The sequence below is a fragment of the Micrasema longulum genome, unplaced genomic scaffold, assembly GCF_059751315.1.
Source record: "Micrasema longulum isolate JH-2025_06_02 unplaced genomic scaffold, ASM5975131v1 h1tg001408l, whole genome shotgun sequence".
Classification (NCBI taxonomy): Eukaryota; Metazoa; Arthropoda; class Insecta; order Trichoptera; family Brachycentridae; genus Micrasema; species Micrasema longulum.
The window spans coordinates 289,421-417,141 of NW_028278594.1; the positions used below are offsets into that span (position 1 = coordinate 289,421).

Sequence of the window (127,721 nt, forward strand, 5' to 3'; positions counted from 1 at the left end):
TTTTTTTATTTTACTCATAAAGCGCTATTTCCGTAATATATTATAATAATGCAAGGGCGATTCACAAAGTGCTTCATGAATATTGATTTTGAATGGACACACAATTTCAGTAAACTATTAAGTAAAATAATTTATTTCGTCATATTAGGTAAGTAAGTACGTCCAATTGTCTCTACCCGAACTTTTCATTTTTATAAGTTTATTTGAACAAATCCATATCACATGATGACAAACAAATTGCATTACTAAAAAGTTTTCTTTAAATCATAAAACTCAGTTCAAATTAACTTTAATATAGCATATTATAACTTTTGTAAAGCTCGTATTATGAAACAGCGCTATATGTTGTACATGATTATAATTATAATAAATTTAATAGTAAATAATTTCATTCATTGTTTTTTACATTTTGATCTATTACGAAACTATTTTTTTGGATGGATTTTTCGTAAACCTATCTAAATATATTGATTGGTTCTAGTAGTATTATTTTTGATCTAGATTCTTTTTTTTCTATTGTTCATTCCTTTAGAAAAATGTTCAAATATATTTCTCTAAAAACAAAATCGAAAAATTATGAAAACAAGTATCTAAATTTTGAAAGTAGTCAAGTAAAATTACAATTAAAATACATGTTTATAATTTTTGTTAAACATGTAAAGAGATTTTAAATGAGTAAATAAAAGTTGCTGTTGTAGACCGCAGGAAACAATTAAAAACTAATCAATCGTGTATTCATTTAGAATTCCTATTAATTATTCGTTGTGGTAGAAATTTAGCTTTTCTTCTTTGTATGGCATTCAAAGCAATTGCGTGAGGTTGGCGTTTAATTAAAATTAGTGGTTTTTGCTGTCTAAAAGTTCTTAAACGATAAGTAAAAGGCCCACCCTAATTAAATGACTAAACATCTATTTTTTTTTTTCAATGAGTGATCGAGTTGCGCATAAACTCTTTTCCAATATTACTAACTGTTAAAAATAAGAAAAAGTTACAAACTATGTGACATGTTGAAAGCTATTTCAAGTGTAACAAGGACTTGTGTGTCAAAAGCATCAAACGAGAAGTAGAAACATTTCAAAGTTTGGAATTGTAAATGAACGGGGAACAAAAATAAATGTAGTATTTTTATTATTATAATTTTGAAGGGAACAAACTAACAGAAATTTCAATAGTCAGTGAAATAGTAAAACAAAATTAAGAAGTTTGAAAATTATTTTGTTTAAATAATATTAAACTTAGAGTTGTGTCAATATAAGTACTCATCTCTGTCTCAAAAGTTGTATTTGGCTTATGGCAAAAAAAAAACAAAAAAAAAACATATTTGGCTAGCTAAAATAGATTAAAATTGTTTTTATTTAGATAAATTCAGATTAGCTCATTAAAAAATAAAAACACAAAATAAAAATAAATTTATTTCAGATTAGACAAACATAAAAAATACCAAAAATACGAGCATATTTGACACAAAAAAACAAGATTTTAGTCAATCAGTCTAACGTTTCAGATACCAGTCCAGGAATTATGTAATATTCTAGTATAAAAAGACCCTTTTAAATAAATATTTCATATCAACCATGTCGGGAATAGAACCCGAGACCTCTTGCTTGGTAGGCATACGCGCTGATCACCACAAGGCCGACATCATTTAAAAAAAAAACATTATTTGTATTGTTATAAAAACGAGGTTTGCATAAAAACGTGTAATATTTGAACAGAAAAGTTTTTTTAAAGTTTTTCAACACTTGTGTATTTTTGTGTTTTTGACAAACTTTGCGGCATTTTAGCGAGCCAAAGAAATGTTGTGATTTTTAAAGTTGAATGGGGTCTTTTTTTATAAAGTGCAACTTTTGAGACCTATTACCTATTACCTATTACGTTTCTGAATTCAAAAGTTGAAAAAAATGACACATCCGACTGTTCACTCACCGAAGATGTTTTAAATAACGTGCAAATTTAACAAAGGGATCTAAGAACTTACCCAACAGAAGTTTAAATGAAATTTTCAGTTACAAAAATGTTTCGGCTTTGTACGTCGAAAGTGTCACACGAATATAAAATTTGATATATTAATGACAGCAGCGTCATCTTTTGTATGGATCTGAGTATAGATAAGAGCCATCTATGGTGCAAATATATGACTTCTACCTCTGCTGAAAAGGAAGAAAACCTTATCGTATCAAGCCTTCTCCTGTATCAAGGCACCCCGTTCTCCCCTACTTTGTACAAATCTTACTTCAAAGGGATCCAACGCTTTACTAAACGTAATGGTGCATTTATTTCCTTTCAAATTTACCTCTGAAGAATGTTCCATATCAAACAGAGGAACTCCTTTCTTACAGTCAGTGTAGTGAGTATTATTTGTTACGGGTTGTATTTGTATACACAGCATACAAATGGGTATATTTGGTAGAAGGTACTAGAACAAAAGAAGACTCGTATCTGTAAATAAAAATAAAAATATCGTGACAGCTTAAATTTGTATAACTATTAACTTTTTCGTTTATTCAAACAAAAATTGCGCGTCTCACGTCTCGTAACATAAAAACGAAGATGTTATTTTATTTCCATAGGACAGTGGTCGGCAATCTCATTACTCAGAAGAGCCAAAGATCAGCATTATGACGTTTAAGATTTTTTTTGGGAGCCAAATTTCTTTTCGTTTTAAACTGTTTCCTCTTCAAAGCCAACGAACCTTATTATGCAGTGAAGATCCCCGTAATTACTCTCTGTTATTGAGTAAACATTATTTAAATTAGCGATGTAAAGGATATTTAACGACAATTGTGTTGACAATATTGATCACCAAATCCATAACATTTGAAATTTTTTGCCTCTTGATGAATGATGCAATGTTAAAAAAGTATCTTGTGATTAATTTTTTCTTTAAAAATAGAAAAAAAACCTTTCTCACTTCGGTCCTACTTTTAGCTCTATATTATGTTGAAATTGAAATAATTGAATTGAATATTATGCTTCTCTATGCATTTGATTACAGTATTGGCCATATTCTAATAATTCAAAAAGCAATAGTCCTAAAGGTTCTTCTATAAAACCCGAAGACTAAATACATTTAACAAAAAGTGTAACTTGCGCTGTGTGAGCCGCACTCGAGTGGCTACAGAGCCGCGGTTTGTTGACCACTCCCATACCATACAAAAAAACAAATGAAATTTTATAATCAGAAATAAAACCGCCATAAAAAATAATTAAATAATCACAATATTTGAGTTTGTCCAAATGTTCGTAGACAAAAGACTGGATTTCACCCCCTCGGGAGTCATTAAGATTAACAAATTACAACAAGGATCACTAAAATCAACAAATGGAACAATTGAAGAAATATGGATGTTCAAACATAGGCAAAATGGTGAATGTTACACAGTGTGTAAAGTGGCCACTTAAACCAGCCAATGACAGGTCATAAGCCCTGTAAATGCCTTGACATCCATATTCCCTTATTTAAGGTATTCTCCATCCCTGTTGTAATTTGTTAATTAAATAATCATTTTGAATAAAATTTATTTCCCAAAACTCGTATTCTATGGGTCAGAAAATGATGGTACGAGATCTTCAGCAAGATTTGACCTAACAAATATTGTGTCGTGTAAGAGTAATAACGCTATAGAGCCACTCATAAGGACAAAAATCAATCTAGGATTATCAGTCACATAGTTTACAGCAAAACAATGGACCGTAGGTGCTCAGGTCAAGAATCGCAAGCGCAGCGACGAAACTGTCCGTTGCACGTCTGTTGTTGAACCAAAAATCAAATAAAAAATTTGCAACGCTTTTGTTCTGTGCAATAGAGCAAAATAGTGTATCTACAGCTGTAGCGCATTATTACTCGGAGTGCAATAAACTAATTAGGTGAAATCTGTTATCAAATTCAGTAATTTTACTTTTAATTTTAAAAGAAGTTTTGCTCCGCATTTTCTCTCAAATTAAAGGGTAGTGACCTTGAAAAGGTGGACAAGTTTAAGTACCTCGGCATCATTCTAACAGAGACCCTTGACCTATATATAGAAATTAAATTTGTTAGCCCATTAACAAATAAAAATAACCACTGAACAATTTTTTTAATTATTAATTTTTACAACATACATAAAAGGTAAAACAGAGTATACAAAAAATAAATGATACTTACATAGCAATAAAATACATATTAACAGTAAAAATAGTAAACAAAAATCCCACAAAGGCATGGCCTGTTCGTGGGTATACAAGAAATGTTTATGTTTTTGCTCCTATAATAAATAGACAGATATAATATGTTTGTGTAATATAAGAAAGAGAAAAAAAAGTATTCTGTAAAATATTACTTAAAATAAGTACTTTTTTATTTTATAGTAATTAAAAAAAGGAATATTTTTTTTTTAAAACATAAAAATATTCTTTATTACGAAAGGACAACAAAATATATCATAGAAAAAAAGAGTTAATACCTTTAGTTTGAATCCAGGATAGTGCGTGTTTTTTAAAGAAGGAAAATTTTGAAAGTTTGGGATCAATAAAATATTATTCGTAAAAAAAGAATTAAAAAATTTGGGCTCTATAAAATATGCATGTCTCTGTGCTAGCCTCGTTTTACGGTGTGGTATTTCAAATACACGATTCCTTTTTTGACTTGATCTATTTGAATTACTTGTAAATACATTTTGGTTCTTAAATATATATTTTAAACCACTTAAACTAGCCAATGACAGGTCATAAGCCCGGTAAATGCCTTGACTTCCATATTCCCTTATTTAAGGTATTCTCCATCCTTGTTGTAATTTGTTAGTGAAAACAATATATTTGTCTTATATTTAAAAGTTTAGTTTCTAGGAACAATTGGAAAGAGGGAAAAGTGCGATTTTTGTGAAGCATTATTTTTAAGATAAATTTTTTGAACAGTTTCTAATGGTTTAATATGGTTGTTATAAGCTCCCCCCATCCAATTATTCCATAGGAAAGCAATGACTGTACAAGTGCATAATATACCATTTTAATAGTATTTAGCTGGGCGTAAATACTTAACCGTTTGAACCCATAGGTTAAATATCTCAGTTTATTAACAATTATTTCAAGATCATTAATTATATTTTTTCGGTACTTTAGTGTTTTTCTGTGAATAAATATTTCTTATTTAAGTATCCAGAAAACAGTTCTGACTTCTTCATCTTTTTCGATCATTTATTATTAAGAATTCTTCGAGAACTTTCTTCGTTTGGTCCAATTACTTAAAAAGATGAGGGTAAACTAAAAGAAAAGTTCCTATTTAACTGATATAAAAAGTTTTTCTGATATTTGCTAGAAGATGTTGGTAAAAATATTTTTAACATGTGTTTGTAATTTACATATTACAACAGAGACTGAGAACATTTTACAAAAGCGGATTTACGGTCTGTAAAATATTTCAATCTAAGGAGGAATTTTTTTAAATCGTATACAACTGTGTTTGAAAATGGGAAACGATTTGTGGTATGGCGGGATTCAATCATCAAACCTCTTGCTCCGTAGTCCACGACACTACCCACGGGATCACTATCCGTATGATTTTTGTGATTGATATTTCTATTGTTATTTCAAATAAGAAATGAACGATTTGAATGTCATGTCTTATTATTATTTCTTACATATGACATTTCCGCTCAACACGGGTATTACCTAAGGAGCTGAAATGCAACTTAATCCAACTCACTAAAGTAATGGCATCACTACATAGCCTCTTCTACAAAATTAAAGATTTTATATCAAGAAAGGAAAAAAAATATGATGTACGAAGCCGATGTCAAAAGTAAATTGAGTTACATGATCGCCTTCTGGGGAACTGGTAACAAGACAGACATAACAAGAATACAAAGACAACAAAATAAAATTCTTAAACTAACATACAACCTACCCTACCTGACCTCTACGACTGAACTGTACAAAAAAACACACCAGTTTGACATAAACTACTTGACTAAAATTGAGACCTTAAAAATTGTGCACAAAATAACACTGGGAAACATACAAGACGACGACATAATATTAGTCAAAAATGCTGACATACATAAATATAACACCAGACAACAAAAACACTATCATATTGAAAAAGCAAAGACAAACACAGGACAGTTAAAAATACTACATAATGGACTTAAACACTACAACGACCTACCTCACTACTTGAAAACTTTTAATGGATACAAATTTAAAATCAATCTGAAAAAGCACATGATGACTGAACTAACTAGACTAGACGAGACATAAAATGACTAGACAATATTAAATTTCTAATGTAACCCTAATGGGTTTTTTAAAATTGTAAATAAATAAAAAAACAAAAATGTATTTTGTGTGTTGAATTGAATATTTAAATTTGTTGCAACAGAGAGGGAAATCATTTTTGAAAAGAGAATAACAAATTTGAATGTGAACAACTCTCTAGGGAGAAAATCCAGCCAGTCCTGAAGCATTTGGACATACTCAAAACATTGTTGAATTGAATAAGTTACAAATATTAATTTCGAATCATAATTTTACCTTTTTGCCTCTCACGATTTATTTAGACGTGGTAGACGTTCTTTAGTCACCGAAATATACTTGATTAATTAGAACACGAGTTCAAAAATTTCATCAGATATATTGCTCGCCTGAAAAGCTGCTTATGAAAGGGGTTCCAGAGACGAGAAATAATCATTGTTATACAAACTTAGGAAGATATTACTTCTCATTTTGTGTCTTACAAGTGTAATATTTGATAGTCAAGGTAAGGCAATAAATTGACATTAACCACAAATTAGAGAATACAGGTGGTTATATTTTACACTTATATGAAATAATCGGGTTCTGAAAACATTGAATAATTCCTTGGTAAGAAGTCGCTTGGAATTAAGTTTCATCATTTGGTCGCGTAATTTATTTATTTATTTTATTAGGTAAACAAACAGTATGTAAACAAATATTGCCAATTTCTTTGTATATTAATGTAAGAAACTCATGCACACACCAAAAAAATTGTTTTCACTTAATCCAATAATTGAAATTATGTTCAATATAATAAATGTAAAAGAAACGAAATGAAAAAATATGTATATAAAAGTAAAGTTAAATATCTGCTTCTCTCAAAATTTCTATAATGTTTTATCCAAATTTACATACATTGTCACAACCTCGGTAAATATATTGTTATATTGGTATTATAGATTGTTTAAAATAGTTTGTTGACGCGTTTTCAGTGTAAAACAGAAGATTTTGTCTTGTCGGTCTAGATGACACCCGGAATGGAAGTCTTTCAAGTAGGTTAGGAGAATCAATTTTATTATTTATTAATTTGAATAAAAATAACTGGTCTAACATTATTCTTCGATTTTTAAGAGAGTTTATTCCACAGAGAGAGTAATGAAACACGTATTCCTTAATGATAGAGAGGGTGCAGAAAAAAATTCTGCGTTATCTGTATCCCAGGGAGTACGGATTTTACCTTTGGTTTTTCCCGACTGACTTCTTTAAATCTAAGTAAATCCTTGGGGAGAAAATCCAGATTATCTATGAACATTTGGACGTACTAATAACATTGTTTAGTATATTATTTATTGAACCGTCACCTTTTAGTATGTAAGATGCAGGAATCTTAAAAATTATAAAATAAAAATAATATTATATATAAATGACATCGTCATCATCATCATCAGCCGCCTCTTGTCCAATGGTGAACATAGGCCTCCCCCTTTAATCTCCATATCTCCCTATCCTGAGCCAACCGCTTCCAACCACTTCCTGCAGCTCGTCTTATGTCATCAGACCACCTTATCTGAGGCCTGCCGACACTTCTTCTACCCGTTCTGGGTCGCCATTCCAGGACTTTTTTGGTCCATCTAGAGTCTGTGATTCTGGCTATATGACCAGCCCAGCTCCATTTCATTTCAGCATTTTCCTTTCCATGGCTCTCTGTGTCCCTGATAATTTGTGTATTTTTTTTTTCGTGAACACAAAAGTTTCACAGCCATATGTCAGTACAGGGAGAACACAAGCATCAAAAAGTTTCTTCTTTAAGTAATGTGAATACTTCGGAAATTTTAGGACAAATGATAGCTTACCAAAAGCGGGCCATGCTAAACCTCGCCTTCTTTCTATTTCTACCTCTTAAATACCTTTCCCAAGGTTTATTCCGTGTCCTAGGTATATATAACTATCAACCTTTTCAATGATTTTTCCATTTACTAAGATGTTACATCAATATTTTGAGTTTGTCCAAATTTTTGTAGACAAGAACTGGATTCAACTCCTTGGGGAGCTGTTTATATTAACATATTACAACAGAGATGAAGAACATTTAAGAAAAGGTAATACAGAAGTCTAGGCATCTACAGGGCTTATGACCTGTCAATGGCTGGTTTAAGTGGCCACGTAAGTGTTGATAAATTACCTGGTTCATGAAGAAGTATAGAAATTGAAAAAAAAACATTTTCAGGCGTTGCCTAGTATATAGGTGAAATAATTCAATTAGATGAATCTCAACTGCACAAATAAAGGTTTCAGCTCTTTAACTTCACAAACATCAACAGATGAAAGAATTGAAGGAAAATAGATGTTAAAATATAGGCAGAATGGTTAATGTTACACAGTGTGTAAAATGGCCACTTAAACCAGCCATTGACAGGTCATAAGCAATGTAGATGCCTAGACTTCTATATTACCTTTTCTTAAATGTTCTTCATCTCTGTTGTAATATGTTAAGATGTTACATGATTGGTTTGCATCACTCGTTACTTTAGTTTTTGAAACATTCATTTTTAAGCCTATTTTCAGGGATGCTGTATTAACTTCGTTTATCATGTTTTCGAGTTCTTTCTCTTTTGATATACGAATATCAAAATGAAATGTTATTTTTAACAAAAAAGAAGTACTTATATTTTATTGTTGTTTCAGCTGGAGTACGGAGAAGACGTATGGAAACAGGCATTGGAAGACGTTGGTTGCAAGCACACTATCTTCAACACTCACCAGGTAAGCTAAATTTAATTAAATCAATTTGACTTGGCAAACGTAGGCAAAAGGGCACGTCAAAAGTATCTGCGTATAAGAAGCTTTTGATTTAGTCTTATATGTATTATATTTGTTCTCATTTTATTAATATTTTGAGAAAACGACAGCTTTTTATTGATTATTGATTATAAATAGTAGACTGATAAAGAAATGGTTCTAGCTGCATTCGCTCTAAGAGAGCGGTTTGTAGGAGCGGACTATTGAGAGAGGAGAGAGGAGCGGACTTTTGTAGGAGCGGACTATTGAGAGAGGAGAGAGGAGCGGACTATTGGAGGAGCGGACTATTGAGGGGAGGCGCATTTTTTTAAAATCAGTTTTTATACCATCATATATACAAATAAATTAAACTTCCCATAAAGTAATAGTAAAATTTCGGTGAATAAAATCTTTTTTTAATGTTTTTTTTAAACATTTTAATACATACATTTAATTTGAATCAAAAAATACATTTTGTTATTATTTAAAACGTGTCGTTTAGAGGTTGTTTGTTTTATAACTGTTTTTAAAAAAAAAGTTATTCTTCCTTAAAAGTTTCATAAAAACTAAAAATTATACTCAGTAAAAAAACATTAAAACAGTAACAGTTATTTTTTGGAAACAGCTACGACAGCCTCATAAGAAAATCAAACTGTTAATTTATAAAAAAAATAGTCAGGCTATAAAATGAAATTGTGAAAAATGCGTGGAATAAATCGTGGTCATAGTCATTTTTTGTGATACTATTCCAGCAGTTGCTTGTACTAGATTTTTTGCCTACGCTCCTCTAAACTGTTATTAAGAAACAGTTTATTTTGAACAACGTTAACCGTACTTCTTTTAAATAACCGAAATGCTCATCTCTAGTCTATATTGTTGTATCTTTTAAAAAAATTAAACGGTTGCGAGGCGAGGAAAAAAAATGTTTTCAGGAAGATGCAGAAGAAATTTTTTTTAGGGAGGCTCAGTAGCATGAAGGTTGGAAACCTATGACTCTATACTTAAAGAGGAAAATGCCTCAATGCAACAAATGATGAACATCTTGGGGGGGGGGTTGTCATCACTTTGAGAGCTTTTGATTGACGAGAGCTAAAAGCGGTAAAGATAGTAGATTGACCCAAGTCAACTGACTCAAGTCCGAAAGTAAATAATTCAAACAGGGATGTGTAATGTCACCATGTTAGTTTAACGTACATAAATTTCGATAAATCTATAAAAGAACTGAACGGTTTAAGAATAAAAACAAGAAGAATAAAGGTTTGATAATAAATAAGAAAACATTTAAGCTTACCTGTATCACGTTCAAATTAGATCTAAGAAAGATAAAAAAAACAAAAATATTCCAAATTCTCTTTTTTTTTATTCTTTGCCTGATTAATTTTCTACCCTTCTCTCGGATTTATTCCTTTGTTACCCATTGGCGTGGAACAATGAACCAAACGCTCATTAGCACCATTCATTTATCTGGGGCCTTATACTGGACTCATGCGTCTTTAAAATTCGACTTATTTCGAGTGCCCCAAAGCACTCGACATTGACAATCGAAGGCAAGGTCGAGATTTTTAATTATATTTCAACTTACAATTGACAACACTGATAAATATTATGGTGTGTGTACCAACAAATGAGTAATAATATAACTGTACTTATTGTCAATCGCTTATCATATGAATTTTCACTAGAAACATGATTTAGAAATTATATTATCGCTCATCAATATCAAAATACGTATTTGAGAGATGCATCATGTAATACTCGTGTTCTTTTAAAATCCATTAAATGAATATGAATTATTGCTTATAATATGTTAATGTTTATTATGTAAAAGACAAATAATAAATCAAAATTCGGACGACAAAGTTAATGCTTTGAACATAAATAATAAATAAAAGTATCATACATTATGTTATATATATTTAAGAATGAAGAATGTGGAATCAGATTATGAGTTTGGAAGGAGAGAGAAAGAGAAACCAATTATACATATTTGTTAGATTAAGAAACAATCTGTCTGTAAAAAATATAAAAACTTTAAATTTATTTCAACAGAGAGGGAACTAGAAGTATGGGCATTTACAGGGCTTATAACCTGTCATTGGTTGGTTTAAGTGGCCACTTTACACACTGTGTAACATTCACCATTCTGTCCATGTTTCAACATCCACGTTTCCTCAACTCTTCCATCTGTTGACTTTTGTGAAGTAAAAGAGCTGAAACTTTTATCAAGTGGGTGAGGTTACTTCACAAAAGTCAACAGATGGAAGAGTTGAGGAAATGTGGATGTTGAAGCATGGGCAGAATGGTGAATGTTACACATTGTGTAAAATGGCCACTTAAATCAGCCAATGACAGGTCATAAGCCCTGTAAATGCCTAGACTTCCTTATTCCTTTCTCAAAAATGTTTTCCCTCTCTGTTGAAATAAATTTTAATATGAATTACTCTCTAGGGAGGAAATAGGGAGGCAGCCAGTCTGCAAGCATTTGGACATACTCAAACATCGTTAAATATATAAACTGTCTACTACGCAATCATACAGTCTATTCTGCAGTATGGAATCATAGGACGGGGAGGAGCTTACAAGATAAATTTACCTCCACTTTTGAATGCCCAAAAAACAATTGCCAAAATTATATTAAAGAAGCCTAGAACCCATGCTTCAAATTTAGTTTTTAAAGAACTAGATATACCTTCAATTGATGACATATTTAAAAAGCATCTATCATACAAACTTTTAAAGAAAGAAAACCCACTAATTTACAACACACTCGAAACCCCAGATTTCCTTTAACCTTTGCACTGATACAACACAACTGCGGCTTTAAATCATTATTAATATGTTGGGGAAAAAAATTTAATAATCTTCCGGAAATCTTAAAATCAATATCAAATATTAAAACATTTAAATCTAAATAAAAAAAAACCACATGAGACCCTATCCAGAACTCTATACAGTGGAAAATTGTGTATATTTTAGAATATGATAACAAATTTTAAAGAATCTGTTTCATATAGTAAAAAAAATGAAAAGAAAATAAGATACGAGTACCTATGTATTTTTATTTAAATATTAAAAAAATATGAAAAACGACTCTAAACATGAGTTTTCACTTTAGTAAAGAGGTAGAAACGTTATAATTAACTTTATATGTACAAAACATTAATAACTTTATACTAACATTGTCAAAAAAATAAATTTCAATAAATAAAAAAAGGGAAAGAAAAGGAATAAAAATATGTAATTTAAAAAACAATAAAATACAGGGAGTTCAGGATTCTAAGGATATATAATAATGTTTCAGTGTTGCCACTATTTTTTTCGTCTTTGTAATTGAATTGTAGAATGTTTTTTCAAGAGTAGCAATATGACAAGGCAATCGTAATGACCAATCGACTATTGTCGAGTGGGTTACTAAGTGTCTCATCTTTCTAACATAAGGCCCCTGAGGTTTGATCGCAAAACGGTAAAATACGTTCTGACCTCCTCGTTTGTTATTTTTTCCCGATAAAGACGTGCTTATACGAACAAAGGAGTTATATAACGAGTATTATTACGCGTGAAGGCTGAACCTCGCCATATTTTTATAAAGGAAAATATACGCATTTCCCTACATAAATATGTTTTCTATTGTCTGCTCTGTAGTTTTGATAGTTCCATTATTTTTCAAATTTGTTTTGATTATCGGGGAAATTACAGTCACAAAAAAATCAAAAAACATTACGTGGGTTAACGTAAAATAATAAAGTCAAGTACATAAATCCATAGAAATAAAACAAAAATAAAAATAATATTAACAAATAATATATTACAACAGAGATAAAAAACATTTAAGAAAAGGTAATACATAAGTTTAGGCATCTACAGGACTTATGACCTGTCAATGGTTGGTTCAAGTTTCTACTTTACACACTGTGTAACATTCGCCATTCTGCCCATATTTGAACATCTATGTTCCTTCAATTCTTTCATCTATTGATGTTTGTGAAGTAAAAGAGCTGAAACCTTTATTTATGCGGGTGAGATTCATCCAATTGAATTATTTCACCTAAATACCGGGCGACTCCTGAAAATCTTATTTTTTCAATTTCTATACTTCTTCATGGACCAGGTTGATTTATCAACAATATTTTGAGTTTGTCCAAATTTTTGTAGACAAGGACTGGATTCAACTCCCTGGGGAGCTGTTTATATTAACATATTACAACAGAGATGAAGAACATTTAAGATAAGGTAATATAGAAGTTTAGGCATCTACAGGGCTTATAACCTGTCAATGACTGGTGGTGGCCATTTTACACACTGTGTAACATTCACCATTCTGCTCATATTTAAACATAACTATTTCTTCAATTCTTTTGTGAATAAATGTTACACAGTGTGTAAAGTGGCCACTTAAACCAGCCATTGATAGGTCAAAAGTCCTGTAGATGCCTAAACTTATATATTACCTTCTCTTAAATGTTCTTTATCTCTGTCGTAATATGTTAATATAAACACATCCCCAAGAAATTGGATTCAGTCCTTGTCTTTAAAAATTTGGACAAGCTCAAAATATTGTTAACAAAAATACTTTTATGTGAGTGTTTGTGCGTGTATTTATTTATTTATTTCAAACCAACAGTCATAAAAAATTAATATAAAGTAGTAATAAATTAGTAGACCAATGACGGGTTTAACCACTGAATAGATAATACACAATATATCTGTGGGTTTAACATTATTAAAAAAAAAAAAATCATCATACACCTCACCAGTAGCTCAATCGCAAATAACTATCGACGTGCTTAAAATCGTGCTAAGCATTTGAGCGATCACAATGAACAATAATGAACATGCTTAAGTTATCGCAGTCTTATTTACACTGGTGAAATTCAAATATGTGATTGCGCACCAGGATAATATTTTTAAACTTTGCTCGTCTAATGTGTCTCTCCCAATTTTCACACGTTTTCAAAAATAATATTTATTAAGTATTTTTTTTCAAAGAAATATTTGCGTTCTTATGATTAACCTAAATATTTCATTTAGAGGGCCATTTCCCCCGAGTTATAAATAACTCGCGATTAGAAAATGAGAATCAAGTTGGGGGAGTGGGATTCGAACCACGAATCTTCGACACATAAGAAGTCCATAAATACAAATAAGAATCGTGGTTAAGAGATATTTAAGTTTTTAATTTTTGGAATTAAATCGTTAATACTAGTTTTACGAGCTGCTAGAAATAAACTATTGATAATTTGAAAATACAATTCTCTTTCCCAGCAATACCCTGACGAGCTGATGACCAAACTGGCTGCAGCTCTGGCAAGCGCCACTTCCTCGACTCCTGACATCTTCATGGGATTCTTCGGGAGATGCTTCGTCAGATACTTCAGTAACATTGGGTAAGAAACACGATTTAAATTAACTTAATTCAACGTGCTGTTGTGGTACCCAGCGACACCCTCAAATCACATACCTTCAAATTGCACAATACGGGTTGATGGTGGGCTTAAACAACTCGACAATAAATATTAACTTTCTGGGTTATTCAAAGTTAGGTTTTAAATAATTACCACACTTAAAGGGGCTCTGCAGTTGAGTAGAAATAAAAATAGATAATACTTTAATTTGTCATTTATAGTTATTTTCTTTAAAACACTTGCATCGTATGTACTAGGAATTCACTGAAATGTTGTGGCTTACATGTTTGCGGTTACCAGGCAGACCCCTCGAACATGTGTAGTCGCTTTCATCTTATGAACAATAATATTATCTGTGAAAACAGTGTTTACTTTTTTGATTTTTTGTTTTATTATTTTTTTAAATTTTTAAATTTACAAAAATATTACAATTAAGTACAAACAAAGCAAGTAATAATTTAACAAATAAATAAAACGTTTTTTTGTGTACGTGTAGAAATAGAAAAAATATGCTGCAATGCGAAATCAAAAGTGAAAAAAGAGAAAAATAGTGACATAAAAAAAAAATATTGCGTAAACAAATTGAAAAAGAAAATAGCATACATACAAAGTCCCAAATGCCCCTTGCTTTTATTTTTCCTCTTTTTGTTGCCATGATTACCCATTGAACGATTTTTCGGATATGTATTAAAAATACCTGTATATATCTATAAAATTGTGTGATAAAAACTTTTGTGGACTCAGTGTATACGGCGACCAGCTTCCTCGGCGCGTGGAACGCGAATGAAGCGTCGATCGTAATTTGTTTTGTTTGTATGACAATTTGTATGAGATTTTTATACCATTGAAATGGTGTCAATTTATGCGATATATTGATCCAACAAAGCTTTTTTTTAAAAAAAATCGGGTAACTGGACGATAGGAAAAGGTCTGAGAATTACGAAAAGCTAAAAATTAAGGTCGTACAATGTTTACTAATACCAGAAATACCGGATTTTACTTTGACTGTTTTCAGTGATTTTGTGGTTTTTAAGATTTTTTACTAACTTACAATAAAAAATAATTATTACTGGAGGACAGAAAAAAATAATATTCATATATTTTTATATTTTGACTAGAATTACTGTACGTACTTTAAATGTCTGATTAAAATACCACATTTGAACATATTTCATGCCACTCCCCCTTAATAGAATTTAAAAAACAGACTTTTCGTAAGGGATGCAATAAATCTTATCGATTTGGCAAATGGTATAATAGTGCCACCAAAATCTTCCCTCAGATGTTATTTTATATTACGCAAGGGCCGTTTTTACCAACAAGAGTTATGTTAAAAAAAATCAATGTAAAAAGTCCATGAAAACGCCAAAATTACCGTTAATCATGCAGAAATATTACTAAATTTATTATTTTTCCCCATTTATGTGGCTTTAAAAGCTAACAATATCAATGTTATATTACGGGATACATTTTTACCAAAATTTTACAATTATCGCAGTGAATAAAACGAATCATTAACAGTATTTTATTTTATTTTAATAAATTTACGAACGGAGTCTATTTCAAACATATATTATAGCGAAAGTTATTATTAAATCATTCAGTAATATAAAATAAGAAACGAAATAATAAAAGGAAAAGCTAAGACAAATAAATGTAATGGATAGACATTATGGAATCCGAATTGATTATTTACAGGTGTAAGAAATTGATTATTTATTTTTCAATTTATCAACAAAGTTATTTACTTTACAATCAAAATGATTCTGATCCCGATTTGCGTTTACAAGTCTGATCATTCTGGGTGTAGGTGCCTGGAAACTATAATTAGTCTTTTGATGATCAACGAACAGAACTTCATTATTTCTGAGTCTGAGTGAAGGATCATCAACAGGTTTTTGTTGGAGAATAATCGAGACATCAAATAAAACAGTATATGCGAACTTTTATAAATACTGCTGGATTTTACCCTTTACAAGATTGGCATTTATTGTAACGGAAAGAGAAACCGTTTTTGAGAAAGTCAACGGATGTTAAAGTTGAATACTTATTGGGAGTTATATAGTGTGTAAAGTGGGCACTAACATCAGCCAAAGACAAGCCATAATCCCTGAAAATGCATATACTTCTACGATTACTATAAACATATCGTCAATCTCTCTTGTAACAATGTATTTTTTTACTTTACAGATACGATGAGATGATCAAGGCTACAGGAAGATATTTTTGTGAGTTTCTTCAATCTGTGGATAACATTCATCTTCGTATGCGCTTTACCTACCCAAGGATGAAAAGTCCTTCAATGTACTTGACGAAAATTGATGACAATGGGGCAGTCCTGGTGTATAGGAGTGCTAGGCAAGGATTCTCTAGCTATTTTAAAGGTAACAGTTATTTGTCATTTGAATGAAAAGGAAGTCAAAACCGATAAAAAAATTCACCATAAAAATAGTTTTTTTTAACATTTTATTTTAATTTAAACTCGTAAATATTAATGATTTTATTAAGACTTTTAGGCTATACCCGTGTCAAGCCATAATAATTAACAATAAAAAATACAAAGGAAAACTAATTAGATTTAATTATGATGACATGTGATGCAATAGGAATAACAATCCAGAAAAACAAGGTATTAGTATAAAAATAATAAAATTCAAATGACTACAATGCAAAAAAGATAATCAGATATGAACATCAAAATAAAAATTAAATAACTTTTATTTTAATTAACATAATAGCATATAACTTATTTTGGTTAAAAGGCTAAAGCAAAACCAATTTTACCACATAAACGAAATTAAATTTATTAATATTGATGTTTTTTGTTGATATTTCTTGATAAAACTCCATAGTTAATGATTATGATAAAATTATGAATAAACTTATCAATGAAACTTCTTGGTTTACCAGTCTTGAAGATGCTTACTTAGGCGAAAGCGCTCGTTGGTCAAAATAATAAAAAGCAAAACTAAACCAAGAAGTTTTATTGATAAGTTTATTTATAATTTTATCATAATCATTAAAAATTAATTTTCATTAAAAAGGACTGATAATCTTACCTTCACGATACAAAAATGATCGAGATAAGCTCCGATTGGTCTACCAATGCAGTGCCTTATGCAACATGAGTTGCGGAAAGAGAATAATAATTATGAAAAAAATAGAAATAACTAATATAACAAATGAAAAAATAAATAATAAGGATTTTTTTTTACGGAAAAAATCAATCTACTAGGTACTAAACAATAATGTCCCTGTTGGCGGTCTTAAAATTTGTAGCCAATGCATAAACAGGGGTGAGTGGATCCACCTTGAACTTCTTAGGCGTCGGCATACGCTCCAGGCTCTTTGGCAAAATTGGGCAGCAAGGAGGTTCACCCGTCCAGCCCTAAACATTTTCAAATTGTTGAGGGTAATATTGGCTAAAACAGAGATGCATTCACCATCATTCCCTTTTCTCACCTAATGGTGCATAGAGCACTGCATTGGTAGACCAATCGCAGCGTATATTGATCATTTTTGTTACATGAAGGTAAGACCAGTCTTACGCTTCAGGTACCAGTGCAGCTATGAAATATTCTAGTGTGAAAACATCTCAAATAAATATTTCATATCAACCATATCTCCATATCATGAGGTCTTTATATTTTTACGATGAAATTTTAAGAATTTAAAACATGTAACTATTCACCCCGATTTTAAAATGGTAATTTGAGATAAAAAAAAAACAACTCAAATATCTCTATAAAGCAACAATTTATTGACTTTCTTACATTAAAATAGCAATGCGTTATTTTTTTTACTTGAGTGTTAAAATTTTATTATATTTTTTTCAGGCCAACTCGTAGAAATTGCAAAAGAATTATACGGATTTGATTTGGGAATACACGTGATAGACGAAAAACTACCAACAGCTGAAACCAAACACGTTCTGGTTACCTACAGACTTGACTTTGATAACAGAGAATATGTGAGTATAAACAGAATATAATAATAATATGAATGAGTTTGTATACCTCAGTATCCGCCATGCCTGACGAAAATATAATTATTGCAGCTTTATAGCACGCTGATTTTATTTTCCTCTATGTGACTATACGATATGAATTCTGTAATATATAAAATACACTATACCTTTTGTGTTTTGTAAATATAATACCTGAATGAAACACCATAACTTTTTGTTGTTATTTTTTGCTTTACATAAAATTTTATTTTATTTTATATGCATATTGACTTTTTATTGACTAGAAACCATGGATTTTTCGAAAAATATACATCGTAAAATAAAATGCTTTTGATTAAATTTATTACATAAAACGCATTGTTATGGGACCGCTTGAATAGATTTTGGAGCACTACAATGAGGAACTTCAGCCCTACGGGAAATCGGATAAAAAAAATGTTTTCTTGCGCGCGGTAAAAATTAGAGCACTAAATTGGACGGTAAAATTTCATAAAAATGTACGAAAAAAAGATAATAAATATTTTAATAAAAACGCACTACTTTGAATTGCGTTGTTCCAAGATTGTTCAATGATCTTCCACAAACCATCATTAACATGAAAGATCTTCAAATGAAAAATAAAGAACTGAAGAAATATCTTCTAAATACTTTATTGTGCCCGTTTATAAATGAATTTGTAAAATATAAATAAAATAAATGTAATATAAACCTGTCATAAAAAAATGTGTCCCACCGACAAGTCTTGAGACTTAGTGGGTAACAAATTATTGTATGTATTTTTTAATTATAAAATAAACGCTGCTTTGCAACACTGAAACTGAATGCCCCACTGGTTCATATGAACCATCCAATGATATGAGAGCTTTGAAGGATATCCGGTTTGGTCACCGTAAACGAACCAAACGGAAGAACTGTCATAGAACAACCTCTGACGTCACATGCGGAGTTATTTCAGAAATACAAAACTTAGCGCTGATAATAGCGCTGATAATACGATATACATAAATCAAAAAATAAAAAAATTGGGTTAGTTTAATATTCTATTAACAGATAAAAAGAGAAAAAAAGACACTGAACTTCCTCATTGTAACTTCTGAATTACTCTGTCACAATTTCGTTTCGTAAGTTCGTTTGTTCGTCAATATCCATCTCATTCTTATGCAATCAAAGCCGAATTTCGCTCCGGTTGCCTCTCATCCGATACGAATTATTTTACGAAAAAAAAATAGTTACAGCATAAGGCCACAGATCTTTCAACTCAGTTTAGCAGAGAAAACTCGCACATTTGTCCTACATCATGCGCCGAAACAGTAAAGGTATGCTTCTACAATGAATTGTGATGGGGAAAATCGAGGGAAAGCGTGGAGTTAAAGGCAACAGTTGTCCTGCAGCTCAATCGCAATAGCCGCACTGGTCGTTAATTACCGAGGCGATTAAACAATCTTATGAATAAATGTTGGTTAAGGACTTTTAATCAACATGATAAACATCGTGATAAACATATGTGATAAGGTACTTGGCTGAGGAACATCCGCGACTGGACGAAAGTGCGCGGGGTTGAAGAGCTGTTCCGGTTAGCGCAGAACAGGGATATCTACTTCAGAGTAATCCCAACGTCGGGGGGACCTGATATTTATTTATTTATTTATTTATCAACGGACATTGTCCATGTATACAATTTATAAGGTTTAAATATTACAATAAAAGAATAGTTTAAAACATTTAAAAAAAAAGAAAAGAAGCATTGACAAATATAAGGGACATCGAGACAAGATCTGGACTTTTACTTTAGTGCACGTTTAAATCGTTTACTAAACTTTTCGTAAACTTAAACCAAAAAAGTCCAGATCTTGTCTTGAGTTAACAATACGGCAAAGGCGGGTCATTGGAGAATTTAGGCCATAGTTTGTTCTATGCTGATCGATGAACAGTACTTCATTGTTTCTCAATCTACGAGTCGGAATATTGAATTTAACTTGTCCCAGTAATGATGGAACATCGATTATACCATTTAGTATGCCGAACATATATATGGAGTCAATATTAGTTCTACGTTTTTGTAGACTAGAAATATTTAACATTGACTCTATTTCAGCATAAGAATAATTATCTCTCTCTAGTCCGAGCATCCACGCTATTTTTCGAAGCAAGCGATGTTGGACTGATTCAATATGATTTATGCGATTGACATAGAATGGAGACCAGACCACGGAGTCATATTCTAGAAGAGGGCGAACAGTTGAGCAATAAAGAGTTTTGATTGTACGGACATGAGTGAAATCAGAGGATATTCTGTTAATGAAGCCAAGTAATTTCAGTGATTTGTTTACTGTATTATCTATATGCTCATTATATGTCAGTTTATAGTCCAAAACAACTCCTAAATCTCTGATGGACTTGACTACATCAATTTTGGAGTTTTCTAATAGGTACTCGAAGGAAATTGGTTGTTTTGTTCTATGAAACGACATTATAATGATATGACACTGGAAGAAGAAAATAACTACACCTGTAGATGAAAATATCATAAATTCTATACATCGCCTATCAGCAAGCGCATTTAAATAATTTAAAAAAAAACTCATTTACCTTGACGTATCGTAAGTAAAACAAAAAAAAATGTCATTGCACATACTGATTAACATACAAAAGCATGCTAAAAATACCATAGATTGGATGGAATCAATGCTTCTTTAAAAATTTGTGTTTTAAAGAATCAGTCCTTCCTTATTTTTTTATTTTAATAAAATCAGCTTGAGTCAACTAATCCATTAGTAACTGCAACAAATATTTTTAATTGATTTATTGTTAATCGTAGCGATCTGAGACGGGTTTGATGTTTATTCATTGATAACTCCTGAAAAATTGTGCAAAAACAGGGCCCACGCACAACCTTCCGCCAGCGCATTTATGTTCAAACTGAAGTAAAATTCATCGGAGTGGTCTAATATTGAAATATAAAACTGTATAAGTATGTTGCTTCCTGTTCCTATAAAGCGGTGACCCAGTACTAAATTGACAAGTCCGCGCACGCGCAAATTCAGAACTTACGTGCTTTTTGGAAGCAGTTCTAACAAACCAATCCATGTTAATTTTTTTTACTTTGTGAGCAATTTATAACAATTTTAGGATTTAAGTTGATTGATGTGATGGTATTATAATACGAAACATTAAAATATAACTCTTTTATGCTAAAATTATGACATAAATGTGCTTTTCACTTTTTTCAAAGCACTTAACTTTAATAACTGTTTTAGTAGTATGTACATATTTTACCTGTACCAAGTGACTACTTCCCTAATAGAAAACTTCACCACTCGCCCCTGAACGATATTATGGTTACCCTAAACTGAAATCCAGTAGAAACAAAAAATCATCCTGTATGTATATTACCTACTCCGTGGAATGTTATTTAAAGTGGAACATTCCAGCTATTTCTAGATTATGGTAATTTATGGTTCCTGGAGCGAGAACACTTTAAATCGAATACTCTATTTGTATGGATAAATCTCACGGATTGAAGATAAAGACAAGACATACCTAGAACGTGGAAGGGATGTGTAGAGATTTTGCGAACGAGGGTGGTAAGAAGCTAGAATAAGTACTTACCGTAAACGACTGCAATTTGTAATAGACGTTTACTGTATATTATTTGAAAAGACAGGTAATTATTCGGCATTTTCACACCGAGCGAAATAGGATGGTAGAATTATCTCAATCGTCAAATCAATTTCAGTAGGTACTAATATAAAGGACACACACATGTAAATTCAAGCAGTAAATATATAACATAGAAAAAACACATAAAGTAAGCAATTTTTTTTATTTCAAAATACAAAAAATGTACAATTCATAATGAGGAAGTTCAGTGTCTTTTTTTATTTGTTAGAAGACAACTAAGCCAAACAATAAAAAATATAAAAAATATTGTATTGTCAGCGCGATGATTTTTTTAAAGTTTTGTATTGCTGAAATAACTCCGCATCTGACGTCAGAGGTTGTTCTCTGTTAGTTCTTCCGATTGGTTCGTTTACGGTAAGCCAACCGGATATCCTTCACAGTTCTCATATTATTGATTGATTCATATGAACCAATGGCGTCAATCAAAGTAGGGCGTTTTTATTATTTTTTATTATATAATTATGACAAGAAATAAGTATTTGTTCCATCTGCTAGTCTGTAGCACTAACTATGCACAACACTCCTTCCTCTATCTTTCTTGCTCTAACTATAATGTTTTTTTTCATCTATTGATATATTTTACATGCCCCTTAATTTATTTAAAAATAAATTAAGACTTATTATTTCTGGCTGCGATACGATCCCATTTACTATTTAATGATGCTCACACACACACCTGAACACTTATTCCTACACTAATATACATAAACACACATCTATACTTACTCTCAAATAAACATACATAAACACACCCTTTTGTCGTAACACAATTTAATAATATGTATGATTCTTATTTATAAACTTTGCTGGTCTGTCTTTAAACTGTATTTTTTTAATGTTACTATATCATCGTCAACTGTTGGTTTCTTTCAAATAAATAAATAAAACGAAAATAGACAAATCTCGAAGACTTTTTAAAAAAACATATTGTAACTTATTTTTTAACATTAGCTTACGTAAGTCAAGGGTTATTGAGCAATAGTTTTTGGAAATGATTTTTTAATTTAATATGATTATTATCGGTACACTGAAAAGAAATTGATTTAAAATGAATCGGCAGAAGGTTATATTAAGTAGAAGCAATTTAAAGGAGTGACCTTAATCCGAATTGAGAGTAGTGTACAGGGGGAAAATGGATAAAGTTTCGAGATCGTGTACAAAGGTTATGTACATCTCTGTGGAATTTAATTTATTTTGCAATATTTGTAAAAAAGTGTTTGTTATTTCATATATAGGTAAAATACTGAATGGGATTATTTTTGTAGTATAATATATTTATTTTACGTGTTTGTCTATCGGAAAACGAAATACATTTTGTTTAACCGGTATTTTCGCAATCCTCTTTTTCGTTGCAAATCCCCAGACACAAGTAAGATAGGATAGATGAGAATGAAACAGAGCAAAATATACTACCCGAAGTAGAGTTGTTGTAAGCATGTTCTGAAGCCTATACAGAATTCCATCAATTGATACAATTTCAGAATTGACAGGATTAAACTGATCATTCCAGAGGTGGTATTTTGGATCTTCAGTGCCTCCTAGAGATGAGTGATTCATTTGAAGATTTTTTTTTTATAGTGACTTTTTTAAATCACTTTGCTTCATATAATAGACCCACATGGTGACAAACGTCAAATGGTGTATAAAACTGCTGCAAAAACGGAAATAAAACTAACACGGTTTGGTCAATTCAACTTAATTACGTATTTTGGGTAATGCTTAAGGTCGCAATAATGCTCTAAATGAAAATTACCATGTTTGATTTTACGTGTCCAAATTTTTTGAGGTATGATCAGTGTGGCCATTATGTGAAGCAAAGTTTCGTCACTTTAAAAATATGAAATTTTTCCAATTAATCACAATCAGGGGGCATAGAAAATCCAAAATACCACCTCAGGTTAGTTTAAAGTTTATGGTTAGGCCTAAATATTTTGTTTACAAACAAATTCAAATCAAAAGTTATTGAAACTATGGTTAATGACAAATGTCATAAACTGAGATAAAGAAACGGTTTATAAAAAAAGAGAATAAAAATATAGCAATGTTTCTTTGGGAAGTTACATAAAGGTTTCTTTGTTTTAAATGTACATATATTAATTTGATAATTAATTTATATTGTTCGCGTTATATGGTCTTCACAATACAAAGTAAAGTATAATTTAAAATATAGGCGTAATGTGACCACTTAGATCGGTAAATGCCTAGACATTCATATTCTCTACTCTAAAATATCCCTCATCTCTGATGTAATATGTTATTTTTATAACTCCCCAAGGGATGAAATCCAGTCCTTATTTACAAACATTTAAACAAACTCATAATGTCGTCTGCTAAGAAAAGTAGCATGGATGATTGTCCTCGAGAGGGTAGACTACACTTACGAGAAATTGAGTCAATGTTATAAATCCTAAGTTTACATAAACGTTGAAATAACATTGACTCCATATTTATGTTTAATTCAATAAATGGCCTAATTGATGTAACATCATAACTGGGACAAGTGGCACTCAATGATCCGATCCGCCGGTTGCAAAAAAATAATGTGCTGTTTCTTGATCAGCACAACACAATTTATGGCTTGCATGCACCAATATCCCGATTGTGTCGCATTGTAAACTCAAAACAAGATCTGGACTTTTTTGGTATAAGTCTTTCTAGCTATTAACAATCATTACGAGAGACCAAATCTTGTCTTGAGGTAGTGATTATTATTTAATTTTTGTCCTAGATTTAATTTTCTTGAGTTGTATTTTATTTCAATTGTACAGTATATATTATATAAAAATGTTTTTACCATTGTTTAATGGACTAAATAAGTGCGCAAATAAATAAATAAATAAAACATGGGTCTTTCATAGTTTAATTTTATATTTTATTGATTGGAAAAATGATAACTATATTTGAAACCACCTGTTTTTATTCATGCTTGATATGATTCAGTTGCAAAATATGAATTAATTACGCAAATAATTAAAAAGTATTTTACAGCTGCAATTAAATGCGAAAATCGATGATGATTATAATATGCGTACATAATATACAAGCATCCGTATTAAAATCCATATAAGTACCAATTTTCTTTTTTTTTGTGTCAGGTGAAAACTGCTGGAGAAAGAGCATGTCGTGGAGAAGATGCTGGTCTCCCGAAGGTACCAGCATATCTTCTTTTGCATCTGTTTCCATTTGGAGTACTCCTTGACCAAAACATGAAGGTAGTCTCAGCTGGAGAAAAGGTAAGGCAAAAGAAAACGCACGGAATATACACTTTGACCATTCTGTAAATAACCCATAATAGAAATTCTATTTTTTTAAAATGTTGTTTGCATTGGCTGCATAATATGCACACAACTAAAAAAAAATTTTTTTTTATTTTAAGCTATAATTTAAAAAATCACCATTATCATCATTCCCTTTCCGTACACAATAGTGCATTTTGTTACATGGAGGTAAGATACGAAGTCTTACACTTCAGCGGTGCTATTCTGAACCGCTGTCACGGCCTGGAAAACACTTTTATCTCGCGTATTTACATACAAACTACAGTTTTTATACGATCACGAGAGCGTTTGGAATATTACCCCAGGTGACGGTCTAGGAACTATCAAATATTATATTGTAAAACCACATTTTTAAATAAATATTTCGTGTCAACCATGTCGAGAATCGAATCAGAATTTTAAAAATAAAGTTTTTTTATTTTTAGTTCAATAATATATTAATAGTTTGTTATTTAATTTCAGGTCGTAGAAGCGTGGGGCGGGGGTAGAAAAGCCTTTCTCGGTTCGCAGGTCACCGACTTATTTCGTGTAAGGCGTCCTAAGGGAGTCAATTTTACTTTCGAAACGGTAAGATAACTTTAATAATATACGTTTGATTTTATTTTTCTCTGTGGATTAATTAAAACAATTACGATGAATCAATCCTGATGGTTTATAGGGCACTGCGGTTGGAAATAAATTTAGCGTATATCCATCGTACGTTACAGGAAGGAAAGGTGATCGGTGTTACGCTTCAGATGCCAATCCAGGGACAGTAAAATATTGAAGTGTAAAACCACCCTATCAACAAATATTTCATGTCAACCTTCTCAGAACCTGTAATCTGTGCATGATAGGCAAACTCGTAAACGATGGCTTTTCTTTACTAGCAAACTTCACATTTAAAACTAGGAGACATTCACCAATAGCACCTGTTGAGGAGTGGATAAGGTATGAAGCAGTCAGCAGAAAATTTAGCGAGAAGATTGTTGAAAGGAAGTTTGCACAACTCAACTACCCTGCTGATGTGTGAAGGCGTGACGTGGTTCTGGAATCTTCTGGTGAAGCTGATGGCCGTTGGACGCTGGCACAGCTTTCGTCTGAAGCTCGCAGTCTAGATTGACGCTGGCACAGCTCGGTTGTTGATAGTTAGTTTTGAGAGCACCTCACTCATTTGATGTTAGTTTGATACTGAATTTATGGTGGTTTTGACAGGCACGCACAAACGTGATAATTATTGTGTGGAGCTGCGCTAAGTAAATAGGAAGGACGCGTAGCTACATTTAAATTTAGAGCAATATTGATGAGTTGGTCCAGACAGAACCAATAAAACGTTTGTTTTTTTAATTTTTACTTGATTATTTTTGGAATTAACATATTACAACACAGATCAATAACATTTGAGAAAAGGGAATGAGAATGCCACTTTACACACTGTGTAACATTCACCATTATGCCCATATTTGAATATCTTTATTCTTTCGATTCTTCCATTTGTTGTCGTTTGTGAAGTCAAAGAGCTGAAACCTATGTATGATTGAATTATTTCACCTACATTCTAGGCAACGCCTGAATTTTTATTTCAATTTTTATACTTCTTGGTCCTGGTGGATTTATCTACAATGTTTTGTATTCGTCCAAATTTTTGTAGACAAGGACTGGATTCAACCCCCTAGACAGTTGAGTTTTACATGAACATATTTCAATAGATATGAAGAACATTTTAGAGAAGGGAATGTAGAAGTCTAGGCATCCACACAGCTTATGACCTGTCATTGGCTGGTTTAAGTGGCTCAAATGGTTCAAACGGCTAGACAATAGTTAGCCAAAATACTTTGTTATAAGTTTGTAAGCCCTGTGGATGTCAGCGCCCTTGAGGTGATTTTCACAAAAATGGCGCTTTATAAATTATCCAACTATATATATAATATATGTCTAGACTTCTATATTCCCTTCTCTAAAATGTTCTTCATCTCTGTTGTATTGTGTTAATATTAACAGCTCTAGTATTGGGTCAAATCCAGTCCTTGTCTGTAAAAATTTGGACAAACTCAAAACATTGTTGATAGTTTGTGAAACATGGAGCTGGCAGAGGAAGGATGAAAACCGAGTGAACGCTGTTGAAATGAGATCTCAAATGTGTGAAAAATCAATGTATGACAGGGTTACGAATGATGGAATCAGGCGAGAGTGTAAATCTGAGTCATGTATAATTTATAAGATTAAAGGTATCTGAGATGGTTTGGTCATGTAGAACGAATGGACGACGAAAGAATGGTAAAACAAGTATATATGGCAAAAATGCACGTTAACGTGAGACGAGAACGACCAAAGAACACGTGGCATGATCAGATAAACCAAAATCTTAAGTCTGGTCATGTCAAAAGCAGACAGAACCGAAGGGCATGTTTGACAAGATGTATGAATGTGGAAAAGCTAGGAATACCTATATATGTGGTCCATTATCTCTGCCTACCCCTAGGGGGAAATGGGGTTATGGTAGTAGTAGTAGTAGATGGTAGTTTGTGAACTAAACACAATGTTATTTTTTATATAGGTGCAGTATTTACAGTCAGTTCTTTTTGAGTTGGAACTTGTGCGGAGTTCCGTTACTGTCCCGAACCCTGAACCTACTCCAGCACCAGCTAACGTCTGTGACTTTAGACCAAGTAAGTCAATATGTTTCATGATTACTCTAATTATAAATCAAATCAGACTGGTTGCGAATTATGTGGGTGTGTATTGTCAACAATGTTTACTGTCACAACTTTAACATCCTTTGTACCCACAACATCTGTTCACTTCCCACCTCAGTATCCTTTGATCATCCGCCACAATAAGACCTCGGGTAGTGAATCGCGTGTTTATTTTGTTGAACGTGTGCCGCGTCATAGACTTTGTTTCCACCAACCACCAGTGTTCAGCTCCAGATCGGGGGCCTGTCCTAGTGTTAGAACCGCTCACAATAGACCAGTCGGACCACCGTAATTCTATCAAGAACGAACCTGGTTAGTGGCATCCATTCCTAATCCATCTCAGTCGTTGAGTTGTGACCCATCGACACTGCATACCGCATGTCAAGGATATTCACTCATTAAAATTAAAATACAGGCCTTCACAACTTGAATCTTATTTTCTTACACTTTTATTTACTGTAACTCTAAATTTCCCGTGGATAAAAAATACAGTTCTCTATGTGAAATGAAATGAAATTATTAACATATAAACAAAGAATATTTTACAATACAATGATACTTGTTCATAAAATTATAAACTCTAATAAAAAACAGAATTTTGGAAAAAAATTGATCGGAACCAGCATAAACACGATCACAATACTAGAGAAAAGAACAAAATTAGACTTCCATTTAGGAAAAAGGCAAAGTCACAAAATTCAATTTTATTTAAAGCGCTTAAAAAGTATTACGAAATGGAAAAAAATATTTATGAAGAAAAAAAACATATAAAAATTTTAAATAATGGTCAAGACATATGTGATAAACAATTTATAAATTAAACATATTTGCAATGTTATTATTAGAACACACATAACAATATGTATGATATGTGTGCCCTACTTTAAGATTTAAATAAATAAATAAATGGGACCAGAATCTTTGAAAAGTATTTTTGACTCGAAGGTTACTCTTGGATAAAAATCCCGAACAGGGAAATTAAGTGAACATAAGATCTCCTCGCAGTCTAAAGATTGACGCTTTTAGATTGAATTTTTTTTCCTCTTCTTCCAGTTATTTATTGCTTTGCTTATGCATCCAAAGCTTTTTTCCTAGTACGTATATCAAGCTTTAATCGGCAGAACAACGTAAGCGACAAATAGTTAATTATGCAGGAGAGGTTTTATTTTTGTTCCATATATTTTTTTTTAATAATTCGGTAAATGGGAATTATAATAGTTTGTTACTGGCAATACTGAAATGACAGCCAAATTGTTAAAATACTTTCCGCTTTAAGGCTGTAGTCTGATCAAACGCACGCAAAATTGGGAAATCATACGATTTTGCCATTTTAAAACGAATGTTGTTTTTTAATCGAAAACAAAAAAATAACAATAACAAAAAATTCAAAAATCAAAAATTATATACAAGAAATATTTTTTTAATATTTGTGTTAAAAAATATAATGATGTAATAACTTATATTAACAAATAAGTTATTAATTAAAAAAAATACTTGGAATACATTAGAGGGTGAAAGCGCTAATTGGTCAAAATACTTAGGTGAAAGTGTACCAAGTATTTTTTAAATGAATAACTTATATGTAAATAAAGGTTATTACATCATTACAATGGAATTCCGTCAAAAATTGGCAATAACTAATTTAAATGAAATTAAAAAATATACTTAAAAGTTTTATGTAACTAAAATAAAATTACTTTTAGACCGGCAGATTACGCTATTTCAAATTTAGACTAAACTTAGGTATCTGAGATCTCAATAAAGACTAAGTATCGTACTAAATTTAATGTAATAATTTAAAGATAATAAATTAAACATGAAAGTGGCCGAAGCAATATTCTATTTTTTTGTTTTTGAAAAGAAATACAAGTATTTTAATCACATGCATCTTTGTGACATTTTCCTTGATTTCTACGTAAAATTATTCCTTCGGTAATACTTAAAAAAATATTGAAATATTTTAGTTGAAACTTTTTAAAATAAAATTGTTTTCTCTTTTTTTTTAAAAAGAAGATAATTCTGGTTGTAATATTCAATTTATAACAACGTCTTATTAACCTTTTTATGTCTTTTATACCTGCCCTTATCGGCACCGGTGAAAAACCTTGTTAAGAAAGGAATATGGAAGTCTATGTATTTACCGGGCTTATGACCAGTCATTGGCTGGTTTAACTGGCCACTTTACACACTGTGTATTGTGTAATATTCACCATTCTGCCTGTGTTTAAACATCCATATTTTCTCAACTATTCCAACAGTAAGTAAAGTGGCCACATAAACCTGTCATTGACAGGTCATTAGCCCTGTAAATGCCTGGACTCCTATTTTCCCTTCTCAAAATATTTTCCCTCTCTATTGCAACAAATTTCGATCTAAATAACTCCTCAGAGCGTAAATTCAGCCTACCTACAAACATTTGGACATACTCAAAACATGTCCGTTAAAAATATTATTATAATTAACGTTTTAAAAAAAAAACTTTGCCTTTGACAAAACCATGTCAATTAGCGAAATGAGTTTTTTTTTTTTTGTTAACAATTGTATTTAAACCACAATAAAATAAAGAAAATCATACTATAAAGACGAATTCTTTCAAATAATTGGTTGTTTTTTTTTAAGGTACTGGGCTTCTTGATCGTCGTGGAAGCCAAGGTGCTAGAAGCATTCTGCTGAAGGGACAGATGCTCTACATCAAAGAAATCAACTCTCTCGTCTTCTTATGCAGTCCATTGTAAGTAAAAACGATTCGTACATCAGGCTTCATGATTGATTTTCCCTTTTAACACTGATTAGTCTAAGTAGAGGGAAACATTATTTTACCGCTTTCTTATACGGCTGACTGAAAATAAAGGAAAACGTTTTTGAACCAAAACAACGCCTCATCATTTAGATTTTATTTGGATTAAATTGAACATATTCAGCTCTGGATTTTCAAGGATGGCAAAAAAATCTCTTTTACCCAGCTCTCTAGATTATTTCACCACCCATAATGATAATCTAAAAAATCAATTATTTTCAAAACTCTTGCCTGGCCTTGATGTTACATTCATAGAATTGAGAATAGTCTAGAAGGAGCGTAGAATCATATTTGAATACATCGGACTGTGTCCAAAAATCCCCCCACTTTGCACCATTATCGCCGCGCGCATGCGTGAAGTCGCCGCGTAATGTTGCCAGATCCCGAAATATATAACCATAACACAAGTGTGAGATAATTTCATTTAAAAATGAACAATTTGTTAATTTCTTTACAATTGTATTGTACAAGCGGAATCATTGATTGAAACAACACAGTAGATAAGTTAAGGGTCGTTTAATAAGAGTAAATTGAATTAATGAATTTTAAACTTGAAATATAAAACAAATTTTATTTTACATATAACGGATATTTTTATATCATGTTAAATATTTTTTGATGTTTTAAAGATAATGTCGGTCAAATGTCCACGATAGAGTTGTTTAATCCGAGATCAAATTTTCATTAGTTCTCTCATTATATGAGCAAAGTAGGGTAAAAAATTTACTACCCTGGCAACATTAACGAAATTTTCGTTTTGTTTCTTCGACAATCTGACAGATGGAAAAATAATTCTATTTTTAAGTAATGCATTTGTTACTTACGCATTTTTTGCTAATTACACATGAAATGTGACTACATCCTGTTTCTTTAAGATCCTAGCAGTATTTCTACACTTTTAAAGGACACATCACGGCATATTTTAATTCAAATCAGGAGTTGCGTACTGAGCGATGTCTACAAAGAAACTAATGGGTCAAAACGTAAACCTAATCATTTATGAGTAGTTGAGTCGCCTTCTGTTTGATGTGCGTATGCGGTTTCTGGACTATTCTTAATTCTATGATTTCAAGTCAATTAAAAAATACGTTCTCGATAAATTTTAATATAAAATGTTATATCATGAAAAGTTTTTATTAGTTTTTAAGATTTAATGAATCATAAAAAAATATTTACGATATTAAAATATTTTCAGGATTAACAATTTGGATGAGTTACCAACGACTGGACTTTTCTTAAACGACCTTAACTCGCATGGACTTTCGAGAGAACTCGTATTGGCGGGATGGCAGCATTGTTCGAGGTAATAAAAAAAATAACTCGTGAACATTTTTAAGAGGAAAATTCAGAAGTCAATGCACTTAACGCATTATTGAGAGTTTGCAGACTAAAATGTCACTCGTCTCACATTTAAAAATAAAAAACAAAATTCCTTTTAGAATATTTAAAAATAGAAATCGATAAATTAAGAAAATGATAATGGTCATACTATGGCATTTTATAGGTAAAAATAATTTTAGCCCGTTACTCTTGTCGAATGATGAAAATCTAAAACTATGCAAGGTCGTTGTCAAGATTTATGTATGAAGTGTCTTAATGTACGGCTGCGAGACATGGCGCTTATCCGAAAGAGACAAAACGAGACTAGAAGCTTTCGAGATGTGGTCCTATGCAAGATTTGAAGAGACTGCATCACGAAAAACACGGTTCTTAGTAGATTTGAAGAAGGAAGGTACCTGCTTAAGACCATCTCCAAAATACGTGTATATGGATTAAACACGTAGTACATCAGTTTTGCTGCAAACCAATCCATCTTAGAGGATTAAAACCAGAAAGATAGTATTGGAGCTATCGCGAAAGCAATCTCTTATTTCTATAGAGTGTCTCAAAACCTAGATTATTTTTTTTATTATTATTTAAACACATAATACAATTGAATTTTGATGGTGTTTCTATTCAATGTAACACGTGGACACGGAAGTTACGCGTGGAACACAACATCCGACAAATGTCCACCTTGGCTTTGTTGGCAAACGTTCACGCTTTTCACAAAATTTTCGATCACATTTTGACATAGTTGTAGCTTTATTTCATCAACATTTCATCGAATTTTCCTTTTGCGGTCTGGAATTGTAAGTTAATTATTTGAATACATTGTTTCTTCAGAAACCGCCAAAGAAAAAAGTCCAGAGGTGTCAGATCACACGATCTTAGTGGCCAGTTAACTTCTTCCCGCCGCAAGATGACTCGTCCTGAAAATTACGTCTGCAATAACTGCATTGTTTCTGTTGCAGTGTGGCGGGTTGCATAAGCTTGTTGAAACCGAATGCCATCAACATCAATTTCATACAACGCAGGCGAAAAAAAGTTGGTTAACATGTCGTGATAACGAAGACCACCGACGGAAACTGCTTTTCCGCTCGCATTCTCAAAAAAATATGGGCCAATAATTCCGCCAATCCAAAATCCACACCACACGGTCATAGGCAGTGGGTGCATAGGCTGCGTATGGATCATTCGACAGTTCTGTTTATTGACCTACCTATCAAGTTGAAAGTGCCACTTATCGCTAAATATGATTTTATTTGAAAAATCACCATTAACTTGTTGACGCTCCATTATTCAATTGACGAATGTACGGCGCTGCGCATGGTACGTTGGCTTTAGACATGTGTTGATTGAATCTTGTAAGCGTGCGTGTGCAGGTTTTTAGTAAAAAATTGTTGCAAAGAGCTTCTGGAGACGTTTAAATGTTGACAACGATGATAGGAGTTTGTGTACACTTTCTCTAACTGCCGCAATGTTTTCAAGTAATCGACCTGTACGAGGACCGCTACCTACTTTAACGTCCTGAACGAACCAACAGTTTCAAATTTAATTTATTAGTTAAATTCTTCACAGCGGGTTCCAGACGGTACATATTATGATCGAAAAATTTGCGACATTTTCGAACCGTCTGTCTCTGTAAAGTTGTTGCCATTTCTGAAATGATTTCTGACTGAAAATCGATGAACGGCTTAACCCCAAACTTTGTTTATGACAACTGCAAAATATCCGTGTTCCATGTTTGACACAGCGAAAATTATTCGGCATTCGAAATTCAAGTACGTTTTGAGACACCCAACATAATAAAAAAGTAAAATTAAAAATAATTATTCGACAAATCGAGAAGAGGGTGATGATTCAATTTCAATTTTAAAGGTTAGAAATGATGTGCGAAAGAGCTGAGCAGCGTTCTGATGAACTGGAAAGATCATTGCAACTTTTGGATCGGTGGAAACGGAGGGGCGATGACTTACTTTACTCCATGATACCAAGGAGTGTTGCTGATCGTCTTAGGAAAGGGCAGTCTCCATTAAGCACTTGCGAGGTGACGAACTTAGAGATTTGTATTTTTTAAATTTTATTCACAATTGAATTTTGAATGTGTTCTGGGTATTTGAAATTAATAATAAAATATATTTTTCAGTCGTTTGACGAAGTGTCGGTGATGTTCTGCGCATTAGAAGAAGTTCGGACAACTAGTAACAGGACTAGACAACAAGTCATGGACACCGTTTCTGTCATCAATGCCGTGTTTTCTTGTTTCGACCAACTTTTGGACCACTACAGCGTGTACAAGGTAAGATTAAAATATGCAATTCGTTGATTGAACATATTGTTTTTTTCATTTTACTTTTCCGTACTTTCTCCTTGTTCGACTTTTTAAATGTTGTTCAGTTCTGAATATTTCTATAAATTATGGTGACTCGTAGGTAATTTCTTTAAATTATCGTAACAGCTCGTTACAAGATAAGAAATAAACTCCTTCGGGCTTAATTTAATAAGTCCCCTAGGCTTCATTTTATCGGCCGTATGGGGCTTAGCAATTCGACTCAAAACTTGAAATTCTTAAGGATAGATCTTCCGGCTTTTCGTAGATCTCTTCACCATTAAAACGGTATGGGACGAATATGGATCAGCATGGTTTAGCTCAAAGTCTTATATGTGGATCGGGTTTATAAATATATTGAATACTTTGAATTGTTTGTCTTTGCCACATATTTGATTTTTTTGTTCAGTTTCTTGTACATATGTTTCTTCGTATAACTGTTGTAATTGGCTCAGGCCATATATATAGTAAATAAAAATTAATAAATAAAATAAAAATATATTACTTAAATATTTTACATTAATAAAGAAGCTTGTGTATCTTCGGTACCGGTCCGTAATCCAATATACAGGACCAACCTGCCAATGGTTATGCCTGTTGGAAGGGCTATCTCTATGTTGAACAATATCACTTTGGACACTGACATTTTTCACGTCTCTGAGGGAGTTTTTCGTTACAAGATTCTCTTACTTTTTAAACATATTATTCTTTGGATATTATGTATACTAATGTGTTTTTTTATATATACCTAATTTTACCTAATTATTTCTTTATGTATGAATAAAGATATTTTATTTTGTAATGTACATATATATGAATAAATAAATGATAAATGATAAATAAATAAAATAAGTGGTTAAAAACCAAGTTGTTTTATTTGAATTTTAATGAAATAAAAACGTCTGCAAGTCTAATTCAATCAAGATTCTCCTAACAACCTATATTTATGTATTTGTGATTTGATCAAGTAGGTTAAAGTCGCGAAGCGCTCGTTATTTCGAAATATGATATGATTTTTATCACTGCAAATCTCTCAACTCTTCTCTCGTTACGAAGCAAACTGATTGGATATCTTTTGAACACGAATAGCTTTCACAGTTTTCAAAAAAATACTTTATCTGTATAAAATTTCCTGGCTAACTACGGTAGATATAAACCTGTTCATAAAAATATTTTGATCTAACATAAATATGTTAATATACTACTAATTTTCTCAAATTCAACGGTTTGGGTAGGTAGCAAGAAATTTCCAGCAATATGCCCGCCCGTATGCATATGTATATTAACTATATAATAATAATTTTTATTATTTACTAACCATTATATACAATGTCATACATACAAAAATAATAACAAACGTATACATAGTTAAATGGCGAACTTATTGCCACAAGCAACTTCTTACAGGCTAACCAAAACTAAATTAAAAAATACATTAAAAATTAATTTAAAAAATGGAAAAATAAGCCCGGAAATGCTATATTTTCAAATTCTTATAAATTGAATAAGTAAGTTTTTGGTGTTTTTTTCGTGTGAATTAAAAAGCTACTTCTTTTTCTTCTAGGTGGAGACGGTGGGTCAGGTGTACATGGCGGTGAGCGGTGCTCCCGACGTGTCCAGTAAACACGCGCAGCACGTGGCTGATGCTGCTCTGGCTATGCTGAAGGCCGCTAGTGCCCTTCGAAGGCCCCAATCAATTCAAGTGCACATCAAAATAGGTAAAAAAAAAAACACTTCAAATATTAAGTTTATATTTAAATTATGACTTTGTGGTTATTCATTAAAACTAACAAAGTTGTTTAATTTATTTTACTTAAAATATTATTTAAGCATTAATTTTAAATAACTGCAGTGCGCTTCTAAACGTTCTCGCTGGGGTAGAGCTCGCGTTACCTACAGAGTGTACACAATAGCACGCAAGTAACAGTTGGCTATCGCCGACTGGTTATATGCAAGGCAATTCGGCTTTTTGCTCCTCAGTCTTCAGGCTCTCTAGGCTTCGGTTGATCGGCCCTTCGGGCCTCACCTGACTGACTAATTGTAGTTTGTTTCACCACTTTGAGATCCTCCTTTGTCTTTTTAGTAAACTTTGCGCTTGCAATTAAAACTTATTAGATCGTCATTTTTTAAGATTTAAAAGAATTTTGTTGCTTTTTGCATTTAATATTTTTATTTTGTACCTCTTTTTAAAAAAATCCTTCTCATTTTATTTTTTTTTAAATTGATTGCCAAAAAATTTTGTTTTTAAAATTTTCATTTTTTTATAATGTACTAAGCATGTTCTTTATACGAAACTGCTGTTTTAACTGTAGTATTTACGTGACAAAATACTTTTTTTTTCTTTTAACATTATATTGAAGTGTTTATACTATATTGAATATGTATTGTTATAAAGTAAAAGGTGCTGCGTGCCGTGCACATTAATAAATATTTTAAAAAATTACAAAAAAAGAATAACAAATTAAAAATATTTCTATAGCAACGTTTCGTGAGTGATAACTTCTATAACACTGTACATTTTTATTAAAAAAATATTGAATCTACCTATGGGCTCTGGATTAATTTATTTCACTAAATGTTATTAAATATTGTATTGTATTCAATATGTTATATCCAAATATTCAATAACATTAAGGAAAATGTTTGCCCACTAAGTTAATGCTTTAAATATTAATAATATTAATTTATTTCGCTTGTAAATTTTTAAATACTATTATTTAGATTGTGATAAACTGTTTGCCAACTAATTATATTTCTTAAATTTTTTGCGGCTCTATTTCGCTTCTGTTGAAATTTTTGTATCCACTTTTTCAAAATATGTTTAATTGATTTTCAGGAGTTCATAGTGGTCCGGCAGTAGCAGGGGTCGTTGGGTTAAAAGTTCCACGGTACTGTTTCTTCGGAGATACTATCAACACAGCTAGCCGCATGCAATCAAGTGGAATGGTAAATATTTTATTATTATTTCCAGTATTTTTTACAATGTCAAATTATCTGTAGAAATAATATCGATATTATAATTAGTGTATTTTTTTAAAAGAAAATTTTGTCGTCCTTACAATTTACCAAAATATTTCTCCGTTGGTGGCTATTTTTAACGAGTTTTAAATAATTCGCTATTAGAAAATATCAAATTGGGGTAGAGTGGGATTCGAACTTCGGACCTCTGGTCCGTGAGTCCCCAACATTAGCCACGAGACCACAACCCGATTCAAATTATGCGTTGGGCTCATAGATTTATAAACGTACATTTTTTTTTATTTAAAAACCTACTTAACATTTTGAAATTATATATCTTTCAGATAGGACGAGTGCATATTTCGCGTGCTACAGCTGATTTGTTACCTCCTCAATATTCGGTCACTTCGAGAGGACTCGTATCAGTAAAGGTATTTTTATTAATTAACAATTTTTTGAATTTTCTAGACGGTAAATAAAACACATTGGTTTATTTTTTATTTTCAGCCTGACTATTTCTATTATAAGTTTGCTAAAAAAAAAATAATTTGAATAAAGAGTTATTTTCTGGGCAGCCACGATAAACGGATAAACGTTAATTCGGGAGAGGCAATCTTAGCCGGCCGAGATAGACGTTAACAGCAACATATGGTCCTTAAAATATAGCATGATTAGTATGACAGTTGTCACAAAAACTGACAACATTACTTTGTTGTGACGTCTAAGGAGTGGTTTATATTGACACACGAAAAATCATTCGTGTTTGGTATGTTAACTTTTTTATACAATGCTTGACATATAAATCAACATAAATATATAAAATCGGCTTAAAAACAAAAATAAACCTAATTATTAACGACGTTCTTACAAGTTTACATCGTTTTGCAAAAACGTTAGAGATGGGACAAATTTATCGATGTAATTTGATCGAATAAAAAAATAATTCGTGTGATTCACGAAAAAAGTATAAATGTCTTATTTTTTGCTGAATAATTGTATTTAACACACTATCATTGGCTTGTTTTTGCGTTTTTATATCAATTTTCGGAAACAGAGTTTCATGTTTGCATGAAAACACTGATAAAATCGATTTGATCGGTACATGATCAGTGGTCAGTAATTTCTCCTCACTATTGACATGAGTTTGACAGCTGTCATTTTTATCAATCTAAATTTTATGTACTATAACTAGTTTTATGCAGGCAAAAATGAATATCCTTCAATTTTTGGTAGCATATGCATGCTCGTTGAATGCAGGCTTGAATAATAAACAGTTCTTAGGAACTATCGGTACATTTTCGTGTCACAATTTATAAACTTATTTTACTCTATGGGACATGTCTATGTATTATATGTCAATGTATGAAGTATTGTATATATAAATAAAAAATTAAAAAATTTTGTGTGGTTTTTCTTTTTTCTTTGTTTTTTAAAAGTAATTATTTGTTATACATAAACAATTTTTTGGCTATGTCTTTTACTATGTTTTTTGCTATGTTTCTTGCTATGTATTTTGTTTTTTACTACTTGTTAACTGAGTTTTTAATATGTTTTTTTTTAAATTTCTTTTACTTTGTTTCTAACTATGTATTTTCTTTTTACTGTGTATTTAGCTGGGTTTTTAAATACGTTTATTACTTTATTTTTCACTACATTTTTTCTATGTTTTTGATACATTTTTAACGATGTTTTTTTTAAACTATGTATTTTACTATGTTTTTCACTACGTCTAATACTTTTATTTATTTTTCTATGTATTGATTACTGTTTTAATATAAATATTTTTTTGACTGGTTTAGAACAGGGTAAATAACCCTAACTAGAAAGTCAAAGCAGCGTTGCATAAATGTTTAATTTTATTAGGGATATAATATAATGATAAATAAATTAAAATAAATATAATATATTTATAAAGATTAATGTAGTTGATAATTTATTCTTATTCTTAGTGTATAAGTACCTACATATTAACATATTATACCATAAAACTCTTTTATTTTATTTTAAATAAATAAATAATGCATTTTTGCTTTTTATCATTAGGGGAAAGGAGAAATGGAAACATTCTGGTTAGATGGCAAAACTGAGGACGATAATTCAGTGGATAGTGAACTCCTGAAAAGTATGCAAGAAGTACTTACTGTCAAAGCCGATTAAGGAATAAGTCAATAATAGAAGAAGGATTTTACATATAGCAAAATAAGTTTATACATCCTGCATAATTTAAAATACAGTAAAAACAAAATACGAACCAAACAGCAAAACAAACGAAGCACAATTGAACGTAGTGATGCAGAAATCAGCCAGTCAACAATTTTGGAAAAAATAGTTATTGGTGTTATCGGGTGTAAATTTATTCTATGTTCTGCTAAAAACAGCCAGACCGTTTTCGTACAAAAAACTGCAATAATCACCTTCTAAAAAAAGTATTAGTCACAAAATGACATTTCTTTATTTGCAGAAAACTCCTACAGCACTAGAAAAATCTTACAGTATAGATGCTGATGGGAAGATGAATGCCTCCAGAAATCTATTAAACTTAAATAAATTAAAGTGTATAATACCTAAGTATTTTAATTTTTAAATTCATTAATTTAATAATGTCAGTAATAAAATAATATGTTTTAATATTAAATGCCACCTCATACATTCAAAGTTTGAATGAGGTACCATTCAATATGAGGTCTGGCTGTTTTATGCGAAATGCATATTTTAGATTGTGCAGTCATCCAGACTTAAAAACCTTTACCACATAATCAAATGATTATTATAACAAATTAATAACATGATTCTTTACGTTATATAAGTAGGGTAAAAGCATCAATGAATGACCGTTTAAGGTTCGTTCAGCTTGTAGTGAAATCCACATTAAAGGTATAAATTTCATTTTTTAAGCGTACAAAATAAAAGAAAACAATAAAAAACACATTAGTTTTTCTAAGTACTTTTACTTTTTTATTGAAATACGAGTATTACAATTATAATTAATATTACTCTAAAAAATAGTAGAATCACCAGTGAATGACCACTACTACCCCAGTAAAAATAATACTAAGATTTAGTTACATCATAACATTATAAAACACCCTAACACATTAGAATAAGGATATATTCAAAGAATGGCATAAGAAATAGTATCAAATAAAACACTTACTACACCTTTCCTTATAAAAACACTCTCAATTTCAGAACAATAACGGAAAGACGCACTATTACCTTTTGACAACTCACAGTTCAAAACTGATAGATGTGTTTCTTACCAAAAGATGTGTCCGCCTACTGCTTTTGTCAGAGTTTTAGTGTTAAAAGTTTTTTTACTGGACACATGTAGCAATTCTTATTATATTATGTTTTATTAACCAATGGTCATTTACTTGGGGGTGGCCATTTACTGGTGCTTTAACCCTACCCTATTATAAACATAAAATAACATGTTCAATACACATAATGACACAACAAATTATATCAGAGTTTTCTGGGGCTGGCTGTTTTCTGCAAAATGGGCATCTTAGGTTATGTGGTTAGCCAGATTTTTAAAATCATTTGAACTGGTCCATTTTTTATTTATTTATCAATATATTTTATAAATGGTACATGTTTTCTTTATTCCTTACAAATCTACTTTTATACATCTAATAAATGTTATAACTGTAACTCTCCAAAAAAGAGACTAACTCTTGTGCTTGGAAAGTGACATACACTGTTATAGTTATTTATTTATTAGAATTTATATAATTTTTAATATACGAGTAAATGAAAAAAAAAAACAGAAAAAGTAATACATTCATACTAATTAAAATTGAATGTAGTTTTTACACTTGTCTTAAAATTTCTTTAAATTTACTTTGAATTTATTTATTGATCTATTAGTTTTCATAATTTTTAGTTCATTGGGGAAATTATCGTAATTTTTGACACTTTTGAAGACCAAGCTATTTTGACCATGACTTGTGTGGAATTTAGGGATTTTAATATAATTTTGGTATCTGAATCATCTTCACTTCATTTCATTCATCTCAAATTATTTTATTTACATGATGAAATCATAATTACATAATTAAATAATGTAATTACATAATTCAATTAATCTATTTATTTATTAAAGAACTTAGTTCATTGAAAAAATGGCAAACACAAATCTTTATAATATTTATAGACACACTTGAAATAAAATACAAATAAAGAAAATTAAAGATGCGACAAAAAATAAATATTTAATTATTAATTTTATATAATTAATTATTTTTTTGCATGATATAAAAAAACGAATGTATGCATTATTTATCATCTGTCAAAGTAAAAAATATTCCAACTGTTACGTAAATTTGATTATTCACTATTTTCACAAAAGTGCTATTATCTCAGTTTCAGTTTTTTATGGCTGGCTCCTTTCTGCATAACTACGATCAATTTATCCGAAATTTTGATGAAATATCATCATCATCTCATGTCCGCTCCCTAGCTGGAGCTATCTGTATGTTGTCAGCTCCGGCGCATCCTCCCAAGTCAGGTTTGCGTCCCGCAGTTCTGCCATGAACTGCCGACCAACAGTCAGCAGCAGACGTCCAGGACGACGAGCACCCGATGTCTTGTAAAGAAGGCAAGCCTGCTTATCGAGCCTTGAGAGCCTTCTCAGGAGGCATCCGCACTATATGGCCAGCCAACCGTATCGACAGTTGCTGTCGCTGGAGTTTGCTGCGTCCGTTCCCTAATTACTTCATTTCTCGCAAAGTCAAACCACCGCACACTCAAGATTCTTCTGATTCAAAACTCAGTTTGCTGTTTTACCGCTCAGTATTATGATGAGACAAACAAAATAAATACTTTTCTTCATCACCAAAAAAGACATCACCCAAAAATTAATTTCATGTTCTTATAAATTTAGACCCTTTTTTTCTTATTTATAACTTATGACACATTTATAAGTACGCACTATGTTTATAATGCAAAAAATATACGAGTATATATTACATGTATTTTTATTTTCGTGCTAAAGCTTGGTGTATTGTGCTTCTAATAAATTTAATAAAACTTATATTTGCTGTAGTTCTGTTTTTTTTATTGTGGTTAAAAAAAATGCAAAAATAAGTATATAGCTGTTTTTATGAATGTTATTAAATAAATGTATATTTTTTCATGTTACCTGTATAAAAAATGAATAAATATAAAAACATGTTTGCTAATTATATTATATAAAAGTTAGTAGAAAAATAGTTTAAAAATAGATTAAGAGTTAAAAATTTGGCATTATAAATTATTTTGTATTTTATTTAAATGAATAATTCAAGAAATTGAATAAAATTCTTCGCACTCTCTGAAAAAAAAAAATTCAAACCACACAATGAGGAACTTCAGCCCTACGGGATGGATACAAAAAATGCTTTCTTGCACGTGGTAAAAATTAAGGCATTAAATTTTATTGTACTGCAAAGTAGAAACTCACAAGAATGAAAATGTACGAAAAAAATATCTTCATAAAAACGAACTACTTCACTAGGTCATATGAATCAATCAATGATAAGAGAACTGTGAATAATATTCAGTTTACTTACCGTCCACGGCTCAATCGGCAGAACTGACTGAGAATAAACGGAAGAGAACCTCTGACGTCACTCGCGGAGTAATTTCAGAAGCACAAAACATTAAATCATAGCGCTGATAATACGCCGTACACAAATTTAAAAAAAAATGGATTAGTCTATTGACAAATATTTTTTTCTATTTTTAAAAAACCACTGATCTTCCTCATTGTTCCTCAGTGTTTACATAAACCTGCAGTATTCGTTTTTTTTTTTTAGTGTTAAACCTAAAATGTTTATTGTTGTGTCTAAAAAAATTTTGAATAAAGTTAAATTTAACAAAATGAATGATTTTTTTTTCATATTTATTTTAAATGATTTACGACTATCCTTTTTTTATTTAAAGATTATATAAACTACTTATTAAAACAACCATCACACGTTATCTGTCGTGTACAAGTAGGAACTGAAATTGTATAGGAAGAGAAAAGTTAACAAATAAATTTTAAGATGTTCGTGGAGCCTAAAAACATGTTTTTGATAAGATTATTATCCTGAATGGTCAGATATTAAAAACAGCACTTAGCATCATTTGCAATATTGCAATATTACTGATTATTGAACTCTTAATAGGGAAATATCACCTTTATTTTACATTTTTAAAGTAATAAAGGTCTATGAAATACTGGCCAATGAAAATTATTTTTTTACCAATTATTAGTAACATAAAAAATATTTTTCCATTTGTAATTTTGAATTCCCACAAAAACGGTAATTCCATTGGCTACGCCCCTAATACGTCACGATTCATGTTAACTTGTTCCGGACCATTTAAATTCACGAATCTTGACGTCACAACTATCAATGCCAATCATGTCACGTTTTTCTAGCGACGTATTTTTTAAATTTCTTTTTGAAAATTTATGTATGAAAACATTTCTTCACAATATCCATATTGATTTTGAAAATACAATAAATTATTCTGAATTCATTTAATATATTTTTATCGGTGTTCGTAGTATGTGATATTTCCCTATTCTATACGGATATTTAGGTAAAATATTTCAGGTGTACAATGTTTTAAATCACAAATTGAAATTTTGAAAATCCCACTAGAAATAAATGCAGGAACTTGCTTAAAAACTCACGAAAACACCTTTTATGCCATACCCAATGCGTCATTTTATTACATAATCGTTTCATTATACCAGATAATATAAATCACATAATACTTTAATTGCATTCAAACTGCTTCAAAGTAATTAAATTTTCACTCTAATTCAATCTAAATTCAGGAATATATCGTTACGCTGGAGCCACCAGCTGTCTTTATACAAATTTTAAGAGGAAAACAGAATGATAGGTATCCGCCCCTTAAGTTTTATTTTATAAAAAAATATATTAAACACTAAACGTGACAAAAAAAAAAAATTGAAATATCAATTAAAAAACGTTCAAAATACCATTATGGTTATCTTTTTTTGTTTAGTCTACCTCATTATAGCTTAAAGGTATGTTACAAGCCATTTTCAAAGATTTTAAATTGTGGAAGCCAAGATCTCCTATTACTTTACCCAACTAAAAAGTATTTATACTTGCTTAGTTACCTTTTATTATTTTAGTCCGCTTGCAGATAAGATATAATTTGACTGGAAACATTCGCTGCAATTGCATCACAGTAAAAAACATAATATTTTGTACAAGTAAATTAGTTCGAGATTTAGCGCATTGAAATTGTCTTTATAGCAAGAACACGAATCGCTAAAGGTTTATTTGGAATAAATCTACCTTATTTGCCCGTAGCTTTCGCTATTAATTAACTAATATTGTTACGAGTACCTACGAGTGCTTTAGCCAAAAAAAATAATCTTTATTCCAATTCTGACCCCTAAATCGGTATTGGGTATCGCACCTAATAATACAACGTGCTTCCTACTTCCACGGACGAAGATTTTATACGTTTTTGTGTGGTACGCCTGCAGTCGTAGATATTTTGTTTACGTATATTTTTTCTATGGTATCCTTGAAAAATCAGCTCAGCTACTCAGCTGTCAAACGAAATAACGAAAGCGATCGCGGTAAGACGCACTGAATTATGCGTCACGTTGGGTTATTTTAAATATTATATTTTAATTAAACTAGAGACTTTTAAAAACACATGCATAGTGATTTCTTAGTGGATTGTTTTTATGTAATATTTATAAGTGTTGTGTCCAAGATCCAATGTAGTTCGATTATTGGTTAAAAGAATTGCTGCTCATACACAGTCGTCCTTCCACTATTTCGACTAAAATCGTCAAATATGGGCCTGCAAGGTCTCTTTTTAGTTTTTGTAGTTGTTTCACAATGCATAAATTCTTCATTTCAAGCGCCAAACATCAACAATCAAGAAAAATCAACAATTCTGGACATTTTTCAAAAAGACTTTAAAACGCGAAACTGTAGCAATGCACTCGTCGACCCAGAAAAAGCAGTCTTTTTAAACGAGTGCAACGTACACGTTCCGGAAAAGAATTTTAAGCCAGAAAATTTCAAATCCTACCTTTGTATGGCGTATTACGACGTCAATTTAAAGATTTGTGACAGAATGGATATAGAAGAAATAAAATTGCACAAGTCATTACCACAAAACAAAACGGACATCGAGGACATATTGAAATCTTTGAATACTAATACAATAGCGGACGATTTTTGTGACAGTCCACCAGCAGATATTGGAAAGTCAAACTTTAAAGAAACTAAAGATTATGTTAAGATATTTTTTGATGCGATATCGGATCGTCACATTTGCGTCTCTACGTGTCACGAGTTCTACGGAACGTTAAATTCGCTGTGCAAAATAATATTGTGGGCAAATTCTAAAGTGAGCGATCATGATGACGCTGCAATGAATTTGGAGAAAATGAATCATTTAGTGAAATCGGTGACAACTCAGTTAAAAGCGGAAACCGAGGCTCTGCCTACTCCAGTTGCTGCGGCTCCAGGTCCCAAGACTTCACCGACTGTAATGGCTCCTGTTGTTCATGCTGAGGTTTTTGCTCCTTTAATTCCTCCTAAGGTTTCCGCTCCTCCAATTCCTCCTAAGGTTCCCGGTCCTTCAGTTCAGTACGACACCCGCAATAATTCAGAAATCACTGAAAGTAAACACATGTCAATTTCTTCTGATTCTATTTCAATTCCAAAACCAGCGCATTCAAACCCAAAACCCATCATCGGAAGCGGTCTTCCTCAAAAACCTAAGGTAAGTTTTCAGCCTCAGAGTTTTCATACAAGTTTAATATGTTTTTTAATGCAATGTACTGTAATACATAAAATAATAACATAAAAATATATAAGAAAATATCAAATGTTAATGATTGTAAAACACTTCAGTTTAAGGGTCAGGTCACAGAAACATCACTTTGCGTAACCAAAATCAGAATGAATATTACTAATGATTGAATTGTTAATTCTATACGGATAGTTAATATTTAAGGTATACATCGATTGAAATTTCGAATTAAAATTTTCTAAATCCCATGAGAAATAAATGATGCAACTTACGTAAAAACACAAGAAAATGCGTTTTCTATATGCATCTTTGTGGCTATTGCAGACATTTAATTCCAAAATCATTCCATACATAATCCAAGACCAAATAAGTTAAATAATATTCTAAATGCATTGAAACTGCATCAAAGTAATTCAATTTTCACTGTAATTCAGTTAAACTTTGGGAATAATTCGAATCGCTAAAATAGCCATTTTGTATGAACATTTGAGAGCGCACGGCACGGCGCAGCTGTTGCGAAATTCTAAATTATAATAAAAATCAAAATCATTTGCTTTTCCGTACAGAGTGAGACTTGGAAGTAGGATGACGTTTGTTGAAAATGCGAATTTTTTTGTTTTTTCAGACAACTAATTACATTCAAATTCGAAAACAAATCGTATAGGGGAAATCGAGGCAACAGTTCGTCTCGATAATTAACTAATAATGTTTTCAATTTATTTATTTTTTACTTATTCGACTAACTACACAATTGTTTAAACATGATTCAGGTTTTTAAAATGGGGAAATGAAAATTATGGCCACCCAGTTTGTATAAATTGTAACAATAATGATATTTTGTCTTTTGACAACAATGCAATGTACTGTGCCAAATATTATTTATTCATTTACCTACAGTATAATATTTTATTTACTGAATATTCTACATATATATATATATGCACCACAACAGGCCAGGAGGTCTAATCACAGTGGTGAATTACATCACAGAACACCCAGGATTGAGAAAAATTGCATTTCATTTTTTTGTTCTTACCGGGAATCGAACCCGAAACCTTCCGTGTGTGAGTGAAGCGTCTTGACCACTATACCACAGAGGACGCTTAGCCGCCGTTATGCATATATTTTTATTTTTTTAAATGTTATTTGCCAAAAAACCTTGTAAAATGTATTCCTCGGCACGGGATTTCCCAGTGAGGAATACATTATAACCAAATCATGTATATTTTTCATAAATGATATACCTAATAAATTATAAAAAATGAAGGTAGAATCTACCTTGCTTAAAAATATTTATTTATACATTCAGACTTCATTACTTTGTCGCCATGTTTTTAAATGTCAGTTATTTTTTTATAAATATATATTTTGTGATTTTATGTTTAAAAAATATTTATCTTTGTACGTCTAATAAAGTCAAATTTACCTCATGCTATTCTGCCAGTGTTTGCCCCAAGTTTGCTAATGTTGAGTCATACTTGGCCAGAGCGAAAAAGTATGTACGTTACATACCTAAATCGCTTAGTCCGTTGCGGTGGTATCGCGGCCTTAACTTAAATAAACTGAATAGTTGGTGCATACAAAATAATTTATTTTTGAGTGTTAGTAAGTGCAAAGCAATTACTTTCTGTCGAAAAAAAAACCCTATTATGTATAAATACACTATAAATGACATATTGCTCGAAAGGGTTAGCGAAATAAGAGACCTGGGTATAGTGTTTGATGTAAAACTAGATTTCGTTAAACATATTAACAACATAACAAACAAAAGCATGAAAACATTAGGTTTCCTGCTTCGCATTGTCAAAGACTTAAATTCGCTTAAAGTAATAAATATTTTGTATGTAGCACTAGTTTGTAGTCAGTTAGAATATAATTCCACTGTGTGGTCTCCTCAGTATAAATAATTACACATTAGAAACATAGAGAGATTTCAAAGAAAATATTTTAGAACAATGTTTGAGTATGTCCAAATGCTTGCAGACTGGCTATAACATTCACCATTTCACAAAAGTCAACAGATGGAAGAGTTGAGCACTTTACACAGTGTGTAAAGTGGCCACTTAAACCAGCCAATGGCTGGTCATAAGCCCTGTAAATGCCTAGACTTCCATATTCCCTTCTCAAAAATGTTTTCCCTCTCTGTTGAAATAAATTAAAATATATTTGAGATTCGAAAATTTTAAATGAAATATTCCCTTAGATAACATAAATTACACATATCTATTAGACACTTAAAATTTAATTTTATTAGAAGATTGTAAGAAAATAAATGACCTTTTTTTTTAATTTTAAATTTTAAATTCGGAGCTCGATCGTTGTGAACTCCTGAATCTTATTAATTTCAAAATACCGAATCTAGTTATTAGAAGTACGGAGTTGTTTGCTACATGGAACTCTCCGATTCCACGTTTACATTCCTTAGCCTACAAATTTACTTGTGATATGGACATTTTTAATGCAACAATTATTCATTTTAAAACTTTCTTAAATGCACTGTTTAAAACTAATTATTAAAGTCGTAATAAAACATTCTTTTTCATGCAATTTTTTCTCTGTTTTTGATGTGTATTATTATTATCTTATCTCTTTCTGAAATTAATTTATCAAATATTTTTGTGTACCATATATTATATTATTATCTCATATATACTTACTGTAAACTAATTTTTATTATTTGTTTTTATCATCAATTAGTTAATACCATTTTTTATACATACATATATAAATATATACATATATTTTTTTTGTTTAAATTCTTTACAAGTTATTTACAATTTGCTTTTTAATTCTAACATTTTTCTTATATTCATATTTTTTCTTTTTTACTACTCAAAGATTCACTTTTTATTTTGCATTGCAGCACGCTTTTTTTGTTTCTACATGTATACAAAAAAAAAGTTGTTTATTTTTTAAATTATTACTTACGTGTATAATTTTTGTAAATGCCCATTGGGTGTAAAATTAAATAAAATATTAATATTTTAATAAACTTCCATTCTATTTCAATGAATAAAAATACTACAAGGAAGTTTAAATTGTGATCAAAAATAAAATATAAATTACTAATTTGTAAAAACACAACTGTTTGTTCATTAAGGCTTAGAAATAATAATGTTAAATTTATTTTAGTGGTTTCAAACAAAATAAATAAATATTTCAATAATTTAACCATGAAAATAGCACAGTGCTTTTAATATTAATTAATAATAAAGTCCCTTTTTTGTTTGAGATTTTTTGCACATTCATCCAAAATAAACTGGTATTAAAATGATAATATGTAATTATCACCTTATACACTGTGTAACCATTTTTCATCATGTTTTTATAGTGTTAATTATTTCTCACTTAGGTGGATCCCGTGCCGGAAACAGTTGTAAACACTCCGAATGTTCAAAAAGCATCCTCAAAGGTTCCAGAATATCCAGTTTTTCCCAAGTCTCCTATCTCAGGCTCTCCGAAGCTTCCGGAATCTTCCAAGAATAACTATCTTGGTGATATTAACAATCCCGACTATGGGAAGGATCTAGAAGGTGACCCGTCTATGCTTGAAGATGATGATAATAATGAATCCACCCTGTTAAAACACGGGCATAAACAAATTGATCTAGAATTTGGTAAGAATTATTTTAATTAATAGTGAAATTTTATGTTTATTTTTTCGCTAGGATACACATAAATAAACAAAACACACAAATACTGTATATCTCAAATATCTTAGGTTTCAGTTGCCGGTCCTGGATAGTAAAATATTGCAATCTAAAAAAAATTATGTTTTTTTAAAAATATCTTTTATTTCCTTTTTTAATTGCTATAAAATAAAAAAGTACCATATAATCTTTTACAGAACATTTTCTTTTCTCTTATATTACTCAAAAATATTACACCTGTCTATTTATTATAGGAGCAAAAATTCATAAACATTTCTTGTATACCCACGAACAGGCCATGCCTTTGTGGGATTATTGTTTACTATTTTTTAATATGTATTTTTTTAATACTCTGTATTACGTCTTATGTGTATTGTACATAAGAGGTAAAACAGAGTATTCAGAAGAAGGAAAAAAGAAAAAAAAAAACACCTTTGAAACAAATATTTCACATTGCCCTGAAATGGATCAAATCCCGGACCTCAAGCGTACTAGGCGAATGTACCAAGCACTACACTATGATGGGGACTTATCTTCATTTGATTTCCTTTTCAAATTTATCACTTAAGAGTAGCCATCGAATCTAAAACACTCAAGGTTTATGGTTCTATTTCATCCACTTAAGAGTAGCCATCGAATTTAAAACACTCAAGGTTTATGGTTCTATTTCATCCACAAACCTTCATCCAATTGGAGACCAACAAAACTCGCTACTATCAGATAAAATTCCTGAAAAAGATAATCGATTGGAGATAGTCTCACTGGCCTCTTGATTTACTAGTTATAGGATTTGTCTACTATGGCTCAGGGTCCAGAGTTCGATTCTCGGCGACGCCGACATTGTGAAATATCAATTTGATAGATGAGTTTTCACTGCACCATTCCATAGTTTCTGGACTGGCACCTGATGCGTAAAGTTGATCATCTTATCTTCATGTATATATTGCACATTGTGTGTAAAACCGTGGCATGTGGAAATAGTGTAGTTTAAACATATGGGGGTTTGAAGATTTTACTTACTTAATATTTTTATTTAAACTTACTTCCCTTTAACTTGTTTTTTTGTTTGATTGACTTGATTGTTTTGCATTTAAACCTCAAAAATGAGAAATATACACTAACTTTAATTTTATATTCTCTGTGTAATATGCGGCTCAACTGTGTAATCTTCTCCCACCAACTGAATTGCGCCCACTTAGAAGGGTATACGCATAGAATTAAGAATAGTCCAGAGGGAGCGTAGAATCATATTTGAATATTTCTGACTGTGTCCAAAAATCCCCCCAGTTTGCCCCACTTTTGCCGCGCGCATGCGTGAAGTAGCCGCGTAATGTAACCGAAACACAAATGTAAGATAGTTATATTTTTAAAAAAAAGCAATTTGTTAATTTCCCTCAAATTTTATTGTACACGCGGAACTATTGATTGACACAACAGAGTAGATAAGTAAAGGGCCATTTAATAAGAGTAATTAAATTAATGAACTTTAAGCTTCAAAAATAAAGCAAATTTTATTTTATATAAAACGGATATTTTAAATAATATTTTATGTTCTTATTAATAAAAAGTAGCGCAAAAACTGAGTAAATTAAAACAGGCGCATATTGATACCCGTGACCATAAAATTCTACGCACCTATTTAATTTCCTCTTCTGTAAAGTTGGCTACAAGTCATTTAATAATTTTTACCTTTCCACCGTCGATGAGGTTTGGCAAAAAACAATTTTATTTTTTGAATAAAAAGCTTTGAAAATTAGATAAGGTCAACAATATTAGGAATTCGCTTAATTGGCTATAAGTATTTTGACGTCAGACACTCAGATTTTTATGTTCTCGACCACATTTTGCATAATTTTAATATAAACATAATATTTTTTACGACAAACATACATATTTATTAAATTCTATTAGGTTCCCTAATATGAATACATTTCTCATTAAGTTAAACCATTAGGTCCCAATATTTTTGGCATATTACAAGAGAAAATTTGCACACTGTAATGTCTTCTAACCTCTAAATGCCAATCAAACTCGTGATGATAAACAGTTTTCAAATATATTATTTTGAATACACAAGTAAATGATAATTTTTTAGTGAAATTTTCTTATTTCTTTCACATTCACAATTGTAGTCAAACCAAATAAGTATGTTATCGTGGATTTATGAGAAAATATCCTCAATTGGTTAAGGTAAATTTTAACTTTCCATTGCAATCGAGCCCTGAAGCGCAAGATTTATCATTTTGCATACATTGGTATACAAAAGCAGTGCCCTATTCACCACCGAGTGTGAATAGGGGAATGATAATGAGCAAGAAAATCAATTCTTAAAACTGGTTTCCTACCAATGCATCGCCGATGAATAAACATATGTTTTTATGACATTGTTTGTGGAATTTCATATTATTTTTATATTCGCTTAGTTTATTTGAATATTTTGCCTATAATTTGAATATTTTATTGTAACCTTCATCAATTGAACGTAGTTATACAGATAGCAGCCAGCCACAGAAAAGTGAAACTGAGATAATAGCACTTTTGTGAAAAGGGTGAATAATGAGGAACTTCAGCCCTACGGGAAATTGGATTCAAAAAATGTTTTCTTACGTGGGGTAAAAATTAGAGCATTAAATTGTACTGCAAAGTTTCTTGAAAATGTACAGAAAAAATAATAAAAAATATTTTGATAAAAACGCACTACTTTAAATGACGTCACTGGTTCATAAGAATCGACCTATGATCTGAGAGCTATGGAAGATTTCCGGTATGCTTGTCGCTTCTGGACCAATGGGAAGAACTGAATGAGAATAAGCGGAAATGAACCTCTGACGTTACACGCGGAGTTATTTCAGAAATACAAAACTTTGAAAAATCGTAGCGCCGATAATACGATATATAAAAATTTAAAAAAAAAAAATTGACTTAGTTTAACAGTCTATTAACAAATATATTTTTTTTTAAAAACCACTGAACTTCCTCATTGAATCTACACAACAGTTGGAATGTTTTCGACTTTTGATAAATGATAAACAATGAATAAATTAGTTTTTTGATGTAACGAACAAGAATTCAATTACGTATTTGACCAGTTTTTATGATTTTTAAAATACAGTAAGATTATTCTAGTGCTGTGGGTGTTTTCTGCAAATTGAGAAATGCCGATTTTGTGATCGACACTATTCTCAGAAGGTGATTATAACAGTCTTTTATACGAAAACGACCTAGCAGCTTTTAGCAGAACATAGAATAGACCTTACTGCATTTGATAACACCAAAATCTCATATTTTCAAAATTGTGGACTGGCTGCTTTCTGCATAACTACGTTCAATTGATGCTTTTGCAATTCAAACTTCAGCTCGCTTGATCGCCAATTTGATTAGTCCATGGTTAAAGATAAAAATTAGACCATTTAATTGTTCGACAAAGTTTCGCAAAATTTTATGAAATCATGTAAATAAACTGCTCGGCAACACACAAGATTATTTTTGCAATAGGCAATAAATAAAAGCGTTATTTTACGGCAACCATGGGCGATCATGATTGCAACCGGCAACAGTTTCTGGGGTAGTCATGTTTTTCGACATTTAGCGTGTAACAAATTATAATTATACTGGATTCAGCTTTTAAATGTCAAAAATAAAAACAAGTTTGTTGTTCTTACAAATTAATCCAATCATGTCAGACTATGTCATAGAATGCCTGCAAGTCGACGGTGTGTACAAACAATGTCATTTAAACCCATGTTTTTTTTGCTTCTTGTCAGTTATGTTTTACCGTTCAGATGTGTGTTTTGATCACTTACTGACCAGAACTCGTGACGTCGCAGGTGGTGTATTTTTCAAAATTATAAAACTTTAAAAAAAATCATAGCGATGATAATATGATACATAAAAATAAAATATTTTTGTCTGGCTCAGTTCGATAGTCTATAAACAATTAAAAAAAAAAAAAAATCTATGCTCGTTGAAAACAAACAAAAAATAGGGGTAAGCAGAGAGGATAGAACGCCATATCACCCTGTCTTTGCATACAGACCTCGCTTCTTCTACATGCATACATCTTCTCATGCATGCACGCCGATTATTCCTACTCTAGACATGTCTATCTTCAAGTATTTGATGGACTTGATCGTGCCATGTCTTTCTCATTTTCTGCATCTATCAACATTTGCATCATAGATCCTTTTAGCCGTTCTTTCGCTGTCCATTCGCTCTACATGTCCAAACCAATGCAGCACCCCATTCTTGATTCTGTCGATAATGCATGTCTCAGCCTTACACACTTCACGGATCTCAACATTTGTGCACCTATCATACATCGTTTTACCACACACTCCCCTGAGGGATCGCAGTTCGACAGCATTAAGCTTACTTTCATAATTATTTTTCCAATTCCATACTTCGCTCCCATAAATCAGAGTTGGCACTAGAACTCCATTGCTAACTGCTAGTTTTGCCTCCTGCGATAAACATTTGTTTGCCAAAGAAGATTTCAGTGCACCGTTCACCCTGTTCCCGGCACTCACCCTCCTTTCAATCTTTCTCAATCTTTCCATCCCTAGTAAATATACTTCCCAGATACACCAATTCTTCTACCCGATTCAGAATATCTCCGTTCACACCAATCTCACATTTAGTTACATTTTCATCCCTTTCAAAAACCATCACTTTCGATTTATCAACATTCATTAGCCATCGCTTCATTGCAATAAAAGATAATCAACATTTGCATGTTTTTTTGCTCACTAACACATTATTTTTTTCCAGAAGAAGAACCCGACAGAGAGGTTGCAGTCGGCAGGGCAGGAGGCACTTCCCCAGTTGAAACGCCAAGAATTGGTTCTCTCATCATGTTTATTCTTTACACCATACAGAACACCTTAGAGTAATGCCAATTTTGTGTGATTTGATTCAACGTGGTGGGCAGTACCAACTTAACAGACATCCCATTATATTATGAAAAACTATGTATGCTAACATGGGGTCAATACAAAATCATAAGTCCAAATGGCTATTGAAGTCCAAGGACTGTTACGTAATTTTCTTATAAATATTAATAAAAAATACTTATGTTCATAAAATTACTGTCCCTATTTGAACAAAATCACTAACTCTCTATGCAATCTTTACCTTCAAATAATTTCTGAAAAAATGTGACAAATTATATTGTGGGGTAATTACTACGATAATTAATTAAATAAAGGTAATTAATTCTTTAGCTACATGAACGCGTAGTAAGATAATGAACATATTGACACTCATAACTCTTTTTTTTTAATGGTCTACTGAACATACAAGAACTAGGGCAGCGCGTAGTCTTAGTCATTTATAATTAAATAATATGTTTGGATTTAAATTTATTTCAACAGAGAGGGAAAACATTTTTGAGAAGGGAATATGGAAGTCTAGGCATTTACAGGGCTTATGACCAGTCATTGGCTGGTTTAAGTGGCCACTTTACACCCTGTGTAACATTCACCGTTCGGCCTATGTTTAAACATCCACATTTCCCTAACTCTTCCGTCTGTTGACTTTTGTGAACTGTCAATTTCCCATTTTAATTGGGGCCCTGGTAAATTTCTAGGAAATTATATAAAAAAATTGTTACCTGTTATTTACAATAAATACAAAACTCTTTTCATTTTAATGTCCAGAGTTTGCTAGAAATAAAATCCATGTTAAGTTGTGATTTTAAACTAATTTTCTTTTCAATCTCAGATTTTCTTCAGAATCACGGCATATTTGACACCATGAAGAATATTGAAATGCAAAACTTATTTTAAAAAATCATGGAAATTATTATGTAATTAAAATTCAAACCAAGTTGTGGTCCCATGGTAGTGTTCTGGACTCATGGATCAAAGGTCAAAGATTAAAATCCCAATCTACCACAACTTGATTCTTATTTTTCTAGCGCAAGTTATTAAAGACATTTAAGAAATGGTCTGAAAATTTAAATATATGAGTAAACAATAAGAACACAAATAATAAAAAAAATTATAATAACATTTATTTTATAGAATAAAGTCAATTAAACAGAAATTTAGGGTTATTGCATTTCTTAGAGGGTTGGTGAATAAAAATCCAAAATCAATATCTATATATGATTATTCTGTAAATTTAAAATGCTCCATCTTTATTTATTATGTACCAAAGTTTTCAAAACATTTTTTTAACAAGTTCATCGAAACTAACGGAATGCGTACATATAAAAAATATTATTGGAATGCTGATAAATATTATTTATTACATATTTATATCACACAATATTTGCATTATCTTTCTTTTTAACGATAACTTAGGCACCAGTTATAAAAATATTTTCATTGTATTTTATTTCACTTGTTGAATTAACTATCACACTGCGTATTATTTGGGAAACCAAAAAATATTTGGAATTTAGATAAAATTTCATAATCTAAGCATTTAAAAAATATTTTTTCAACTAAAACATTCAAAATATCTCATTAATACTCACTTTGGTAGTTAATATACATAGAATTAAGAATAGTCCAGAAGGAGCGTAGAATCATATTTGAATACATCGGACTGTGTCCAATAATTCCCCCACTTTCGCCGCGCGCATTCGTGATGCCGCCGCGTAATGTTGCACGATGGGAAAATATATAATTATATCACAAATGTAAGGTAAAAAAAAGCAATCTGTTAATTTTTCTAAAATTTTATTGTGCACGCGGAAACATTGATCGACACAGCAGAGTAGACAAGTAAAGGGTCATTTAATAAAAGTAATTGAATTAATGAACTTTAAAATTAAAATATAAAACAAATTTTATTTTAAATCAAATGGATATTTTTATATCATGTTAAATAATATTTGATGTTTTAAAGATAATGTCGGTCAAATGTCCACGATAGAGTTGTTTAATCCGAGATCAAATTTTCATTAGTTCTCTCATTAGATGAGCAAAGTAGGGTAAAAAATTTACTACCCTGGCAACATTAACGAAATTTTCGTTTTGTTTTCTTCGAAAATCTGAGAGATGGAAAAATAATTGAATTTTTTAGTAATGTATTTGTTACATACACATTCATTTGCTAGTTACACATGAAATGTGATTGCATCCTGTTTCTTTAAGATCCTAGCAGTATTTCTACACTTTAAAAGGACACAACACGGCATAGTTGAATTCAAATCAGGAGTTGCGTACTGAGCGACGTCTACAAAGAAACTAATGGGTCAAAATGTAAACATACTAATTTATGAGTAGTTTAGTCGCCTTCTGTTTGATGTGCGTATGCGGTTTCTGGACCATTCTTAATTCTATGTTAATATATTTATTCTTCTGTATTTTTAGCTTTTTCATTGATTCTTTACTAATTTGCTTTAACCTCTTATAATATACCGATAAATTAGTATCTTGTAAAAAATAACTATCCAGATTTTTTCTCAGTTCAGATTTTGATCACTACCTAAAGGATATATTTATAGCATATACAATTTGATATTTGTTCGAAGAATCACTTGAGAATGTGTATAGTTTTAGATAAATAATTTTTTTTATAATAGGTTTTCTGCGGATAATATGGATTTTTTTTTTTTTACATGTCGGCTGTTTAGCAGATATCTGCTTTCTATTCATTAACTTCTAACTAATTTACAGTCTGCACTACATGATGGGTTAAACAACCCGTAAAGTAATCCAGACTACAATTGTCAAATAAATAAATATATCGCCTGCTCCAAAGAAGATTAGTAGCTTTGATTATTTTTACTGCAGACGGTACATAAAATGTTGAATTTGTTCGATTTTAATCGGTGAGAATACTTATCATAATAAATTGAATGAATATGAATTCTAATATGCTGATTAACTGAATTTAACAAATTCAGCAAAATTTTGTTAAACATTTTCTTGGAACTAATATTTTACCCAATTAAGCGAATAAGCTGACACAACTATTTACAATTTGTTTAAAATAGCTATTTTATTGTAATTCACAGTAAAAATTCAAAGTTTCTTTTTTTAAAACACCTACACATTTTCCTGCTACAGAGCATATGGGCAGTTGAATTTCTTTGTAGTTAGATTACAACTCATCTTGCATTTACCGAGTGCATAGGCAGTTAAAATTCTATCCACTATTTACATTGATCTCTTGATGAGTTAGTTCTGCAGTGTGAGTGGTTTTCAACTGAAAAAAATATGTATTTCCTAAACTGATGATAAGATCGCGTCACATTGAATAAAATGATAGTGTATAAAAAAGTGAGTCACTAAACCAAATTTAAACCACCTCACCACATTAAAAACCTCCCACATTTATGAAAATTTATCCGACAGAAATGATTATAAATGTAATTTGTTAAAAATACACGAAGGAATTATGTTGCATACAGAAAACATCTAAAACACAACAATCTGATTTTTCCTTGGTCTGCAAACTTTTAAATTGCGATTTCTCGAAATGAGGTTTTTCGTATTAGTGACTTACCTGGACGGCGATGATATTATCCAATAATAATGACAATAAACTAAATGACTTTTTTCATGTCATCCTGCCTATTCATATTTTAATTTAACATTTCAGTGGAAGATGCTCCGTCCTTCACATCTAGTGGGCATTTCATTGGCGCTGAAGATTCCCATTTCTTCCTTTACTTCTTGTTTGTCTCTGGCGTCTTAATATTTGGATACATCGTATTCCACAACAAAAATAAGGTATGCTAAGTTTCATTCACGTACTGTAGAATATAGACTTAAAAATTGAAATCAGATACATTTTTGCGAAGGAAACAACTGGAAGACTTGTAAGGTAGAGTACTTTGACGCTTGTAGCTTAGAAGTTAAAACCCCGGATTCTGTATACAGTGGTCTCACGGCAATCCGGCAGATATCAGACCAGAGCACTACCGGATTACTGAAAACGAGAGATTACTGGAAATCACTAATAATGGCGCATTTAAACGGCAGAAGCTGTATTTTATTGTAAACACAAATGTATCTAATACTGTTATATTCACTAAATTAGTACATACGCGCAACTGAACAGTTAACAGAAACTAAAACTCAGAATACATGCATAAGATACATTTTTGGTCTTAGGAAATATGACCACATTTCTGATTAGCGTAGGCAACTGAAATGGCTCAAAATTAGACAGCGGAGAGACTATCACTCCCTCTCACTTCTGTTCAATGTACTTCATAGTCCTAACGCTCCTATATACCTGCGTAAACAATTTCAACACTTATCAGTTCATGGTTTACCTCTTCGTTCTAATACTCAAGGCACTCTCTTAATACCCCTCCACAATCCTCTTTTTTCTCTAACTCATATAGTGTCCATGCGGCCCGACTGTGGAATCATCTCTCATCCACCATCAAAGATGTTACTTCATTATCTCTGTTTAAATCACGTCTGAAGAAACATCTACTTTCGCTTCCTTAATCTCTCCTCCTTTCCTCTTTCCTCTTTTTTCCCTTTTCCCATTGAGTAATAGTTTGGATTTAAGGTAATTTATAAACAAATACGTTTATTTCTATTTTTATACATCTTAAGCTTTTTATTATTTATTTTCTATTGAATATGTTCTGTTACTTGAATTATAAAAATAAAACTTTTATTTTATTGGTTGGAAGAAATTGCCATTTGGCAATAAGCCCGCCAATGTACAAATAACATTATGTACAAAAAGTAAAATAAAAAATAAATAATACTACAATAGCTAAGAAATTCACACTTGAAATTACCGAGCTACCCGCTCGATATCTGCTTGTATGAAAATGTCGGATTACTGGCAGGGCCTGAAAAGTAAAGTGCCGGATTATAGAGGGATTACTGTTCTAGTTTATTGTATGGAATTACCGTTTGTTCTAGCTGTTAACATAGAAGAGACTGTCGTAGAATGAACTCGCCAGGATACGTAAGCAGAGAGAACTGAACTCCACAAACTCTATTTTTACATACAGATCTCGCTTCCTCTACATTTTTTATGCGTCTTCTCGCCCATTAGATTTCTTTTTCCAGTATTTTTACCAGAGTGTAACCATCGAGTCGAAATCACTTGTCCACACTCAAAACTATATTCTTAATTCATTGTGAATGCAGTCGGTTGGTAGAATTCCATTTTAATTATTGGTAAAGTATCCAAAAATAAGAGTTTGATCATGTCGTAATGAGAGTAAACGCATTACACTGTATACTCCTGTATTTATAAAATTAAACATAGAATTGAATCCAGTAATAATAATGTTTGATTATGTCCAAATGCTTGCAGACTGGCTGGATTTCCTCCCTAGGGAGTTGTTCATATTTAAATTTATTTCAACAGAGAGGGAAAAAGTGTTTGAGAAGGGAAATAAATTTAAATATGAACAACTCCCTAGGGAGGAAATCCAGCCAGTCTGCAAGCATTTGGACATAATCAAACATTGTTGAATTACTACCTGGTAAAAGAAGAAGTATAAAAATTGGAAAATTGTTTCCAGGCGTTGCCTAGTAGGTGATTTGGTTCAGCCGGGTGAATCTCACCCACGTGATAAAGGTTTCAGCTCTTTTACTTCACAAAAGTCAACAGATGGAAGAGTTGAGGAAATGTGGATGTTCAAACATGGGCAGAATGGTGAATGTTACACAGTGTGTAAAGTGGCCACTTAAACCGGCCAATGACAGGTCATAAGCCCTGTAAATGCCTAGACTTCCATATTCCCTTCTCAAAAACTTTTTCCCTCTCTGTTGAAATAAATTTAAACCAGTAATAATATTTTGTGAAACGGAAACACGGAAATTTCACAAATTATGATTTTTATACCAATGTCTCGATGTATCGCCTATTGTTAATGAACCATATTAATCAACAAATAATGTTATTTTCAGGTTCTCGGTCTTCTGTTAGAGGGCAGAAAAGGGGAGGGGAGGAGGAGGTGTCCCGGAGGGGGACCCGCTTACAGGAAGCTCGACTGCACCCTCGAGGAAGCTGTCAACTCAGCGCCCCCTTCCCACACTCCTCACATCGTTTACTGATCACCCAAATTTCACCATTACAACATTTGTGTAATATTGAAACACACCCAATGCATTGGCGATTGAGCCTTGTGAAAATTAGGTCTGGGCGGAAAAATGCAGGCATTTTTTTTTCTTTCAGTGCTGCAGAACAGCATTTATTCATTATAATATGAGGCGTTGAGAACTGTAGGAGCTTAAGTGACTTGACATAAATTTCTAGTTGGATGAAAAAAAACCTAAGTTTTAAGCAATAAATAAACAAAAAAATATCTATGCCAGAGAAACATAACCGCCAAATTTGTAAAAGCTGTCAGTTTCATCGACCTATTAATATACTTTGGTGGGTAACTTTTCTCGTGCTGCCTCCTGTGTCTCTTAAGCTTCATTGAAGTAAAGAATCTCTTCATGCATGCAACACAAACTTCACAATGCATTAATAGGTCGATGGTCAGTTTACATCATTTATTTCCTTTTCATTTATGTTGAGAATTTTTTTTAATAGTAACCGTATGCTGCCCTAGTTCTTGTGTGTTCAATAGAACATTTTGCAAATTGTACAAACTACATTTTATTTGTTTTGATATCAAATAAAATCACTGAGTGGAGATTGGCACTCAAAAACTGCTGAAAATACTATTTATTAACAGAAAAAATAATAATTCTTGACACTCATAACTCTTTTTTTTTAATGGTCTACTGAACATACAAGAACTAGGGCAGCGCGTAGTCTTAGTCATTTTAAATTAAATAATATGTTTGGATTTAAATTTATTTCAACAGAGAGGGAAAACATTTTTGAGAAGGGAATATGGAAGTCTAGGCATTTACGGGGCTTATGACCTGTCATTGGCTGGTTTAAGTGGCCACTTTACACACTGTGTAACATTCACCATTCTGCCCATGTTTGAACATCCACATTTCCTCAACTCTTCCATCTGTTGACTTTTGTAAAGTAAAATAGCTCACTCTCTGTTGAAATAAATTTAAATATGAACAACTCCCTAGGGAGGAAATCCAGCCAGTCTGCAAGCATTTGGACTTAATCAAACATTGTTGAATACGTTTGGATGCTATTTTTCCAAAAACTTTTTAAATGTCGCTTAAGTTCCTCTGGGTCTAATCGCCTCATATTTACTTACCTTCTAAGACTTTTCCGTGGGACACAACATTTTTTACCTTTCCCTTATTGTGCCAAAAACACATGCAAAAAACGAGAGATTTTAAATTGGAAAAATGTTATATTCATCAGCAGTTGCTTCCATCATTTATAGTTGAAGGCAAAAGCGATAGTATTTTAAATCTGATTGCTAAAAACACCAAGAAACCATTAGCTGACATTCACAATGAGAAGAGAGACCCGTCTAATGAAAGCAACTGCGCAAAACTGGTGACTAACGTACTATAGCAGTGGTACAGGTCACTTTGCTACTAGCCTGCGTGATGCGTGAATTTGTCTCTCTCGCTTATGTAGCATCGAGAGTGAGACATAAATAGTGTGCGAGACAACCGAATATTCGGTACTCTCATATACCACACAGGAAACACGCTGACCACAACACCACGAGGCCAACGGAATTTCAACCTGAGAAAAACTGTCAAGTCAGAACTGTATTCTCCAACCGCTCGGTGGCAGTAATATTATTATTCATATTATATGCGGAATTTTGAAATGCAATATGGGGCAAAGTGTAAATTATTCAAGAGAAAGTAATTTTAAAAAAAAATCCAGTTGTGCAATCTCACGTCGAGCATTTCAGGAATCGAACCTGAGACCTCTTGCGTGGTCCCAATTGCATTGTAATTAATATATTAATTGTCTCCTCGATGACCCGTTTCAATTATACGTTCAAACGGAAGGAGTATTTTTAAGCATTTAAACTTCTTTTCCTAAATGCCTAATTTTTAACAGGTCTTTCAATATTACATGATTGTATACGTTAGTGTGATTTTTATGCGAGTGAGTGAAATTAAGGACAATGAAACATTTTAGTGATTATAAGTGTGATAATTATTACTTTTCACAATGCAATAAAAGCAATTATTGCATTATTTTTTGGTTGTGCCAATTGTCACAATTTAATTTCTGTGGCACAAAAATGTAATCAGATGTTCGCCAAGAAACCATTATCACTGTAATTTTAATGTTTTACATTAGTTTTTACTTAAATATTTATCAAATAAATTATCTGCAAAGATACCCTACTGATTTGTTTCATTTTAGATCAAGAAGCTTTTCCCTCAACAATTAAAAAAAAGAAAAACAAGTAACAATACCCATGCAATAATTCATGCAAGAAAAAGATAAATATAAAATTATTCAAATCCAAATTAAAGAATTATGTGGTTGTATTGATCGATTTTTTAAATTAAATATGCTCGTATAAATATTACAAAAAAAGTGTGTAATATAAATAATTATGAAACGATCTCCCTCTCTGAACACGAGCATCTTGCTCCATTAGAAAGGCAGAAATGTTGAATATAAATTTCATAAGAAAAGATACTAGCTGGCAAGGATGCCAACATTTAAAAAAAATTTGCTACAAAACATAAATAATAGGAAATTCAGTGGTTTTTTTTTGTTAATCATCGCTATGATTTTTTTAAAGTTTTGTAATTTTTTAACTATTCCACCCATGACGTCACAAGTCCTCTTCAGTAAATTCTGCTGATTGGTGAGTTGGTTTCCCAGAAACGGGAAATCTATCACAGCTTCTATCATTGGTTCGTTCGGAAGAACTTGTGACATAGTTCATTTTTTATTCATTTTTGAGAAACTTCGCCATACAATTGAGGGCTCTTATTTTTACCGCGCGTAAGAAAACGTTTTTTATATCCAATTTCCGACAGCGCTGTACTTCCCCATTATCTACTTATTGCATAAATTGAAACGAATTTTTCATTTTAACAAAGTATTTTTTCATCACAGGACGGCATATTTCTGCGTAGCATCACATGTGATCATGATAGAAGTCTGTTAGAGAATGAAAACGCCGACGTCAACTACCCACAAATCGAATTGCCATTTTCTTCGCGCTAGTAATATGTCTATTTAATTATACGTCATTGGTTTTTACTCCTAACTAACATGAGTAGTTTTCCATATCTTAAATCTCATCTTTCGTAAAAGCATTTTTTACAGCTGTGAAATTAAACTGTGATAAGATTCATTAGTAAGAATTGTAGTTAAGTATGTCATTAAGGTTACATAGTAAATAAATAAAAAATATTAATACCACGAATTTCATGTATCTGTGAATAGCACCTCAATGACATGCGCATATCAGGATATGATTCTGGGTAATAAACCTTTATGTATAAGAATTTTTAACACACTTGTAAATTTTATTCTTCCTGTCATATTTATTTATTTTATTGAAATGCAGTTAATTTAATTAAATTTTATTATATTCTCGATCTTATGAAAATAATTAATAATAATATACACTCAATACAAATTTACTCGATGCACATAATATCGTCACCTATAATATCACTAATCCAATCAATATATTGAGAGACATCTGTGTACACTCCTGAAATTATAAGGCAGCGGTAAATTAATCACAGAATGTCACAAAAATCATGAATAAAGAAATAAATGTCACTCGAGATTTAAATGTAACCTGACCATAAGTTATAAAAGCATTATACTGTTTGAAGTTTTTAAAATAACTCCAAATCCCACTATCTTAAATTGAGTTATGTAATTTTAGTTTTTTTTGGGATACATTTTTTATTTATACAACAAATTAATTAAAAAATTTCTATTAACAGAAATAATGCATAAATAAATTTGGTTTTAATTTGGATTTATTCATAAAACAATTAAGGGTGTAAAAAAATTGCAATACCACACGTGTGTATATTATAAAATCAGAAATAAAAAAATATATGATTATCAATGAGGAGTAAAATGCAGTTTCAAAACTCATTACACAAGGGGTTTTCAATTGTATAGTGAGGTGGAAACAAAATATTATAAAGTATTTTTCTTATTATTACTAAGGTGCAGTTTCATAAAGAAATTAATATCAGTTGGGAAACTCAATCTTCATTAGGTATAATGCCTTGAAATATTTTCAATCAATTATAAAATTATGTTCATGTTAAATTTTTATAACATGTATTATTTTCTTAAAATCGTATAAATAAAGCATGAACAATTTTGTTAAATGCATTGTGTTAAAAATCTTTTAAAGTTTTGTCCATAGCAAATCAAAGAGAATCGGATGAGGAAGTTCAGTGCTACACGAAATTGGATACAAAACATGTTTTCTTTTTATATAAAATTAGAGCCTTTAATTGTATGGTGAAGTTTTTCATAAATTGATGAAAACATTTATTCAAATGATTTTAATAAAAATGAACTACTTTGAACTACGCCACAAGTTCTTGTTAATCAGCAAATCAACTACAGCGTTGTTGATGGAAGCCAACTCACCAGTCTGGATAACTCGCCGACAACTAGTGACGTCACGGGTGGAGTAATTTAAAAATTACGAAAAATCATAGCGATAATAATACGATACATAAATTTTTTTTTGGCTTAGTTTGATTCCATTGACAAATAACCACTGGAACTGCCTCATGGATCGACACATTGTTTTTCATTGTTTTTTAATTTGTCTCAGCTGGTAAAAGCATGAACTTATTATTCTACTAATTTGAGCGTCAATAAAAAGGTCAGAATTAAGGAAGACTCCTAGTAATACAAAGACATGCCCTGAGGCCTCAAAAACGATGATAACGCTCTGCAAGATATTAGACATAGAAAACCGGACATTTTATGATTAAATTAATTGCAAATTAAATCGGCAATAAATTCAAAATTAATTACTCACTTTGAAAGCACAAGTAAAAACAAAGAAAAACAGATAAATAAGTTTTCCCATTTCGCAGCATCAACTTTGTGTATCCCAAATGCAATAATCGTCATGATTAAGATTAAAAACCGGAGCTTATCAATTCACCTCACCCGATAATATTACGTTTTATTCCAATAAATATATTTTGTTTGGAAATCTCTAACGAATCAATTGCATTATACGATCGAGTGCGAACATAGTCGTCATGTGTCCCGGTATTTATAATTATTTATTTACTTACTTGGTAAGGTATGGCTTGGTATTTCCTTACTTAGGATAATTGGTAACCTCTACTGGCATCAAATGAATGAGATGATGAATTGACATCGGATAAGTCGGGGAGTCCGGCGAGGATGTATTTTGGCAAATAGGTGCGATGGTTTTCACGGTCACTGTTATCAATATGTTTATTTTTTGGGTGATACCGAGAAAAAATTAAGAACCATATTGAGCCCAAAAGATAAGAATCCCCTGGAAACGAAAGCTGTTTATAAACTAAGTTGCCAAGGATGTGATATAGCGTACATAGGACAAACAGGGCCCACAGCAAAGAAAAGGATTGACGAGCACAAAAGAGCGTGTAAACTTGGGCACCCTGACAAATCTGCAATAGCGGAACACTTTATAGACACCGAACATTTTTTCGCCTTTGAACCAAAATTTTTGCATTAAAATAGTAATTACAGTGCACGATTAATAAAAGAGGCAATTGAAATACACAGACACCCAAATAACATAAACAAAGACGACGAGCTTAAATTACACTCAACATGGTTCCTAGTACTATTCGTACATACTACAAAAATGAAAAAAAATGTGCCTACTGCCGACTGCGACACGGTGCAAAATACTAGTACTTAAACACACTTTTTTCTACAAAACGTTCAGTTTACCCTGAAGATGGCCCCTTCAATGGTAGCCGTAACAAATTCGAATTCAACACACACGGTTTCACCTAAAAAAGATACATATGTATTTTGTCCTCTCTCCTTTTTAATTTGTACTCGGAAGCCATTTTTAGAGATGCGCAAGATGAACTAACAGATGGCATTAGCATAAATGGACAAATTATAAACATTATCCGATACGCGGATGATACTATCCTTCTAACAGATAGTATGGAAAGCCTGCAGCAAGACAAAATTTACATGGATAGTTTGAATAAAGGGCTTAAAATGAATATTTCCAAGACTAAATTTATGGTTATTCGGAAAAAGTCACAAACTTTCTCATTGACTTCGAAACTTAAACCGCGGGTTATTTAGCAAATTCATCAATATAAATATTTAGGATGCTGGCTAAATGATAAATGGGATCACTCACAAAAGATCAAAGTCAGAATAAAGATGGCGTGAGACTGCTTTTTCAGGATGCGTGACCCTCTTTGCAGTAGAGACATTAATTTAGACCTTCGAATGCGCATCGTACGATGTTACGTCTTCTCAGTACTTTTTTACGGCGTCGAAACGTGAACACTCACCCAAAACACTTCAAAAAATATCAAAACCATTAAAATGTGGTGCTACAGGAGGATATTGAAAATCTCCTGGGTGGACAGAGTCCAAAACGATGACATTTTACGACGGATGGAAAAAGGTACTGAATACCATAAAGAAAAGAAAACTTTAGTACTTTGGGCAGGAAGAAGGCGCATCTCTTGGCTAAATAACTTGAAAGACTGGTTACATTGCAGTACTCAGTCCTTGTTCAGAGCAGCTGCCAACAAAGTGAGAATTGCTACGATGATTTCCAACCTTCATCGGGGGGAGAAACGATAAGAAGAAGAAGATTTAGTTATTGTTTAAATAATAAAAATATGTCGAATTACCACAAAAAATATATTCTTTTACTTAAAGCAAAAAATAAGCACGAAATCTATCTATCATAATGGCCAAAATAAAATAAAAAACATCAAGGCTTGGGCTGTTCGCGGGATAGTCCTATGTCTAAAAAGGTAAACGATGGTCTCTCTTACCAACAAAGACGCACACCCATCAATTTTTCATAATTATGGGACTTCGGAGTTTCAATAAAGATTTGATTTCTTAACAAATGGTTAGAACTTTTTTGGTACAGAGACAATACTCTTACATAAGACAAAAATCTTCTTCTCCTTCTTTTGCCGCTCTCACCAGACGTTGGCGACCATCATTCTGAATTCATCACGATGAAAAATTCGGATAAGTGTATTTTTTCCGGAAAAAGGGTATATTTAATTAATTACCGTATGTATGTTGAAAATGAAAATTAAAAATGAGCTTTTAATTCATTAAATGCAAAGGCAACACTTTTACACGTTAAGCGTAGTTACAAGTGCTGTACATTAGTACAGTATGTACGTACAGTACTGTAAATGAAAGTCACAGCTCGGTCAAAGTAAGCTGTTTGACTGTCATCATCCATTTTTGGGCAGCTAAATCGTTATTTTGCGAATGGCAGTACGTTTCCGTCTTCATTCTGAAAATTTGAAAACGATTCAGATAGACGGATTTCGGATAATTGGGGTTCTATTGTACTATAATTTTTAAAAATTCACAATAGTGAGTTATTTACAACTTGTTGCAAATTGCACTCAAAATGTAAAGGTAAATCATAAAAACGGAAATATTTATTTTTCAAAAAATAAATTTTACAAACCTAATATACCTAACACATCACTAAAACTGACAAACTGAAAGAGGTAACTATGAATTAAGTCATAAAAGGATAAAAAAAACTGCGATTGTGACAAAAAATAGTAATAGAGAGTAAATCAAATTATTAAATATTATTATTTTTAAATACATTAAAATCCCAGAAGAACATTATATTTCAATTTGTTAAATTAAAATTAAAATAATAAATAATTTTTTTTTCATCACAACAGGCCAGTGGGCCCAATTACAATGGTGAATTACATCACAGAATACCCAGGCTTGAGAAAAATCACATTAAATTTTTGTGTTCTCACCGGGAATCGAACCCGGAACCTTCCGTGTGTGATAGCTTAACTTATTCTCAGTATTCATTTTAATGAAATAACAGGTCGATGCTAGCAAAAAATGTTGTAAAATAATTGTAAAAAAATTTGTTTTTTTTTCTACCCCTCTGAAGTTTTTTTGTTTATTTTTTCCCCTTTTCTGATTACAAATTTGGCAATTTTAGCAAAGAAAGATTACTAATTACGTGCATACACAGCATATATAATTTTATTCAAACTACGTTCATTTTACTTACCAAAAATAATCTGCTTTGTTTAAATCTACTCGTAATTGTTTATTTGACCGATTTCCAAGTTCGCTCTGTTACCGGCATCGTCAGAATGGTAAATTAAGCTTTTTAATAAAATATTTTCTAAGATAATCACATAGACTTAAATATTGAAGAATTAGTATTTCCCAGACTACCAAAAAGATACGTTAAAATTTTTAAATTTTTAGATTAGTATCTTCCTACTCGTAACCAAGTAAATAATATACATGCATAAAATAGGATTTAAAATTATACAATAAGTTACCAGATGAAACACAAAGTTTAAAACATTTTACACCAATCAAAAAATATGTTCTCGTACAGTTTCATACATTTTATGTGAATTATGACTTTTAAATGTTTATATTTAGTTTTTACTCGTATGATTTTATGAACTAAATAAGTGAAGAGTAAATATATTTGGTTTATTTATTAAAAAAGTGCATAAAAGAACATTTAAAGGTAAATAATAATAGTATTTTAATTTTACTTATTAAATTAACAATGTTTTGCAAAGTTTATCAAAACTTTTGTAGACATGGACTGGATTTAACCCCTTTGGGAGAGACAGACATAAAGAACATTTTAGAAAGACAACAATAAAGGTTTCGGCTTTTTAACTTCACAAACGTCAACAGACGGGAGAATCAAAGGAATATAGAAGTTCAAATATAGGCAGAATGGTGAATGTTACCACTAAAGTGGCCACTTAAACCAGCAAATTACAGGTCATACATGTGGATGCCTAGACTTCTATATTCCCTTCTGTAAAATGTTTTTCATGACTGTTGTAATATGCTAATTATTAAGTTAAGTTATGGATTAATTGAGGGTATTAGAAGCAAACTTGGAAACCTCCATTGAAGGAATTGCTGAGATATTTGCGAAAAACTTTTCAAATTATGGTTCACTAACTCAATGGAGAATGCTAAGTTTGCGGTGTCCAGTAGTATAATTGGAATCAGTTTTTGCAAGATTTAGAGACAGTTTTGAATTAGGCTATTATTTAGGTAAGTTGGTTTTTATGTATAGTTTATTTTGGCATCAATAACAAATTTTTCCGTTTTTGGTGGAGATTTCAAGGTTTGCTTCTTATACCATAAATTATTAAGTTAAAAATGATAAGGTTAAGTAAAAAATCGATTTTTTAAAAATTATTTACCCAACCTATTCTAACCTAACCTAATTTTATAAAAGAAAAAATAAAACAGCTATTACTATTGCATTAAAATTAAAAAGATGGAGAGACGAAATTACAATAGATTACATTTCAAAAGAGAATTTTAATTTTCAAAGATCAGAATTTTTAACAAATTACCACAGGGATGGAGAATACCTTAAATAAGGGAATATGGAAGTCAAGACATTTACAGGGCTTATGACTTGTCATTGGATGGTTTAAGTGGCCACTTTACACACTGTGTAACATTCACCATTTTGCCTATGTTTGAACATCCTTTCAATTCTTCAATTTGTTGATTTTAGTGAAGTTAAAGAGCCAGAGCTTTATTGTTGTGAAGAGATTTATCTGACTGAATCATTTTATATACTAGGCAACGCCTGAAAACAATTTTTCAATTTTTAAACTTCTTCTTGGACCAGTTGGTTTCATTACAATATTTTTGTTGTGAATCTTTTAAATCTTGTTTAACTTTGTACAATAAAAATGACGAAAAGAGGGCGGAAGTAAAGGAAGTATGATTAGAAACGTTTTAAGGAGAAGCAGATTTAAAACATGTCGCTTGAGTTCTGGAAACATTATACGTATGTAAATTAAGGCGTTTGTGTCTAATTTTTCTTTCTTAACTTTAATGTAATAGTGTTTATTAAAATAGATTCACCGTTTGAACCCAATCCGTATTCTACTGACGCATTTACATAAATAATGTATTTTACCCATTAATGTGACTTTAGCAATGTTAGTAACAATTGCATATAAACAATAGATGGTCTAATTTAAATAACAATTCAATTTTACAATCAATAACTGTTTAAATATAAAAAGAAGATTTTATTTAAAATTACCACTGTACTGAAAACCATTGACGAGAAGGGATTTTAGAAAAATCAAAAGTTGAAATCGGAACTCGAGATATATTTTTGGTGCACGAATTAGTGAACAAGTTTTTTAAAATAGATAATATTTGTCGATAAGATTTAAATATGGAAATGCGTGTTATAGAAAAAGAAGATTTGGGAGTTTTCATGAAAGAAAGGGCGGAATCTACAGAAAGCAAATTGATTTTAAAAATCAAAAATTTCAAAAAGGAAAATAGTTATGCCAACATTATATATGATCATCTAGATGCTCCTACAACCAAAAAAGATGTCAAATGTTCAGACCCTTTTAAAAACTGCGGAACGGATCTCAATTTTAAAAGAGAAATCGTTTGGTCAAACCTGATGGGGTTTTTGGCATTGCACTTGGCGGCTGTTTATGGCATTTATTTAACCATCTTTAAAGCAAAGTTGTTCACATTCGTTTTCAGTGAGTATTGATTTATGTTATTTTGAAATCAGTTGTTATCATTTATGTACTTACTAAACAAAAAATCTTTTTGTCGGCCTCGTGGTGTAGTGGTCAGCGCGTTAGCCAGCCATGCAAGAGGTCTCGGGTTCGATTCCTGGCATGGTTGACATGAAATATTTATTTGAAAGGGTGTTTTCACACTAGAATATTTCATAGTCCCTGGACAGGTACCTGCAGCGTAAGGCTGATCATCTTACCTTCATGTAACAAAAATGATCAAGATACGCTGCGGTTGGTGTACCAATGCAGTGCCCTATGCACCATTAGGTGCGGAAAGGGAACAATGATGATGATTAAACAAAAACATTTATGCATTTTGAATTTCCTAGATTTCGAGTATGTCCAAATGTTGGTAAACAAGACTGGATTTCACTCCTTAAGGAATTATTTAAACTAAAACTCATTGCAACAGAGGGGGTAAATATTCTTGAGAAGGGATATCAAAGTCCAGGCATTTACAAGGCGTATAAACTGTCATTGGCTGGTTTCATTGGCCACTTAACGCACTGTTTAAAATTTACTATTCTTCCTTTGCTTATTAATTTTTTAAAATTTTTTAGTTTTTTTAAAAATATTTATTTATTTGGAAAAAAAACAGCAAAATTAAAAACAATTTATATTATAGTATTGTGTATGAGACCAATTAAAGTTTTTCACAACTATGTATAATACTTTTTGTAGACATCCTAATGAACAGATTAAAATTAAAAATATGTAAGAGTATATAATAATATTTAAAGAATTTCATACAAGAAAGTTAAATGAAATAATAACGGTTTCGTTCCTAAGGCGTTATGAAGGATGAAAAGGATAAGAAAAGATGAGGACAAAATAGGGATTCTGTTGGGGAGATTACTCTTAAAATGCCTTGATTGTTTTCATTTCTGAAAATTTCATTACATGTTTCACTATGTTTATTAAAACAAAATAATCCCACATATGCATGGTCTGTGCGTGGGGTGAAATAGACATAAAATAATAATGTAAAATTATGCAGGTTTTTTTTTTAAATACTTAAATAGATTTTCGTGGAAAATAAGGAAATATTAAATGCAAAGTAAAAATACGAAATAAAAAATAAAATATCCACATTTCTTCAACCCTTCCATCAGTAGACTTTTGTGAAGTAAATGAGTTGAAACCTTAATATAGGTGAGATTCATCTGGTTGAATATTTTCACCTACTAGGCAATGCCTGAAAATACTTTTAGTTTTATAATAGGTAGAATGGTGAATGTTACGCAGTGTGTAAAGAGCCCACTTAAACCGACCAACAACAGGTCATATGCTCTGTAAATACCTGTACTTTCTCTCATTTTTTCTGTTGCAATAAGTTTCAATCTGAATACTTCCATAGGGAGAGAAATCCACACCTTATCTACAAGCATTTAGACAAAATAAGAATATTATAAAACTGCATATTACATTCAACTTTCTTATATTATTTTATGAATATCGACATATTATTATTTATGTCTTTCTAATAAATATTGGCTTCTAAGGAACGAGACTGGCAAAACTTAAATAATATTTGTATGCTGAAATTCTTGATATTTTTAGGTATTTTTCTGATGTTTATATCTGGGATGGGAATAACAATCGGAGCACATAGATATTTTGCTCATAGATGTTTCAAGGCTAACCGTCAGTTGAGGGTCCTACTTCTTATGACGCAAACACTCGCTGGTCAAGTTAGTAATCTGTAAACTAATATTTTTTTTAGAAGCATAAGACTAGTCATCTTGCTTTAACATATTACAATAGCTTCGAAGAACATTTAAGAGAAGGTAATATAGAAGTCCAGGCATCTACAGGGCTTATGACCTGTCAAGGGCTGGTTTAAGTGGCCACTTTACACACTGTGTAACATTCACCATTCTGCCTATATTTGAACATCTATATTCCTTCAATTCTTTCATCTGTTGATGTTTGTGAAGTTAAAGAGCTGAAACCTTTATTTTTGCGGGTGAGCTTCATCAAATTACCTGGTCCATGAAGAAGTATAGAAATTGAAAAAACAATATTTTCAGGCGTTGCCTAGTATGTAGGTGGAATAATTTAAAATGATCGAATGCCTCATAAAATGCTGGGGATTATTATGTTTATAAGCATTTAAATGTCATTCCATCGAGAAATGTCAGTAGCGAAACTTATTTTTTGTTCATTTCTAGAATTGTGTTTGGGAATGGGTGAGGGATCACCGCCAACACCACCGGTACTCCGACACAGATGCCGATCCTCACAACGCCAACCGTGGCCTCTTCTTCTCCCACATCGGCTGGCTGATGAGCAGGAAGCACCCGCTCGTCAAGCAGGCGGGGAAGATGATAGACATGTCAGACTTGGAAGCCGACCCGCTCATCATGATGCAGAAAAAGTAAGACGAGAAATTAATTGTATAACAAAATTATACTTCAGGGCTCCGATTACAATGGGAAGTTAACAGAATTTTCTGTATAGTAAAATCCGATGTTTTGTACTAAGATGTGAATATTTATTTTAAATATTTATGTATTTCATCGGTGATATTGCAATACCGCGTAACTATCAATTGATTTTTTTGGCGGGGGTACTTAAAAAGCGTTATGTTCACATACTTACTTACATTTTAATCAACCAAAAATACCGCTGGAATATCAGAAAAAAATATTTAGAGTAAAAATAGCAATACTAAAAATAACTTCTCTCAGCCCCTATTGCAAATCTATGCCAGTTAAAAATTTTCGCAAAAAATCTGATTACAATTTAAAAAAAATAAATAATAATAAATATTTGCGTTCTTATGATTTATCTAAATATTTCATTTTGAGGGCCATTTTCAACGAAATGTAAATAACTCACTATTAGAAAATGGAAATTAAGTTGGGGTAGAGTAGGATTCGAACCACGGACCTTTGGTCCGTGAGGCCAAGACACTAGCCACAGGACCACAACCCAATTATTATTATTATTACTATACAAATTATCATATTTTCACCAAATATATATATATTTTTTAAATTTGAAGCACTAACTTTGTGGTTATTCATTATAATAAAATAAATATAAATCAATAAACTAATGAATTCTATCCTATTTTATTTTTACAGTTATAACAAAATATTACATTATTGATAAATATTATGAAACTAACAAGTCAAGTCTTTTTGTAATGTTGTTCTTTTAATGACGCGCAGTGTGAAGTGAAATGGGCACTATCTTTAAAACTGAACAGAAACAATTATTTATAATTCCTCAAATCATCAAATTGCCCATAAACATTTCGCATTCCATTCATTTAGGTTAATCTTTTACCTAGGTTAATTAATGTTCCACTATCTGATAATATTTATTTTTAAAAAGAACTTAATACAATAAAACAGATTGCTTGTAATATAATGGATATAATGAGAACCTTATGGATAAAATATTAAATCAAAAACAAAAACGCAAACTTATAAATAAATATTAATATTCTACTCTCATAATAAATAAAGCTAATCCACCTAAACAACGGAGGTGGATTCATTTTATTTATGTCATTTATTCTTAACAATTATCGTTATATGACGTTTCGACTAACTAATTATTCATAATAGATCTAATATAATAATAATCACGGTTTATTAACAAAAAATTACAATTTCTACATACATACTTAGGTAATAGATTTTTCTGGGTTATGTCTAATCTGCCTAACTAGGTACAACCTGTTTTAAGGCAGACATTTTTATGCAAAAAAAACAATAACATGACTACCTACTAGTTAATTTATTATACAGTTATAAAATATTTAATTACACCATTTATTATTTAAGAACGTTTTTCGGTAAAGTTTCCAATTTTTCTCTAACTAAAACACAGTAGCCAAATTTCACTGAACTTTTAGCAAAAATGATCCACCTCCATAAATAGGCATAAAACTCATAAATTAAATGTTAATTTTGAACAAATGAAACATCACTAGCAAGAGAAATACTATTTCCATCATTAACAACAATTTTTCAAATCAAATAGTTATCTGTAATTTTATATTAGGGTGAGCTTATATTTCCTCAAATATCTTAAATCAGTAATTTGACAGTTGGATCTTTTCTGCATATAAACGTCCAATTATACCTTGATAAACAAGCTTGTGTAGCTTTGAAACCGGTCGGCAGAAAAAATAAAAAATAAATGTTTAAAAACAAAGTTGTTTTATATTTTTTTCATTAAAAGAAATCTCGTTTACTTTATAGACAATTGGAAATATATTATTGTTATCAAAAACATTTTTCACTTTGTGGTATGACATTTTACATTTATTTGTTTATAAATTTGTATAAACCACTTAATTTTTTTTTTTTTTTTTAAATTACACTTCGACCGGTTTCGAGGTTACTACCTCATCATCAGGAATTTAACTAACTTATAATTACACGCTTTGCTATTTATATAATAAAATATTGTATGAAAGAGACAGAAAATTGAAAGAAAGAGAGAGAAAGAAGATAAAATAAATCATAACGGGAAAAGTTTTAAAAGAGGACTCGAAGTTAAATTTAATTGATTATTTATTATTTGAAGTTTTTGATTAATGGCTTTACTAATTTCTAATCGTTCTAAATTATCTAAACGTAAACCATTTTTATTAACATGCAAAATTTCAACACACGTTTCTTGATTAAATTCATGGTTTTTGGATATAAGATGATTTGCGAATTCTGAAAAATTATTATTACTCAGACATCTTATATGTTCTTTGATTCTAACTTTAAATTTACGTGAAGTTTTTCCAATATAGAAATTTGGGCAATTTAAACAATTTAATTTATAAATTCCCGAATGATTTAATTTATCATCCTTATCTTTACAATTTGTTAATATTTTACCTATGTTATTATTAGTATAAAAAGCTGGCCTAATATTAATAGGTAAAATTTGTGCTATATTATTAGAAAATGAATTAATGTACAAAATTCTGCGCCAGTTCTCATTTTTATTGGAAATATTTTGGGAACTGTATAAGTATTTTTTCCTATAGTTTAATTTAAGTTTTTTATTCAAAATATTGTCAATTAAATTTAGTTCATAGCCATTATTGAAAGCAATACTCTTTATAGTATTTAATTCTAAGTCAAAATTATTTTTATTTAGTGGTATTGAAGTAAGCCGATGTATCATAGAATGGAAAGCAGAGTGTTTATGTGAAAAAGGATGATTAGAAGATTTATGGATGACCGCATCTGTATATGTTGGTTTTCTAAATATTTTAAATTCAATTTTATTTTTTGTATTAATTAAAGTTAAATCTAAAAGTTCTCTAAATCTAAAAAGTTAAATCTAAAATCTAAAAAAATCTAAAGAGTCCTCTTTTAAAACTATTCCCGTTGTGATTTATTTTATCTTCTTTCTCTCTCTTTCTTTCAATTTTCTGTCTCTTTCATACAATATTTTATTATATAAATAGCAAAGCGTGTAATTATAAGTTAGTTAAATTCCTGACGATGAGGTAGTAACCTCGAAACCGGTCGAAGTGTAATTTAAAAAAAAAAAATTAAGTGGTTTATACAAATTTATAAACAAATAAATGTAATTGGAAATATATTTAGAATCTTCCTACTGTAATCATGGCCCAGGACGACCTTTGCGGTGAAAAGTTAAAAGAGTTATCTTCAATAGCCCATAAAGTAACATCTAATTTTATTAACGAAAATGTATGTTTTTTTAAATTAAAATATGTGTTATATAGTTTAGTTTATAAAATACAACGATATTATTTGTTTTTCAGATATTATAAGTTATGGTATTTCATAATTGCTCTGTTTCTACCAACATATATTCCGGTTTTATTTTGCAACGAGTCAGTTTGGATTTCCTTCATGGTGTGTTTCCTCGCCAGAACAGTTCTTATATTGAACAATACTTGGACTGTCAACAGTATAGCGCACTATTATGGAAACAAGCCATACGATAAGTAAGTGCCTTAATTTATTACTCACTATACTCGATTTAAATACAAAATAAATATAAAAAATCAGCAATTGAATAAGTAAAAAGATGGCCGATGTTTAAGGATAAAAAACATACAGATTTAGCTCGTTATTTATTTATTTATATATACGCCCAATTGACATTTTTAAGGACATATTTTTTGTTTTTTTTTATTTATTTATAAATTTCATAAAAAGTACAAATTTTTGTAAAATTCTAAACATAACCACTTTTACACATCTAGTAAATTTGATCACTGTAACTCTCCAAAAAAGAGACTAATTCTTGTGCTTGGAGAGTGACTTACACTGTTTTAGTTGTTTATTTATAAGAGTTTATATAATTTTCATACGAGTACATGAAAAGAAAAATAAAAACATAGGATATATAAAGAATAAACATTAAACAATAATACATTCATAATAATTAAAATTAAATGTTGTTTTTACACGAGTTAAAAAAAATTATTTAGATTAACTTTAAATTTATTTATTGATATATTATGTTTAATACTTTTTAGTTCATTAGGAAGATTATTATAATTTTTTACACCTTTGAAGACAAAACTATTTTGACCATGACTTGTATAGAATTTATGAATTTTGATGTTATGTTGGTATCTGAGTGACTTATTCATTTCAAATTATTTTATTTTTTATTTTTTGTATTTTTGTATAATAGAATTTATTTTATAAAGAGTGTCTACTGTATGAACCTTAAATATTTTAAATAGACTTTCCGTATTAAATGTTGAGGGTTTCTTTAAAATTACTTTAATAATTAATCTTTGTACTATTTTAAGAGGGTTTAATATATTGACATATGCACCATCCCATCCTACAATACCATATTGTAACAAAGATTGTACAATTGAGTAATAAGCTAATTTTAAATGATTGATTTTTAAAACATTCCTTTATCTAATAAATATGTAGACACATTTTCTAATTCGTTTAACAAGTTCACTGATATGGTCTTTCCATTTTAAGTTTTGGTCTATGTATACACCAAGATATTCAATTTTATCTGTCGTATCAAGTACTGAACATGTGAGATCGCAGTTAGTTTTGTTACAATTGCTTTGGTGAATAATTATTTTTCCTTTTTTTTTTTTATTTATATCCCTACAGAGATGAGGTAGAATTTTTTTCCAAATTCAGGATTATGGATATTCGAGCGTTTACAGGGCTTATGACCTGTCATTGGCTGGGTTAAGTGGCCACTTTAAGTAGGTACTACAACATTCCCCATTCCGCTTATTAGCGAATATCCACACAGATAACATTTTTGATTTTTGTATATATGTTACTAAACGAAAAACCATTCACAAGCGAGTTGGAGCGCCATCTATGTATTGATATTGAAGTTAAGTAATTATTTTTACTACTAAATAATATACATATTTATACATATACAATTATTATAAAGAAAAGTAGAAAGACACAATGGTATATAGTAGACTAGAAGAGTGGGAGTGGAAGCGGGAAAGAGGTGTTTATAATTGAATTTGATTCAGTGATCGTTTGAAAGAAGACAAATTGTTATCAAAGGAATCAAGACTGGTATGTTTGTTGGCAGACCTTAAGTAATATATTTTCTTTCAGAAATGTAGTTCCTGTTGAATCCTTATTTGTGTCCTTCACTACACTCGGAGAAGGTTGGCATAATTACCATCACTGCTTCCCGTGGGACTACAAGGCTTCAGATTTCGGGATCAGTATTAATTTCTCGGCTTCCATCATCAGGTGGTTTGAAAGGAGAGGGTGGGCTTACGACCTTAAGGAAGCTGACCACGAAATGGTAAAACCATCAATATTTATAATGAATAATCACGTCTCTACAAACAAACAAACAAACCACCACGCAGTTTCACTGCAAGACTAGACAGAGAGAATAAAACGTCATATCACTCTGTTTACTGACCTCACTTCCTCTGCAATTATGTTTATTTATTTATTTAACTTTTTGTACATAATGTTACTTGTATATTGCCAAATGGCAATTTTTTCCAACCAACTAATAAAATAAAAGTTTTAATTTTATAATTAAGTCACAGAACATATTCAATAGAAAAAAAAAAGCTAAGGATATATAAAAATAGAAACAAACGTATTTGTTTATAAATTACCTTAAATCTAAACTATTCCTCAATAGGAAAAGGGAAAAAAGAGGAAAGAGGAAAAAGGAAAGGAGGAGAGATTAAGGAAGAAAAAGAAGATGTTTCTTCAGACGTGATTTAAACAGTGATAATGTAGTGATAATTATACATCTTCTTATGCACGCGCTCCGATTATTCCGACTTTAAACGTGTCCATCTTCAAGTATTTGTTGAATTTGGTCACGCCATGTCTTACTCCGTCTTTCTCGATTTTTGCTTGGATAAACATACGCATCGTAAATCTTTTTAGCCGTTCTTTTGCAGTCCATTTTATTTCAATTTTATTTTTATTTTTTCCATTATAAACAATGATCAATAATAAAAATTATGTGACCTTACTGGGTTAACCTGTGCCGAGGACACTTAATATAATACATTCTTTGGTATTTTCACATTTGAGAATATACAAAGAAGACTTAATTAATATTATTTATATTATAAAACGCGTAATAACAAAACAAAAACATAAACTTTACATTTGTAGATTAGTTGATTCAATATTGGTTTGATTCACTCTAAATGTCCAAACCAACTCAAAACTCCTTTCTTGATTTGGTCGCAAAATACAAATAAAGTCGTAAGGGAAGTTTCAAACCTCGGACCTCTGATATCAACCCGTTTAATCGTATGCATATCTGAATGTTATTTTCTAGATATATAACTTTTCTTTCTTTTAGGTATTTTCTCGGGCATTGCGAACAGGAAACGGAAGCCATTACATAAATGCACTCGTTGATAACGCCAAAAAAACAAAAGACTTTTGATGACTAACGAAGACATTTGTAAATTATTTATTATTTATTCAGAATGAATTAAGTGAATAAAAATGCATCCGAATTTTAATCATGTTTTTATTTAAAATTCTCATAAATTAATATTACATGTTTTGTCTACATAAACTATACCCACCCACAACCGAAATAACATTATTATTAATATAATATACTACGTACTGTCCAGTTTATGGATTTGAATATCGTGATAATTGTATCAAACTGATAAACGTATAATATACATTTATTATTATGTAGGTATCTAAATGTTACAAAAAATATCTAACTTGGAGCCATATCTTACTCATATTTGGGAATAGTTTATAACGTTTTTACAGACTAATACGGTCGTTTAACGACTAAATATTAAACCCTAGTATTTTAATTAATTTAATCTAATATTTTAATAAGGGACCATCGTCTAAAAGTTGTAAGTAACTTATGTTAGAATTTTTTTAATGAAGCTGTGGACTTTGTTATATAACATTTCCATAAACCAAGTTAAAAAAAAAACTATTACGTTTCGTCAAACGGCAAAAATGAGTTATTTTTTTCGTTGAATATTAGTTTTTTCAAGCAAACCCTTTTTTTCGATTAAGCCAAAAAAAATCGAACTTTAATTTATTTGTGACTTTTTTTATGCACATGGCTCTAATTTTTATTTTATTCAAGCAAAAGTTTAGTGAGTATTAAAAAAAACATAGATTCATAAACTTTTGAAAAACAGAATTTAAAAAAAAAATTAAAACGATGTATTAACTTCTTGCAAAATGTATATATCCAAAACTTTACTTAGTGGCCTATTAATTAATCCAAGGATCGATAAAATCACGTGTGTAACATAAAATCTATTATAAATTTATTTACTTTTCAATTAAATTGAGTTTTCACAAATGATAAATTCGAATGTTTAAATTTTAATGCACATTTGGGACCCCGCCGTATTATCCAGAATCCAGGGTAGATGATCATATATCCTGACAAACAGGGAACTGTCAGTCGATCCACAGGTCTTGGTATGAGACAGGATACCAATTAGTTCGTAGGATCCATCCTTCGCAAGGTGCTGAACTGCAGTTCCTGGAAGAGCCTGGAACCAATTACATTTTGTTTGACTATTTCAGATTAGTCCTTAATTTAATTTGTTTTGTTTGTTTTCAAATATACGCGCCTAAGATTTTCAAAATACAATGAGGAATTTCAGCCTTATGGGAAATTAGAGCATTTTTTTGTACGACAAAGTTTCTTTAAAAAAACTATATAAAAATATTTTAATAAAAACGCACTACTTTGATTGACGTCACTGATTCATATGAACTAACCAATGATGTGACAGCTGTGAAGGATATCCGGGTGGCTTACCGTAAACGAACCAATGGGAAGAACTAACAGAGAATAACCTCTGACGTCACACGCGGAGTTTTTAAAAAAATACAAAACTTTAAAAAATCATAGCGCTGATAATACAGTATGTAAAAAAAAAAAAAAAATAGTATTTTACCAAATAAAAAAATAGACACTGAACTTCTTCATTGATATTCTTGTTTGGAAGGAAAAAAATATATGTACAAATATTACAATTTCGAACAAAAATAATTGTCCAAAAAAACATTATTTACACTTTTTTAGAAAAAATTATGCTAAATTTAATTATCATACCATTTCGTATGCCTTCTAACATGAGGATATAACGGACGAATGTCAATAAAGGAAGTTTTGAGATACAATGTTTTTAAGTTTTCAAACCTGTTAGATATTAATGTAAATAATCTATAATAATTTGCTTAGTGTAAATAAGCTATACAGTTTTATAAAATCTAAAACAATTTTCATGAATATTAAAATATCTTTATTTTCAAATTGTATTTATTCATTTACAGATACATATTTCAAAATAAAATAACGTCAACCTAACTCCTATGAGGCCAAGAGCCCCGTGTTAAGTTCGGATGCAACATAATAGAAAGTGGAAGCATAGATATTAGAAAATAAAACTAAAAATAACAGTTATTACGCAAACATAAATTTTAATAAACATCTGAACAACACGCTTAATAGTACTGTATATACTACTGTATATAGTACTGTATATGTACTGTATATGTACTGTATATGTACTGTACTGTATATGTACTGTATATGCAATATCTGGCTTCAGTCTCCTATAATGGTCTCTTCCTTTAGTCAAAATCCAAACTTTTACACTTCTCCTGACATTGTCATCTAGGACATTGAACACTCGTATTTATTTATTTAACTTTTTGTACATAATGTTATTTGAACATTGGGAGGCTTATTGCGAAATGGCAATTTTTTCCAACCAACCAACTCTTGGGGCCACAAAAGAAAAATTTCTCTGAGCGAAAGTCGTGCGTAATTTTGTATTGAATAATTAAAAATTCGGGAAAACCTCGTACGAGCATTAATTTTGTTCCAGTATACTGACATCTAATTTGTGAATATATATTTTAACTATTGCTAATCAAAGCATAAAATTATTGGTTAATCTGTTTATTAATTTACATGTTCTATCATATAGATGTGTTACTATTATTATTTTATTGAAATATTCTATATTTATTTTTACTGTCAAAATGAATTACCGAATTGAAATACAAAATTACAATTAATTATTAATTACATATTGCCATGTATTATTAAATAACTTATCTGAATTGTATTTCTAGACACGTTTAAATTTTTACCATGCAAATTTTAAAATTAATATTTTGTATTATTTTTTTCCATATTGTTCTGTATATTAATAAATATTTTGATTTATATATAGAAGAGTCTCGACATAACATAAAATTTTCTAACAAGTCGGGACATAAAAAAATATAATGGTTCTATGATAAAATTGTCTGTTGTGTACATGAAATAAATAAATCTACACTTTATCCTCTGTATGATTGTTTTTGTTTTATTATAAATAAAAGTAGAACCTTTATGTAACTAACTAACTAACTAACTAACCATCACGCCATTTCCCCAGAGGGGTAGGCAGAGAGGATAGAACGCCACACCACTCTGTCCTGGCACACTTCCTTTGCTTCCTTCACATTCATACATCTTCTCATGCACGCACGTCGATTATTCCGACTTTTCACATGACCACTTTCAAGAGTTTGTTGTACTTGATCATGCCATGTCTTTCTCGGCCTTCCTCGACTTCTACAACCAGACATATTCGCATCATAAATCTTTTTAGCCGTTCTTTCATCATTCATTCGCTCCACATGACCGAACCATCGCAGAAGACCTTTCTTAATTTTGTCGATAATGCTTAACTCAGCCTTGCATTCTGCTCTAATTTCGACATTAGGGCACCTATCATACATTGTTTTTCCGCACATTCGCCTGAGGGATCGCATTTCAACAGCATTCAGTCTACTTTCGTCCCTTTTTTTCCAACTCCATGCTTCGCTTTCATACATTAGGGTTGGTACCAGAACTCCATTATGAACTGCTAATTTAGCCTCTTGCGATAGACACTTATTTGCTACGACAGACTTTAAGGCACCATTAACTCTGTTACCGGCACTAACCCTCCTTTCAATATCCTTGTCCATATTTCCATCTCTAGTAAACATACTACCCAGATATACAAATTCTTCGACCTGTTTCAAACTATCTCCATTTACTATAATCTTACATTCAGTCATAGTTACATTTCTTTCAAAGACCATGACGTTCGACTTTTGCACATTCATTAGCAAATCACTCTCCTTGCACACTTCGTAAACCTTTGTAACCAAGGATTGCAGTTCCTCTTCGTTCCTTTACCTTTATGTAAAATTTTATTAAACAAAAATGTGCTGTCAGATGCCACTATTAGTTATAAACGCATTAAAGCTGACATCTATCCTTAACATCCTTTACTATTTATATACGTTTGTTTGTAAACTTTGGCAGTAATATTGTTTTATTTGTGTTTATGTATATTTGGAAATAAATACTCACTCCACACATTTCCTTTGATTCACCCACATCCATACATGTTTTATCTTCTGTGACCATTCTTGGTTCTGATACAGACTTAATGCATGCCTCCAATGGCTGAAGCGGAAACACTACTTCCTTGAGTCTGCAGGACGGTCCTGATGATGAGCTACCTCCGTAGGACGCTACTGTAGCCTCTTTAAGGGCGAGGATATTCGGAATTACTGGAGATAAAAACATATAATATTAGAAAATTTCTAAAATATTAGAAAATAGGCATAAGCTACAGCGGGGTTCGATCATTGGACATTGTGATCAAGAGTCCAGGTGTTTAACACTATACAGATATAATGCCTGTTAGAATCAGAATAAAATCTGCCCTTGTAAAAACAGGCACCGTGACGCAATTGGTTTGGACGCATAGGGCACTTCATTGGTACACCAATCGCAGCGTATCTTGATCATTTTTGTTGCATGAAGGTAAGAGGATCAGGCTTACGCTTCAAGTACCAATCCAGGGTCTGAAATATTCTAGTCTAGAAACACACTTTTGAATAAACATTTCATGTCAAACATGTCGGGAACCGAACCCGAGACCTCTTGCATGGTGGGAAAACGCCCCGGCCATTACACCACGATGCCGATCTTGATTATATTGTAAACCATTATTATATTGCCTGATAATGTCTACAAATGTTTCATCTGATAAAAAAATGAATAACTCAAAAAATCAGAATTCTCTGGAGAGCTTAAAAACAAAATAAACACTTTATAAAACCATGAATTTTTCATGTCTTTTATTTGTTTTTATTTTCATTCTATATATGTGTCATTTTAAATTTGTCTTCAAGAATGCCAAAACATTAAAAAAAAGATAGTCCTTATTTACGTCAAGTCGGAAAACTATAAAGCTAGAATTATTATGTATTGTTTTTAGCATACAAAAGTTTGATAAATAATTTTATATATACATATATATGTATATATATTTAAATATATTTTTTACACCACTCTTTGTTATAGGATGTACATACATTTGGTTGTACTATTGCAACTCGACTTGCTAAGAATAACTTTCTTTCTGAATAAATATTTTACATGAGTAAAATGAATAAAATGTAAATAATATGTTTGCTTACACAATGATGGAAGGCAAGCTGGAAGAAGATCTTTCCCAATCATTACATTGTTGGAAAGTTTCAGGAGAGCTAGATCATGAGCGCGAGTTTCAGGATTGAAAAGCGGATTTTTCAGGATTTGTGAAACTGTCATGTTGACGCTATTTGGATTAGCAGAACAGCGGTCATTCTGCCCCAGGGCCACCAAAAGTTTACTCCCCGAAATGCTGAAAAAAGAAAAGTGGATAATCTATATGGCTAGGTTTAAGAATTCTTCGGTATGTTGTCTGATATTTGGGCTCTTAACAAAAACACTACTAAAATCTACTCCCTCTTCTTCTTTTGCGGCTCCTACCAGAGGTTAGAGACCATCATTCTAAATTCATCACGATCCTGGGCCAGTCTAATCAGCACTGCTGCATCCAGCGCACTGAACCACTGTTGAGATTTCTGAGCCATGATGCTCTTATCCGTCCCATACCCTGCCTGCCCTCTATCTTTCCTTCCATAATAAGTTGGAAAAGGGCATACTTCTCATTGCGAAATATGTGAAAAAAATATAATGTTTTTTTTCTTTTTAAAGTGGTCAGTAACTCCCTCTCTTTTTTCATAATGATTAAAACTGCTGCATTGGAGATTCGACCAGTCCATGAGATTCGAAGCATTCTTCGGCATAACCAAAGTTCAAAGGCCTCAATTTTGTTTATTAGAGTCTAAACCTGGCAATACATAAGCTTTTATTGCTCTCCATTTTGTGTTTAGTTTCAAATAAATAAAATAAATAAAAATAATTTTCGGATAAATAACTATTTATCAACCAGTATTGATGTTACATCGGGTGTACCTCAGGGTGCTCATTTGGCACCCCTGCTTTTCAATTTATTTATTAATGATGTTGCTAAATCATTCTCTTACTCTCGTTTTTGGCTCTTCGCGGACGACAACAAAATTCTCAAAATAATTCAAACTTTACACGACTGCTTTCTTCTTCAATCAGACATTAACTCTTTTAACCGATGGTGTAAAGTCAATAAATTAGAACTAAATATTAAAAAATGCAAAATAATGTCATTTCATAGAACAAAACAACCGATTTCCTTCGAGTACCTATTAGAAAACTCCAAAATTGATGTAGTCAAGTCCATCAGAGATTTAGGAGTTGTTTTGGACTATAAACTGACATACAACGAGCATATAGATAATACAGTAAATAAATCACTGAAATTACTTGGCTTCATTAACAGAATATCCTCTGATTTTACTAATGTCCGTACAATCAAAACTCTTTATTGCTCAACTGTTCGCCCTCTTCTTGAATATGCCTCAGTGGTCTGGTCTCCATTCTATGTCAATCGCATAAATCACATTGAATCAGTCCAACATCGCTTGCTTCGAAAAATAGCGTGGATGCTTGGACTAGAGAGAGATAATTATTCTTATGCTGAAATAGAGTCAATGTTAAATATTTCTAGTCTACAAAAACGTAGAACTAATATTGACTCCATATATATGTTCGGCATACTAAATGGTATAATCGATGTTCCATCATTACTGGGACAAGTAAAATTCAATATTCCGACTCGTAGATTGAGAAACAATGAAGTACTGTTCATCGATCAGCATAGAACAAATTATGGCCTTAATTCTCCAATGACCCGCCTTCGTATTGTTAACTCAAGACAGGATCTGGACTTTTTTGTTTTAAGTTTACAACGATTTAAACGAGCACTAAATAAATAGTCCAGATCTTGTCTCGATGTCCCTTATGTTTGTCAATGCTTCTTTCTTTTTTCTTTAAATGTTTTAAACTACTCTTTTATTGTAATATTTAAACCTTATAAATTGTATACATGGACAATGTCCGTTAATAAATAAATAAATAAATAAATCACGTTTGTACAAGAGTTTTTGCATTTTATAGAAGGTAGAATTTTTGCATTTTATAGAAGGTTGATCTCGCAATTCAATCTCGCAGTTTTCTTACTATTTTGGATTGTATTAACTGATATTATGTATTGACACAATTTTTAATTTTTTTTATGTACCTTCCTAAATGAGTATTTTTATAACCACAGGGAGTATAATATCTTATTAATGTATTAAATGTTTTATTAATAATGAAAAACAATTTTAAAATAATGTTTTAAAAATCGAATCGAGTATGGCAAGTGATCGACATTTTATTTGACAATTTCCAAATTTTAAATTATGAATGAAACTTCTTACTAAGAAACTAAGTATCACTGCATATTGCCTTAATTACAAAATAATATTTTTTACGTACCTCACAAATGGTGCAGCTGTGGTCAAAACATGTTGGTCAGATACTAAAACGCCTTTCGCAACAGATACTCCATCAATAAAAATATTGACAATCCAAGGGAACTTGTCCAAATCCGCTTTCTCATTTAATTCACGGGCGTAGTATCTCTTAAAGTTTCCTTCCATGTATCTTCCTTTGTTTCCGCTGAGGATGTTGCTGAGAACTCCCAACAGCCCGCTGACCGTCGAGACTCCGAACATGTTAGTGTTTCCCATCGTGTTACCGATCCCTAAATTGGCCAAAAACCCTGGAATACCTCCGATAGGCCCAGCCGGGATGCCTCCTCCTAATCCCAGACTGGCTAAGATACCGGCAAGACCCCCGGTATTCGTGGTCAGCATGGGGATACCGGATCCGAGATTTCCCAACAGAGTAGTGATGGGATTCGTGCCCGTGGTTCCTCCTAAGCCACTGAGAAAATTAGTTCCGAAAAGCCCAGTCCCGCTTCCCTTGTTAGGTAAGAGATTACTGAGGAAATTGGGTCCCGTGTTTGAACCTGTGAAGATTCCCAAAATGCCGTTGCTTCCAAGATTATTCAAGTTGAGTCCATTAAGAGGTATCCCGAAAATTCCATTTCCCGACGTTGAACCAGTGTTCATTAAGTTTGCTAATAACCCATTTCCCAAAGAGCCCCCTCCGAGTAATGTTCCTCCGCTGAACAGATTGCTTCCACTTTCTCCGCTTATTCCACTTCCTCCCAGAATAGATCCCACTTGACCGCTGCCCAGCAGTCCTCCACTAAGGAGGTCTCCTCCTTTCTCTGCATACGTCTGGGCTTCCTCGTGAGCCAACTGTTGGTTTATGCTATTGATAATCTGATTCCTCACCAAAAGCTCTTGCAGGTTAATGGGAACAATTCGAGGACCGTTAAATAATGGGTTATCACTTTTCCCTTCCACTGCGTTTTCCTGGGGTTCTAAAAAGGTTTCATTAATCACATTTTTGACAGTATTTTTTAAATCAATAGGTAAGAAATATTTTTGATCATTAATGATATTACAATATTTGAGTTTGCCCAAATGTTCGTAGACAAAAGACTGGAGTTCACCCCCTCGGGAGTCATTAAGATTAACAAATTACAACAGGGATGGAGAATACCTTAAATAAGGGAATATGGAAGTCTAGCCATTTACAGGGCTTATGACTTTACACACTGTAACATTCACCATTTTGCCCATGTTTGAACATCCATATTTCTTCGGTTCTTCCATTTTTTGATTTCTGTAACTTCACTTAAATCATCAAATGGAAGAACTGAAAAAATGTGGTTGTTCAAACATAGGCAAAATGGTGAATGTTACACAGTATGTAAAGTGGCCACTTAAACCAGCCAATGCCAGGTCATAAGCCATGTAAATGCCTAGACTTACGTATTCCTTTGTTAAAGGTATTCTCCATCCCTGCTGTAATTTGCAAATTCATGATATCTTGAAATAACAATTGTTTTTTGGCTAACTTGAACTTTGCTACTTCTGAAATAATGCAAAATATAGCTGAATGTTGAACAGTTGTTAAATTAACTTATTTGTTTTTTTTTTAAAGGAATAAACCGCTAAGTCTCTACTTTGAAGCTTGTCAGCAGGTGCGATAGAAGGGGTATGGAAGGAGATAATAAAAAATACACTACACCCGGACCAATTGAGAAAAAATTATTTCTTTGATTTTTTTCTTGCAACTGGCGGGAATTGAACCCGCGACGCTAGTTTCACAGTTGGCAGTCTAACCAATTACGCCACGTCGTGTGTGTATTTTTATTTTTTTATATATTTTCTTTCTAGTATTTAAACAAGTTTATTTGCATGCACAACTGATTTTTCTGGATGTTGATTATATCCGAATATTCATTGTTTTTATAAATGTATGTAATATATAAATTAGTATTAATATAAATCTCCAACAACAAGCCACAGAAAGTGGCTTTGTGGATTTAAGTGTTTGTAAAAAATTAAATGTTAAAATTGTGCGATGTGTAATGTATTTGTACCTTTAACGATAAAACACGGAGTCACACTGAATGAAATGTTCAAGAAACAAGATTGTGTAATTTTTTGATTTCCAAAACATGATGATAACTTTTGAACCAAATGATATAATTTCAATTTGTAAAGAACTTTATATGCAAAAAAATATTATTTTGTAATAAAATATGAAATGTTTTTTGCATTAAAACAAGCTAGACTTCAGATTTTTATTTCAACTTGAATAACATTTTTATTACGAAAGTGGACTTGGGTATTTTTATTCACGTGTAAAATAGCTTATTGCGATAATTTCTGATTTTTTTTACTTCAAAACGGCAAAAAGTGGACTCTTGTGTTTTATCCTATAAGGTACAGGTATTAATGTTGATAAATAAGTTTAAAAAAAAACAAAAATTATTATCCTTTTTGTAAAATATTTTTTTTTTCAGAATACAGAATACAAGAATAATGAAATATATTTACGACAAGGAGCAGCCACGAGGATAACAATTGCCGGTGGATTGTTTCCGCCATTTTGTCCGTTAGCGTTCGCGCCCTGAGCTTGAAGATTTAGCTGGTTTAAAGCTGTGAGAGGAATACTTTTTGCATTCAAGTTTGCCACAGGAGGCGATGAAATGGATGGGATGGGATCGCCCTAAAATAATATTTAATTTCACATTATAAGGTAAATTACGGACATCATAAATCATTATAATGCTCCTATCCGCACCAGGGCCTCAATTATGAACGCTATCTTCACCTGTACATATCGAGACGGTATACTTAACTTCTGTACTATCTGTATCTTCCTCGGTGTGTTCTACCTACTTGTCATATCGTCATCATATTATGATCGAAACGAACCAATGAGTGACCGCGAAAATGAGTCCGCGTTCCTTACTTCATTAACATTTAAAATAGTTTTCATTTATATTAAAAATGGGCTTCTGTGATAGAAAGTGCCCAATTCAAAACGATAAAAAATTACAATATATCCCAACTCAAGCAAAAAATGCTCGCTTGAACATGATTTTTAAAGACTTTTGACACTTACCAAGACGATATGCTTAACGATCGTCTGTATTTATCTACCGAGCGACTACAAAGCCGGTCACATTATTTTTATTTTTAAGCATAGTTTGTAAGGGAAAAAATATAAATAAATAAAAATAATGGTTTATCAGAAAAAGACAAAAAGTATAATTGTAAAAAAATTAAAATGTACATATTAAAAGCATTTAAGCTCTAACTTTGTGGAATATCATTAATCTGAATTTGTTGCGACAGAGAGGGAAAATATTTTTGAGAAGGGAATATGGAAGTCAAGGCATTTACAGGGCTTATGACCTGTAATTGGCTGGTTTAAGTGACCACATTACACACTGTGTAACATTCACCATTTTGCCTATGCTTAAACATCCACATTTCCTCAACTCTCCCATCTGCTGACTTTTGTGAAGTAAAAGAGCTGAAACCTTTATCATGTGGGTGAGATTTTTCCGGTTGAACCTTTACACCTACTAGACAACGCCTGAAAACAATTTTCAAGTTTTTGCACTTATTCTTAATTGGTAAATTCAACAATGTTTTAAGTTTGTCCAAATGTTTGCAGACAGGCTGGATTTCCTCCGCAGGGAGTTATTTATATTTTTATTTCTTTCAACAGAGAGAGAAAACATCTTTGAGAAGTCAATATGGAAGTCTAGGCATGTACCGGGCGTATGATCTGTCATTGGCTGGATTAAGTGACGACTTTACTTATTTTTTTAATTTATTTTATTTGGGATTTTCACAGCTATTACAAAAACAAAGTAATTAGAAAAATCTCAACAATACTAAAGCCAATTAAAAAAATCCACTGTAAATATAATGACACATAATATATAAGAAAAGAAGTTTAGTAATTGTATTTGTGTGACGTTTGTATTCATAGGATACATGTGCGTGTGGGAATGAATGAGGGAGAGGGTGCGTATGTGTGGGTGCGTAAGTATGAAAAAAATATTTGCTTAAAACTTGTAAATTGTATTAAAAATGGTACAATAAAGAGCTTAGTAAAAAGTTAGAAACCTTTTTGTTAAAATTCGAATGACGAAATGATATAAATTGTTTTTTTTTTAAAGTTATGTTAAATTTCAAAACCGTATTCTGAAAAAAAAAGCATTTTATTTTTTAAATTTAACTGATACACATCGAATGAATAATGTGCGACGAGTCCTATACAATACAGTAGGTAACCACAAAATTCAGTAAATACGAAATAATGACAACAATAAAATAAGGTTTGACAATACGCGAACGTTGATTCAAAACGAACACACAAATGCATATTATATGCACCTACATACGCACTGCGTGTACAATTCACAATGCTTTCAGGCATGCCTTTATAATTCACCAACTTTTCTACGTGTTGACTTTTGTGAAGTTAGTAATTAAGTTTCTGTGATTAAACTTACTGGCATAATAAAATGATAAAACTTGAAAAGTGTTTTCAGGCGTTGCTTTGTAGGTGAAATAATTCAGCCGGATAAATCTCACCCACATTAATTTATTGTTTAACGTTTAGGTTTCAGCTCTTTTACTTCACAAAAGGTAAAGTTGAGGACATGTCGAAGTTTAAATATTAGCTAATTGGTGAATGACAGGTCATAACCCTGTTAATGACTAAACATCATATGTTTTCCCTCACTGTTGCAATAAATTTCAATCCTAATAACTCCTCTGTAGCTCAATCACAAATAACCATCGACGCGCTAATAAGCTACGTGATAACGATTTCTCTCCATGGTTGTTTATCGTATTCGCGATCACAATGCAACATCCGTGAACACCTAATATTAAATGTCAAAATATTTACGTTTCGCGACGTATAATCCTGCTGCGCAATCACATATTTGAATTTCACCGGTGTAAATATGGAAAATATTTTAAAACTGCTATTTATTTACTTATTAATTATCATGCTATTTATTGCATTTAGCCGGCGTTTGGCAAGTCAAATGTCAGGTAAAGCGGTCGCCATAGTAATTGTTATTTAATTTTCACTTTTTTGTATGGAATACTCCTTACTATTTTGCAAATGCAACATATTGTATTATTTTTTATAGTAAACGGCGATTTTTCGCCAGTGAACTGTATTTATTTACGAGGAAAACAAAAAACAAACCGACACGAGCGTTGACTTAGAGATTACACACGCGTTGACTTATGACTGCGATAACTTAAGCATGTTCATTATTGTTCATTGTGATCGCTCAAATGTTTAGCATGTTTTTAAGCATGTCGACAGTTATTTGTGATTGAGGTACTGGGAGTGAAATCCAGTCTTGCCTTCAAAAAATTGACGTACTCAAAATACTGTTAAGTTATTTAATATTTTAAAGTTTTGTTGAATTCTTTTAAATAAATTGTTAATATGTCGGCCTCGTGGTGTAATGGTTAGCGCGTTTAACTATTATGCAAGAGGTTTCGGGTTTGATTCCCGACATATAGTCCCTGAACTGGTACCTGAAGCGTAAGACTAATCACCTTACCTTCATGTAACAAAATTGATCGAGATATGCTGCGATTTTATGTACCAATCCAGAGCCCTATGCACCATAAGGTGCGGAAAGGGAATGATGATGATGATGATTTTAAATTGATGAATGTTCTTAATAAGTATTTAAAACAATATTTTGAGTTTGTCTAAATTTTTGTAGACAAGGGCTGAATTCACTCAACTCAAAATATTGTTAAGAAATCCACCTGGTCCATGAAAAAGTATAGAAATTGAAAAAAATAAAGTTTTCATGTGTTGCCTAGTATGTAGATGATATAATTCAATTAGATGAATCTCACCCGCATAAATAAAGGTTTCAGCTGTTTAACTTCACAAACATCAACAGATGAAAGGATTTAAGGAATCTAGATGTTCAAATATGGTCAAAATGGTCAATGTTACACAGTGTGTAAAGTGGGCACTTAAACCAGCCAATGACAGGTCATAAGCCCTGTAGATGCCTACACTTCTATATTACCTTCTCTTCTAAATTACATTCTCTAATATGTTCTTCATCGCTGTTGTAATATGTTAAGTATTTTAAAGTTTTATTTATGAAACTGCAAGTACTATAAAAAATGCACTTTGGCGGGCTTATTGCTAAGCAATATCTTCTAGCCAATTAAAAAGCAGACTGGTCACACACATTGTTTAGCAAAGATGTTTACTTAATTTTTAATTATTTTAATTTAAAAATTATGTATTTTTTAAAATATGATTTAATATTTAATAAACATGCATAAAATAAAGTTTTTTTTTACGGTGGTCTGCAAAATGTGGTACACTAATTTAATAATATATCTGCTTAACAAAATGTTGCGAATTGAGAATATAATATTAAGATCCAGTATTTGACAAGTTATTAAGATAAAATTTAGTTTTACAAAACTTACATTAACTAATTGCAGCGCCGCAAGGACGAAGAAAGCTTTTCGCATCTGTCGTTCCATGGTCCTTGGCGGAGGAATCGAGGAGAACTAATCCTCGGGAAGGAAATCAAAGATCATGAACCACGAGAGGTCCTGCCAAAAACTGGTTTGCCCTTTGCCCAGGCGAGTGGAAATAAAAATACAAGTACGTTTGATTGAGAATGCAGATTTAATTGCAGTTTGCAACGCTGCAAGAAATGAATCAAAAACAAAAAAGAAAATAAATGATCGAGTATTGTAGTATGTATGTATAAGAATTATTACGTATAGTAGATTACATTATGGGTAACTTATGCCCGTTCAAGAACGTTGACATAAAAATATAAACTGATAACATAACCTCAATAAGTAATAATTCACTAGATTTTTTATTTTAAGTTTTTATAATTTTTGAATGCTGCCGAACTTTTTTTAATTTTTGAATGATAAGTGCTGTCGAAATGCGATCTCTCAGGCGAATGTGTGGTAAAACTATGTACGATAGATGCACAAATGATGAGATCCGTTTATTATGTAAGGCTGAGACAAGCATTATCGACGAAATCAAGAAAAGAGCTCTGCGCTGGTTTTGACATGTAGAGCGAATGGACAGCGAGAGAACGGCTAAGTTTATTTACAATGCAAATGTTGATGGATGCAGAAATAGAGGAAGACCGAGAAAGACGTGGCATGAAAAAATCCAACAAACAATGTTTGATTATGTCCAAATGCTTGCAGACTGGCTGGATTTCTTTTGTTCATATTTAAACTTATTTCAACAGAGAGGGAAAACATTTTCCATATTCCCTTCTCAAAAATGTTTTCCCCATACGAAATAAATTTTAATCCAACAAATACTTAAGAGAGGAACTTGTTAAAAGTCGGAATAATCGGCACGCATGCATTAGAAGATGTATGAATGCAGGGGAAGCGAGATCTGTATGCAAAGATAGAGTGATGTGGCGTTCTATCCTCTCTGCCTATCCATATGGGGAAAAGGCGTGATGGTTTGTTGTAATTTTTAAATTACTCCGCCCTTATAGAATTCACGTATGTTCCAGTCAGTGAGTTCTACTGATTGATAAGTTGACTTCCCGGAAACCGGAAATCTATGACAACACTCTTTCATTGGTTGATTACAAAGAACCTGTCACGTAGTTAGAAGAATTTCTTTTTTTTAAACTATTTTTTTTCATACATTTTCGAGAAGTTCGCCGTACAATAAATTAAATGCTCTAATTTTTACGGCTCTAAGAAGAAAAAAAAACATTTGATTTCCCGTAGCACTGAACTTCCTCGTTATTTTACTCATTAATTTTTGTGAGGATAAGCCAAAAAAACAATCACTAAACAGAGTTAAATGATTCTGTAAATACAGAAGAAAATGCTTAATCAGCATGAAAAATTAAAAATGTTATTACCCACTTTGCAATATTCAATATTTCGTGGTTCGTATAGGTTATAGGCAAACATCTCTGTTGAAAAATATCTAATGTATAAAGTTATTATGTATATATTTTATGGGCCCAAAAATTTTTTAATTGATAATATTTCATTGATCCTAAACATTCCAAATTTTCCTTCTTTTAAAATACATGCACTGTCTTGGATTCAAACAAAAGATATTAACTCTTTTTTTCTATGATATATTTTGTTGCCCTTTAATAATAAGGAATATTTTAATGTTTATTATACTTTTTATTTCCTTTTTTAATTACGATAAAAAAAAGCACCTTCTCATCTTTTGCAAAATATTTTCTTTCCTATTTCTTATATTACACAAAAATATTGTTTACTATAGGAGCGAAAAACTTAAAATTAAAAATTTCTTATATACCCTCGAACAGGCCATGTCTTTGTGGGATTTTTTTGTGTACCATTTTTACTGTTAATGTATTTGATTGTTATGTAATTTTCCTTTATTTTTTTAATTCTCTGTTTTACCTCGAATGTATATTGTAAAAAAATTCAAAAAAAATATAATTAAAAAAATATATATATATAATGCAAAAATAAAACACAATTTTCAATCGTATTTTTTAATAATTATATTTTACCCAAAAATGTTAAATTCATAAAAATAAATAATTAACAACAAATTAAACAGTTAAAATACATGGTACTTAGAAAAAAAAATATTTTGAGTTTATTGAAATAGATCGGATTGAAATGACGATTCGAAGGATTTTTTAAGTGTTAGCTAAGATAAAATGTATAAAGTGCTATTTTTATTAAAGTCATCTTAAGGGCCCTGAGCAATAAACACCCAAACACTTCCTGTAGCTACAGTGTACAAAAGTAGATGATATATGTAAATAGTTCATCGTGTAATTAAAGTAACAGATAATACGCCTCCCAGTTCATGGGCCCTTAAAGTTCTGGCTTCTATTTAATAAAACAAAGATCTTACAATGAATAAAGTATTTCGATTGTAATATTAGAGAATAATTTACGCTATAATAGATTACCACACGTCCTGCAGCCACAGAGCGCATAGGCAATTAAAGAATTGTCAAGGGCTTAAACCTCGTTTAAAATATTCGGTTTAAAATTCGTTTTAATACCATTTGAAATATTTTTCTTTAATGTATGTACACTGTGGCTAAGAGCGTTAATAAATAAATGTTATAAATAAACGTGAATAATAATTTAAGTTTTTCGTTAAGGATTTAGAATCCTTACAGCCTACAAGAGCAGCCTGTGTTGATAATTTTGGTAATCCAGGAAATGTGGTCCCAGATCCTGACAAAGAGAGCGGGGTTAATTACGTCACAGACGTTGACATCTGTCAAAATACCGAGAAGTTCATATCGGCCATAACTGTTGAGAAACTGTACGGGAGCTCCTACGTCACCCTGAAAAATAAATAAATAATGTTGAAAACAGATTGCTCCCTACCCATAATTAACATACTATAATATATATCCATGAAGGGCATTACATTGACTAACCAAATAAGGTTCATTAAACTTCTTAGATTTTCACGGCCGTTAAGATGCACAATAAGTTTTTCTGGGTTTTTATGCCGTGTGTCGTTCGTACTCTCTACCGACGTTTCGGATCGCGTTACAGCGTCCATCATCAATCCATCATCCACATCAACCCTGATGATGGACGCTGTAACGCGATCCGAAACGTCGGTAGAGAGTACGAACGACACACGGCATAATAACCCAGAAAAACTTATTGTGCAAATAAGGTTCATATGTTCTTTTTCTTATCTTTCCTCTCCCCGATGGAGATTAGAAATCATCGCAGCAATTCTTACTTTGTTAGCTGAAATAGCACCAGTCATGGAAGTTTTTTTAGCCATGAGATGCACCTTCTACCTACACTGCGTCTTCCTTCAATCCTCCCCTGTAGAATGACTTGTAAAATGTTATATTTTTCACTCATCACATTCCCAAAGTACTCAAGTTTTCTTATCTTTATGGTCTTCAGTACCTCTTTATCTTTTTTCATCCGTCGGAAAACGTCATCGTTTCAGACCCTGTCAACTAGGGAGATTTTTAATATCATCTTCGATCTTTTCGAAGTGGCTTGGGTGAGTGACCACGTTTGACGCCGTAAAAGTACTGAGAAGACATAACATCGTAAAATGCGCATTCGGTGGTCTAAATAGAAGTCTCTACTGCAAAGAAGGTCACGCATCCTGAAAAAGCAGTCTCGCGCCTTCTCTATTCTGACTTTGATCTCTTGTAAGTGATCCCATTTATCATTCAGCCAGCATCCTAAATATTTATATTGATGGACTTGCTCAATAACCTACGTTCCAAGTTTTAAAATAATTGGGAAAGTTTATGGCTTTTTCTGATACATTTAGTTTTGGAAATCATCGTTTCTAGCCCTTTATTCACACTAGCCTTGTGAACTTTGTCAAATAATATCTGCAGGCTTTCCATACTATCTGCTAAAAGAGCAGTATCACCCGCATATCGGATATTGTTTATAATTTGTCTATTTATGTTAATGCCGTCTGTTATTTCATTAAGCGTATCTTTAAAAATGTCTTCGAGTACACATTAAAAAGGAGAGGAGATAGAAAATAATTTATATGAATGCCTCGACACGGACTTTGCCCAGTGAGGTGTTCATATAGAAAAGAAAAATTAAAAGGTTTATGTGAAATAAAATAAAATAAAAACAAAAATTCTCTAAGAGGAAACGACGTAATAGTTTGTTTATGTATTTTTAAATAAACTTACCGGGCAAAATACTCCCCTAGCACCAAACACTCCCAGGCAGGACTTATCACTCGTCAAGTACGTAGCTGTAGTGAGGGCTCGACTGCATTCGTCCTTGGTCATCACGGGCTGGCTGACCCTGCGAGGAAGGCAGCCTGGCGCGGGTAAGGGCACCAGGACGTTAGGAGCCGTTGGAGATAGCCATGATATTACGGAGGCCACTTCTCCTTTGTAGGAGTTTGCTGAAAAAGATTTACTTGTTCATTTGCATCGTTATTATTACCTTTCTGCACTTAGGCACCATTAGTGGTGCATACGGAGCTACATTGGTACATTGATCATTTTTATTACATGAAGGTTAGATGAACAGTTTTATGTTCATTGGGGTTCGAACCGTCAGTAGGGTCGCAGTGAGTCACATCTTGCTGGAGGGTGTGATTCTATTAAATGCTACCAGTAACACTACTGACTAGTACAACTCGTTATCGTCCACGTCGCAAACCCCGAGCAATGGGATCACACTCATAACGGTGTGATCACAGCAGATAACTAAAGAATGAAAGGCGAGTTTCTTGCGCCTCCAAACCAGAACCAACCAGCTAAGGGAAGGTAACCCCGACAGAAAAATCCACCATAGAAAGCAGCCGCCTTATTTTTATCGTGCCATTTGGATTTGGACGATTTGTGTTTATTGGGCCTACATGTTCAATAAACACACACTTGTACACTTCGGAAATGTTTATAGTTAGAGCAAATGACTATGTATGCGTGACTTCAACTAAAAAAAATTTACCCACACTTGACACAGAATACGGACACAATCGTTGCGAACGAATAAACTAAATGAGCTAAAGATATAAAAGATACGAATGATACAAAAAATACGAAGATCCGAATGACACAAAGATCTATTTAGTTAGGTGCTCTTTTCGTTCGCAAACTAACTGACAGAGATGAAATAAACATACATCTAGTTCAATGCTTCCGACCTTGTCGGTATGACCGGGTCGTTCGCGAACTACACATATCTAGTTGTGACCCGCTTATGAGTAATGTGTCGCCGTGTCGATGATGTTAAAAATATCGTCACTTTTTTTTCCCGAATCCTCTTTCTTTTCCTTTCCGAACTCCATACACAATCGTACACTTCATGAATTTCGTTCCTTATCATATAAAATAGTATAACTCATTATGTTTACTTAACGATGCACCCAATATGTTTTCATCGGTTAAATAAGTACTATGTAGGTTAGATTGGGTTTATTGGTAAAATTTCTTCATACTTACCAAAGCCCGGTAGGCAAATTGGATGAATGAAGTTATTGTAAAACAGTTGAGTTTTCAGAGTCAAAATTGCCAAGTCGTGGGATCGGTCTGTCATCCTATATGAGTCGTGGATGTCGATGTTTTCTACACTTGTGTTGGTCGATGTCAAGTCTGCCATACACCTATCGTGCAGACCCAGAGATACTTTCACATCTACGGATGGGATACTGAAAAAACAAAATGTTAAATATTCAACCCTCAAAAGCCTATTTGCAACAAAAAAACATACATATTTACGGCCTAAATCTTACATGAAGAAAAACACATGCAAGAAACTTAACTAAAAGTCCATTAAAGACAATCAAGGACAATAAAATTGTTAAGTACTGAATTTACATTTTTTCATACTTGCAACTTGAGTTATGTAAGACTATAAATAAGATAAATATTCTGACCCTACCTACATCATTCCTTTTTCAAATTGTTGTTGGTTCTATCGTCTTGTGAACAAGTCACATTGTGAAAAATGTTATCCCAATAAATCCTTATCATATCCTGTGTCAGAATACTTCTGAGAAAGTGCAATTAGTGTTACATAAACATCCTAAAATATGCATCTCATTATCATCTAGACGAAACCGAAATAAACGTAAGAATTTAAAAGTGAGTAAACAATTCATATACAGTCTAAAAAATTCTAATTCCCGTTGTGATCAGTGTACTATGCCTGAAATGTATCGAGCTGACTAAACAAAAATAAATGGTATTCATATACTCGCACAGTACTTACGTATATTAAAAAAATCGATTTAGATATTTATTGCAATGATAACAATTATTTTTATATTAAAAATATCGTAATACGTTTTAGTTAGGTAATAACTAGTTTTTTAAATTTATATTGTATAACTAGCTAAAATAAATACATTCCATAATATATAAGACTTCGAGTTAAGCCATGCCATTTTTTTATCTTTATGCACTTGGTTAGTGACGTGAGATCTACGAAAAGCTGAAAAATCCAAATAACTCAAAGTTCTGGGACTAATCGCCTAATCTACATATTTTGGAAATAAGGGCATAAAAACCATAGTTGCTTTTATAAGATTTGGGGCCTAACTTATAAACCTGGTGTAATGTTATGCTTTGGCATGCCTAGGTATAAATTTATAGCCCTTGATAATTAGAGCTTTTTTTTACTTCTAGTAACGCAGTTGGGAACATAAAACGAGGTTTATTGCGTCAGAGATGGAACATTTCTTTTATTATTAAGTATTTTTAAGGTCCTTTTTGTTCCTGAATGTTTTTTTTATTGAAGGCAGATTAAGAGATTGCTCTTTTTCAACATGAAATATCAAATAAAATTATATATTTTATTCAGTTTTATGAAAATTTACAAAATGTGTAGCAAAAACAAAAGGTATTACAACCCGCGTTATCAATTTCGAAAAAAAACCAACCATTATTTAACGTTAAACTTTTTTTACGTATTTTTTTGTCCAACTGATTTTTAGGGTCTTATAAACCTGGTAAAAATTACGCCAAGGCATAGTAGTCGAATAAGGATCGTAAACCAGTCCTTATTTTACCACTATAATAATGATGGTACTTCCATCCTTATTCTACCACTATGCCTGGGTGTATTTTTACCAAGTGTATTTTATGAGTAGGCCCTTGGAGTTTAACTTTGTCATAATAATATTATTTCAGTTAAAAGGTTCAATAGTACAGATACAATTTTACCATATAAATAAATAAACGTATTTTATTTTCATTAACGATATTGAAATAGCATATCATGTTTTAAAAAATAATAATTAAAAAATAAATTTCTAAAAAAAAAAAACTCTGTAAATAAATCGAAACAAAATAAAAATTAATTTTAATTGAAAAGCTAGATATGGATTTTTTTATGATCCCTTCCCAACTTACGCGAATAATCTCTTAGTAATAAATTTTAATTACAAATATTCTATAGAAACTCGTGCGCAACTTATTTTGTAAAAGAAATATATACAATAACACTCTCATGTATTTTTTTCTATTCTGTGTAATTCTGTAATTTAAGATATACGCTTGTGGGATTGTTTTGATAACTATCTAAAAAAATATTATTTTTCAAATATTTATTTTTGTTGAATTACCTAATGAACTAAAATAATTTTAAAAAATAAAAGACAAATAAATGGTTAAGAAAGAAAAAGGAATGAGTTTTTACAGAAAAAAATCTTATTGGCGGTCGTTCCTTTTTACATTTATTAATTTATTATTCTATTTCAGAATATAATGCGAATAGGGCACTGCATTGGTACACCAAACGCTGCGTATCTTGAATAATTTTGTTATATGAAAGAATGAGGATCCATATAATTCTTATAAAATATGCCGGCGATCGTAGAATAAATTACAAACAAATTTACTTTGACATAAACGTAAGTCTATATCGAGGCTTTACTGTAAGAATGCATTAAGTCATTAAAACAAGTATTATTTCTCCCACAATTTTTTTTTTAAGCTTTAAAAGAGTAATCTTTTTTCTAGGTAAAGCATAAAATTTGAAATCAACATCTTGAATCTTTATTTTAAAACATTTGAAATTTATAAAGACTGTTGACTTAATGCATTCTGTCAGTATAGCCTCGATATATTCGCAACTGATTTATGTTAGAAAACGTGTTTGAATAATTAAAATCGTGACATTGGATCGAGAACTTATTAACGAGGCGAGAATAATTACGCCAAAAGAAAGCGGGCGCTTTAAGTAATTTGTTTTTAATACATTTCAATTGTGAAAGTTGTCAAAATTAAATATAATCAAACCCTTTAGAAAAAAATGGTATCCAACTCACTACTAAAAGCTTCAAAAAGTTTTTTGATAAAATTAGCTTATAATGTATATTTGCGTTTGTACGCTTAACGCAACCTTGTAGTTTTAGCGATGTTTATCAAAATGAAAACTGTGGTCATAATAAAATTTAAAAAAAACATCAATCCTAATGTTTAAACCAAACATTGATTTAAGTCTACTAATTATTTTTTGTTTTAATTTAATGGACGCAAATCATTGAACGATTTAATTATTAAGACACAAAGGTAAACAAAGTAAGACTCCCAGCTTAGTAAGTTTAAAAATTGTGACCATTCGCGCTTTAACTAACTAATGGATGTTGAATTAAATTTTAAACTTTATATACGAGTACCTATATACTAAATATAATGATACATCAAATGACGCTATTGTGTATTGCAAGGTCATCATTATAAATTGCAATCAATGTCAGTCCAGGCAAAACCAGTATCACGTATGATTAAAAAATGAAAAATTACTTGACTAATGGTGAAGCTGCAGTGATGACGTGCCGATCTGTCAGGATGGCCCCTCCTGCCGCGGGTCGAGACTTGATCATGACGATAACCTGCCAGTTATATTCGTAGGGAGGAGACAAATCTCCCCCGAGCAATCTTCCCTTTCTTCTGTTTCCATCAGATGTTTCCACGGGGGTTTTGACCGGCAGTTTCTGAGTAACTTTAGAGACAACTTGTCCTTTTGGCTTGGAGTCAGAGACCGCTGACCCGATTGGCTTTTTTTCGCCAGCTTTCGAAACTCCGTCGATTTTTTCAGTCGATTTCAAATATAATTTCTGATTGATGTCTGCGAGATTGGCACGATCTATGGTCTCGTTTTGTTGTTTTTTACCGCCGTCGGCATTTGCGGTGTCATTACCTTCTGGGGAATAGGAATCCGCGGTCAGAATCGTCTCTACTGGAGCGCTGTCATCATCAACCTCGCAAATTGTATTTTTGACTGAGTACTTTTTGTCGTCGACCTGAATTATTCTAGTTCCGTTGGTTTTGCACTTTTCGCCATTTTTATCTACGAAATCGTCGCTCTGGGAGTCCGTCGCGTTTCTTAGTCCTTCTCCAGATGACGAGACGTCATCAAGATTCGTGTCACTTTTCAAACTGTTAATATTAGTTTTTGCTTCATCTCCGAAAAAATTGGTTCGGCTCGAAGAAGTTGGCGCTACCCCGCACCCTAAAAATTCGAAAAATATTGAAGTAGAAGAAAAACGGACATCTCAAATTTAAAAAATTACTTTAAAATTCAACTTACTACAAAAACATCTGGTCTGAACCAGTAATGTCTCGATAAGTCCACGACCTCTCGGAGAAACCTAAAACATACATAAGTTTATAAAATCTCGTCAGCACTAACGTCAGCATTGATTTGCTTTTGAATATTTGATATAGGTAATGAATACTCATCGCAAAAATAACGTGAAAGAAAACATTTTTTCAGTTTTTTAAAAACATATTTATGTCCCAAAAAAATTCATTTGCAAATTTCTATTATATAATACATAATATTATGTATTTATTAACAATTCATAAATTGTATTTGGTACTTATAAATTATTGATTATCAACACTCAAGGTTGTATCTAGTTAGCAAACTAGACACAATCCAGAGAAATCTATTTCCTAAATCATGTTTCAGATAAAGAAATTGTAATTTTTGTTAATAAATCGTGATTATGATTATAATTAATTAATATATTTTAGATTCTCATATGAAGCTTCAGATCCTGCATGTTTTTTTTAAATCCACATACAAAACAGTATACTTACACAAAACCCGTCAAGAAAAGTAAAAACAAATGTGTATTGATATTTAGATTAATGTATCAAGTTATGAAAAATAACAGAACGGCCCATTTCGCACCTTGGTAAAAATCCAAACCGCACGATAAAGTAACATAGAGCGGATCGATATTTTTCGTATTAAAATTGTTTTTATTAATTAATTGACTAGTAATCGCAATAATCAGTACCCCGTGAGGCCGAATAGTCTCCATTTGATTTCATTTCGCAGGATTTTTACCAGAATAGCAGCTGAATAAATTTGAAATAATTACAAAGCAATAAATTAAATGTCAATCCACCCTAATTTGACCGTGCCGTGTGGATTTGGAAGAAACGTGTGAAATGGGCCAACAAATGAGCATTGTAACGATGATTAACGTATCTATAACTCAGCTTTAATATTGTAATTGTGTTATATTTTATCATTATTACTAAGACTGGTCATCTTACCTTCATGTAAGAAAAAATAATTAATAAAAGCTGCGATTGGTGTACCAATACAGTGCCTTATGTACCATTAGGTGCAGAAAGCGAAATGATGATGATGAATTAAATACAAATAAATTATATATTAAAACCTGCTTTTAAGGATATTACTGCGATGCCAGTCCTGAACTTAAATCACAAGTAATATTTGTAAATATTTTTAAACGATTTTTTCAAACTTTCAATAAAATTTCTTGGTTTTTGAAAAAAAAAATATTGGCCAACGAGCATTTTCGCATAAATGGGCATCTTAAGGACTGTTAAGGTTTGATATGTTTATCAAAATCTGTGAGCATGGAGTTTATTTCAAAAATATCTACAATAAACATAAATTTAAATTTAAAATATTATATTTTTAATTGAATCGGCATTCACTTCGTAATACTTCATTAAAAATTATTATGAAAATACTCTGTTCAATGTTTTTGCTTCTCTATAAGCGCCGAGTTTTATTATTTTATTCAAAAGTTAGACAAACTAATTTTACGTTTATGAAAACAGAGATGGAGGAGTTTTTAGAATATGTAATTAAACATTAATTACTTATATGAAAAAAAATTTTTTTTTATTTTTTGTTGACCAGTGAGTTTTGAAATTCTAAAACATTAATTTATTTACTCGTATGTTTAAGAACAATGCAATTATAATGAGATGCACTGTATGAGATTGCTTCGGGAATAAATACATAACATCGCTGCGGTTTTCATTATTATCCATATACGTATATGTGTATATCATCACTGTCATATGTATTATTATATTACATTTCTACATTCCATTTTTCGACATGTATAAATTATTATTATTTATATTTTTCTATTATTATTTTGTATATTGTTTTGATTATTTTGCATATTGTTTTGATTACCTGTATATTGTTTTAATATGTAAATAAATATTTTTGATGTATATATTGAAGAGTCCCGACTTAACACGGAATTTTCTAACAAGTCGGGACATAAAAAACAGATAATTGTGTCTATGTAAAATTGTGTATTTTGTGCATTAAATAAATAAATAAATGATTATAATTATTTCGTACTCCTTTACATTACAAAGTATAAATGTACAGAGAAAACACTCCCTTCACATACCCAAAAACCGTTTTTTTTAAGTAACGAAGATCTTCCTATCGGTTTTGCTTTTACTAACAACCCCTTTTTTGAAAAAAAAATGTTTTTATTTAAAAAACCGACATTAAAATACATTTGTCGCTTCTTCTTTCACTACCTATTTTACTGTTAGTTTAGTCTTTTGTCGTATATTGTTAGTATTTCTCATGACCATATTGGAGTTTTTTATTTATTGTTTTACAATTCTTCGTATATTTTTTTATCAATCGATTTAAAAAGTCAACAATATTTTAAGTTTGCTCAAATTTTTGTAGACAAGGACTGGATTCAACTCCCCGGGGAGCTGTTTATATTAACATATTACTACAGAGATGAACAACATTTTAGAGAAGGTAATATAAAAGTCTAACTTCACAAACATCAACAGATAAAAGAATTGAAGGAATATAGAATATCAAATATGGGCAGAATGATCAATGTTACACAGTGTGTAAAGTGGCCACTCAAACCAGCCATTGACAGGTCATAAGCCCTGTAGATGCCTTGACTTCTATACTACATTCTCTTAAATATTCTTAATCTCTGTTGTAATATGTTAATTTAAACAATGTTCCCTTACTGGGGTGTGTCCGTTTTTCAAATATTAATTATACGAATAAACAAACTAGGCGTTGCCTAGTATGTAGGTGAAATAATTCAATTAGATGAATCTCACCCGCATAAATAAAGGTTTCAGCTCTTTAACTACACAAACATCAACGGATGAAAGAATTGAAGGAATATAGATGTTCAAATATAGGCAGAATGGTAAATGTTACACAGTGTGTAAAGTGGCCACTTAAACCAGCCATTGACAGGTCATAAGCCCTGTAGATGCCTAGACTTCTTTATTACCTTCTCTTAAATTTTCTTCATCTCTGTTGTAATATGTTAATTATACGAATGTTTGTTAATCTATTTTTTATAAAATTCATTGTAAATATGGTATTTTCTATAAATTAAACACAACACATTATATTATTTATGTTCAAAGCATTAACATTGTGGTCAAAAATTTCAATTAATTATAGTAAATATTTTTATAAAGTTAGGGGTGTTTGCATCCCTTTTAACTCTGTATGTAATTGATGTTTTTTTCGTAAATACTATGCATACTATGGTAAAGGTGAAAGTGTATTTTAGTATTTGCAGGTTGGTGTAGTGAATTTCCTGACGAAGAGACGGGTACGTTTCTAAACCGGTAGACATAAAAAATCGGTAAGTGGTTAAATACTTATATTTATTAACATTAATTACATAACGTCATTATTATTATTTTGAGAAATTACTCTCTTAAGCCCTTCATTCAAATCACCAGGATATTAATTCCATAGACATGTAATTAACATCGTTTGTTTAATCGAGTCGCAGTGAAAGGGTTTTCAGTACAGCGTTATTTGGCAATTACAAAACCAAGAGTAACATAAACAACAATACTTGTCTTTGATGGGTAAGAAAAGACAACTTAAAATAAATAAATTTTAAAGAAATAAACATTATAACAATAAAAATAATAATGTCTGGATAATTTATATAGCGCCATTTTTGTGAAAATCACCTCAAGGGCACTGTACAATAAATAAATATCCCAGCACGTTTTGCAGCTACAGAGCGCATGGACGGTTGGGATTCTAGTTCCTCGTCTCAAATTATGATATAAAACAATTATGATATATAGGAGCTAGATAACAGCACGTCTTGCAGCTACAGAGCGCATGGACAATAAGAAATCTAGCCCCTATTTACAAATTTATTTTTAAAAAAAAATATTTGACAATGATGCTTAGAGTTTAAGTGATATTTTAAAAAACGAAATAAAAAGCAAATTTATAAAAATAGAAGTTAGATAACAGCAAGTCTTGCAGCTACTGAGCGCATGGACGGTTGAGGTTCTAGACCCCATTTACTAAATTTAGAAATTTGATAACATTTACATAATATAATAAATAAAATATGATAGTTAACATCACAAAAAGTCTTGCAGCTACAAAACGCATCAACGAATGGAATTTTAACAACATAAAAATGATTTTAAAAAGTTAACAATAAAAAACATAACACAACAAGTGCCAGTTCCAGGAAGAGGGAAATATTGCAGTAAAAATCCGCCTTTAAAATAAGTTTTTTTTTCCTATCCAAAAAAATGCATCCCTAACTCTATGAGGCCAAGAGCCCTGTGTTGAGTTGGGAGATAACATAATAGAAAAGGAAACACGCATATTATTAAGGAATACTACAAATAAAAATTATTGCATTAATATAAATTTCAATAAACATCCACCTTCCCAGGAATTGGACCCGGATCCTCACGTATGGCAGGCGAATTCGCCAACCACTACACTACGGAATGTATTTTTTTTTTCAGGATTTTTACCTGAGAGTAGTCAAATCAAAAATATTCGTCCTGGACTTTTTTTTCTTTTCACACGCAGAATCGTACACGCATATAAAAAAAATAATGTTATTTTTTTATTTAAATTAATAATAAAAATATAAATGTGCTTACATTTTTTTTTGCTGCCCAAGTTAGTGAAGATGGTACAGTGACTATCAAAATTAAAATAACTATGAACTTGAACATTTTGACAGTTGCGGTTCAGAAGTTTTGCAATGTCTATCACAGCCGGCTACTTTCGGCGTAATGGCCAATAATCTAATAACTACAGGTCCAACTTTCGCAGAGCAGATGATCGGTAGTATTTGGTTTAATCAAAAGTAGACGGTTAAAAAAAACTAGTTTTATTTAGGTTACATGCTTCAAAGCGTAGATTACTAATATTTATATTGACTCCCTAATTAAATAAAAAAATGTCTGTTCGGGCGAAAAATAATTTATTTCATTATCATTTTTTTTGTCTAGTTTATTGTATTATTTCAGTCCCCGGTTTATTAGCCTCGGCTGTCTTAGCCTCGTTTTAGAATGTTGTAAATAATATTGTTCTGATATTTTAGCATTGTGTCCATGTTTACTACAATTTTTATTCATGTTTTAGTTCTTCGTGTACAATGACATCAGTGGCTAATTTCTAAATAAATTACATCAGTGGCTAATTTCTAAATATTTTTTTAGGATTCTAGTTGAAAGAGAAAAATTACATTTAATTATTTAGTTTGTTCACATTCTACTGTTAATGATAATATTTTTAACATCTTTTGTAAAGGTTGTCTGAGTCTTTTGTTTAGTTTTGTCTGGTTGTTTATTGTATAATTTCAGTCCATGGTTTATAAGCCTCGATTGTCCTTTTCTCGTTTTAAAAGATTGTCTATGATATTTTTCTGATATTCTCGTATTGTGTTCATATTTACTACAGTTTTTTTCAAGTTTTAATTCTTCGTCTACAATTACATCAGTGGCTAATTTATGAATAAATTTTAAAGATTCTAGTTGAAAGAGAAAAGTTACATTTAATTATTTAGTTTGTTTATAGAGCTCTTTAGTTGTTGTTAGATAAGGTAGGTCATAAACTAACTTTAATATTTTGTTTTGCTGTCTTTGTAGTCTAAGTATGTCATTTTGATTTGCTGTTCCCCATAGTTGTTGGATATAACATATTTTAGTTTTAACATAGGCTTCTACTATTTCGTTTATTTATTTATTATTGAAATCATACAGTCTTTTTAATAAATAGAAGGTTCAAGAGAACCATTTGAAAAAATAAGACCAATAAAAGATTTCACATGAATTTATTATGAATACAGGAGAGGGGAAAAAGTTGAATACTAAAAAAAAGAAGTACTACAAAAATGAAATAAAAAGTACATGAAATGGAGAAGACATAATATGGTTCCAACTCTAATTTCCCCCCCTCTTTCTGCTTCCATGAACATTTATATTTCTTAGTAAAAATTCACAACTAACAATAATTACTGAAATATGTTCACTTAAATTGGGAATTATTTTGTAATAATTTAAATCGTATTAGCAATATATCCGATAGTGTATTGTCAGTTCCAGGATGCAGAACTAAGTTCGCACAGAGGCACTCCTTACATGTTGGTCCAAGATCCTTCAATCTTCTACCTGAAGAATTACAAAACATTAAATCGCTGGTACAGTTTAAAGTAGGTTTAAGGTCTTGGATTAGCATGGAAGGAACAGATGGAACTTTTTTTATTTAAAAAAAGTAAAAATAAAATGCATACTGCAAATGAATCCTGTTTTCGTAATATCAACAAATGTTAATTTTTTTTTACTTTTCATGGTCATGTCAAACCATATTTATAACTTATAAATCATTAAAAAAAGAATGGCTCACGCTCAGACGTTGAAGTTTTTGTGGGCATTTTTTCCAAATTATGTTATAGCTTAATTTTAAAATGTATTTTTTTAAAGTGTACGTTTGTAAATAAAATTCTATTAAATGTAAATATGTATGGAAAAATGAACAAATAAAAAATAATTCATTAGATGCAGGTAGAAGGTGTACATATGTTTAAGCAAAAATTAAAAATGAGGCGGGAGATTAACTTGAATGTCTAACAGATCTGATATAAATATAGTATTAACAAAGTAATATGTCGATGTCACTAAAAAAGTAATGCAGATTTAAATGAAAACTTTCATTTTTAAGCAAAAAATCAAAACAATAAATGTTAATTACTTTGTTGTTATTATTTGGACCTTAAAATTAACTTTGACCTCTTATTCCTTCCTGTACCTCGATTATGAACGCTATCTTCATCTAAATATATCGAGACGGTATACTTAACTTCCGTACTATCTGTATCTTACCTCGGTATGTTCTAACTACTTGTCATATCGACATCATATGATCGAAACTAGCCAATGAATAGCCGGAAACAATTAGTCCACGTTCCTTACGTCATTAACATTTCAAATAATTCTCATTTATATTTTAAATAGGCTTTTGTGATAGAAAGTGCCCACTTAAAAGCGATTATAAACTCCAATAAATCCCAATTCAAGCAAAAAAAGCTCGCTTGAATATGATTTTTATATGATTTTTAACCATTGCCAAAACGATATGCTTAACGATCGTCTGCATTTATCTACTGAGATAGTACTGAGTGATTACAAGGCCGACTCTCGATATGTTCTCTCAGAAAGATAGTAATATAATATATTATTTTTCTCTTTACTGTGTAACATGTTCTCTCATTATATTTGTAAAAAATCTTTAACTGGATGTATGTACTATTTTTATATTTTGTATTCTTATATAACAACTGTTGTTTTTCGTTAATAAATAAAAATTAAAATAATTAAAGGAAAAATTGCTCGATGGAAGAAAATTTTTGACACTTTTAATGAGTAGATAAACGTATTGAAGGATTCTAGACCCGTCGGTATAAACCGATGTACTTACATCAAAACTTAATGGTGGGGGGTATCGGTTGTATACCTTTGTAGTCGGTCGGGAGACTTTTATCTTCAACTATGACGTCATACTAAAGCTATGTCATTTTAGCGCGTAGATATGTGTTCCGTGACGTACACTTCCCCTTGTTTCATATCAATGTACCTACTCAAAACTTGAAGGTGGGGGGTCGATAGTATATCTTTGTAATCGCTAAAAGGAATTTATCGTCAACTATACCGTCAAGGTGAAGGTATGACGTCTTTATCTTCTCATCACAATCGAGGCCCTGGTTGACATTAAAGATTGTCGAGAAGCTTCTGCAGCATCAGTTAGCGATCGCTCAGAAAACAAAGCCAGAAGGGCACTGGGATGAACGATCATCATCATCATTCCCTTCCCGCACCTAATAATGCAAAGGGCACTGCATTTGTAAACCAACTTTGGAAACTAAAATTTGAAAAGACTCGACTTTTGTAAAAAAAATGTTTAAAGATATGAGCAAACGGATTTCGGGTTGTGGAGAGAGTGCTTTCTCCGAAACATTCTGTGTATGTTACAAGGAAAATCCACAATGATCATAAATAAGAACACTCTTAACTATTCGTGAATTTATTATTTTGTTTTATTTATTTCCTCATTAGTAAAATTTCAAGCCGTAAAAATGTCATTTTTTATTTTAATTGCCTTCGTAAATATTTTTACCAACATGAGTTTTTTATTTACTGAGAATGTGCTTAAACTGTAATTAGATAAATTTATTTATTTATTTATTTATTTAGTATTTCACAGTTTTAATATGTACAGAGTTTATTTGTTTCAGGTCCCGACTAGCTAGGAAATTCCTGTGTTTAGGAAGGACCTTATTTTATTCATGTGTTTTTTTTATTTTTAATTTCATTAAATGATGCTTAATAAATTCAAAGAATAATAATAACAATATAAAAAATCAATATAAATTTAAATTAGAAAACATGCAAGTAATAATAATAAAAATTGAATCATAAAAATAGATTAGAAAATATGCCATTAATAGTAAATAAATGAGACACAATTATTATAAATTATAAAACATACCGATAATAATAAAAATTGAACCACAAATACACATTATAATATATAAAATGAGTAATTAAGAAATTAAACAAAAATATAAATTGGAAAACATACCGATAATAATAAAAATTGAAGAACAAAAATAAATTACAGAATATACCATTTATAATTTTTTTTTAAAATAAGATAGGTACGGTTAAAATACTAGTTTTAAAAAGAAAAAAAAAACATATGTAAATGAATAAACATAAAAAGTAAAAATGAAATATACATAAAAACAATAAGAGATTTTTTTCAATTAAAAGCAACACAATTTTTAGTCATGAAAATAATTACAGGATATAAAAAGGTCTACCCCTAATCCACTTGCTCACCTTCTTCTTATAAACATTGTAACTGACAGACGTCTTTATGTCAGGGTCCAACATGTTAAAAAACCTAGGGCCCAATACTGCAAAATGCCTCTGAAAAAAGGCAGTTCTACTTAGAGGTACCCCAAAGTTTATGCTCATTGCATATCTTGTTTTAATATTTTGTTGTGTTCTATTTTTTATTGAAGACCAGAAATTTGTAAGGACTTCTCTAACATAAAGTTGTCTGATAGTTAGTAAATTTGTAGTTTCAAATAGAGTATGAGAGGGGTAAGTAGATGGCAGTTTTAGCATTATTTTCAATATTGTTTTTTGGAGAATGACCAATGGATTAAGTATGACCTCCGAACAACCACCCCATCCAATTATTCCATATGACGCAACCGACTGGAACAGTGCAAAATATACCGATTTAACTGCTCCGTAGTCTAAAACACCTCTCAATGAGTAGAACACATGTATCAGTTTTCGGAGTTTTTTGACAGTCATAGAAATGTGAGATTCCCATTTAAGATGGCTGTCAATCATAATTCCCAAATATTTAATTTCATTAACTCTTTTCAAGGGAGAACAGGTACACGGCACTTTATCTTGTCCAGGAATTTGGTTTAAACCACAAGTATGAAGCATAACATTGAAAGATGTGACTGGTTGGGTAGCTCCACTGAGGCTAAATGTTATGTAGTTTGTTTTATCAATATTGAGGGAAAGTAAATTTATGTCTAACCACTTTCTCACCATTTCCATTCCTTCTGTGGCCTTACAAAAAACATCGTTCCATGAGCATCCATCGAAAACGATTACGGTATCATCTGCGAAAGAAATAATGGCTTTGCCAAGTTCCATGTTACAGAGATTATTAATGTATACAAGAAATAGTATTGGACCCAGTACACTACCTTGGGGCACACCGTTTATGACTGGTTGACTTTTGCTTCTAGTTTCTTTTCCCGTCTCATCCGTTATTTTTGTAGTTTGAGTTCTCCCTGTCAGATAATTTTCAAACCATTTTAATGCAGTTCCGTTGACTCCTATTTCTGATAGTCTTCTACACAGTATCGAGTAGGACACAGTGTCAAAAGCCTTAGCTAGATCAAGGAACACAGCTATAGTTTTACTTTTTCTATCTAAACATTCGGACAGTATATTTGATAAATTTGCTATCGCATCAGATGTGCTCTTTTTTTTGTCTAAAACCGTACTGATTATTTGATAAAATGCTATTGCTCTCTAGGAAGAAATTAAACCTTGTTTTAACTATCAATTCTATGATTTTAGAAACTACACTAAGAAGAGAAATTGGTCGGTAATTGTTAACTGAGCACTTATCTTTGGATTTAAAAATAGGAATAACAATAGAGTTTTTCAGACAATTAGGGAAAATTCCCTCCTTAAAGCTGCAGTTTATAATATGTGTTAGAGGAAAAGCGATTATGTTTTTTAGGTGCTTAACACATTTAGTAGTAATATTGTCAGTACCTGAAGAGCAACAATTCTTTAGCGAGGAAATAACTGCATTAAGCTCAACATGATTAGTGGGTGAAATATTAAATGGAGGGTACGGTATATTAGAGCCGTTTATTCGCGAAGCCAATTCTTGTTCGGAGTTTTTCAGTCTATTTTTGATAATATTAGCTAAATTAGATCCTATGTTGGCGAAAAATTTGTTAAAGTGGTTGGCGATTTGGTCAGGGTTTTTCAGTACGTTATACGGTTTTCCATCTATGTTAATATCGTTTATAGAATTTCTTATCCCAGATGTATAAGAAATTTCTTTTATGATTTGCCATATTCTTTTTCCGTCACCTTTAGCATCGAGAATCTTACTTCTATAGTATTCCTCTTTAACATTTTTTAAGGTTTTGTTGCATCTATTTCTATATTTCTTATAGTAATGATTTAAAATTCGATCAGTAGGATTATTAGTACAATATCGATGAAGTTTGTCTCTTTTTCTAACACATTTGATAAGTCCTGTTGTTATCCAAGGTTTGATTTTACGTTTCTTTGACGATGTTCTCCGTGTGATGCTTGTAGCATTTGTTATATGTGCATCGAGTATATTAACAAAGTGTTTGCAAGAAATATTTGGGTCGTTGTTTGAATAGACTGGAGACCAGGTCTCTTCAGTTATTTTTTGGAATAATAAATTGTAATCAATATTTTTGCTATTATATTGTCGCTCAGGTGGAGGTGGTGTCGAGGTTGCTACACTGATAATGTTAGCATAGTGATCGGTTATGCTACATTTGTAAACAACTGCCCTAGTGTGTAGTAAACTTTTTAAGAAAACGTGGTCAATGCAGCTACTAGTTGTTTCCGTTACCCTTGTGGGTACCATAATTGCCGGATAGAATCCATATGTACCAAGAAGGTTCAGGTATTCATTGGCTTGTGGGTGCATATTATTGATTATATTGATGTTTGTATCTCCTAAGATAAAAAAGTTTTTTATGTTCTTGTTAAGTTCCAAATATTCGTTTAACGATGATAAGAAAGACGTTATGTTTGTGTTGTGAGGAGAACGGTAGATAGCTAGAATAGTCATCATATTATTAATTTCAATTTCAATACAATTGGAATGTGGAAAGCATACTTCCTTACTTGTAAAAGCTAGTTTACTTTTTACAAATATAACGACACCGTCATTTTGTAGTTTATTATTACAAGAATGACATTGGTTGTAGTTTCCAATAGTTTTAGGAATATAATATTCATTTATCCAGCATTCTGACAGTATGATAACATCTATTTCACAATTTAGTTCAGTTAAAACAACCATTAGGGCATCAAAATTTTTGTTTATGCTTCTAATATTCATAGAAAATACCTTGATGGAAGAACCATTATTTAAAAATTGTTTAGCAACATTTGATTTTATGGTTTCCATCAGAGGTATAGGGTCAAATTCATCAAACGTACTATGTGGTTCACTCGCGCCCTAGAGAAAACATTAATACAATGAGTGATACAAAAATAATTGACGGATTTACAGAATTTACAAGATAATTCAGCAGAACAGTTTGAATAAGATTATTTTCAGTCGTTAACTCTTTTGAGAAAAGCTTTATATAAAAGATTATAGAGTGAATCGTAGCACTTGCAGCATCCAAAAAAATAGTAAACATTGTCAAAGTCATTATAGAGATTACTGGGAGTGATACTATGTAGATCATTTTATACGGTAGCAGAGTCATAGAAATTTTACAGCATATACTTAAGATACATACAGTGAGAATTTTACAATTATTTAATAGAAAGTACAGATACATATATTTAAAAATGTTGATAAGAGTCAGTATATAGTATAAAAGAGCAAAATAAAAATCATTGTAATTATTACATTTATGACAAGAAAGTATAAATGCAATATTTAAATCCTGGTATAAGAGGTAAATTGTGGAGTCATTTAAATTAACCTTAAAATAAACCGTAGTTATAAATATCATGATATACAGATATAAAAAGTGAGCTGACAAAGAAAAATAGAACATGCTATAAAAACAATATAAAAACTTTGGTTTAATAAATAGAAGCACAAAAGTAAAGTTATATGTATATGAAACTAAGATGATATTAAAATAAATCATTTTTAAAATTGTTAAAAAGTAAGCATACAAAAAATATAGGCATTCTTCACAAAAGTAGAGATTCAATGTAAATAATATAAAGAGAAAATTAAAATCGTTATAAACATAGGTATAAAGGGTGACAAATTTTACAGTATTTAGATTCATTTGGTTAGAGTCAAAAGTGTTCAAGGTTATAGTAGTATATAAATATGTAAAATTCAGTGTAGTCTCATTCAGTGCTGTGTAATCTTTTGCCACACAATACGAAAATGACAGTATAAAGAGGACGTAAACAAAAATAAAACGGTAGCAATATAGTAAAAAACAATAATAAGAACATACTTTAGCATTGTAATAACGTAATGAAATAATATAGTTTAATTTTTCATGACTTGTATATATATGACGTAATAGAATTATACAATGAAAAAATAAGAGAACAATAAAAAAGTAGCATGAGATAGAAAAATAGTTTAAAACTATTTCTCGTATCTGAGGTAGAAATATAGTATATTTACAGATCAGTAGCATAGTAATCCAATTTGATTCAAATATAGAGGAACGTAATTCCATATCCATAATATAATTTGAATCTAAGAAATTGAATTTATAAGTATATAAATAGTATAAATAATAAGGCCATTTTTTTAAAACTTGGAAGAAAGATAGAATTTCGTATGAACATATTTGATTAAAACTAAAAGTAGTTTTTTTATTCTGATTCTCTGGCATATAAGATTTTAACACAGCAAAATAATAATACGGCACGAGAAAGAATAGAAAAATAAGTATATAAATAATGAATTCAATAAATCTATGGTTTAAAATAATTTGTTTTTGAATTTCTATGAATTGACTATGACAGTTTGTCGTTCTATGAATATATTTGACAACAATACTATTTCTGTGTGCATTGCTCCGGTTGAATTGAAAGTGATGTAATGTTGTTTTATCATTATATAATAAAAACAATCTCTGAGATCTCTTTGGGATTGTGTGTCTCGTGAATATAGAACTTGCTATGATACACTGAAAGTTCTTTAAATATTGAATAGCACAAGTAATCTGCTCAATTTTATCTAAAATACTATAACGTATTATGAGACTTATATCAAGCTTAACAATTAGCAGATGTACATGCATCAAGATTAAAGGTAAAATATTATGACGTTCTGCATTACAATACAATAGAAAGATGGATATAATTATGTACAATGCTTTATAAGCCGGAGAATAGTTGACCATAAGATGAGAATTATGAGTAAGGTTTGTAATGGTCGACATTTCTTTAATTATTTTTGTAATTTTATAAACAGAGACGCACAAAGTATATTGAGTGGAGCAATGAATCATATTACAGTGCGGAGATTTTATATATTTATAGCTTAAGTAGATCTGTCTCGCTTTTAACCCGAAAACATCCTTCACCTTCTGCTTTACGAGTAAAAATATTTCCGTTTTTGGTCCATACATACTTTATTCCTTTGGTTTTAGCTAACTGTTTGGTTTTCGCCAGCAGAAACTTGCACCTTCTTGTCAATTGTTCCGTGATAAAAATGTTTGTATGTTTTATGTCCTTTAAGCCGATAAGGGTTGAATTTATACACTGTTTTTTATTTTTTATGCACTCCCTATTGTATGTTTTGATTTTTTGCAGGAAAGAGTCTTTACCTTCTTTGGTACGCATTGTTAAAACAATGGAGCTTGGAGTATTTTGTGTTGGAAGCCTCCTCGAGCGTTCTATGGATGCGATTTCTTGGCCCAGTTCCCAGCTTATTATCGTAGCTATATTATTGATGATTTTCGACAGATAACTATTTGTTTCCTGGGGATTATCAGGGCATCCTCGGATTTCAATATTATTTTGTATTTTTATTTTTTCCTCTTCGTCTAATTTTCCTTCCAAATAATCCACTCTCTTTATCAATTCTAGTTGATTTTGATGATTTTTTTTATTCTCGTTTTCTTTTCCTTCCAGTTCTGTCAGGCGTTTGCTAAGCGTTTCATTCTGTTCACTGACAAATTTGATGGCCTCCAGAATAGTTGCGTATTGGTTGGTGACCTGACTTATCTGCTGATGGATTATTTCAAAACTTTTACTTAGCCGATTGACCTCTGTCTGAAGGGCAGATAGCGCGTTTGCCAACTCCAAGTTAGCCGAGAAGGGTTGGGCGGCTGCAGCTGGTGAAGCTGGAAAAGGTTCAGTAGTCTTTAATTTTGAGTCCTTTTTTGGGGCCATCTTTAAAGTAGGTAGGTTTTTTGGGAATCTTTAATCACTCTTTTCTTCAGCACAGTTCAGTATAAAAATAAACAAAAACTATTTTAAATATTTAAAATCACTTCTTTGCACTATTTAGATAAAAATTATGTTTATTTTAACACTTAAATTTCTAAAATTCTTGATTTGTTTAGAGGAGTAAATTTTTGACGTTTGTAATTTTGACAGATGACAGTGAATAGTTCATTAATTTAAGTAGGTATCTGAATACATTTGTTTTTCTTTATTTTTGACTTATTTTGTTATTATAACATAAAATAATAACGTATTCTAAACACAATGAGACTGTAAAAAAAGTTGGGATACACACAATGAAATGTAAAATCATTTATATTAAAAAATACAAAAATATTTTTTCAACAAAAACATCAATTTTATATCAGCATTTGAACATAACGCTACACCATGTGTGCACCATATTATAATTATAAATAAACAAAAATATTTTATTTTAATTTTTAATTTAATTTAATTTAATTTTATTTAATTTTATTTTTTTAATTTTTTTAATTTTATTTTATTTTATATATTTTTTTTTCATTATATTTTATTTTATTTTATTTTATTTCATTTTATTTCATTTTATTTCATTTTATTTCATTTTATTTTATTTTATTTTATTTTATTTTATTTTTATTTTTTTTTATTTATTTAAATGTATATATTTTTATTTAATATTTTTTTAAATTTTATCCTGAAAGCATACCTACCCTACAGCCATTTATAATAAGTATTAAAAACAAAAAAAAATCAAACATAAAACGACCAATTAAGTTTTCATTAATTATGTTATAAACATTAAATGTGACAATAAATAAATAAATTTAAAAAAAAAGCGAGAAAAAAATGATTTTACAATTATCGTTTGGGTTTTCCATGGTAACAAATGAAAATACCGAATGCACACTCCGAGCCATCCATGCACTCATATATGAACTCATACATATACAAACATGCATACGCATGCAATGTCTTGCAGCAGTCTCCTGCAATGGCCTCTTCCCTACGATAAAATCCAATTTTATATATGTCTTCTAAGCACGGCTTTCATTTTCAAGAACTTTTTATGTACCACTAAATTTAAAAAAAAAATAATAACCAAGCCGCTTCGGCAAAAAATATTTCATTTTAATATATTGAATAATAATGTTTCACAAAGTTAGTGCTTCAAACATAAAAAATACTTTATTATATGTTCATCCAGGACATCGAGTACTCTAAGAACTACAAAAAAGTTATTTATGCTTCATTAAGTTAGTTCATAACATTTTAAGAACTAATATAAACTTTTAACAATATTACAATTTTTTTATCAAAATTTCTCAATAACATATTTTATCAAATTAATTTTAAATAATAAGATTTTTTTATTTTCTTTATTTCTTCGGATAACTCATTGTACAGCTTCAATCCCTTGTACAATGAGTTTTGAGATTCTGTTTTTCTCTTCATTGGTAATCTTATCTTTTTTTACCCCTTGTGTCATGTGTATGACATTGTTGGTTAAATTTTATTATTGTTTTATTTTATTAATCCCCTTAGTTATTTTATGGATAAAAATTGCTACATTGTGTTTAATTTGATGCTTTATTGTGAGCAAGCAAATTTCTTTATGCATTCTTTCTACATTGGAATAGATATTTCTTTTGAGTATAATCCTCATCGCCTTATTTTGAAGAATTTTTATATTTTTAATTTCTCCTTCATTACATTAAAAAATAATGGAAGAACATTAATTTATGTGTGGACGTATTATTATTTTATATTTAAGAATAGGACTTTTTATAACTATTACATTTCGTAATCTTTCCATTGATGAATATTTGAAAAATAATTTTTTGTGGCATATTGAAATTCAAATAGCTATCCAAGTAGACCCCGAGATACTTTATTTCGTCCACAGAATTTATATTCAAATTATGAATATTAATATTGTAACCCTGGAGTATTTTTTTCCCCAATATTCTTTTTTTTTTTTTTTGATATTTTTAATTTTAATTTATTTACTTTTAACCATTTAGATATATTTCCTCAATCGTAATAAATTATAATAATTTTAGTAAAAGTAGTGCTCGTTTTGGGTATTTTGTAATCAAAATTACAGAAAACCTTGCACAAGCATTTTTCTGAGATCTCCTCTTGTGGCCACATGACCAGAAATATGACAATGACTCTTTTATAAATAAAAATAATTCATTTAAACGGTGTCTCAGATGGTAATGTTGAAGGACATTGAAGCATCACTCAAAGTGTCGATTTTTGTTTCATGATGGACGCCGTGCAACCTCCAATTATATTTATTCCAGGTTAGATTATTACTAATTTTACCAAATATGTTGCATTTTAACATATTTTTTTGAAATTTGTGGCGCAGCCGAGATACCACAACAGAAACCAGAATATTTTTGTTAAGTGACGCGAGCAGGTGCTACTTAGGAGCGATTTTGTTTATATAAAAAATATTATTTACTATTTACATACTAAACACGGTTTTTATACATGAAATTAACAAGAATGTCTGAAATCTCTAATATTTTTTTTAATGTGTAACGAAAAACGAAACACAATATCCTGTAAAACAGAAAATTTCCTTCTGAATGACACTTAACAATCTTGTTCTATTTTTGGTGATCATTTTTGTATTTGTAAAAAAAATACACAACTTATGTTAACACCTAATACGAGTACATAGTAAAATCCTATTACCTCAATCCAAATAAATTATTTTTGTTTTTTAAGTAACAGTACAGTAATTAAAATATTAAAAAATATATAACTCCCCCATCCCACATAAGAATTCTTATTACTAACTTCACCGTTGAGTATGCGTGTTCATGTTTCCAAAGAGCAATGATCCTGGTTCATTTAATTTAAATACGCGATAAAAATAAGTATAAATTAAATGTTTATTAAAATAAATCTTCCCTTCTACTGAAACTCGCAAATATAATCCTTGGTCATTTATAACATGTGACATGACAGAATTTAAAGTAACGCGATTTGGTTAACACGTCAATGCCCGTGAATATTTTTTTAATAAAATGTAATATTTTGAGTTTGTAAAATTTTGGTTGGATTTATCCCCTAGGTTATTCAGATAAACATATTACAAGAGAGAAGAGCATTTTAGAAAAGAGAATGTGGAGTGCAAGTTTAGGCATTTTTTTATAATTTTGTATTTATTGATCCAAATAGGTTTACAAGGTAAAAAATAATAAAACATATGGAATGTTAATTCATTAATAATAATAACGTTTCAACCTCTCAAATAGAGGTTCAGATTGGGTTATGGTCCTGTGGCTAGTGTCTCGGACTCACGGACCGTTACAATTAAATTCCTAAATTCCTAGTCATGGTCAAAATAGCTTTGTCTTCAAAGGTGTAAAAAATTATAATAATCTAAAAACTATTCAAAATAATATATCAACAAAGAAATTTTTTGAACACGTGTAAAAACTACATTCAATTTTAATTAGTATAATTGCATTATTGTTTTATGTTTTTTCTTTATATATCCTTTATATGTTTTTTTTTTCTCATGTAATCGTATTTAAAATTATATAAACTCTTATACAACAACTACAACGGTGTAAGTTAAGAGTAAGTCTCTTTTTTTGGAGAGTTACAGTGATAACATTTACTAGATGTGTAAAAGTAGATATGTATAGAATTTTAAAAAAGATGTACCTTTTATGAAATTTATTAATTAAAAAAAATATTTATTTCTTTCTCCAAAATGTTCTCCACCATTGTTTTGATTTGTGAATTTAATTTTTTCCCTAGGGGTAAAATGCAGTCTACAAACATTCAGACACACTCAAAATATGAATTTCAACCAATAGGTCTAAGAAAAGGTGTAAAAATAGGAAAATCAGTTTCAGGCGTTGCCTAGTATGTGATATATTCAGTCAGATAAATCCCTTTCCCAAAATAGTTTTTTTCTTTCACTTCACTTAAATCAACAGATGAAAGATGCAAAGTGTGTAAATGGGTCACTTAACCAGCCAACGACAGGTCATAAGCCCTGTAAATGTCTAGACTTCAACATTTCTTTGTCTAAACTTTTCTCAATCTTTTTTGTAATTTGCAAAATAAAGTCATTTTAAGTCTTGCAAAATTATGCGTAGCTGTCATAAATACTGAGGTCATATTTCAAACGCTCTCGCGGCAGTGGAAAACACTTTTATCTCACGTATTTTTATGTAAATACACGAGATAAAATTGTTTTTTACGGGTGGTAGAGCGGTTCAGAAAAGCACCGCAGAAATTATAACAGCTACGCATAAACTTGCAAGACTTAAAATAACTTTATTTTGCAGGGTAAGAAAGGGTTTGAATTTGCAAAAAAATAACAACAGTATCGTGGAGTTCAATAACTCCAGAACTGGTTCCATTAATGAACGTACATACCTCTTTAGTATATTATTAAAAAATACAGTACCACAATTTACTCTTAGTGAGATCTGCTATGGACCAAACAACTGGTTTGCCAGAGATCTACATAAATTCGTGGTCAATTAAAGATAAAACATTATAGAGAGAAACGTGTAGCCAAGTCAAAAAACGCAATGGTAGATTTCCTAAAAAAAACGCTGAAATACTATGCCGGGAACTAATAAACTAGAATTTGAATGTTAAAACCATGTTTTTAATTCTCTGCCTAAATTATACTGAATTATATGACTTTTTAAATCTATGATTATTTAATTTTGTCCGTCTCGTTGTGCAGTGGTTGACGTTTCCTCATACCAATCTTGAGGTCCTGTGTTTGAAACCGGGCGAGGTGGACGTGAAATATTGATTTTAAAGGTTTTTTGAACTGCAATTCATTTATTTATTTTATTGGGTAAACAAACAGTAGGTACATAAATATTGACAATTTCTTATTATATGAGTATAGGACACTCATGCCACATCAAAAACATTGTTCACACCTAAGCAATAATTTTAATTATTTTAAATATAACAAACTTAAAAAGATGAGAAATAAAAAAATATGTTTATAATACTAAAAATAATTAAATATCTGCTTCTCTCAACTTTTCCGAAACAGATGGGAGAATCGAAGAAATGTGGATATTAAAAAATAGGCAAAATGGTGAATGTTACACAGTGTGTAAAGCGGCCACTTAAACTAGCCAATGACTGCTCACAAGCCCTGTAAACGCCTGGACTTCCATATTCCCTTCGTAGTTTTTTGTTTGGTTTAATAAATCCTATTCTTGTATAATAAAACTTTACATAGGACACATGACGTATATTGTTAATTATTAGTTTGAAATAAATATTAGTCTTGTATTAAGTTTATATAATATTATTACTTTGTTATTGTTTATATTTGTATGACTGTAGATTTCAACACATAAATAATAAAAATAAAAGAAAAAAAATATACATCGTCTAATGCTCGCACGCTGATTTTTCCGACTTTCGACCTGTATATTATTTCGACGTAGAACTGAGATGGACCTTATATGCATTTTCAAAATACTGAATGCTTTAAGTGATGTCCCATCTCTATTGCAATCAATTTCTTTTCATGTTCCCAACCGTCTCACCAGAAGTCAAAATCTGCTATTTATAAAATCTTCTAAGAGCAACTTTAGTTTTTATGCCCTAATGTCCAGAATGTGTAGATTAGTCAATTCATCACACGACTTGGAATTTTTTTGGATAGATCTTCCGGCTTTTCGTAGATCTTTTCGCGACTAAACAGTGTGGGATGAAGTTGGATTGGCATGGTTTAGCTCAAAGTTTTTGATCTGTCGTTTGTTTAAATATATTGTGTACTATTATTGTTTTGCGCTTGTTTGTCTTTGCTAAATAGTTTTATGTTCTTTTTGTTCAGTTTCTTGCATTTATGTTTCTTCATGTAACTGTTGTAATTGGCTTAGGCCGTATATATATAATAAATAAATATATTGTACATCTTCAAGCACTCGTTGGATTTGATCATGATCTTCCTCGGTAGGTCTTCCTCGTTTTCTGCATACATCAATATTAGTTTCGTCAACCTTTTCAGCCGTTTATTCACCATATATCTCCAAACATCTCCAAACCAGCGCAGATCTTTTTTCAATAGAATTTTATATGGTTTTTTTGTGTACAACATGTTGTATTGTAGTCCTTTTTATGCTGATTTATTTATTTATTGAGTTTCCGTTGTTTTTCCTAACGATTTATTAAAAACATTTAAAAAAACTATCTAATCTTTTATTATTTGAGATTTTTTTTTTATCTCTTTTTATGATTTTTATTACTTTGTAAGAAATAATAAGCCTTTCCATTTCGCTTTTGCGTCGTGTCGCTCAATTAGGATTCTTTGATTAATTTGAAGTTAACAATAATAACTTCAAAAAAATATATAATCCAAATAGTTGTAAATTTAATAATTATAAAAAATTCATTACAGAACCCTTTCAAAAATATTCTTAGTTAAAAAATTACGTCCCAATGATTTTCTTTTAAGAGACATCTTTGTTTAAGAACACAAAGCTTTTTAAAAGCTTAAGAGGTTCTTAACACGCATATTTATTTTTCAATCGGTCAAAAAAATAAATCACTCCATGAGAAATTTGCAAATGCTTGCAGACTGGCTGTATTTTCTCTCTAGGGAGTTGCTTGTTTTTTAATTTGGCCACTTAAACCAGCTTAATGACAGGTCATAAGTCTTGTAAATGCTCCCGAATTCCCTTCTCAAAAATGTTTTCCCTCTCTGTTGCAACAAATTTAAGTGTTTTTTGTACCTACGCTTTTTTTTAATAACGGATAAAAAATACTCTTTTACTTCGTAAAAGTAAACTGAGTTGAGAAAATGCGGATGTTGGACATATGCAAGTTTAAGCATAATAAAAACATTAATATTATTTGTACGCATATTGCCGTAATTTCTTATTAAATCTCATTCTCTTTAAATTCATATCCTGCTTTCAGCATTGTCTTCAGAGGTTATTTGGCATCTTTTTAATTCTAAATTACATAAATTTTGAAACCAGGAAACAGTTTATAAATTAAATAGTATCCCAATATGGCACTTATCATTCTTATGAGGATGGATTACCAAAAAAAAAATTATATTAATGTTTGGCTGTACTTATTGGTAAAAACCTTCATTAACCATAATGGTGAAGATACGCTGCGATTGGAGGGTGCACCAATGCACAGCCCTATGTACCACAAGGTGCGGGAAGGGAATGATGATGATTGGTAAATCAAAAATAAATAAAAAAAACGCTTTTATTGTTGGCATACATAAATCGCTTATTATTTCTGGAATTATAAAAACAGTAAATCTGTTACTAAATACAGTAACTATTTTATTTTTCAAAGATATAAAAAAATTATATATTTCAGAAGACAATCTCATAAAAAAAAATAAAGGAATTTCTCGTGAATTGTCTTTTTTAAACTTCAAATGTATATTTTATATTAAATTTGGAGAAATAAAACTTGTACTTTGTTTTTTGATACACTCACTTTATTTTTACCAACTAGTTTCGGTAACCAACTGTTACCTTCTTCAGGGTATTTTTATTACTAAACATACATAAAAGAAACAGTGAACAAATTAGTGGGTGTCGATAAGGATGAGGGAGGGGGTAATTGTGTTTAAGGTGGGGGAAGGGAAGGGAAGGGGGTATTACTCCCTCCCTCATCCTTATCGACACCCACTAATTTGTTCACTGTTTCTTTTATGTATGTTTAGTTATAAAAATACCCTGAAGAAGGTAACAGTTGGTTACCGAAACTAGTTGGTAAAAATAAAGTGAGTGTAACAAAAAACAAAGTACAAGTTTTATTTCTCCAAATTTAATTTAAAATGATACACAAAGTTATTGCAGAAAATATTAAAAATAGTATATTTTATATTTTGCTCTTATCTTTTGATCCCTGGGGGTTTTGTCTTGGTGTAAAATAACTTATACTGTCGGTGATACTGCAAAACCGCGTAACCTGTATTTTTGAAAAAATGTTGAGGCACTAGATTTAAATCATCGACATTTCCACTCAAAATAATGACTGATTTTTTGACACAGTTGAATAAAATCGTAGGTAATATCTGTAAATTAAAGCTGAAAGGCTAGAAGTCACATTTTTTGGAAAATTAAGTTGTGATTGCCATTTTGTTCATATAATCAGATTATATTAATGCTAAAAACATTGGAGATGTCTGGTATACCACTACTAAGTAATAATACTCATGCTTTCAACAAAATTCAACGGTTTGCTGGTATTAAAGCAGTGGATACCGAATATATTCCACAATTTTTATAACAAACTACCTCTGACGCAGCGAGGGATTTTGCGGAAAATTAAGTCTTATTGTCATCATAAACTATACTAAACCATTATGTCATTTCTTTTGCCGTTAATTTCATTATTTTACTTTGCTTTTTTTCACATAATGTTTACGTTCATTTACTATTTTACTGCTATTTATATCGTGTCAAAAAAAATGTATTTACCTTTTATTTTCATAAATAATTAATAGCACGTAATTTAATGTTTTTGCCTTAATAACGTTTAAAAAATACATCGTTTTTCATTCAATATTCTACATTACTTTTTATACTCAAGTCTGAGGAGAAATTAGGGCGCGGGCCTGGCTGGCGGTTAGAACAAAAATTATTGAACTCCTATAGTTATTTGATAGTCCATACTTTAAATGTTTTTTTCTTAAATATTCTTATCAAAAGCCTATAAATTCAAAAAACAGCAAAAATTGTGGTTTTACTTCGAGAGATACATTTGAAACAGTTTAAAATCTTCAAATCGCTCTCCTGAACAATTTACCAAATGTGACTTCCTGCATGTCAGCTTTAAGGTACAAATGTACTAACGAAACGCTTTTTAGATTCCCCTGCCGAAAAAATAAAGTGTTAAGCTGTAATGAAATATCACCGATGATTCCTCTTTTATATGAGAATGATTTCGATGTAACTAATTACTGTCGGTATGTAATTGGACATTTTTTAGTTGTTTGGCCATTTCGAAGTAATAGGGAAATATCAGGTTTTTTATTCACAATTTTAAAGTAATAAGAGTCTATAAAATTGATTGATTTGGTGTTTATTTTGTAGAACTCCATTTTTAAACTTATAATTAGAAATCAAACACTGATTTGAGTCTACTGAAAACTTTATTTTATTTTTACGTTTATATTTATTTTATTTTTATGTTTATATAAACATATAAAAATAAAAACTTCGTGACAATTGTTTCGCCTTATTAGGGCATTTTCAAACGAATGTGAAGATTAGTTCATAAGATTATTTTTATTTTCTACTTAAGTACCTTGAATTATATAACTATATAAGG

General features: G+C 31.1%; 4 protein-coding genes and 1 long non-coding RNA gene across 7 annotated transcripts; 4 read left to right on the top strand and 1 right to left on the bottom strand.

Annotated features, from left to right (window-relative positions):
• The first annotated feature begins 5,227 nt into the window (after positions 1 to 5,227).
• LOC148275514 (soluble guanylate cyclase 89Db-like) lies at positions 5,228 to 41,356 on the top strand. The gene is made up of 16 exons (XM_088235591.1): positions 5,228 to 5,233; positions 8,896 to 8,973; positions 14,251 to 14,372; positions 16,581 to 16,774; positions 18,227 to 18,360; positions 25,134 to 25,271; positions 25,779 to 25,883; positions 27,853 to 27,964; positions 30,611 to 30,722; positions 31,984 to 32,091; positions 33,990 to 34,158; positions 34,258 to 34,410; positions 36,005 to 36,158; positions 37,277 to 37,386; positions 37,743 to 37,829; positions 39,442 to 41,356. The coding sequence occupies exons 1-16, from the start codon at positions 5,228 to 5,230 to the stop codon at positions 39,553 to 39,555; spliced, it is 1,896 nt and encodes a 631-aa protein (XP_088091717.1). The 3' UTR covers positions 39,556 to 41,356.
• Positions 41,357 to 44,970: 3,614 nt separating this feature from the next.
• Positions 44,971 to 63,010, top strand: LOC148275515 (uncharacterized). Of its 2 annotated transcripts, none has more exons than XM_088235583.1 (5): positions 44,971 to 46,158; positions 49,541 to 49,805; positions 54,606 to 54,677; positions 58,392 to 58,522; positions 60,680 to 63,010. In XM_088235583.1, the coding sequence occupies exons 1-5, from the start codon at positions 45,220 to 45,222 to the stop codon at positions 60,824 to 60,826; spliced, it is 1,554 nt and encodes a 517-aa protein (XP_088091709.1). In that variant the 5' UTR covers positions 44,971 to 45,219; the 3' UTR covers positions 60,827 to 63,010. The 2 variants fall into 2 exon arrangements, with proteins under 2 accessions (XP_088091709.1, XP_088091710.1); XM_088235584.1 differs by having other exon boundaries at positions 54,609 to 54,677.
• Positions 63,011 to 71,262: 8,252 nt separating this feature from the next.
• Positions 71,263 to 80,323, top strand: LOC148275516 (acyl-CoA Delta-9 desaturase-like). Its single transcript, XM_088235590.1, has 6 exons — positions 71,263 to 71,395; positions 72,998 to 73,128; positions 73,609 to 73,814; positions 77,187 to 77,372; positions 78,994 to 79,189; positions 80,225 to 80,323. Exons 1-6 carry the CDS (start codon positions 71,311 to 71,313, stop codon positions 80,309 to 80,311), a joined length of 891 nt encoding a protein of 296 aa, XP_088091716.1. The 5' UTR covers positions 71,263 to 71,310; the 3' UTR covers positions 80,312 to 80,323.
• A 59-nt stretch (positions 80,324 to 80,382) lies between these two features.
• Positions 80,383 to 94,172, bottom strand: LOC148275517 (uncharacterized). Its single transcript, XM_088235589.1, has 6 exons — positions 94,102 to 94,172; positions 90,148 to 90,319; positions 87,665 to 88,619; positions 85,402 to 85,607; positions 84,284 to 84,486; positions 80,383 to 81,410 (listed from the first exon to the last, which is right to left on the bottom strand). Exons 1-6 carry the CDS (start codon positions 94,156 to 94,158, stop codon positions 81,231 to 81,233), a joined length of 1,773 nt encoding a protein of 590 aa, XP_088091715.1. The 5' UTR covers positions 94,159 to 94,172; the 3' UTR covers positions 80,383 to 81,230.
• Positions 94,173 to 116,984: 22,812 nt separating this feature from the next.
• On the top strand, positions 116,985 to 118,442 carry LOC148275518 (uncharacterized). Of its 2 annotated transcripts, none has more exons than XR_015824006.1 (2): positions 116,985 to 117,391; positions 117,783 to 118,442. It is a non-coding gene; the product is annotated as an uncharacterized LOC148275518 (long non-coding RNA). The 2 variants fall into 2 exon arrangements; XR_015824005.1 differs by having other exon boundaries at positions 116,985 to 117,279.
• The last annotated feature ends 9,279 nt before the right edge of the window (positions 118,443 to 127,721 follow it).

What these genes read in the sequence shown, in the direction of transcription:
- LOC148275514 (XM_088235591.1), top strand. An exon ending in CGTCTGTGACTTTAGACCAA is followed by an intron (nt 27,965 to 30,610) that starts GTAAGTCAATAT and finishes TTTTTTTTTAAG; the next exon opens with GTACTGGGCTTCTTGATCGT. An exon ending in CTCCATTAAGCACTTGCGAG is followed by an intron (nt 34,159 to 34,257) that starts GTGACGAACTTA and finishes TATATTTTTCAG; the next exon opens with TCGTTTGACGAAGTGTCGGT.
- LOC148275515 (XM_088235583.1), top strand. Translation starts at nt 45,220, where the DNA reads ATGGGCCTGCAAGGTCTCTTTTTAGTTTTTGTAGTTGTTTCACAATGC. An exon ending in ACAAATTGATCTAGAATTTG is followed by an intron (nt 49,806 to 54,605) that starts GTAAGAATTATT and finishes ATTTTTTTCCAG; the next exon opens with AAGAAGAACCCGACAGAGAG. An exon ending in TATTCCACAACAAAAATAAG is followed by an intron (nt 58,523 to 60,679) that starts GTATGCTAAGTT and finishes TGTTATTTTCAG; the next exon opens with GTTCTCGGTCTTCTGTTAGA.
- LOC148275516 (XM_088235590.1), top strand. Translation starts at nt 71,311, where the DNA reads ATGGGGTTTTTGGCATTGCACTTGGCGGCTGTTTATGGCATTTATTTA. An exon ending in GTTGTTCACATTCGTTTTCA is followed by an intron (nt 71,396 to 72,997) that starts GTGAGTATTGAT and finishes TGATATTTTTAG; the next exon opens with GTATTTTTCTGATGTTTATA. An exon ending in CGCAAACACTCGCTGGTCAA is followed by an intron (nt 73,129 to 73,608) that starts GTTAGTAATCTG and finishes GTTCATTTCTAG; the next exon opens with AATTGTGTTTGGGAATGGGT.
- LOC148275517 (XM_088235589.1), bottom strand. Translation starts at nt 94,158, where the DNA reads ATGGAACGACAGATGCGAAAAGCTTTCTTCGTCCTTGCGGCGCTGCAA. An exon ending in CCTCGTGGCTGCTCCTTGTC is followed by an intron (nt 88,620 to 90,147) that starts GTAAATATATTT and finishes AAACCTTTTTAG; the next exon opens with AACCCCAGGAAAACGCAGTG. An exon ending in AATCAAAGGAAATGTGTGGA is followed by an intron (nt 81,411 to 84,283) that starts GTGAGTATTTAT and finishes AATTGGTTCCAG; the next exon opens with GCTCTTCCAGGAACTGCAGT.